The 144,179-nt window shown below is 40.3% G+C and overlaps 3 protein-coding genes across 5 annotated transcripts; 1 reads left to right on the plus strand and 2 right to left on the minus strand.

The window, feature by feature from the left end:
* Window positions 1-6,234: 6,234 nt before the first annotated feature.
* CDK13 (cyclin dependent kinase 13) lies at window positions 6,235-57,788 on the minus strand. Its single transcript, XM_089532569.1, has 14 exons — window positions 56,008-57,788; window positions 36,528-37,139; window positions 35,279-35,449; window positions 29,829-29,968; window positions 28,305-28,475; window positions 25,392-25,581; window positions 23,470-23,526; window positions 21,536-21,637; window positions 21,364-21,441; window positions 16,107-16,223; window positions 15,033-15,164; window positions 12,704-12,903; window positions 8,623-9,225; window positions 6,235-7,589 (listed from the first exon to the last, which is right to left on the minus strand). The coding sequence occupies exons 1-14, from the start codon at window positions 57,249-57,251 to the stop codon at window positions 6,742-6,744; spliced, it is 4,665 nt and encodes a 1,554-aa protein (XP_089388695.1). The 5' UTR covers window positions 57,252-57,788; the 3' UTR covers window positions 6,235-6,741.
* Window positions 57,789-72,807: 15,019 nt separating this feature from the next.
* On the minus strand, window positions 72,808-98,735 carry RALA (RAS like proto-oncogene A). 2 transcript variants are annotated; one of them, XM_089532572.1, is made up of 6 exons: window positions 98,510-98,735; window positions 97,714-97,896; window positions 85,101-85,248; window positions 82,064-82,272; window positions 77,492-77,666; window positions 72,808-74,666 (listed from the first exon to the last, which is right to left on the minus strand). In XM_089532572.1, the coding sequence occupies exons 3-6, from the start codon at window positions 85,212-85,214 to the stop codon at window positions 74,544-74,546; spliced, it is 621 nt and encodes a 206-aa protein (XP_089388698.1). In that variant the 5' UTR covers window positions 85,215-85,248; window positions 97,714-97,896; window positions 98,510-98,735; the 3' UTR covers window positions 72,808-74,543. The 2 variants fall into 2 exon arrangements, with proteins under 2 accessions (XP_089388698.1, XP_089388697.1); XM_089532571.1 differs by lacking the exon at window positions 97,714-97,896.
* Window positions 98,736-109,689: 10,954 nt separating this feature from the next.
* Window positions 109,690-115,707, plus strand: YAE1 (YAE1 maturation factor of ABCE1). Of its 2 annotated transcripts, none has more exons than XM_089532573.1 (3): window positions 109,690-109,898; window positions 111,865-111,986; window positions 113,311-115,707. In XM_089532573.1, the coding sequence occupies exons 1-3, from the start codon at window positions 109,776-109,778 to the stop codon at window positions 113,729-113,731; spliced, it is 666 nt and encodes a 221-aa protein (XP_089388699.1). In that variant the 5' UTR covers window positions 109,690-109,775; the 3' UTR covers window positions 113,732-115,707. The 2 variants fall into 2 exon arrangements, with proteins under 2 accessions (XP_089388699.1, XP_089388700.1); XM_089532574.1 differs by lacking the exon at window positions 109,690-109,898 and adding an exon at window positions 109,908-110,009.
* The last annotated feature ends 28,472 nt before the right edge of the window (window positions 115,708-144,179 follow it).

Raw genomic sequence — 144,179 nt, forward strand, 5'->3', positions numbered from 1 at the left:
ATTGCTTCAGAAGACATGGAGTCTGACTGCTGCAGTTGCTTTCTGCCTTCTCTCTTCTTCCCATGCATCAGAACCTTCTTTAAATCCTTGGTAACTAACATTGGATCCAATGTTGGCACCCAGTTATGGAACAAGGATAACACTTTGCTTTAGTGTCCAAAGTCCAGTTCTTCAGCCACACCTGGCCTCTCACTGCCCTGTGCCCTGGTGCTGAACTGGATGACATTGAAACTAGCATCAGCCATGAAGACCTTTAGCAACTTGATCACTTGCCTCATCTTTGCCTGTTCTAAATTAGTTCCTTTGCACACAGAAGTACTGCATTTGACAAAACAGAAATGGAGGCAGAGGCCCTGAAAGGGAGTTGGCTTTGTGTGCTCTCAAGAGTTCTTTCTTTGAAGCTTTAAGGGAGTCTTCTCTATCCCTCAAGTATTCAGAAGTTGTAAACAAAGCAGTGATGGGGTCATCCACCAAAGCTTGCTGATGACATTGCTGAGAAACATGTAGCGACTCCTGGCTGCAGGCTTGTTCCATTCCTCCCTCACCAGTGCCATGAACTCAGCTGGAAATGGAGCACCTGATATAGTGGTGCTAAATGCAGGGCATCACTCTCAACTGCATTGGGGTAGATCAGGGTCCTGCATTCAGGAGTCTGCACAAGCATGCTGATGCCTAGGGTCTTAACTTTCTTTAACAGAATGCTGAAGTCTCCTGGTTGGAATAGATGAACAGACAAAGGTGTGGCAGAGCTATCCTGTTCCTCATCTGAGGATAGTTCCCTGTCCTCCAAATCAGAATTGGGATTGATCCTCCTCCCTATAATCTTTCTCCTGGTTGTCAACTCCTGGGGGTTGCCTTTTGGGAGGCTTCACTGCTCCTCATCTGCAGGCTCTAGATCTAGATCAGACAGGCTGTCTGTATACATTTGTGTTCCTCACAGAATGAGAGGGGCCCAAGTTCCCCCAATCTGTTGCTCTGTGCTTGGTAGACACTGGCTTGGCCTGGCCAACTGGATGGGAAATAACCATCTGGCTTCCTGGGGGGTTGGAAAAGATGGTGGGTCTTTCCCTAAGGGCCTCAGACACCCTCAGGTCTCCACTGTCCTGTGGCTGAAGCAAGACCACAGCATGGAGAGAAAGGCGCTATTGCCTCCATTCGTATTCCACCAGAAGTGCTCTTCTCTAAAAACAAACTTTCCATTAATGGAAGACAGTGGATACCAGAAGATGGGTTGGATTTAAACTTATTAATATGCAGAGTTGACCCATCGACTGTAACATTTGCAGTGTAAGTGAAACAAGTTTTACTTCTGTGTGGTGACATTATCTTTAATGGTGTTCCTAACCTTTGGTTTCAAAATGAGCTTTAAAAAATGATTACAGGCTTTTTAAATATTCTTTTTCTGTTATGCTGTTGCAGTTATTTTACTGTTTTAGTTAATAATATTTTAACAACAATTTATTTTCTGTACAGCCTGGAACAAACTTTGACTAGGAAGATGGTATTGTAAGTAAATCCAACTTTTAAGAAATAAACAAAAGAGGAGTTTTGGGGTATTTTTTTAATACTGCAAACCCTTCATATCCACACTGTCCACAGCTCCCTCCCTCCCTAAAAACAAACTTAGATTCTGTCATTTTATATAAGGGGCACCATGGTATATAATGGGATGTGAGCATCCATGCATTTTGGTATACGGAGTCCTCAAACCAAGCCTCAGCAGATACCAAGGTCCCATTGCATGTTATTTTTAGCCTTCATTAGGCTTGTCTATACTATTAAGTCCTCTTACCCCAAATTGGTGGTGATCTGGACACACAACATTCTGAGCTATTCACAGCATGTGCCAAGTTTTTAGGTGCCTGAGGGCTTATTTCACAGACAGCTCAAGGGGAAGAGAATCATGGCTTGATGTGCGGTAAGTGTAGGTGGGATGCCAGGAAATGACAGGTTCCTTAGACACATTCAGGTTTGAGCAGCATCACCATTTTTTTAAAAATGCTGCTGCATTGGTGCACATAGCCATATACAGTATCTGCTAACCTGACATTTTACCTGCACGCCTCTGCATTTGCACCTCTACAGAGATACTTATGTACGCATCCTTGAGTCAAGTGAAAAACAGAATGCCAAGTGGTCACTGTCATATGGCTGCAAATAATGCAGGGAACCTCACCATTTTACACTGACATGAGTGTTGGATGGGGAAAGGGAAGGCTGCTTAATCCAAATTTGCTGTGAATATCCTCAGTGTCACTTTTAATAATAGAGTATGCAAATCTGGAAAATCTGGGCATGCTGGATTTTACTGTATGTCTGGATAAGCCCATTGCTTGAAAAGATCATAGTTCAAAAATGGCATATTATTGCATTGTGAGCCAATTACTGGAATTATCCTTAAAGCAAAATTTCTGTCTCTTAGCTTGCCCCTGAAATGAACAGGTGAAATTATATATATGTTAATATGTTACATTATTGCATTGCCTAATGAGAAGCCACTACAAAGCCATTCGGAGATACATTGGAATAGGTAATTTAAATACCATCATGTATTTTCCTCTGTAAATATAGTGTGCATTTCAAGGTTTTTGAATAAGTATGTTTTTTTCTAAAAGCTCCTTCTCCAACCAGACATTCATCAGCTCTTAAAAACAGAGCATCTCTCCAGATATGTTGAGCACTTACCTCATCAACAGATTTCTTTGCACTGAAGCTTTGCTTTGTGCTCCAAAGCAGTGCTTCTCACATTATCCGATATGGGAGAGTAAGTCCTGTTCTGTCCCCCATGTATCAAGGACTGTTACAGGTTGAATCTCCCTTATCTGAAATACCAAAATCCAAAATATTCCAAAAACCAATTTTTTTTCATGGGTGGCTGAAATAGGGACACTTTTGCTTCTGATATTTCAATGTACACAAACTGTTTCATGCACAAAATTATTAAGAATGTTGCATAAAATTACCCTCAGGTTATGTGTATAAAGTGAATTATGAAACAATAATGAATTTTGTGTTTGGACTAGGGTCCCATCTCCGAGATATCTCATTACGTATCTATATTTGAACACAGGTATTCCAAAAGCCCCCAAAATCTGAAATCCTAAACACTCCTGGTCCCAATCATTTCAGATAAGGAAGGCTCAACATTCACCATATTTTTGCTCAGTGGCTCAAATGTCCCTTTCCTGGAAATGTACTATGGACCAGCACTAGTCTACAGACCTCCACTTTGAGTAGCACTGCTCCACAACTTTACTACAGTGGGCCCTCTCCTTACGCAGGGGATCCATTCCGGATCCTCCTATGTAAGGGGAAATCCGCCTATGCTTGAGCCCCATAGGAAATTGTTGCCCTCCCCAAGCAGCTTCCGCGTACACTGGAAGCTGCATAAAACGCGTCCACGCATGGTGCAGGAGCACTGTATTTCACTTACCTTTTAAGATTTTACTGTATATACTCATGTATAAGTCTAGAAATGTAGGTCAAAAAATTGACGCCAAAAAACTGAGTCATCTTATCCACAGGTCAATGTAAGTAGTACTGTACCTTAAATCTTATTAAAAAGAAGGAAACATTCCTTGGTGAAAGGGAAGAGTGTAATGTGTCTTGGAAGAACTGATCCCCTCTACACTCTCATCCATCCAGCCTTAAGGATGAGCACAAAGATCTATGTCTACTGAAATTTTGTAAATTTTTGACATTGTTTTGCTTTGGTTCATCCTTTAGATCCTTTACTTATCCTTGAGTCATATCAAAATCCATAATTTTGGCCCCAAAACTTGCCCTCGACTTATACATGAGGTCGACTTATAGTAGAGTGTATATGGTACATTTTTTGAAAGCCACTGAAACACATAACCAAACAGGTGATTCAGAATGGTCTTGTATGGAAAGTTCTTATCATGTTTGGCCTATACAGGTCATATTCAAAGCCTGGAAAAGTTAATTGTGTTGATTACTACACCACAGTGGCCAGGGAGAACTCTGGGAATGGTAGTCTTCCTTCAAAAACTGAGATCTCTAAAGAAACAGAAGTGACCTTGCTGAGTTTCCACCAGATTTGTAGCAGGACATCTAAAAAGAATGAAGATTTGTTATTGAAAAAGCCCTTTAACACTTTATGTCAGGTATGACGATTCAACACCTCTTGGAACAGAAAGACATAGATGTGGCCTATCAGGTTAACCACAGGCCCGGCCTCCTTTCAAAAAGCAGCTAATCAGATTTTCTCTGAATCTCTCTGCTGGCACAGTGCAAACTAAAGCTTTTAAAAGCCTGCAATGTCTACTTAAAAAGACACCCTTCCTGCACTGCAACCAAGTTTTCCAAAAACCTACTCTGGGGTTAATGGAAATGTTAAAATGACTAATTCAGCATATAGGGGTGGTGGTTTTTTTGTTGTTTTTAAAAAGGGGAAGTCTTTATGAATGAATAAATGGGGACTCAGCAATCAAGTATGGGCCCAAGTGGACATTTCTGCTTTTAGCACCCACAAGTTCAGCAGAGTGAGTTTGGCCACTGGGCAAAAAATGTCTTCATTTTCGTTTTATTTGGAAAAGTTGGCCTTGGTCCATGTTTGCTGGATTTTTAAGATGGCAACACAGTTTTTTTCGTGCGTACAGTTAAGAGATATTAGTACACATTCCATTACCTCTGCAGTACTGCATAGGATGGATACATGTTGTAGAAGCCAAAACAAAAACAACACTCCCACAGCCTTCTGCACACCATGGAGCTTCCGAAATTCCACATTCCTACTACAATCCCTTCCCCTATCAGAAAGTCATCTCAGGAAGCCAACTCTGAAGTATCATCATGAATTGTAAGCAGAAATGGAAATCTAAAAGCCTCATATGTACAGTGAACTCTAAATTGTAGTAATTTTTATATTCTTGTATTGTACCGTATTTGGTTGTAAGCTATTATCTGTGACCTATTGAATTGGAGCCAAAATTAACAAAAAGTGGTTGTTAATGGTTCTCATTTCTAAGTAAGCCTCGATTGTTTCCTCCAGAAGGCTTGCTCCAAACCAACTTTTTCTGCATAAAATATCAACACAAGGTGTTAGAATTACAAAGTACTTTCTTCCAGTTAAGCTGCTTTTATTTTCAGTCAAGATTCTCTAAATGATACTGAAAATGAGCAATGTCTTATTTACAAGGGAGATCCAACAAATCTGACACCCTACAATTGCAATATTAACTGAAATCAAGAGTCAAATATTTGAAGCAGTGATAAGCCTGTTTCTAAAAGATTCAAGTCACAGCTGACAAGACTACATTTGTAACTTAGATAATAGAAACATTACATATTTAGAAAATAGCTACATATGCACTAGCTTGTCAACTGGATAATCAGTTGGGAACAGTTTCTCCAATATGGTCATTTAAAAACATTTCAGTACGCAGAAAACATAGCCAGTGCCCTATCTTTGCAGGGAGAGGCTCAAGTCTCATTCTCATAGAACAAATTTGTACTGTTGGAAAGCTAGGAGCCTTTTTTTTTCTTTTTTGCTTTTAGAGTGAACACATATGGGATTATTCCAAAATAGATTCAAATCAAGCAACAAGTTAGTTGAAGTGTTTAACACAGAACTGATTGGCACAGTCCCGGTTTCCAGAACTTTTAACTACTTTTTAAACTTCTGTTGCTTCAAATGCTGGTTATGTAACTTTGGTTACATTCTGCATCAGTTATGTGGGAAAAGCAAGCATCTGTTTCCAAAATCATTTTGGAAATGCAAAACCACAGTATGTTGATATAAATGCTATGCTATTCTTTCTTTTTTATAATGAGACTACTTTTAATAAAACAGGACACTAAGTTTTATTTGGTAAAGGTATTACAGAAAATTGAAGAAAACAAATCTTTATTACTGCCCATACATTCTCATTTTGCCTTAATTGGTTTTGGGGATATGGTTGTAATTTGGGGTAAAAGAAAGCTAAGTATCTTAATTTACCTACTGGCACATGAATATCCACAAGAATTAACTTACCAGCAAAGTTGTGTAAATATTATTTCTTTGTATCAAACTACAAAATACCTTCAAACCTTTTGAATTCAATGAAATGTTCTTCAGACCTTAAGCTTACAACGTTAAGGCACTTACCATTCAAGTAAAACAGTTTTTTAAAAAAAATACTAACACTGGTTAGATGGACAGGATATTTTACTAGATGGATGACTCTGAAAGTAAATCAAATGATTGCCCAAGTATGTATAAAACTAGTATCAAGAAAGACTGTATTTTATTGTCTGAAATGAGCACAAAGAACACCTTCCACAGATTAACACTGAAAGCAGTGCAAGGACAGTGACGTTTTGACTAAAGGAGTTTTGTAAAAAGAAATACCAAATAAATCAGTGCCCTGTTTGATTGTTGTAAAATTTTTACATAAAAGTTGGTCCAAACTTACAAAAAAGCACAAGTGTGTGCATAGTTCAGATCTGACAGTGTGCCATAAAAAGCTGATGTCCCTAAATTTAGCATTGACTTAAAACTGCCAAAATATAAAATTTATAGCTAGGATTTGCAAAGATGTACAATCAATTTTCTGGTACTCGGAACAGCATGAATTGTAAGCAATTTCCTATTGTATGCAAGACCCTTTTCCACATAAAAATAAAGCTGTTGAATTAACATTATTCAAGTCTGTTGGACTGCTGCTTTGAAATCACAGCTACAAAGTCTTTCCAGGTAAAAATGATGTGCCTGAGGGAAAAAAACAAAACAAATGCTCAATATGGCAATCCTCTGCCTCGTCCTCTGACTGCTGATGTGCTAATATGTCCCCTGTATCCTTGTGAATATCCAGGTCCTTGAGGAGGAGAAGTCCATGTTTGTCCGTGCATATGGCCAACACTACCAGGGGGCTCTTGTAAATTGGTGCCATAGCTATAGTTCTGCATCTTTGAAGACAAAGAATGAGTACTTTCAGATCCAGACCCTGCAGATGTGTCACCACTGTTACTCAGAACAGTGATGGGACCATGGCTATATTCAAATCTATGGTCCTTATCACCACTAAATAGCATGGGACCAGTGTTGAGGTAAATGTCTCCATAACCAGTTACAGAGCTATGAAATGGTTCTGAAAAGGCAGGAGGTGGAGGGGCACTACTAGTGTGAGAAGAAGCAGTATTGTAATTCTCCAAGGGTTGCACATCTGAATTCCCAATAAAGTTTCCCCTTTCTAAAGTCCCAGAAGATCCACTTCCTATTCCGTCACTAGTACTGTAATGAGCAGAAGAGAATGTAGAAGATCCAAAACTATCCTTATAGTCTGGACCTGTCATAAAGGAATCTCTTGTTTGGAAATCCACATTAGATGTTGCTGGTTTCTCAGTTGTTTGAGCCTGAGCAAGTAGCTGTAGAAGAGCTGCTTTGACTCCAGCATTAGGATCCATCCCTGCAGAGCTAAAAAATGATGATAAATGTTGGTTCCCTATCCGATAATCAAGGTCTTCTTCAGTGATAGGTGGTGGTTCTGGTGGCTCAGGGGGGCGCTGGTCTGGAGGCAAGATTCGAGGTCGTTCTTCTGGCGTTTGAGGTCTCATCTCAGGGTGCCTGACCAAATCGTCTTGTCCTAAATGGATTTTTAGATGATTGAGTGTGAAATCTATAACCAGAACTTAATTACTTAAAACAACAGCCATCAATATTTACAATAAGGTTATGTGGGGGAGGGCACTTATTCTTGTAAAAGGCAGCCCTGAGAAATTAATCCAATTTGCTGCTCCTTCTGTCTAAGTTGCAGCCCTTGTGCATTACCCCATAATGTTACAGATCTGTTCCCCTCTGGGGCTTCTGAATGGAGTGCAAAGAGCTTAATGGTGGTTAGGTTACCTTAAAACTTCTGCTCAGTAAGCAACTCCTTGTCTCATCTCCTTTGCACTCAAGGACAGACTTTAATCATAAAATATTACTCCTTATATGTAAAAACAAGTGACATACGATCTTTACAAATTAACTAGCAGGGAAATGTGAATTAAATAAACCCATCTAATGATGGATAAATGGTCACTTTAAGTCCTTCTAAACATTTATTACCATTGTTATTTATATAGTTGTCAATAACATCTTACTGGAACAGAACATACTATACCCAATCCAGGATCCAAAGATGCAAGAAGAAGGAAATATCAAGATATGTGGCTCTTTAACAGTAGCTACCCATGCTGTGTTTAAAACAGTTTTGCAAAGTGAGGTTGTGACAAAAGCTATTTCTGATATCTTAGATCAGTGGTCCCCAAACTACTTTTTAAGGGATTTTGGACTTCAGCTCCCAGAATCCCAGATTATTGGCCAACACAGCTGAGGCATTTGGAAGCTGAAGTCTAAAATCTCTTAAAGGGCAGTTTGGGGACCACTGTCTTAGACTATTCTAAATGAAAATCCTTGGATTGCAGTCTTAGTTTGAAACACTTATATTAACAGGTTCCAATTTTCTGCTGTACTAATAATGATCTGACAATATAAGCTCAGTTTAATTAAGGAATGTGACAGAATTTCAGATAATTATCTTCAGCTAAGTTTGACAGGAGCTTTACAGACACAGTAAAATCATTCACAAGCTCTGTGCATTCCTTATTTATCTAGTGTTTTCCACAGATTCTTACCTGCACATGCATATAATGATTTGATAAGATGGGGATAAATAGACATCGGAGAGTCTGCATCCTCCCAGTTGCCAGATGCAGGCGTACTTGGCTCTGGGGGCTGCCTGGGATGTAACGGCATTTCACTTCCTGAGCCATTCTCCTTCTCTTCTACTATGTCTTCTTTTTGCTTCAGTTGCTGAGCCTTTAATAACTGAGACAGCAAAACAGTGAATGCACTCTGCACTGCTGCCTGAGTAACCTCTGTGTCAATTTTTGTTTGGGTCAATTGAGCAGACTGCACAGGAGGAGGAGCTGCTGCTTGTTTTAAAGGCTCCTGTTCTGGTGAGGGTGAGGGTGGTGGTGGTGCCTTAGGTGGTGGCGGTGGTGGCGGCGGCGGCGGTTGCTGCTGCTGCAGTAGCTGAGGCTCAGGCTGTTTTTCTCCAGCTTCCAAAATGCCAGCTGGGAGGCTTATTTTATTTAGCTGTTGCTCAGTCTCAGGATTCACCTTAATGTTCAGCACTTGAGCAAACTGTGCCATATTAATACTGGTTTTAGACTGAAGCAGGTTAAGAAGAAGGGCCACTTCATTTTGATTTAGTGGCTGACCACTGCCACCTTTCACTAAAGGGAAGAACATAAAAAGATGTTTAGTATAATCATACTTAAGGTGAAAAGCAAAATTATATTTCCTACATCCCAGTTTAGGTGATCACTTAAAATTTTATTTCAATGATTAGGAAAAGCTCCCTGCAGTTCCTCTGGAACCTCAGAGGTAAGGAAAGTGAAATTTTCTACTTGCATTTTAGAATAAGTCACAGTTCCACATAACATTTGAATTCAGTAGAACTAAAACTGTCCTATTTAACAAAACAAAACATGAGCTTCCCAAATTCAGAAAAGGTATGAAAAGATGGATTGCTTTACAATTACAACAGATTTTTTATGCTCCTACTGTCAAATTCTGAATGAGGCAGGAATGGCAACAAACAAGCCTGAGGCTCACCAATGGCTTGTTCAGTCACTCGAAATACCATTTAGGCAACCATATGAATGAGGCCTGCATCAAGATAACAGAAATTTCTAAACATCACTTAGAAAAGAGTATATTTAAATATAGTTTGTTATTCAAACTACCAAATATTATTATGGCATACACATATCTAGGCACAAGCAGCACAGAAATATGCCTAATATCACACTGTTTCTCACTGCTTTCTAATTTCCTACTATGAAAAAGACACCTAGTAGTTGGCTGCAAAATCATATATCCCTGTTCTAGATTAACTAACCTGTGAAAAATTGCAAGGAGCCACTATCTAGAAATTATGTACACACAGAATTCCCCTTTGTGGTCTCCATCGCTCATACAAATGAGTTACCTTGCACCTGCCCAGTGTCTCTTTTGGAGTATTCTAAAACAGGGGTTCCCAACCTGTGCTTTGAGGAACCCTTAAGGCTCCGTGTGCAATTCCCAGGTACTTTGTGGCCACTCCAAGAAAATGAAAGAAACAAAAATGGAATGAAATTAAAGAATAAGAATATATTCTTATATACAGTGTGCCTGCACCATATGCAGCCGCATTATAAGCAGCTTCAAGCTTACACTGAAGCTGCATGACAATAAAACATATGGCGCACGTGCTTGTGGCGTGTGCACAGCATTGTTTTCTATGAGATGTGAACATACGTGGAATTTCCCTTATGCGGGGGGCGGGGGGGAGATCTGGAATGGATCCCCCGCATAAAGGAAGGGCACTGTATTCTCCTAAATACCATTAACTTGTAAGACATAGAGTAGGCCTCTTAGGGGCTGTGCCACAGAAATTAGGGCTCCGCAAACAAAGAAAGGTTGGGAACCCTTGTTCTTAAGTGTTCTGAAGAGTTTGGGCAGTAGCTCACCCACCTGTACCAGCCCTATATAAGGGACTCCCACCAAAAACTCAGTTCCTTTTCATCCACCACTGCAGCTGCCTCATAAGGAACAGCGTTCATACACTCGAGTTGGAAGACGCCTTCTGAGGATCTATTGTAGGTGTGAGCTTCTAACCATGCTAGCCCTTGGGCATTCTCAGTACCACTGGCTTCTTTTAAGAAGTCTGTCAAATGTGGCACTAAGATTCCAGACCAAGATAGGCTTTTCAGATGCCTTCAATGTTCGGGCAAGTCCCATATTGTGGCCTCATGTATGCACTGTGTAGTGTTCACAGGCCTAATGCAACAGAGAGTGTTGCCTTACAGCTTTTCTGTGTGAGCAGGCCTTAAAACTGCAAGAGCCTGAAGGTCATCCGTGCCTTCTGAGAGATGAAGTGGGCCCTTGGCATCGATTGTTGTCTTTGAACAAGTTCAAGTCAAGTATAGAGAAGGCAGCCTTGGTCCTGACGGATGTTGTTACCTCTAAACAGAACGGCCCAAGTACTTTGGTGGCTTCTCACAATCTGTTATTCTAGCCATGGGGTATGCAAAAGCTAAGGAGAACATTCGCTAGCACATACAGGACATCGAGCTACAAAATCATAAGTGCAGCCTCTTTACACTCAACTTTTAAAGACAGTTGGAGAGGCTTTGTCCTTGCTGCATATTTGAACGATCTAACAAATCCAAAGTATAGGAAAGCCTTTACTCTGGCCAAATTTAATGTACTTCCATCGGCCTTACTTGCAGGAAGATATAATAACAAATCATTTTGTGAACGTTTATGTCCTTGTGGGTCTGGGGAGGTAGAAACAGTGGGGCATGTTTTATTGTATTGCACCTTTTACCGGGATCTTCAGCATTGTTTTATAGCACCAATTTTACAAAAAATACAAGGTATATTTTACATTGATTACCTTCTGGCCAACCAGCAGCCAGGGATTACAACCAAGGTGGCAGATTTTTGCATTGCTGCAATAGCTTGTACAGTAGATGAAAAATGGTGTCTGCAGTTTTGGTTACTACTATAACTGCTAGGAGAGTTTTGTGCCTTGCAGGTGGATGACCTGTATCTTCGATTCCATCAACAGAGGGTGTCTCAGCCAACTCATGTGGTGGATGACCCATATCTTCGGTTCCATCCACACAGGGTTGTGCTGAAACTCAACATAACCTTCTTGCCAAAAGTGGTGTCATCCTTTCATCTCAGCCAGGACATTTTGTTGTCTTCCCTGTTTCAGAACCCTCTTCTGGACTGTGAGAGATATTGGCACCATCTTGATGTATGCAAGTCATTGATCTTCTATGTGGTCTTACCTGACTGTTTGTTACTTGACACTGAGGAAGGGACTGCCTAGCTCCTTGCAATGCTTCTTGAAGTGCGTAGCATCAACTATTCATCTGTCTTACAAACTGGATCAGTTGGACTCTCTGACTTGGGTTTGCGACCATTCCACCAGAGTGGCTGCTGCTTTCTGTGCTTTCCTTTCTGGTGTTCTGATCAAGAACAATTTCACTACATTTTCCCTCCACCTGCCAAGTTAAGCCAAGATGGGCAGGCAACTTCTCTCTCTGATAGCAGTGTATTACGATGAACGTGCCAAAGCTTACATTCTTTAGCTGTCTACTACAAAACTTAAATCCCGTTACAGAGCTTGAAACTTTACAGCTGACCCTCCATATCCATAGATTTTTTTTTAATCCATGGATTCAACCATCCACGGCCAGAAAATATTTTAAAAAATATAAATTCCAAAAAGCAAACTTTGATTTTGCCATTTTATATAAGGGACACTATATTACTATGCCATCATATTTAATGGGACCTGAGCATCCACAGATTTTGGTATTCACTGGAGGTCCTGGAAGCAAACCACAGCAGATATCAAGGGCCCACTGTACTTTTTAAAATGTAATGCATTACTTGACACATGTGCACTATTTTCAAATGTTGCTTCTACAAAAACATACTTAAAAATAGGAAAATGTCCCCAAATCCAGCCAAATAACCCCAATAAAACAATGTTTTAGAAGTAACTAATAAACATGCTTGTCATGCTAAAAGACCACAATGCACATTACTTTTTTTTTACTGGCAACACCTTACTTCTAAGCTCTCCTCTTATCCTAGAGCTCTATATAACACTAGAGTAAACACTTTTTAAAAAGAGAGAGAAAAATAACTGACCAAGCGCTAAGTTAGAATTGCCTTGAATTTTCAGTTGAGAAGACGTTTGCAGGCCCTGAGGGGTGTTGGCTCTGCTATCATCCATTCCTAAGGACAAATCTTTTCGAGGAATTTTAGTTCCATCATCAGACATGCCCATCTGCTTTTGTCTTCTACGCTTCTTACTCCATAGCTCATGGCAATCTTGCCATAATGGAAGACTAAGAAAAAGAAAACATAGCTATTAAGCAAATGAAAATACTTGGCAGCAATAAAAGTACATATTCTGTCTCTCAGAGTGAACTGTATACAATACTTTGGCAGCAAGTTCAGCTGACCCTGAATCATTAGTTAGAATTCAAAACTGCTGATCTTCATTCCATTATTCTATGAATTTTGTTATCTCCAGACAGGGATACTGTAGAGATTACTATAATTATTTTAAATTAAAGATGGGAGTGCATGTGTGCAAATCATTTCTACTTGGTTCTTTTCCCCACTATGTGTAGAGAAGAAATATATTTTAGAATTCAATGTATGTATCGTGTCAGGTTTTGAAGATGTCACTGCTGGGAAATAAATAAGGAGAAAGTTCTGTCACCAATTGTACAACAGTGCCATTTCATTGTATTGTGAAATGGGTTCAAAATATTGGACTTCCAATTTTAATGGAAAAAATGTAGACAACGAGTTAGAAATGTTCATTGAGTTATCATTTTAGATAGAATTTCTATAAAGTGACATTCAGATGGGACTAATCAGCTGACAGAGTATCAAAACTGTTTAAAGATAGTTAAAATGCTTTTTGGAAATGCAAGAATAAAGTTGGAACGTTTTTCATATATGATGGACTTGTGGTAAAGAACAGAAATATTGGACATGGATGATGTTCTGTAGAATTATGGAAGGACTGCGCAGTATAAAAGTAGATCAGCGAGAATTGTCTATGCCCAGAGGTGGAAGGAAGCTGCTACTCTAATTCAAGAAAAATGGTTGATAAAGTTAGTTGGATTTGCTGAAATGGAGAAATTGAAAACTCTAATTAAGGATCAAATTTTTAAAAGACTGGAAAATGTTTTGTTCTTGCACATATTCTCATTAGGGTCACTTATCAGTTTTAGGTTTTTAAAATAAACCAAGTTTGCTTGTATCATAGAAGCTTAGTATTATGAATTAAAGAGAGTGTAACAACAGGGAATACAGCCATTGGTTGGCAGGGGGGAAGAAATCGGCAGTGTTTATTAGTTTCTGTTAGGTTTTTGTTTTGGGGGGGTTGGGTTTTTTTTAGGATTATTGTTGCTTTTTGTTTGTAGTTTTTGTAAGGTAGTTTTTAATCACACACACAAATGGTATTTGTTTGTTATTGAGTTATTCGTGTTTAATGATAATGAATATAAAAAATGCCCTTTGTATATCATCTGCACATGAACATCACAATGTGTACTGAAACCACAATGCTCATTTTTAAAGCTTAGGCAACCTTAACAAGGAGAAGGTAAGGACTCTGCAATTCGCCTAGGCACATCTATGATTTGACTGCTACACTGATACAGAAATCCATTTTTATAGATATTTGCTGGTGCAGCAATATTAAAAATCAAGAAATAAAACTGCCAGTGGGTTTGTTATGTAGTAAAATAAAAACCGTGGAAGGTCCAAATTTCACAACTCCTGGGTCAAATCTAGGGACGAAACAGACCGCTCCTTTGTGCCAGGGTCGGGGCGGCGTCAGAGCACAGCATTTAGATGCTGCATGCTCCGACAATACCCCAAAGCCAGCATCATGTCACACACCTAACCACACGGGGGACAGTACTCTGGTAGCATGCATTTACACACCACAGGAGCTCCACAAACCCAGTGCAACACTGGAGAAGCCAGCTTTTTGCCAGCTTGAAAAGGAGCAGCAACAGGCTATGTTCTCTGATTTCTTCAAATATCGATTTTTTTTTTGCTCGCAAATGATATACAATGTGTATTTGTTTATGCTGATGGATTTATGGTCTAATCTAATTGCCAATCAATACAAATAAACACACTGAATAAATGGGAATTTAGTGTTGAGTCTCCTTTCAGGGGTTGAGTCAATGGTTTACTCTAGTTGGGACTAGCAACCTAAGGGTATGTTCATATAACATTATTTGCACAATGTACAATATTTGATTTTACTCATCCTACAATGCAAACACTGAACACAAATGCATTATGGGGCTTCTAATTTATAATCCAAGGTATAAAATCTAATTTTAAAGCAGATTAGTTTACACTTACTGTAAACTGCTTAGTACAATCAGTAAGCGGTATAGAAATATACTTGCTATTGCTATGAGCTCAGCAGACAAGTACTTACTCTGGTGGCGGCATCTTTGAAGGGTCAACATCTCGCAGAAATTCACACTGAAGTGCCTGTTCTGCTGTGCAGCGTTTACTTGGATCCAGAGCCAGCATATAGTCAAAAAGGTCTAGTGCAGCTGTAGGGATACTGTCAAGAGGATGAAGATGAATAGTAGTCCCAAGAATAAGGAATTTCAACTAAAAAGGTTTTCATTTTTGTGCAGATTGTTGTTCAAACTGTGTTTAATATGCCAATTTGATACATTCAGTTTTATGAGATATTATACAATATGAACTGTACATTTAATGTATCAGAAGTCCATATCATACCCCTAACAATTCAGGGCACAAAGTCTTGTTTAACAAATTGCCTATAATGTACACTGGTAAAGACAATGCAATGAGCATTCATCTCTGGGGTACGCACAAACATTAAATTACAGGTGAGGGTTTCCACAACTAAATTCTATTTCAACAGATAATCTGATCAAGAGAAATGTTTTATTTTATTCTCCTTAACGCATGAGGTTCAATACAGACAGAAGAACCTAACCATACGGGAGCCCATGCCCCTTTTTCTCATCTATGTGCAGCATCAGCATACTAAGGATACATAGCTTTGCAACTAAACTCTGTGTACATGACAGCCAAGGACAAAGTTTAAATGTATAGGCAGCTGAATGGGAAACTCCTTCTCTATATTATATCCATGGTATGGAAAGAAGTCTTAAAAAATATAGAATAAAAGCACATTTTCAAAAATCCTTTCAGATGGTTTAGAGACATGCATATTAATTACAAACCTCCACTTAAGAAAAGTGGCAGAAATAAAGCTCTTTCGCTTCAGTCTTTAATGTGTCCAGAATTGGCAAATCACAGGTACAGAATACTGGGTACTGGGGTTGCCAGTAACAGATTAATGCTAGTGATGTATGGCTTTCAGAAACTCTACAATTTGCAAATGCATAAAGGGAATATTAGGAAAAAAAAATTCAATCTGATAATACAGAAGTCTATTGTATGATCACAAAAATCCACATTCAGTAGTTCACAAAGAAAAAAAGCTTTGTTCAAATAACTCAACCCTTACAAAGCAAATTCTTCTCTCAGTCTTCGACGGTACTGCTTCTTTGGCTTCATACTGTTGAAATATGCCAATTTTATCACATCAGGCCATACTGCTGGACAAGGACTACCACAAATGCGGCTGTATGAAAAACACCAATATCAAGTGAATGAATACATGTAGCTATAAATATTATATAGAAAAAGATTACTGAATCAGACAAGAATCTAAAAAGGATATAGCTCAATACAAGGTCATCCACTGTATGCTCAGCTGTTTGTAGCAGCCATTAACTCATCAGGATATTTTGCTAGACAACTGAAAATCTGACAGTTTTTCTTGGGGGGGGGGGGAGGTTACTGAGTTTCAATTTCAATCAAAATAAATAACAGGCAGTGGAAAGTTAAAACTCAAAGGTCAGTTTCTAGAAACATAAAGGGTAGCTTGCCATAGCTCACCAGAACATTATGGCAGATCCTACAAAAAAAATTTTTAAATTTTTATTTACAAATACAAAATTATAAAACATAATACCCATTTTAGAACAGGAAACATATAACAAACCATTCAAATATTAACACAAACCTCACAATTACTATTCTACAAACATACAGTACTTCCTTCCTGATTTCCGCAGTATCCAATTTGCAATAAAGTATGTACCTTTTACTTCATTCACTCTAATTGGTTTCCTTAGTACCTGTATCTTATTTTTAAACTGGTTCTGTAAAGACTGTTGAATTCAAAGGTCCTACAAAATTTGACAAGAATTTCTTTGGTTGAAATTCAAGCGAGTTATCAGTTTCAAATTTAAAAGAGGGAACTGGCATAACCCATCAGGAAATAGTTTGAAGGGCTAAAAAGCAAAAAAAGAGCTGGAAGCAGAAAGTACTATGGACACATGTTGACATATCAGCTACAGGTTCAGACATGTGTAATACTGGATACAATCCAGCTACAGAACCGCTTGAAAACTCAAGACACTTTTGCTAGGCTTCCTCTAACAAGGAAAAAAGGCAGGAAAAAGGAGAGCGCTAAAGCTCTGCTGCTAAGATATCTGAGGTCAAAAAAGGATAAGAAATGGGAGGTTGTTGTCTGGGATATGGATGGTGATATTCATGAGGTAAATGGGAAAAGCAGAAAAATAGAAGATCCATGGACCCTTTACGGTATTGCTATAGATATTATTTAAGTTAATCTTTAAAAAAGCAACTGTGGAACAATTTAAAAGTAAAAGGAGCTTTAAATGAATATGAGATTGTTTTTGGCTTAATGAGATGCCCATAGCTGGGCTACAGTCACATATTCTTCTAATGCTCAATCAGACCTTTTAAAGGTAGCAGAGGAAAGAAGAGACTTGATAATTCCCACAACAGTGGCTATTACATATGCATAATAATAAAGTCAAATCTTCCCAATTCAAAGTATAAAATTGTTTCCACAACTGATTATTCATTGAGCTTACGTCAGGCTTATCTCTTAAACAAGACAGATGTCAATACTCATGGTTTCTGTAATTTATACAAATAGTTACTGTATATGAACAGAGGCTCCCATGGAACTCTCTAGTGCTCAGTAGCTTTTGGCAGGATTCCCCCCATCCAAGTGCACACTACCAAGTGTGCCAAAGTTACTTCCCCCAGTTTCACTGTCTGCTGCAGGACATGACGAGAGAGAAAAGTTGGAAGAACCACTATTAAAGGCAACAGCCTGTTCATCTTTGTGGTATCTGAGCACACAAATGGGTTGCTCACTCACCAAAGAAGGGAATCATGTCATGTCAAAAATGAAGAAAATACTAATTCACCAACTGAGACATCTCATTACACTCTCATGTTTATGCAATAATGCTTCATGAACACTGAGGGCTGTATCCACATGACAGCTCTAATTAGTTAAACCAATGAAATACAACAAAACATGGCAGTGGAAGCAGCAGTCACCTTTGCTGAATGTGCCTTAGGAAACTGTGGAACAGGCAAATGGGCTAATTAATAAGTCAGCAAAATAACTTGGAGAATCTATGTGGAGAGCCTTTGAACAGAAATAGGCTGGTCCTTCCTTGGACCTTGTTAAGAAAAAAGCATTATAAAGAACAGAACTTTAATGTTCCCTCCTTGTAGAAATCTCTTGAAATCTAAAACATTTAGGCATTTCTCTAATGCGGTGTCAAGATTTGGGGAAAGGGTAGGCAGAACAACATCCTGGCCCAGATGGAATTGAAAAACAACTTTAGGGAGAAAGGTCGTATTATGTCAAAGGATCACCTTAAGGAAAACAAGGTAAGGTTCATCCACTCTTGCAAGTACATACCTCACTGGACCAACAAGCCAGTTTAATAGACACAAGGAAAATAATCTTAAAAGGAGAGTGATGGCCAGTCAGCCAAGACAAGAGATTCAAATGGTCCTGCTGTACATTTTGACAGAACCACCAAAGACAATACAGGGACTGGTAAGAACAAGGAAGCCTATCAAGAATCACTACAGGTATTTAAGCTTTGATGGACTGACTGAAATTCCCACGCAAGAAACCCGTACATATACAAATGTCAAACATTGTATCTTCAGGTGGAGAAACTGCAGCATGGCATCAACAGGCCTATGTAATAGTGAGAAACCTTTGGCAGGCAGTTAAGCAACTGAACAATTCAACTTCAACTGATAGGATGGCTGGATAAACAGTTTCCTTCCATCAATTAGTAGTTCAACATGCAAATTTAACACGGAAAGGAAAAGAACTTTCGTGCCATTGGATGAAAAGCTGCAAGATCCAGGTGAAGATCTTGCCCAAATCTTGCATGAAGGAAGCTGAACAAAGCATCTTATTGACAAGAGTAATGGGCACAGAAAGCAGTGAAGACAAGTCTGTCTTAGCCACCAGTATACACTTTGGATTATTAGCATTTACTTTACCTTTTGTGCTCCCAGATACTGATCAAAATCCTTGTTATTAGAGGAAAGGGAGGAAACATGTACAATAGCCCACAAATGTATGAAGGCACTGTCCCAGCCCTGTTCTGCTTCAAAAAAAACAGCACTTGGAAGTAGCCTCCATTGCAAAAATATCCACTTTGAGGTAGTCCATTTGTGGCAACTTTGAGAAAACACAATGTTGGAGAGCAACTGGTGGGTTTCCAATCTCCCTGAGTACTATCATGGTCAAAAGTAAAAATCAACATTTTCATTCAACATTTTTTTACATTTTTAAATTTCTCAAAACTGATATAATTCACTCCATTGAGATCCAGAATCTGCTGGAGAGCTCAGTCTTTCTTTGGTTCTGCAAACTATCAAGAGAAGAAATCAGTGCACTTCTGACAGGATGGTAAGCTTTCTATTTTGTTAGAAGAGGATCTCAACAATTATTGCCCAGTCAATACCAGGAAAGATTCTAGAGCAGATAAGTAAACAGAGAGCCTGTGAACATTTATAAGGGAATACTATAATTGCAAAAAGTCAACATGGGTTTCTGAGAAACATGTCATGCCAGACTAATCTGATCACTTTTTTTGATAAAATTACCAGCCTGGTAGATGAAGGGAATGCTGTGGATATAGCATATCTTGATTTCAGTAAGGCGTTTGACAAGGTCCCCCATGATATTCTTACAAACAAGCTAGTAAAAGGCGGGCTAGACAATACAACTCTTAGGTAGATTTGTAATTGGTTGACCGCTCAAACCCAATTTCAACAGGGAGAAATGTAAAGTACTTCACTTAGGCAGAAAATATGAAATGCATAGATACAGGATAGGGGACACCCCACTTAACAAGACTACATATGAAAGGGATTTAGGAGTCATAGGAGACCACAAGTTAAGAGTTGTCACAATGGAGACTAGTATAATTGTGGACACTAGAGCCAGCATATTTTTCAGTATTGGTGGTAAAACCATTGCCAATATTCATGCTTGAGCAGGAGCAACCGCATGCGCACGGGTTGCATCAGAAGCTAGAGAAGATAATCCATACACTGAGTAGAGGTAGTAGACATAGGCAACAAATGAAGAGGTCATCTTTGCATAAATATTTGAGGAGTGAGGTTGTACTCAGGCCAGTAGAGGCACCTTAATTGGGAAACTGGTGCCACAGTCTAGACACAGCAGCAGCTGGATACCCAGGCCTATGACTATGCTGAAGTGTTGGTGACTTATCTAGTGTAATGTAGATGGAAACATTCACAGCTACCATGACAAGATTAGTTTGTGTTAGATGATCTAATGGAAAAAGGAGAATTGACTAGGTGACCTTTGGTTTTGCATTAAGAGGTGAACAAGATTCATTTGTGTGAATTTACAGATGACCACTTAAAGAATCAGAGTTACAAGCAAGCAACCTGTTCTCCTTTCTGCATCTATTGTTGAGACCTAGGCAAGTCAGTGAGGCTTACTATAAGAATATGTTCAGGATCCAGATGCAAGAAAAATACTTTAAGCCCATAGCCAATGAGTAATTGAATGATGGACAGCACAGAAGAAAACCCCAACTGTGTAATGACTTGAGATGATCAATGTTCTCATTCTTTCTCAGCTGTTTTTAATCTTTGGTACTAGCAAACCTATTAATATAACTGTGGCCAGCTATCATACTGATGGTGTGGTCTAGGTATCCACTAACATGCTAATGAAATTAATTAAATTCATTTTCAGAAGAGACCTACACTGTTTTAAACTAGGTAAAACATAGAAATCATTATTCCAGTTCTTACTTTTGACACCTGCTCTTTTGCCATCTAGTGGATAACTCTTTCAAAAAGAATGCTGTTTGACTAGTATCAAGAAGCAACAGGGAAAAGACACTCTTCTAAGCCAAGCACAAATTACTTCCATGTTTTGTAATGCGTCATCACATTTAATAGTTTAGATTCAGATTTTCAGTGAACTGGGGACTCTGTGAAAGTTTAATACAATGAGTTCTATGGGCCAGAATGAGTACCACTTTGAAAATGTAAATGCACTATTTATCATGCTAAGAAACAACTAATTAATGTAGATGTTACCACCTATGAAAGTGATATGGAAATCTGAGATAAATAAAAGTGATACTGCCTTCAAAGAATACATGAGTCTGTGAAAGGAAAAAAAGTCATTCCTCTCCTCTCTGAGAAATGATTACATATACAGATTGTTTAAATGACTGGCTGCATCTAAGCACAAATGACTTATCAAAATAATGACAATTCATATATACAGTACCTTTAGATGAAGAACAAGAAATTGGCAAAAATTTGCTTAAGTCTTAAGTTTCTCAGAGATCCATAGACCCAATGTTAGAACTTACCTTATCAGTTCCAGCTGAGCAATTTCCTGATTTGCTTGAAAGATTGGTTTCTTAGTAAAAAGTTCACCCAGTATGCATCTGCAAAACAGAATACACAATAGGTTTCTCAATAACATTTTCCTCTGTGGCAATTTGCTGTTGCAGACTCTACTGCATGTATCAAAAGCCTTACCCACAGCTCCAGACATCAATGGCAGGTGTATATCGTTCCTCTCCCAGCAAAAGTTCTGGTGGACGGTACCACAATGTGATAACTTTATTGGTATATGGCCGACTGAAACAAGAAACACATTTGAATTTTCTCCAAAAATAATAACTTTATTATGGCCATTTGGCCAGCACATTTCTCCAAAAATGAATTACTGTGGGGTAATTTTCCAGTACTACAGAAATGAAACAAACCACACCAGACGATTCCTGACCCTACACCCAGGAGAGATGTAAAGCAGCTAAAGAAAAAAAAATCACTTTCCATTATAATCACTTTCTTCCTGTGAGCTGTCCTGAATTGTCAAAACAACTGCAATATTTTTTATTATAATCTCAATTCTTCCAATTATGCAATCCCCCATAAATTCAAAGATAGAACAAAGAAAATCCTATCCATAACTGATTTGCATCAACAACACCTTGAAGTTAATTTCTGCTGGTTCTGACTATATGTTTTATACAACCACCAATTGGTACAGCCTACATTTTATATTCCTAAATGAGACATGTTGATTCAATAAACACCTTTCTTAACAGGATACTTTACATTTTGTTCTAGTTGTTTGAAATAACATCCTAAAATTCATTACAAGTGGCACAAATACACCTATTAAACTGAAATAATACATATTTTAACAAGTATCCATTAAACAACAGAAATAAATGATTTGTTAAATACAGCCTTGATGGTAACTGCACTACAAAAAAATATAATAATGGAAATGAGATTCAAAGAGAGAGAAAATAATCTCTTTTAGACATGAATTCTGATAAAATACTGGTTTATTTTGATGGAGAGAATTCAAGTGGTTTGTTTTGAAAATATAGTGATGTTTGCAAACACAGAAAAATAAATATGACAGCTATAGGTATAAAGGCTTGGATCTCATTTTACTGGATACTGCCTTAAATCTTAGGCTGGAAGAAAGGTAATTCCTGAAATAAGCACAGCTGACAAGATGAAACTAAGAAGTTAGCTATTTTAATCACAAAGTAGCAGCAAGGCCATTTGCACCACACAGTGCACTGACAAAAGAGTTACTTTTGTGATTTAAAAGATCCAACAAAAGTTCTATAGGGAATACTGGACTGGGTAAGTAACAGAATTTTTAGTGTACCAGTGCAAGTAATTAAAGGCTTCTGTGTGCCCAGAGGTAGCTGCTTACTGCATGACTTGAAGTACTAGCCTTGATCCCATTTCAATGGAGATAATTTTGACACATCTCTTCATCAGACATGCTTGCACACTGATGGAAAGAGGCAAAAGGTTACTTGTCCCTTGATGTCACCTTTTTGTATTTGCCTCCTTCTGAAGCAAGAAACATGACCATAGCAGCTGTTCTCCCAAGAACACAGGGGTATCTGAAAACAAGAGATTTCTACTACTGCAGAGGGTAGCAAGCCAGTTTAGAGGGCATTGAGCAGATCATACGACACACATAACTCAGTCCCCCAAAAGCTCACTACTGTTCCTTATCCCTATTATTGAATAGCTATTTTTCTACAGAAGAGTTTTCAATTATGTGAATCCTCATGTCGCATACTGAGTCACACTGGAGAGAAAGATTTTCTACCTCAGTGAAAACTAGACAAATGAGTATCAAGAATGTTTGTCATTTATATTACATTGGAATCAAAGATCTTTAGCAACACTGAATGTGTTTTCAAAAGTATGGTTTGTACTTTCATTCTTCTCCTGAATTTTATTTTATATATTTTATAAAGTATATTATTTATACAATTATATATTTTCTACAATTCTATTTAAAAATTATTTTAGACTGACAGATGCTATTAACCCAGATAACAGAAATCCAGCTAGCTTTTAAATTTTGCTTAAGAGATATTTCACAGAGTACTCCAGAAAAGAAGGCTTAGGATTAATATTACACTTACCTCTCCTCAGAGCTATACAGCCGAGCAAGGCCAAAATCTGCAAGTTTGATCTGCCCTCTAGTGGAAAGAGTAAAAAAAATTGTACGATTATTAATAACAAAAAAGAAAACAAAGTGTAACTTCATGATTGAAATTTACATAACAAAAATGCTTTGAAAGTTTCATGGATTGTTAATTATATGTGAAGAAATAAAATTAGAAAATACATAAAATTCTTCACAGGAAAAACTTCTTAATAGTAGCAAATCATCCTACCATATATACTTGTATATATTGTACAGGTATAAGTCAAGAGAAGGTTTTAAGGCCAAAATCATGGATTTTGATATGACCCGTGGATAAGTCGAGGGTAAAACATAGGGGCATCTAACAAAAGCTCTAAAGAGGAAAACGCCACTTCCCTTCCTCTTTCTGCATCTCTGGACCTCTCCTGACCAGCTAACATCACTTCCCTGGTGCTGAAGGAGGTTTTAACATCGGATTAAGAAGGGAAGGAACAGGAGGGGAATAGGGTGTTAGTTTGATGGGGAGAGAAGGTTAACACCGGATTGAAAAGGGAAGGAACTGGAGAGAAATGGGGTGTTTGTTTGATGGGGAGAGAAATCCAGAGGAGGAGGAGGATAGGGAGAGAAGGTTTTAACATCAGATTTAGATGGGAATCACTTCTTTCACACACACTTATGTGCGTCAGCTCTTTCAAAAACCACTGCCAAGGCACATGGGGTTGTCCTTCTTTCAGGACCTTCCTAAGCAGTATTGATCTGTACATAAGTTGACCCAGGATTTTAGTTTCAATTTTTGGGTATAAATTTCTCGACTTATAGTCGAAGACACATAGTATTACTTTATTACTATTAATTTTATTTGGATGTTTAGAACAAATTATTAGAATTAATAATTCTAAAGCACTTTATTTGCTATTTCTTTGTATTTGTATACTTGCCATTTCTTATTATTTATTGATTTAATTTCTATCTTGTGAATTAACTAATTCATTAAATGTGCCATCTGACTTAAAGAATAATTAGATTGCCTTCAGTTTCATTATTCGTGAAATGTATGCTCCTATTTTCATTAATATATTTTCAGCCAACGTCTTAAGGCTCACTACTGCAGCTAACCACCTGTGTATTGGCTGTGTGTGTGTGTGTGAAATGAATGTAGGATGGCCTAGTGTCGTTGCTGGACCATCCGGTGAAGCAGAGCCCCATTTCCAAGTAGCCTTGTAGATGTGTCCAGCTGTGAAATCAGTAAATAGAGCAGAAAGGTAACAGCCCTCTCTCAATACTTGTTCTCAGTTTTTGAAGTCCAAAGGTGCACTGTCTGGAAGTTCCATGTGGCTATTATGGCTAATAAACATAATCAAAAAGCATCCTTCATTAATAATGAAGAAAGCAGCTGCTTAATTTTGCTCAACTGATATGTATAAAACAGAGATGTACAACTTCTGGAGGATGAGAAGAATAGTCTCCTGGCAATTCTGCTAGGAAAAAGGCACATGGGAAGCCCATACTACTTTGCAGCTCTTGAAAGTCTGAACACTGGTTTCCAATCCTACAGAAAAACAGGACACACAAGAGCAGGGATCACCATGTGTCATATTTTCTCAACAGAATCAGCAGTTCAGATGGGAAATAGAGAGCGCAGAAAGAATACACCCTGCGTTCCATCAGATCTGCTGTTTTCTCAATGACAACTGTAGTGGAAGGGAACCAAAATGGACAACCACCAGAAAATACTATATTTGGTTCATATATTGTTGGCCCCTAATATTAAACATCTGTGGGGAGAGGGGGGATGGCTGGGTGCAAATGTAATAAAAATTTTAAATCAAACTTGACAGATCCTGACTATCACATAAAAATGAATCTGCTTATTTCTGAATTTCTAAACTTCACATATTTACAAATGTGGATGCATACCTATTGTTTAATAAGATGTTGGAGCATTTAATATCTCTGTGCAAGAAATTTTTCTTATGGCAGTAATCCAAGCCTTCCATCAACTGTCTCATGAAGGATTTAATATGATTTTCATCAAAATGAACTAAACCAGATTCCAGAAGTCCCATCAGATCATGATCCATGTATTCAAACACTAGGTAAAAAGCACCTAGGGGAATATTAATTTCACATCTAATTAGTTTACTTTTAGAAAATGTCATTGGTGTCAGGCACCAACAGTGAACACAACTAAAACAGTATAGATACACTTTGTTTTACACATAAATTGTTAAAATGTTCAGCAGTACATAAATAACATATATCCCTTGAATACTTCTTGATGGAGTGTAAAAAAATAAATGGTAAACATTTCCAAGTTCAACACAATTCTACGTGTCATATTCAAATACCATGTTGATCTCCACATGTATGTTAAAAGAACTGATAAAATGCAAGATGTATTACATTTTAAGACCTGCTTTAAAAATTGAGATGGAAGACTAAGAGTCAGAATAACCATATATTTTAGGTTTGCATTTGTTTTCAAGGAATATGGTAATTTGATATCGTGGTTTCACAAATATGTTTAGACAAGCCACAGTATGCTAAGATCAAACAAAAGCAGGAATCTGTTACTTCTAAAGTGTATTTTTGACTTGTTCCTCATATGGGCAAAATAAGAATGAGGGATGCACATGCTCCCCCACACAAGATTGTTTCTGTAAGACTATGGTAAACCTCCCCCCCCCGCCAGACACAAAATTTAGGGGACATTTTCTTGAGAAAACATACACACATGTGTGCCCATATATGTGCCAATGGTGTCCTTCTGGAGCGCCTGGTAGAGGTGGGAGTCGGGGGCACTGCGCTCCAGTGGTTCCGGTCCTACCTCTCTGGGAGGTTCCAGATGGTGCAGCTGGGAGACGTGTGCTCCGACAAGAGACCCCTAACATCTGGGGTCCCTCAAGGAGCCATTCTGTCTCCCATGCTTTTCAACATTTACATGAAACCGCTGGGAGAGATCATCCGGAGACATGGGGCGCAGGGTTATCAGTACGCTGATGACACCCAAATAATTTTCTCTATGTCTCCGACTGATGCAGTGACCGGGGATGGCATCTCTCCTCTCGTGGCCTGTCTGGAGTCGGTAATGGGCTGGATGAGGGAAAACAGACTCAGCTTGAATCCAGAGAAAACGGAAGTACTTGTGATAGGTTCTCCTGGCCCAGGGATGGCGGTGGTTCCACCTGTCCTGAATGGGATCACGCTTCCCGTGAGGGACTCTGTATGCAGTCTGGGGGTGCTCCTCGACTCGTTGCTCCACCTTACATCTCAGGTGGACGCGACGGTCAGGAGCACCTGTTATTAGCTTCGGCGGATACGCCAGCTGCATCCCTACCTGAGCCAGGGGGACCTAGAAACAGTGGTACACGCTCTGGTAACCTCTCGGTTGGATTTCTGCAATGCGCTCTACATGGGGCAACCCTTGTACCATACCCGGAAGCTGCAATTAGTGCAGAATATGGCAGCAAGACTGGTCACTAATACATCTAGGACCAGTCATATAACACCGGTCTTAAAAGACCTACATTTGCTGCCTATTCGCTTCCGGGCGCAATACAAGGTGTTGGTTATAACCTATAAAGCCCTAAATGGCTTGGGCCCAGGGTACTTAAAGGACCGCCTCTCTCCGTACAATCCGCCCCGCACACTCAGATCCACCGGGCAGCATTTGTTAAGAGTTCCGGAGGCTAGATTGGTTAACACCACTAGAAGGGCCTTTTCCATCTCGGCCCCCACCCTCTGGAACTTGCTGCCCATCGAGCTCCGTTCAGCAACCTCCCTGGCCCAATTTAAGAAGGGGCTAAAAACATTATTTTTCAAGCAGGCTTACCCCTGATTCTTTGCCCTGAGAGTCCTCTTCCCCCCTCTGTCAGTTGTTTGTGATCTGGCACAAGTTCTTTTATTACTGTTTTAATGGTATTGTTTTTATAAATTGTATTGAATATTGCTGTTAACCGCCCTGATGTTTCGAAGGGCGGTATATAAATAAAGTTATTTATTTATTTATTTATTTATTTATTTATTTATTCTGTAAATCCTTCAAATATCTCCCATGTTGACTAGGGCCTTCCTTTTTAAGAAAAAGGCCTTTTCTGGAAAATAAAAGTCCCAAGGGATAGAAATTGCATTTGAGAGCAAGTCACAAGGAGTGCAACTCCCAAAGATCTGAAAGATGGCAAAAATGATCTCAGAGAAACTGCCCATCTCTGGACTAATCAAGTCCAACATTTTTTCATAATGATGCATATCTTCTCAGGCTGGTTTGAGATTTTGTTTTGCTGCCATTTTATTTTTATAAGTTTTTATGTAGAATTGCACTGCTCATTAGTATTTAACCTGTGATTTTCTTTCTCTTCAATCTTCATATATTGAAAGCTGAGACAAAGTTATTTTAATAAAACCACATGCTGTTTGACAAGAACAACCACGCTGGAGGAACAAACCAACTACACAGTATGTAGGATGTTAATATCCTGCTCATAATTGTAGATTACCAGAACCTAAGCAGAATAAATGTATGCAAATGTTTGCAGTATCTTTTACTGCATTTATGTTTAATGAATGGTTTCAATACAGCACTGTAGGTGTCTTCCTTAAACTTCCTTAAACTTGTAGCACTGGGCTACAAGTCTGGAGACTAGGGTTCAAACCCCTGCTTGACCATGGAAACCCATTGGGTGATCTTGGGTGAGTCGCACACTCAGAAAACCCAATTATAGGTTTACATTAGGGTCACCAACTCATGTAAGTCAAAAACAACTTGAAAGCACACAATAGCAACAACCAGACAAAGCAAAAAGTTGCATTTGATAAAACTTATGTACCTACCTTTATCCTTTTTGAAATCTAAAGCATCTTCCTTATCTGTTACTATTTCTTTCATGTTGATTATGCTTTGGTGATTAAGTTGTCGGAGAATCTTTATTTCTCGAATAGCAGTGATAGGAAACCCTTCCTTTTCATTATCTAGCCGTACCTTTTTCAGTGCCACCATTTCCCCTAGAAGAAATATTTTTTTTAATTTAGTAGTGATCTCATTTAATAATTCAGAATGTTATGCACCTTTTTAATAACACCATAACAGTAACTAACATTTTAAAAACCCTATGCTGTCATTCCAATTACTGCAAGAAAATAGAACTGAATACATTCTTCAGCTTCAGCATTACAAATATACAAATAAAGTTGAGTTAAAGCATTCCTAATACCACTACTACCCCCTTTTCTTTCAGCATGCATAACAACACTCTGCTCCATACCATCCAGGGTATAATCCAGAAAAAATCTTTCACAGAGAACTTTCTGCATAACTGTATCCCCCCAAAATTATTGTTCAAAAAGTACTTGCTTCTGCCCAACAAATGTTAAACTGTTCTAACTTAGTGGGACTTTAATCTTATTTGTTTAAAGATCATCTCTCTCTCTCTCTCTCTCTCTCTCTCTCTCTATCTATCTATCTATCTATCTATCAATCTACCTACCTATCTATTTTTAGCAGAACTTTGTTTTAACCTATCCTGTGAGCTACCTTCCATCCTACATTATGAGAAAAACAGGCTATAAATTAAATCATGCTAAATTAAGATGAAGAGAGCAGTGTTATGAAAATTGAGAGACCCAGCTACATCAACTGGAGTTAAAACCCCATGTAAATTATATTTCACATATGTCAGAACATCAAATATCGGACAGCTTTCTATTCTTTCACCATGCTTCAGTTGCATTTTGTTTTTCAGCAATAAATCATTTCTATCCTGGGAAGCCAATACATTCCAGGTATAAATGGATCAGTCTCCACATTGCAATAACCCTGAAGTTGTAACTGTTCGTGCCTCCCTGAGGTCACAGCTATTTGTGGTTACATCAGCTTGCCAAACAGAAATCCCAAAGACTATTGCAACTAAGGTGAATGAATCAATGAATACAGGTATACCACCTTAAGAAACAGGCTACACAGACTGTCAAGAAATGCCAGCATCAGGGTATAGAGTTCCACCCCGATGCCAGCATCACGCCAGCCATCCACCCAGATAGCCGGTTGGACTACGATGTTTTTGCAGTGCAGCATTTAGATACACCGCACCGAAGAAATGGGGAAAAGCTGCTGCCACCCCAGCAAGCTCAGCTTTTTGCCAGCTCCAAAAGGAGCGGCTTCTGCTGCTTCTTTTGAAGCTGGCAAATCACCAGATCGGGGGCACAACATGTGGTTACTGCAGCCCCGATCCAGCGCTCAAAAGGCAGTTGCAAGCCACTTCTTTGGGGCTGTCGATTTAGCCCCAAAGATACAGAATGAACTGTGGTGATCACAGTCAACTTCAACTTTTTCTGCAAAGAACATTTCTGAAAGCTTACCTGTATCTTTATCTCTTGCTTTATAAACTTGTCCATAAGTGCCTTCACCAATTATGCCAATTATATCAAATTTATCAACGCAGCGTTTCCCCCAATCAATTTCTTTCTGCTTTGTTTCACCATGGCGTGGTCCACATATCCTAAGAAAAGAAAATTCTATTGTATCAGATTTTGACTATATGTTCCTCTTTATAAAGTGTGTCCTTCTCTGTAAGTATGTTGCCATCTCTTAAAAGATTTCAATTATTACTTTCAATTTAATGGAAATGCTATAATTAAAATTTAGTATCACTTGAAATTTCTTTCCACCTAATATAATTTTGCAGTTCTAATGTAAAAGGTATGCAGTGGCTTAGCGATTATGACTGTGCTCTGACAATTGCAAGGTCGGCAGTTCAAGTACTTCATGACGGAGGTCCAAGTGCTTCATGACGGAGTGAGCTCTTGTCATTAGTCCCAGCTTCAGCCAACCTAGCTGTTCAAAAGAATGTAAAAATGCAAGTAGATCACAGGTGGGAAGGTAACACTGTTCTGTGCAGTCATGCTGGCCACATGACCACGGAGACATCTTTGACAACACTGGCTCCCATGGCTTAGTAACAGAGAAGAGCACTGCCCCCTACAGTCGGAAACAACTACACAATCTTGTCAAAGGGAAACTTTACCTTTACCGTACCAGTAACAAATGTTGTCCACTGAATTTGGCATTATCAATACCATGGAATACTATATACAACAGAGACCACTAAATGTGGACAGTGCTATCTAGAATCATGAGTGTGTATTTATTCCAGGGGTGGGCAAACTCCAAGGACTGGAGGACTATTTTCAGCTCAGGATACTGCTGTAAAATTACAATTGTTATTTTCCTGGAACTGAAGGTCCAGATCCAGGCTATTTTGTTGTTAATTGCCAGCAAGTCAGCCTCAACTTATGGTGATCCTATAATGCATGACCTCCAAGACATGTTGTTATTAACAGCTCTGTTAAGATCTTACAAACTAAGGGCTATTGTTTTTGTGATTGAGTCCATTCTTCAGATTTATTTTAAAACAATGGCATAAATCATATGAAGAACTGTGCTGGATCATTATAAAGCCCTTCTTAGTCCAACCTTCCATTTGCACTGTAGTCAACCAGTTGCCTATGGGAAGCCTCCCAGAAGGACATGAATTATTTCCTCTGTGTCCTGGGATACTGGGAACAGGAATATGGCTTGGGCCCAGAGTACTTGGAGGACCGCGTCTCCCCATACAATCCGCCCCGCACACTCAGGTCAGGAGGGAAAATCTTCTGAGCGTTCCCAAGACAAAATTTGTACTAACGGCGCAAAGGGCATTCTCTGTGGCAGCCCCGCAATCTTGGAACGCTCTCCCTGAGGAGCTCTGCTTAGCCCCCTCCCTGGAGTCGTTCAAGAAGAACCTGAAGACTCATTTATTCTGTCAAGCCTTCCCTCACATGTCCTGACTGTTTTTCCCCTATGTACTGTGTGTTGTGTTGTATTGGATTGGATTTTTTAGATTGACTAGTAATTTTTAATTGATTCTGTGTGGATTTTAATGATGTATAGTTATGCTGGTTTTAATTGGGGTGTTTCTTATTGTGAAGTTTGTTTTCTTTAATCTGTATTGTATCGCATTTGTATTGCCTGTAAACCGCCGTGATCGTGGGAACGGCAGTATAGAAATAAAATCTCAATCAATCAATCAATCAATAAAGGGCCTGACTGTTTCTAGTGAACTTAAAAGCTTTGGTTCAGAAGAGACTTGATTCATAAATGTCATGATGGACCTCCACAGTTTTGCTGGACCATAATTCAGAAACATGTCTGTGCTTGAGGATGAAATATGGGAAATCAAACAGGAAAGAAATCACAGAAGGATGGACTTATTTTAAGACTAACAGAGATGGACTCACACTTGCAAATGGATGAACCCCTAACGATAAAGGTCCATCATTATGCAGCCTTAGCAATCAGCCAGTCTGCACAATGAAAATCCTCCACATTCTATACAAAGAGAGTGTGATTCCATCACACACAATAGGTGGTGTTTGGGCTTTTTGTGCACCTCCCCCAAAACTCCTCAAATTCCACAAAAAACGAATTTGTGACTTTTACCAAAGGATCTGCAAAAGTATGCATTATCAGATGTGTGACCATCTGATTCACATGCCTTCACATGGAAGGACGTTTCAGCAGAGGCAGATGGATGTTACTGTAAAGGATTTCTTTGGTTTTAGGTGCATCTAGGGCTTGCCTACTATTATTTGCATTTTACAACATTTTAATTGATTTTTTAAAGACTGAAACTAGCTGTTTGAAACTGCCATTCAGTTTTTCCTTTTTTTTTACTCCACTACTGTATGTGATAGACATTTTAAAAGCCAAAGGTCCCTAGCTATGTGGTATATATGAACTTCTCCCTGTGGAGAATCCAGCACGACTGGGAAGGTCATCTCAAGAGAGGATGTTAAAGGAGCTGCCCATGTTTCTCTATCTAGGAAAGGAAGGGAGCCTTTGCACCATGAGCCAGCAAAGGCACCGAAGTGCTGAAGGAAGGTGAACACTTGATTTAAGGTGGTCCAAGCTGATCCTCAGATCAGCAGGAGGTGGGGAGAGGTTGCCTCCACTGATTTATTTAATTTGAGCCATAGTCAAAATACAGATGGAGGAAATATACAAATGGTCTTCAAACAGTCTTTTGGTTCCCTCACATTTGCAGGGAGGACAGAGGGGGCTGGAGTTCTCCCAGCGGCATCTCCCCTCTCATCCGGTTATTAACTCTTTCTGCCCTCATTAAATCTCCTAGTTTACACTGATTTGCTATGCCTGAGCTGTAACCTTGAAGAAGAAATAAACATTTGTTTTTTTCCAACACACACACACCAAGTTATGATTGGGTGGACAGGGAGCAACGACTTTGATTGACCGGCAAAAATGACAGTAGCCAGAATAGGTGACAACAGAAGCAGAAGTGTGTATGTCCCCCTCACTTTGAATGACAGCCAAAAAATAATAATCATTTGCAGGAGCCAGTTACACAGATGCACAAATAATTAGCAGACACTTCTTTCCTGCCCACCATTTTAATTTGAAATGGCAATGCATGTGTCTGACAAAATATGCATAGATGAGAACAGGTAGGAATGTGCTCAGGAGATCTGAAGACATCATTCGAAGGTGCAAAAGTCTGCACCAGTTCACACAACACACCGACATGTGGATTGGACCACTGTTACAGTTTGTTACACTTTGTTTCACCATATGTTTAAAGTTGAACAATTTATGAACTTTGCTTTTATTAAAGGTTGGGTGAAGATTAATGGTAATATGGATGGACACTCAGAAGAATGTTTGAACACAAGAATTTAAATATTAAGTTTTGATAATGAAAGTTAGAGATACACTTCAGAATTAAACAAGGCTGTGTAAGCTCTGATATAGTAGTAAATCAATATAGAGGCAGTTTTAATAAAAGTGACAGTAACATCACTTGATTCAGGGAGGTGTTGGAGTGTTGAGAGGAACACAGTCTTGTTTATCTGTGCTTGAAACAAACGATGGGGCAATTGGGGTTTGGTGATTGTTTTGATTTTCAGGTGTGTTACTTGCAGGTTTGAGACTATGGCCTGTTCTACATGGGCCTTTGCCCTAGGGGTTGGCCAAGGACGCAGCATCCAATCAGGCCTCACCCCTAGGACGTACTGGGTACGTCAAAATGGCGGCACCCTATACACATGGGCGCCGCCATTTTGACGTCATGGACGCTTAGCTTTGTGCAGGTTCTTTTTGCTGCGCCAGGGAATCGTGTGGTTTTTCGTGCAGTTTTGGGGCATTCTGTAAAGCGCCTATATTTACTAAATATTTTAGGGAAACAGACCATTTGCCTGTTCTTATTTTCTTTTTTGTTTACTACAACTTTGTTTCATAAAGCCTGGAATAACCTTACATTTTGGGGGGATTTTTATTTTATTTTATTTTATTAACTTTTAATTTTTGTTGATTTTTGGACACTTTTGGAACTTTTGCCTGGATAAATTTTAAAATGCTTTTTGGATCTTTGAAGAACTTTTTGATGAAACCAGCTAAAAATCTTGGATTATTAATAAGAGTGGCATTTTATGTATGGTGAGAATTCAAAATGTTTAAATTTGTTCTATAGCGGATGTTAAACCAAGCTCGGGTTCAACTCCTATTATGTACTATTTATTATTTCACCATAGCATTTTATGCTTGGCACATTATAACTGCTGTAATGATTATGCTTTATAGTAGACAACATGATCTTTGCTTAGTTATGCCTTAACTGTTGGTATCATTATTAATATTATTATTGCTACTGTTATACAATATATTCTGCATGATTCACTGCTGTTATAATCATTGATTCGCTTTTCCTTGTTTATCATTTCAACGAATTTTAAATTTGCTTCATTTGTTGCTTCAATAATCTTTTTCTGCTGTTCAGTGGGGGTGGGGAGAAGATGGTGTTACTGTGCTACACTGGACCTTCTTGGAGTAATTGTTGGATAAAAATTAGTTTTGCTGTATTTTAAAAATAATTATTTTTGGGACAGAAAGGTCAAGGGGGTTTCAGGGGATTGAAGGACAATATGAGATGCTGTCCCCAAGAGCTGCATGCGCCCATGTTTTTCTAATTTCCACCCCAATCTATGTTGACACTGAGTCAGGAGATTAAAATTATTCCTCCTTCCAAACCTACACCAGAAATGTTGTTCCAAATTTTTAGTTATTTAACTGTATTTATTTATTTAACTTGCTTTGTTTATATGCCACCTTTCTCCTAAAGTGGGACCCAAGGTGGCTCCCACAGAGAATTAAAAAACATTCACAATACAATTTTAAACACAATTTAAAATCTCCACATTAAACACTATAACATCATTTAAAAGATATACACATGTTTAAAACAAATGAAATACACAAATAAATAAAAACCTTCCCTGCTTAAGTGTTAAAAGAGTCTTAAGAGTCTTGGGGGGGGGGGGGGTCAAATTTTTTTGTAGTATTGTAGGTATACTCATCCATTACATGAGCACAGCTAAAAATGAAATAGTGGTGATACTTCCTTTGAGTATGTATCATCTTTTCTTATTAGAAAAAAATGTGTATATGAAATCAACCAAAGACCAGAAAATAAAGCTAACATGCTTCTTTGAATCCCAGCACCACTCTTAAATTGCTCCATTATATATCACCAGATGATGTCTCATCCTTGTTACTTGTTATTTCCTCTGTTGTTCAGAAAATAGCTTTTAAGGAAACACACAAAAATATTTTTGTCCATACAATTAAATACTAAGAGTAGCTTTAATAAAATTATATTTTGATTATAACAGAAATTTTTGAATTAACTGAAGCAGGTAATTTAAAATAATATGCATATTACACATCAGCAGTATGGTACAGAAAAAGAACAGATACATACTTCGGTCTCTTTTTATGATGTGGCTGTACTGTTAATTTCTTCTCTTCAGGGCTTCTGGATTCATCATCTCCTCCAGGCAATTCAGGTGGCAGTGGTAGATCTGCAAGCAAGTGGCGCAATTTCTTCTCTACTTCTTTTTTAACTGCTTTTGCAGACATGCTCCCTTGGAAACTAGATAAAAAAACAATACAGTTGGCCCTTCTTATACACAGATTTTTATACACAGATTCAAGTATCCCCGATTTGAAAGTGTTCCAAAAAAGTATAAATTTCAAATATCAAACCTTGATTTTCCATTTTTTTTTATAAGGGACACCATTTTGCTATGTCATTATATTTAATGGGACTTGAACATCCACAGATTTTGTTATACACGGGGATCTTGGAACCAAACCCCAGCGTATAACAAGAGTCCACTGTAATAGGAAAGTGTCTCTAAGGGTTGACAGTAATAACCTTAATGCCATTCTCTACCATCCTATAACTTGTTTTAAAAAATGAAAATTTTAAGTAATTATTTCATTAACAATGATCCAAAGAATCAAGCTATTTCAATTATCAGTGGTAGTGGCCATGAATTAATATTATGTTGTAATCCTCCTTGATTCCCTAGGGAAAAGGCAGAATATAAATAAATTATTATCATTATCATCATCATCATCATCATCATCATCATCATCATCATCCAACTTGCAAACCACTGACAATAATGAATTATTTTTCAAACTTAACACTCCAAGCTCTGAGATAAAAAGATAACTCAGCAAGGATAGTTTGGGGAGGCAAAAAGAATCAGAAGGGTGAAAGGTTAATCCACAGCCCACTCATTAGGAAAATGCAATGAGTAGAGAGGAAAGAGTCAAAAGTATTAGACTTTACCAATTAAAATAATGCCACAGGCTTCAAATGTTTCGTTTTAAAATAGGCTAATACAAAGTGAATATAAAAGTTAAAATCTTCAAGACTATGAGTCATTTTTGTTTAGTATGTTTAAGACTCAAAGGACACAGCAAACATTCTCTAACATTTACAGACAGTAAGCAAATGGTAGCAAAATGCTTTAACAAATATTTTATCTACAAAAACATGATGAACACTTGCAAAATGCTTGAAATTACAGATATTAGGTTGCTTGCCTACTAGATATAGGGCACCAAGCATTATTCTCACATCAGTTAAGATTCACTGGTTTTTAAAAACAGTTTCTGGTTGGAAACTGGGACCTATATACAGAGTTCTCACAACCCACCTGATAGTGTCTTTATCTTCTGGCAACAAAGGAGGAAGAGGCAAGGGTGGCAGCGTAGACGTTATTAGTGTAACACTATGATCCTTTTCCTTAGGTGCTGCACATGAGGGTTGGGACTTGCTTTTTTCTTTCACTGCAACAGGTTGTGTCGGTGTCTTCACTGGAGTTGATTTACTGTCTTTCACCACTGGATTTTTTTGCTTAGCAGCTTTCTCTACAACCAAATTGTTTTCCCCCTTTGTTTCCTGAACAGGATTTTTTGTTTTTGTCTTATCATTTTTCAAAGCTGACACAACTGAAGGGGAAGGTGCAAGTTCAGTCTTTACTTTCTTTATTTCCTTTACATTGTTAGCTTGAGGGATAGTCATTCCTGTGTCAGTGCTTCCCTTAGTAGGTGTAGAAGTGTTTGAAGCCTTTGCATTGGCTTTGGCTGCTTCTGCTGCTCTAGCTTTTTTGTTCTTGTTCAGCTCTGCAGCTAGACTACTTTTTAGAGTCAGAGTGCTAGGGGAAATACTCGACTGTCGACTTCTAGATCTTGACACCCTGTGCCTACTACGGGATCTTGAGTGCCGTGATGAATAAGGGCTTCTGCTTCTGGATTTTGCTGATCTCCTGCTTAGAAGAGTTAAGAAGAGTAAAGATTTAGACAAACTAAGAAATTTTACTGGTTAGCTAAAGGTCGTCTATTCAATTATAATAACACAATAAAATAACCAAAATTCAATACAAAATACTGATCCAGCAAAAGCTCATTTTATAAACCAGTAATAGAAACAGGAACACAAAATTTGTCATCTCTCTCCCTTCTTTTCCTCCCTGCTTTCACTGGGATGAATCATGTTGGTGGTCTATCATATGGAGTTCAGCCCATTTGTTTTTAACTGATTAAACTGCCAATAGAAAACTGGTTAAATCAAACATGGCTCTGTTAGCCAGGCTTATCAATAAGAACACTAGTTTATGCTCTCTCCAGCCACTTTTACCCCTCAACTACTATGCTACATATTTCTATCTTGGCCTGTATTATTGTTTTCATAGCCTGCTTTTTCCTACTGTGAGTTATATGTTTAACTACAAGAGTTAAACATATAACTGAATTATCAATAAAATTAAAAGCAATTAAAGACAAACCATTAAAAAGAACAGCAAATATAACAAGATAGCATATGAAAGGCCCTTTCACCCTGAAATCTGAGCCATCAAAGGTCTTTGCCTGCCTACAAAAGGATAGTAAGGAGAATACTAATCTAATCTCACTAGGAAGATAATTCCAGAACCTAGGAGCAGCCACAAAGGCCCCTTTCCCATGTTACCACAACATGTATCCGTGAGGGTGGCAGCAGCCAACATGTATCCGTGTGGGTGGCAGCAGCCCCATGTATAGCATATTCTGATAATCCAAATGGGATATAATGAAGGCATCTGTTAAGATCTGACATCTCGAGGAATGGATGCAGCTAGCACATAAGCCTTAAATGTTGAAATGCACTCTTGGCTGTTGCCAAAATACCTGGGCTTCCAGGCTCAAAAGTGAAACCAAGAATGCACCTAAACTGTGAATCTGTTTCCAGGGAAAATATAACCCCATCCAGCCCAATCTTCAGCCGTATCCCTGATCTGCCTTTCAACTGATCAGGAGTCTATGAGAACATTATGTGCTCAGTGTTTCTGGAGCTGGAAATCTACACTGACACTGTTGTTCCCTTAAGGGGATGCCTGTGAATCTAATTAATATAACTGCAGTGGGGAAAGTATTCATTCTTGTCCAAATAATTAATCACTTGCACTCTGGATGCATACGTTTGGTTGTACGCAGAAGAACATTCTTAATGTCTGATTTTGTGTAAATGGGAAATGTTCTTTGTGTACCGATTTCAGCCATCAATTCATGAAATTTTACATGTTATTTAACAAGCTCAATTGCTTTTTTTACCCTGCAGTAATAAAAATTAAGGTGAAAATCCAATTTTTAAAATCAAATTATGAACTGATTTGATGCATCCATTATCTGTAATACCCAACAGTGCCAACTGGAAGGTGGTTGGTCCACTGTAAAGGACAATGTAGTCCAGTACCCAGGCACCTTACTGTTTATTAAAAAGCTCACAACAAGGAGAATGGTATGCTATTTAGTAACTGAAATATTGTCCTGAAATAGTGGGCTTGGATAGATTCAATCCTTTGAGATCCATGTAGTTCTAGGATTGTGCCCCATAAAGCAGCTGCCCCACTGCCTTTCCCTGATAAGTGTAGGCTGTACTAGTTTGCCTCCTTTGTCATAATAAAATTTAACCACACCCTTAATTGTACACCCTGCATTTTCTCTAGATGGCTGTGTGCTTTAAAGGATGTGTGTATTAAAGGTTCCTGAACTGGTAAAGATAAATCCTAGATATTCAAATTGTTTAATGCGAGTGATTTGATGACCAGTCATAGTCCACCTGTAATGTTTCTGATCTTTCCTAATAGCCATGACATTTAGCTGATAGTTAATAATTCAGATTACTATTATGACAAAAATCCTTATTATTATATTTAAATCCACTCTGAAGATGATAATGAAATTGTATTGTTAGCATACAAACTTGTCTTTCTCCCAGAAACACTGGACTTTAAGGAGCAGTGAAAAAAGCTAAAACAATGCTGTTTATATATACAGTCAGCCCTTCTTATACACTGATTTTTTATACACAGATTCAAGCATACACAGTTTGAAAATGTTCCAAAAAAGTATAAATTTCAAATATCAAATCTTGATTTTCCATTTTTTTATAAGAGACACCATTTTGCTATGTCATTGTATTTAATAGGACTTGAGCATCCACGGATTTTGTTATACATGGGGATCTTGGAACCAAACCCCAGCGTATAACAAGGGTCCACTTTATGTTATACAATAATAGGGCCACGGTAGCCAATCTTGCCATACCCCTCTTTGATCATTCTCAGACCATAATACCCACATTTTTAACAAGGCTTGTATATGGACCTTTATGATTAAATGGAACAATTTTCCATTTATACTTGATTGGGAGAATTTACAGCATAAACACTCCTTACTAATCAGATCAAATGCAAAATAGCAGGAACCCTTAATGCATTTAAGGGACAGTGACACCAGACAGGGCAGTAACTCACCTATGCCATAAACTCATCTTCACAACATAATGACTATTATACCAATACAAAGAAAAATGCTTTCCAGCACTACAGAAAGAATTCTATGGCCCATAATAGATGGGCCAAAAGGTCCACCGTCAGGCTGAATTGGGGGTGTGGCATTTAGACACTGCAGCCCCAAACACAGCTAGAATCTGTCCCAATGCCACCCCAACTCAGAAGAGCTGGCCTGAAAAGGAGCTGAAAAAAACCTGCTCCTTTTCAGGAGCCAGTTGGAAACAGTGACAATGCGCCGGATGGGGCTGCACACGTGTGGTTACCACGGTGCCGGGGTGGCCCCAATCCACTCTTTTGGGGCAGTCTACTGTATTTCACCCTTATATGGACCCATACTGAATGTCAGAACATGGAATTGGATTTCTCCAATTCCAATGCTGTCATTTAAAAGACTGATAGAGGAGGAGCCATGGTTATCATGAACAAATCAGGCTACATACAGAAGGATGAAAGACAAACGTTCAGCACCACATTTTACAGAATCCTTTCTACATATCTTACAGACAGATAACAAAATGAACTATACAAATTACTCAGGGAATTATCCATGGATGTACAGAACACTTATATGTCTCCAGCCAGAACATGCTACCAAAAACTTATTTGCATCCAAACCTTCCAATACAACCACATCTGCTCAGCCCACAATAAAGGGATACAAAATCCATGAATCTACAACAGGAATTTCTTCAACTACAATACTCACCCAATGAGATGGAAAAAATAAAATAAAATAAAATAGACAAGACTGGTACCCAGAAAAACCTACTACAAAACAGAAAATAAGACTATCACTAGTTACCACCAACAGCTCCCAGATTCAAATGCATCATCAACAAAATAATTACAATTCTGGAAGGTAACACTTCCATCTCACAGGTTCTGGATGGCAGGTGTTTACTTGCTCACAGAGAACCTCTAAACCTGAAACAATTGATCACTTACAACAGACACATGTCATGTACTGAAAGACAGGGACAAGATCCTGATATAAGGCCATATGCCAACTTTGTCCCCCTATCTATCCTGGCAGCAACATTGCTCACCCTCCAATGTGATATACACCATCCTTTCTAAGTAATACTTCTCTGCAAATCCCAAATCTGATATCAGAAATGGCAAGCTTTGGCTAAGTGGGAAAACTAATACAGAGCACTTCTACCTTCCCGAACATGTAGTCTTCTATTTACAAATATCTGTTCTCAAACAAAACTAATTCAAAGGAAGATTGGAAAAAGGAACATTTGCACTGAGATATATCCACACATACCCATCCATTAGCAAAGGTCTGAATATATTAATTCATAAGCCTTCACAACTGAACACAAAAGAAATCTCAAAGATTTTGCTGAAGAGCCAGACTAAATGTGTCAAACACTTACTAGGCAGCAACAGAAGTAGGAGATGACACTGCCAGAGGATCTATCAGTTACAATGGCAGCTGACTACAGCCAACATTTGTTAGTACTATGCATCAGGAGGCACCAATCAATCCCTTTTGAATGTCTTTTACCTTGAAAATCATATTATGATAAATCCAAAATGAAACATCGAGTTACTGAGGAAGAGCAGAGGGCAAGTACAAGTAGCTCTGAGGCTAAGAATGCAACTGGACTCAAGCCAAAAGGACATTTAACTGTTGATATGCTCAGAGGTGAAAGGAAAGTCTGAAGCTGCACAACACATATTACAGGAAACATGGCATATGAGAAGCATGAATCGGGGCAAATCAGATACTGTATAAAAAATTGAACTTATAAACATGGCAATACTTGGGGTGAGTAAAAGTGAACAGGCATTGGACATTTTGTGTTAGAGAGAGAGGATGGCAAGAAACTTGCCAAGAAAACCCTATGATAAGGTCACCATAAGTCACAAATGACTTGAAGGCACACAACAACAACAACTACTCAATGTTCTACTTAGGAAATTAAAATCTAAGAAGAAATGAGGCACCATTAGTAGTGATGAGCAATGTAACAAAAATAACCAAAGAATATAATGCAAAGTCTAACCAAATAAGATCAAGAAAGGAAAGTCTATCAATAACAACCATCATCCAAGTTTATATTTCAACCATAGAAGCAGAAGAAGAAATTGACTCACATGCAAAAACAGGACATGTTATAATCATAGGCAAGTGGAACACATAAGGAGGAAACAGGGCAAACTAAAGGTTGTGCATGTAGCAAGATCTTGTAGCACCTTTGAGGCTAACTGAAAGAAAGAAGTTGGCAGCATGAGCTTTCATAGATAGTTTTTGTGGGTTTTTGGGCTTTCATAGACTTCACTCTACTTCCTCAGATGCATTTGGACAATGAAATTTGGCTAGGATCAAGAAATGAAATAGAAGAGTGACTGATTAATTTTGCAATGCCAACAGCTCATCTATCACAAACACATTCTTCAGTCAACTAAAGATGCAACTGTATACATGGACATCACCTGATGGCCAATATAGAAATCAAATAGACTACATATGTCATAATCAAGCAAAATATGGAGATATTCCATTTTCTCTGCAAAAACAAGACCAGTAGCAGATTTTGACACAGATCATTCATTGCTAATATCAAAAATCAGAGTAAAGCTAAAGAAGAACACTGAATCTATCACTGTTCCAAAATACACTCTGAAGAACAGATTTGCATTATTAAGCCTAACTGGTTGTGAGCCTGAAAAATTATAAGATTGAATAATAATAATAATAATAATAATAATATGATTTATTAATATTCCGCCTTTTCCTTATGGAATCATGGTAGATTATAAAACAAAGACATCAAAAATACAAAATACACCCCCCTCAAAAACATCACAGCAATATTATAGCAATAAAGTAATTATACAAAAAACAAAAAAAGAAAGAGTACAAAATCCAAAATACATAGCACAATACATAGCATAATAATTTAGAAGCAAGGGATATTATCAGGAGGAAATGCAAAAAGACACCATCTGTAGCCAAAAAGAAAGAAAAGCCTCAGTGGATAACAGACAAGAAAGAAAAGTAAAAGGGGACAGAAATAGGTCAGAACCCTGACTGCAACTGTTCAGCAACTAGTGCATATGAACAAAGAGAATTACTGCAGTAATAAATGCAGAGAAATAGAAGAAGACCGCTAGCTATAAAGGAAGAACAAGAGACCTCTTCCACAAGATCAGAGAAATCAAAGGGAAATTTAAACCAAGAGTGAGGACACGTTACATGAACAAGAAATAAAAAGAAGATGGAGAAGTACACTGATGAACTTTATAAAAGAGATGAAAGGATGACAGATTAATTCAAGAAAGAACCATCTGAAGATCAACCTACAATTTCAGGAAATGAAGCAGAGGCTGAACTCAAGAGCATTTGGGAGAAATAACTCACCAGGAACAGATGGCATACCAGTACAGCTTCTTCAAGCAAGCAGACCGAATCTACGCAAGTTCTAATAACAATCTGATAATATGGAAAACAAAAGCACAGCCACAGATTAAAAACACTTTATATTCCAATTTCCAAGTAAGGGGACACCAGGGATTGCAATAACCAATAGAGCATTGCATTAATTTTCCACGCAAGAGAAGTAATGCTCAAAATTTTTCAATAAAGGCTTTTACTACATACGGAGCCATAAATGCCAGATGTCCAAGTTGGATTCAGGAAAGGAAGAGGTGCTAGACATCATATTGCAAACATATATTAAAAATTCAGAAGAAAATCACCCTGTGCTCTATAAATTACAGCAAAGCTTTTCACTGTCTAATCATGAAAAGCTATGGATTCCTCTTAAAGAAATGGGTGTGCTTATCATAATGTGTAATCTCTACTCAGAACAAAAGGACATTATACATCAGGAAAGAATACAGAAAAACGGGGTTCAGGAAAGGCTACATCTTATCACACTACATTTAATTTGTCTGCTGAACATACTGTATATACTCATCTATAAATCTAAAAATTTCTGCCCAAAAATTGACCCCAAAATCCCAGGTCGACTTATTTATGGGTATAATAATGTGATGGCAGCTCTTTCAGATTTCCCCATGCAGTGGAAGAGAGTTTCTTTTTCTCTTGCATCAAGCAGAAAGAATCCTGAGTGATTAATTGGTTTTAAATAAACAGAGACCCTTTCCCACCTGCGCTAGCTGGCTGAAACCAAGGTTGAAACAAACAGCCTCAATCAGAGTCTCTCTTGTCGTACACATGCATACACACACACACACAGACACACACACACACTGAAGGAGCCTCCAAGTTTTACCTTAGACTCATCCATGCGTCATGACAAAATCTATAATCTGTCCCCAAAACCTGCCCTTGACTTATACATGAGGTTGACATATAGTTGAGTATATATGTTATATGAGAAGCAGGATTGGATTTAGAGGAAGGAGGTCGACTATTGGTGGAACATCAATTTAAGATATGCCGGTGACACCATACAACCAACAGAAAATGCCAAAGATTTGGAATGATTACTGAAGCAAGTCAGTAAAGGACTGCAAAGGAAGGCTCACGGGTGAACATTAAAAACAAAAATAATGACTACAGATATTTACATAACTTTAGAGTTCAAGATGCAGACACTGAAGTAGCTCAAGATCTTCTATACGTTAGATGAGGGGTTGTATATATAGCCCTTAAAGGGGGGAGGGAGGGACACCACTCTTTTCCTAACTGGATGAGGGCCGTGGCAACTTCATGCCATGGTCCCGATCCAGCCTTTCGAGGGCGGCTCCTTTTTGTGCTCTCGAAAGGGCATCATAGCTGTGTTGCCGCGGCTATACACCGCTCCTTCAGTGCTGCATCGTATGGACACAGCACTGGAGTAGCGCCATGACACCCCACGCTGTGTGGAGTGCATGCATCAGGGCACCCTGGGGGCAGAGTTGGGTGTGCGTCATGAGAACGCTATGCCCTGACTCCGCCCGCATGCCAGCCTTAATGGCCAGTGTGTATAGGGCCTGAGTCATTAATCAGAATGAGACTGCAGTCAAGAAATCAGAAGATGACTACGACCGAAAAGGACAGTCTTGAAAAAACTAGGCAAGATCCTAATGTGCAAAGATATAGCATTGAATATTAAAGTTAGTATTGTCCATGCCATCATATTTCCTATTTCTGCATATGGTTGTGAAAGCTGAAGAGTGAAGAAAAGCTGATAGGAAGGAAATCAGCTCATCTGAAATCTATTGCTGCACAAGAATTCTACATATACCATGGATTGCTAAAAAGAGCAATAAAAGGGTGCTAGAGCAAATCAAGCTTGAACTGTTCCTAGAAGCTGATCTGAGACTACTGTAATTTGGCCATACAGTGGGCCCTTCCACTACAGTTTGTTCCAGGACCCCCTGTGGATACCAAGTTCCATTAAATACAGTGGCATAGTAAAATGGTATTCCTTATGTAAAATGGCAAAATCAAGGTTTGCCATTTGAAATTTATATTTTTTTGGAATGTTTTCAAGCCGTGGATGTTTGAATCCATGGATAAAGAATCTATAGATACAGAGGGCTGTCTGTATCATGAGAAAACATAACTCATTAGAAATGACAATAATGTTTGATAAAGTAGAAGGCAGTAGGAAAAGAGGAAGAATGCATTCCATACAGATAAACTCAACCAAGGAAGCCATAGCCCTGAGTTTGGAAGACCTGAGCAGGGCTGTTGATGACTTTCATAGGGTCACCATAAGTTGAAGTCAACTTGAGAAGAGTTAACAACAAACTTAACAGGCCCACTACCTCAACGATTTATGCACAAGGTCACAAGTTGCATCCTATTAAATTCTGATCCTAGAACTATGTATCCACCTTGAATCCGTCAGGACACAGGCAAAATATAAATAAATAAAATAACAACAACAGTGCTTACATACCTGTGGCTATTGTAGTATTGTACTCCTTTAGTGCACCTAAATATTTAAACTTATGGCAGGCCTATGAATGTGGGACCTCCAGGCCATCCTATCATCAACAGCCTTGCTCAAGTCTTACAGATTCAGGATCGTAAAGCTTGCTGACCTTTAGTAACACGGAAACTGGGCCCGAAACAAACAGCCAGATGGGGGCGGCTTCTGGTCACTCCAGTGTGTGTGTGTTGTTTACACAATGCACACCCCTGGAGCACCTGAAAGCCACCCCGGGTCTGCCCTGGGGCTGCCTAAGGCAGCCTAAATCCAGCCCCAAGAGGCTCTTTGGGGCCATGGGGGGGCCCTCAGTGCCGCAGCACATGTTCACCACAGTCCCGGGGCATTGGGCTGGGAGCAGCTTTTAGCTGCTCCTTCCTGCCTGTCTGCTTCGCCTCCTGGTCTATTTTTGATAGGATTAGTGGTGTCTCCTTTCTTAAATACTGGGACTATAATTCCTACATTTATTACTAGGAAGAAGAGGGCTCAAGCTACATTAAAAAAGAAGAGAACAACCGATGTGAATTATTTTATTATTAGATATTGATAAGATGTGTATTGTTGGAGATATATTGAGGATCATTAATATATACAGATGTATATATGGATATTTTCTGTATGTTTTTATTTGTTAATTTTGTATTGTTTTTGTTTTAATTAATACAATTTATAAAAAAACAACATAAAAACAAAAAACAAAGGGGGTTTGCCAGTGCCTCCCTATGAGGCTGAGATTGTGTGACTCACTCAAGATCACCTGGTAGGTTTCCATGGCTAAGTGGGGATTCTGACCCTAGTCCAACATTCAAACCACTACACCATGCTGGCTCTTGATTTACCAATTTATTTGGGGTTTTTTTGGCAGTCCGTAATATCTACAGAATTCTCTTTCAGCACCACTTTTCAAATGCATTAATTTGAAAACTATTATGTTTTCTTTTTTAAAAAAACACATGGATCCATGTAATACTGGGTACAAAAAAGCAAAGCAAATCTATTATTATATTTAAAAAAATAAGCTTATGACCCCTGAACTGTTCTAACAACAAACAAGCTAATGCAGTTTGGCTATTAAAAGAAAGGAGCCCTTGGAAAACTGTACCTGAAGTAAACCAACCATGTTTTATATTATGAAAGATATGGGTTAGCAAGTCATTACTGGCAAAGGGATCCAGACTAGTTCTAGAAGATGCCTTTATGTTCCATATTCAAACATATAATCGTGTATTTATAGAAGTAGTGATGTGAGTCAGTTGATCCTCCAACTTAGCCTAAAAACTCTATTTAGCCATCAACCAGCTGATTTTAATGGCCCATCAATTAATTACCATAGACATTTCGTTCAGGAAGTATTTGGCATACAAACATAAAGTATGGCTCAGATTAATATTATCACAGTTTTAAGTTGTGCTAAACCAATCCAATGTTATTTAAATCATTCATTTTCAGACTATATTTATATTATGTGTGTGTATTTGCTTTCAAATTGTCGTTCAACTGATGATGACCTGATTAATATCATAGGGTTTTCTTTGCCAAGGAATATTCAGAGATGGTCTTTCCAATTCCTTCCTCTGAAATATAGACCTCAGCACCAGATCCTTGTGGTGATCTCTGTGATTCTATGAATGGGGTGGGTTGCTGCCAAGGTGGTTGAGCAGATTGGGAGAATATCCCCAAAGTGCTTAAGGGCAAATCCCATTTCCACCAGTACCACTACATGCACCATTCCCTGGACCAAACCTAAAGGAAACATGAAAATACCAATACATTTAACTACAAATGTGCACAAAAGCTTCTCTTCTCGGTGCAAACCTTATTTGATGGTGGCAATTATGATGATACACAAGCAGGAGGGAAGCAGTTTGTAACAATTCTCTTATAAGTCACCACTTCTAATCTTGGGGACAAAATAACAACTTGGTTTCAAGTTACACAGATGCAAGATGCTGCTGAGAAAATGTGGCAATTGTTGAAACTTTATAAAAACTTCAGACCTTCAATAGGTATTTCATGTAAGTGTTATAAAGGCATGATTCTCAACACATTAAGGACATTCACAGGACACCCCCCATAAATAAATAAATAAATAAAATGCATTGCACAGAGATAAAGAGCCAAGGGCTGAGTGATTCCAGTGACTGGAAAATTATCTGAATTGTAAATCTAGTCTTTAAGAAATGTCTTGTTGCATTATTTATTTATTTGTTTTAAAAATTTCAACATTTCTTAATTTAAGTCTAGCCTCACTCTGGCATTATCTCCTCCTTCTCCATCAAAGAGATAGGAAACTTTTGCTTCTACTTTCGATTAACAACACGTTGTCCAAAATATGGTAAAATTTGGTTAATCTAGCTATGGTTCAGTTAGTTTTAAAGAAACACATTTTAATCCATGAGCAATGAGATTGGCTTCATTAAAACTAGCTATAGGCCTAAACCCTATTATCAGTTCCAACTAGAGTAAACTCATGAAATCCATGGTAACCTGAAAAGTCAACACTTATCTAACTTCCACCAATGTACTGGGTCTACTCTAGTAAGAACAGCAGGATCCAAGCCAATGTACTCTGTTCCTCCTTTGTCAGTTGATTATTTCACTGGGAGTTGAGTCCATATACTCCTATGTGGAAGTCCTACCTGCCAACCAAGTAAGCAGCTAAACAGAAAAATGAACTTGTTTTGAGTTCATACAGCATTTGTGATTAAGAAACCAAAGCCTTGCGCTCCTCCCAGCTGTGTGGAAAGGGGAAGGTTGATAGAGACCCAGCCAAAGTTTCCTTCACAGTTTGATAAATCTTGGCATCTAAACATAACATCTAGACAGTTGCTAAACTCAGGATTTTTCTACAGCAAGTGCTTTAGACACAATGACCAATATCTGATGCTCCTGCAACATCACCACACAACAAATTCCAGACTGTCAGTGCCAAGAAACAATGCAGTATGTTATAGTTATCCTGTACAAAAGGAAAATAGAAAAAGAAAGTATCACTGAATACATGCCTCAACTACTCCATGCTAAGAACAGACTTAATTTCAAAAAGGTGGAGACTGCTGTGTCTGTGATAAAATTCTTAAGACAAAATGTGTATTTTCTATTATTTCATGCACAGTCCTCCAATACATGTGCATGGCACACAGGCACTGAGAGATCCCCATAAGCATTCTTCCTAGTTCAGGCTGTTACAAGGAACAGGAAATTCTGCAAGCCTGTGTCCGTCATATCCCTACCATACCTCCAGCCTTCTCCTTGTTCAAAGAACACGTGACAGTGCATCACTTAAAAACACACACACACACAAAGGCATAATTATTGACAGACTAAAACAATACCTGCTTAAGCAACACAATTTACTTTTCCTCTGAGGTTCTCTGCCTTAGAGGAGAAAAGCATAATTTAAGATCCAAAAGTGAATACAACAGCAGTAAGCAAACTTTTAAAGGCATATTTTATTTATAGGGATTTTAGTTGGGCACTAGAGAACTACTCTCACTCTCATTCTCTCTCTCTTCAGCATCAGTTTTCACCAGCTGCTCAAATGTATTAATATTTTCATCATAAGAATCTTAAGCTCTCAAGGCAGAGATAATATAGCTATTTTCTGTAAAAATGAAAGAGAACTACTCAGCCTCAAGTACTGCATTTATGAGTCCTATATGTTTCCAAAATAGTACTGAATCAGGTATACAAGACAAGACCAGGAAAAATAGCTCAAATATGTCTTAAGCACACATTTATTTTAAGAATATATGAACTGACTTTCAATGCAAATATTTTCAGGGCATATTAGAAATGACATAACAAGATACCAAGTAAAAACAGAGTATAAAACAATTTAGTGAAATTAAAAAAGTAAGATGGGCAGAATTAGGCTGCTTTTTTTCTGATTTATTTCTTCAGTCTGAAATCTGTGAGATTTTGGGTGCATCTACACAACAGAAATAATGCAGTTTAACACCACTTTAACTGCCAAAGCTCCAACCTACAGATTCCTGGAAATTGTAGTTTTGTGAGACACCAGCACTCTTTGGCAGAGAAGGTTAAAGACATCATAAACTACAAACCCCAGGATTCCATATGATGGAACTACAGCACTTAAAGTGGCGTCAAACTGCATTATTTCTTCAGTGCAGATGCACCCTCTGACATTTTGGTAGAATTGCGATGAGTATTAAATAATTTAACTTCAGATTAGTAAAATCTTATTTGTATATTCCAATGAAGTTAGTTTTAAAATATAAAAAATATAACATATAAAGAATCCAAAAGAGTCAGGTGAAAAACAAAACTTTTCTAAAGGTCCACTTCATTCCCCCCACCCCCAAAGCTGCTCACGACACTTAGGGATCTTCTAGATCTGAAGTTTGAAGGGCTGAGGTTGGAAAGGAAGTATCAACATCATCTTTCACCATGAGAAATGCTTACAGGATGACCTCTTCTAATAAAAAACCTACCTACAATTTACTAACATCAGGAGAAGCTCTCCTACATATTCTGCCACCTAGACAGATCAGGCTGATGGATATTCAGGACAGGTGCTTTTGAGAAGCAGCGGACCAGTTACAGAATGTCATTCTGAGCAGGTGAGATTAACATTTTCCTCATTTGTCTTTAGATGGGCAATAAAGACTACATTTACTCCATAAACGTTTTTGGGAGTAAGTGAATAGTGTCTTGTCATGCTTCAGTTTTAATGCTGCTCACAATTTGTTCTGTATGGATACTGTACACATTTGCTTATGGGTTCCTTGTTTTTAAGGACATTTTACCAACATTTTTGTTGGCACATTGTTCCTAGTTCATCAAACAAGGAAGGTGCAATTTGTCAAATTTAGTAACTATGTCAACAACAAAATTAAATTAAAATTTATATAAACACGTACTCAGAAATGTTGCAGGCTAGACATTTACATTAATAAGCAAAGTTTAAGTGAAGGGACCCAGGTGAAGTCATCCACCAGAAAGCCAATTATTTTGTAAAATGTCTGTGGACTACCTTTGATTTTACATGGTATTCTATGTAAATGTACATGTTATCATCGAAATTACTGCATTCAAGAGGAATGGGACATCTATGTCCAGATAAAACGAATAGACTATAATTTTCCTCCAGCACCTGAATCTTTCTTGTTGTTGTTGTGTTCCTTAAAGTCATTTCAGACCTATGGCAACCCTAAGGCAAAACTATCACAGGATTTTCTTGGCAAGATTTATTCAGAGGGGATTTGCCTTTGCCCTCTTTTGAAGCTGAGAGAGTGTGACTTACTCAGGCTCACCAAGTTGGTTTCCATGTCTGAGTAGAGATTCAAACCAATGCTCAAATGACAACAACACTCTGGCTCTCTACCAAAATGTTAAAGTATTCATATTTTAAGAAACAGTGACCTGGCGCACAAGAAAGAAGGGTCAACAGGTGAAATGGAGTATGAGCTCCTTTCACACACTCCTCCAGAAGGAAGAAAATTCTAAGGGCTTAAAATATGTTCATAGAGTAACTCTAAATTCTGGATATATTTTTAACTGGCAGCATCTTAGGAAATGCATCTGACAAATTCAGATTCACCATTTTCACTTGGCTTGGAAAGATATCATCTTAATCTTACTCTCCTTAGCATAAGACAGTTGTGAAGCACTCTTAATAGTGGTAGTACAAGTTGAGTTTCCCTTATCTGGAATTCCTAAATCTGAAATACTCCAAAATCCAAAATTGTCCACATGAGTGGCTGAGCGGGTGACACCTTTGCTTTCTGATGGTTCAGTGTACACAAACTTCGTTTCAATCACATCATTGTTAAAAATATTATGTATGAAATTACCTTCAGGCTATGTTTACAAGGTGAATAAGAAACATATACGAGTTTTGCTTTTAGACTTGGATCCCATCCTCAAGATCTCATTATGCATATACAAATACTCCAAAAAATGGAGGGACAAGTGTATATACCAAACATGTCAAGTCTTTGGTTGTATTGACAGCTGTGTTACTCACAGATGGAGTTCCAAACCATAAAGTAAGTTCTGCAATAATATCACAAGCAATTAAATATCCTTTTAGCAAACCTCATGCAAAACACCAAAAACATTCCAAACTCCAATTCCAAAGAATACTCAAAATATTATCTTCCATCAAGTACAATCAAATCTGACACCAATTAGCTTCAAATATTATCAAATCAATTACTAAAAACAAGACCATTGTCAAGTTTCTTTTTCATCTCACAAAGATATTAACATGACCAAGGATGATAAGTATTACTTATTATTCAAAAGTGATACTTTTATACAATAGTTATCCACAAAATTCCAAGAATTAGGGGAAAAAACAACTTACATCTCATATTAAACATGAATAATGGATTAACAGCCTGTTACGAATGCACAGTGAAAACTACTGAAATGTAAGAAAAAGGAAAACATCAGGCAGATGAAGAATATAGGAAGCAATCAGCAAAACTATGATTATAAAAAGAAATTATCCTTTTGAAATCACAGAACTGTTTTAAAAACTGATATGAAAGTAATCAGTTGGTTTAAAGAACATATTGTGAACGTGATTGAAAAACTTGATGGCAAATCTAAATAAATCAGTATTAGAAGATTATTTTAAGAACTACAGTATCACACAAGGCTAACTACCGTATATACTTGTGTACAAGTCAATCTTGTGTATTAAGTTGAGGGAAGGTTTTAGGGCAAGATGGTGGATTTTGACATGATTCATGGATAAGTTGAGGGTAAAACATAGGGGCATGTAACACCACTTCCCTCCCTCCTTCTTCGGACCTCTCCCGACCACCTAACATCACTTTCCTGGTGCTGGAGGAGGAGGTTTTAACTCTGGATTGAAAGGGGAAGGGAGGGAAATGGGGTATTTGGGGGTAAAAGGTTTTAACATCGGATTGAAAAAGGAAAGAAGTGGAGTTAAATGGAGTGTTTGGCGGGGGGAAGAGATCCGCAAGAGGAGGAGGATGGGAAGAGAAGATTTTAACAGTGGCTTGAGAAGGAAATCACCTCTTTCACATATACTCCTATCTGGGCAGCTCTTTCAGAAATCACTGCCAAGGCTCAGAGAGTGAGGCATTATAGAGAATGGGGCATCAGGCAGTACTTCTTTCAGGACCTCTCTAAGCAGTATTACTGTATATAAGTCAACCCAGGATTTTAGGGTCAATTTCTGGGCATAAATTTCTTGACTTATAGATGACTTTGCACTACCACATTAAAAGAGGAATTCACTTTCATACCTACAACAAAAGCTAAAATGACTGAGGAGTGCTTGGTGAAGAGACACTAATATCAAGAAGTATTTCCACCCATCTCCTTGCACCCAACTACCTTGAAGCCTCTTAAAACCCCCTGCCTGAGGAACAGGACTTTGGTGCAGAAAGACCAACATGTCATCTGAGCATCTGTGGGGCTTGAAGTAGAACTGGAGACCTTTAACTCTGCAGTGGAAACTGGATGAAAACTAGGGAAGAAACTGAGATAGGAGACCAAGATAAGAGATGGCAAGAAAGCTGCTGGAACAGAAAGAAATAGCCAGCAATCAACAATTGTAAATTTACTGCAGAAAACCTTACTGAAATGCAGACTGTTATTTTTTAATCTTTGTAAATAGTGTATTTATTCCTCTGTTCTGTTTTATTCTCTCATTTATTAATGAAGTGTTTAATTAGCAGTGCATCTGCACTGCAGAAATAATGCAGTTTGAAACCACTTTAAGTACTGGAACTCCATCCTACAAAATCCTGGGGTGTGTAGCTTTACAAAGTCTTAGCCTTTTCTGCCGGTGCTGGTGCTCAACAAAACAACAAATTCCAGGTTTCTGTATGGTGGAGCTGTGGCAATTAAAGTGGTGTCAAACTGCATTATTTCTACAGTGTAGATGTACCCTAGGTGTTTTTGTACTGCAACATTAAATAATGTATGTATTGATCTGTTATGTATTACTTGTATATACTTGTGTGCTATTTAATCCACTTCCCATTTTTGACAACTCTAAGGTGATCCTATCATGGGATTTTTCTTGGCAAGAATTGTTCAAGAGGGTTTGCCCTTGCCTTTCTAATTGTTTCTGCTTATTTTTTAACTGTTCTATGTAGTTCATTTGATGTGAGCAGTTATGGTCACTGACGTGTCATATAAATAAACAGCCGGTGATATGGGGTGTAAGCATTTTTACCTGGCAAGAAGCCCCGCTGAACCTGGGCTTCTGAATAATTACATACAGGATTGCACTTTTTAGGTCTGCAAACACAAAGCAGACACATGCCATGACCAAAGCAACAAGAAAGAAAACAAAAGTGGGTAAAAAAGCATAATGCATGTGCCTTTATTCAACCCTTTAAGTGAAGCAGAGAGTTTAAGAGATACTTTTCTAAGAGATAAAAACAGAGGAGTCACCATGGCCTAACTTTAAGTTATGAATGAAGGCGTTTCAAACACAAAGTAGATATCAAGGCCAGAGTTTCTAGGGCAGGAAATCAACAGTATGAGTAAGGAACTTCAACAACGCTTTACGGAATGGGAAGCAAGGAAGTGATGAGTGCTGAATCTATTATATTTACTTGGGAGCGTGTTCTGTTCAAAACAAGTGAGATTCAATTCTAAGGACTGGACCATCTACATTCTAAAAACTTTCTATCATGTTATCAAGGACTTACCTAAATATCCAAGGAGGAACCAAGGAGGAAATATTTCTAGCGTGTGGCAATTCTAAACACAGAAATTCCAAATCAACAAGTAACGTGATAAAATCTGAACAATAACCAAACATGTACCGGACAGTCAGGCACAAATCCTAAAGTAATATTCCAACCTGAGTTTCTATGAAGTGATAATCCAATAATTAACTGTCAATATTTCATGATCAAACTTGTTTATTCACGTTTTACTGATCTCGACGAGGATTATTTCTGTATATGTAATTTATGCCTGCAGTCAATGACAACCTGAATATACATGTTTGAATCAATAAAAGCTACATAAGGATTTAAAGGTGATTGCAAAAAAAAAACTGACTTACACCAACAAGTATGAAAAGGCACCTTGTTGTACAAGAGTCTATTAAGAAAAGCACTTGGATTCCATCCCAGGAGAAAAACAGGGTATAAATTCAATAAATAAATATAAAAAGAAAGGTTGCTTCTACATTCCTACCATCTTAAACATTGCCCAGAATCATGTAGCCTTTCTGGTAATTCAAGTCCATCACTGCTATCATCGCAATAAGTTTATTCTTGATACCTTAAACAGGAAATGAATACTTTCTATATCTAAATACCTTAAGTATTTTGTACTCTTCCGAGTTTTGTCAGCTGATGCTTCACTATTCTCAGAAGGAAGGCACAATCAATGAGTGTCTCTGACTATCCAACTATTTTGCACACAAAAAAGACAATTCAAAAGAGCTATTCACAAAGTGAAAAGTTGGTCTGAGCGCCTTTCTGGCTGAAGAGTGGGGTATAAATACAGCAAGTAAATAAATAAACTCCATTACAAGTGCTATGTTGAAAATACAGTTGGTCCTCCACATCTGCAGCTTTGACAATATGTTCTCTCTTGGAATCTACAAGTCCTCCAGAGCAATTCTGCTGGAAGTTGACCATAGAGCTGTGCTGGAGAACCTAGATGTTCTTAGAGATAACACTTATCTAGGCCTTTGTAGATCCTCCAGAATGATTTTACGATCAACTTCTGGAAGATGTTGACCACAGAGTTATGCTGGAGGACCTGGAAATTCCTAGCGGTGTTCTCTCAGGTTAAAAGAATAGTGTTTTTCTATGCCGTTTGTCCACATTCATGAGGGTCTTCCAGCCCTGATCCCAGTGAATAAGGAGGGACTACTGTACTCTTAATTACAAATCTGGTGAAGGGTCAAAGTTGAAGAGCATCAACACAGCCAGCTTTCAGCTGCGGTTCCAGGGAATGGAGGGAGAGAAGAGCGTGAAGCACCAGAATCCAGCCATGAATCAGAGGTCCCAGCACAAGTGAATTGCTGGCCTAGAGGTTTATCGCACAGGAGAAACCTGGAAGTATAAACAGTGATTAAGCCGTGATTAGCCCGCAACTGTGCAAATGGTTTTCACATGATGTTGTGTGCAAAGTGCTATTATCCCATGAATAGCCAGTGATTAACCTGAAATTGGTTTCTACATGAAGTTGAGCCAAAACGTGATTGAAGCGTCATTATACTGTGAATAACCAGGCAAGAAACAACAGTAACGGAGTTTTCCCCTGACTGACTTTTCTTTGCTGTTTCTTGCCTTGTTATTCCCTGGTTCTTCACGGGACGATGGCACTTGAGTTAATGTCGTTTTAACGTCAATGTCGTGATTTTAATCATTTAAAATCATTTAAGGGGTCCATCTGAGGCCGAGCCCCTTGCCCTGGAGCTGCCTTACCTGACGGCCGGGCTGTAGGGGCTCCGGGAGCGTCGCCAGGAGCTGTAGGGCCCGGGGGAGGCATCCCCGCCGCGCTCGAAAGAGCTGTGCCGGCTGTAGCTGGGCGAGCGTCGCCGGTAAGGGCTGAGGGGCGAGCGGGGGCTGAGGGGCGACTTGCGGCTCCGCTGGCCCTGCGAGGAGGTCCTGTGCCCGGGGGGGCTGTCATCCCGGCCGGGGCTGGGCGAGGAGCGTTGCCGGCGGTAAGCCCGGGGCTCGGCCTTCTCCTCCCGGTAAGCCTTGGGCGGCTCCTTGTAAGCCGAGGGGGGCTCCTTGCGGCTCCGGTGGCTTTTGCTCTCCCGCTCCTTCCGGCTGCTGGTGCCGCTGCTGCTGGGCGAGCCCTTCCTGCGGCCTTCGCTGCCGCCACTGCCGCCGCCTTCCGCTCCTCCGCTGTGGTTGTGGCGGCTGCCGCGGGACTTGGAGGACGAGGAGGAGGAGGAGGCGGTGGCCCCGGCGGGAGCCTCCTGCTGCTGCTGCTGCGGTTGCTTCTGGTCCGCCGCCCCCAACGCCCCCTTGGCCTTCTCCTTGTCTTTCTCCTTCTCCTTCTCCTTCTCCTTCTCCTCCCCCCGCCGGCGGTGCTCCCGGTGCCGTTCCCGGGAGGAGCGCCGCCTGCTGCTGCTGCGGTGCTCCCTGCGCGCCCTCCTTGGGCTTCCCCCGCCACTCCCAGCCACCCCTCCGCCCAAAGGCCCCTCCGACTGCGAACTCACGTCGTCGTACTCCCCTCCCAGCGGCCCCAAGGCGCCCCCGCGCCGCTCCGAGGCGGCCAGGCCCAGCCCCCCCAGCCCTCCCGCTGCCCCTCCGCCTAGCCTGCCCCTCCTGCGCTTGTGCCGAGGCCCCGAGCGCCTCTTGCCCCTGGCCCGCTTGCGCTCCCCGCCCCCCTTGTCGCCCCCGCAGCAGGAAGCCGAGGCCCCTCCGGTGGCCGCCAGGAAGAGCAGCGACTGCGGCGGCAGCGGGGGCTGCAGGAGGGAGGGCTGAGGCTGCAGCAGCGGGAAGAGCAGCGAAGGGGTCGGAGGGGCCGCCACCGGAGCAGGGAGAGGGAGCGGGAGAGGAGGCAGCGCCGGAGCCTGAGGGGCCGAGGAGTAGCGCTTCCGACGCCGGTGGTGCAGACGCTTCTTCTCCGCCGACGGAGACTCGGAGCCCCTGCTACTCCCTCCGCCGCCGCCGCCGCCGCTCCGGGCCCGGCTCGCCGCCTCCGAAGTGCTCGGCATCGGGATCCTTCCGAGGATAATCCGTCAAGGCGCCCGCGGCTGAGAGGCCATCGATTGGAGAGACCCTAATGACGACGACGGCGACGAGGCCAAGGACGAGGCCTCCTCTTCCTCCTCCGCTTCGCTTCTGCCTTAAGCCCAGCCTCGCCGCCGGCCTCCTCTCCGCCCCATTTCCCGGCTGGGCCCGAGCGAGGCCTAGGCCTTTCCCCTCAGGAGCGACGTGGAAAGCTTCAGGACGAGAAAGAGAAGCGGCCTCCAAACGGCTCTCTCTCTCTCTCTCCCTCACACAGAGAGACAGAAGGGAGACGGCCGGCGCAGGTCTCTCCCTACTGCGCCTGCGCGCCCTCGCTGGAGGAAGACTGAGGCAGCCTATCTTCAAGCCAGAGGCCTCTACGCTCAGGCCTACTGCTGTGAGAGTAGGCCGCAAAACCTCGCGAGATCTCCCTACGTTCTCTTCGTCCTACCTCCTCCCTCCCCTCAGACCGGAAGTCTTCCGGACGGACGCAAGGGTCTCAACCATCCTGTAAAGATGGTTCCGGCCTGGCACTTCCGGTTCCCAAGTGTTGTGAGGGGGCGAGAGCGGTGGAGGCGCCTAGGAACGCAAACAAAACACACTCCTCCCTCCCTATTCGCTAGGGTTAGGGGCACAAGACCTTCGAGAGTATGGAAGAGCCGGAAGTAACGAAAACACCATGTTTTTTTACCTGAGAGCACGCCTCTCTAGGAAACTGTAGGTCCTCCAGCGGAACTCTATGGTCAACTTGAACCAAAAGTGGCACCGAAGAACCTAGAGATTCCTAGAGAGAACACTCTGCTAGGCATTGTAGCTCCTCCAGCACAACTCTATGGTCAATGTCTGGCAGGTGTTGACCACGGAGTTGCACTGGAGGACCTAGAGATTCCTAGAGAGAACACTCCGCTAGGCACAACTCTATTGCCAATGCCAGATGTTGACCAGGCAGATGTTGACCAGGCAGATGTTGACCACAGAGTTGCACTGGTGGACCTAGAGATTCCTAGAGAGAATCCTCCACTAGGACTTTCTAGCCCCTCCTGCACAACTCTATGGTCAATGTCTGGCAGGTGTTGAGCATAGAGTTGCACTGGAGGACCTAGAGATTCCTAGAGAGAATCCTCCACTAGGACTTTCTAGGCCCTCCAGCACAACTCTATGGTCAATGCCCGGCAGGTGTTGACCACAGGGTTGCACTGGTGGACCTAGAGATTCCTAGAGAAAATCCTCCACTAGGACTTTCTAGGCCCTCCAGCACAACTCTATGGTCAATGCCCGGCAGGTGTTGACCACAGAGTTGCACTGGAGGACATAGAGATTCCTAGAGAGAATCCTCCACTAAGACTTTCTAGCCCCTCCAGCACAACTCTATGGTCAGTGCCTGGCTGGTGTTGACCACAGAGTTGCACTGGAGGACCTAGAGATTCCTAGAGAGATGTTCTCTCACATAAAAATGTCGTGTTTTTTGTTATTTGTGGTTGTTCCACATTCATGTGGGTCCTGTGCCCCTAACCCCAGTGAATGTGGAAGGATGAGTATATACCGGTTTAGGCGTCAGAGATTATAATGCCTGGTATTCAAAGTAAGCCGAATACGGAGAGCATGTCGCTTACCCTTTTATCTTAAGGACTTTTGTGTTTTAAATGCTTTCAATCAAATCAATCAAAGGTTCCATAGGGCTGCATCCGCAGTGGGACCAAAACAAACTGCAATTCCCAGAATTCCATAGTATGGAGCCACGGTCAATTTAAATGATATCAAACTGGATTATTTCTGAGGTGATGGGAGAAGCTCCACTTTTGAACTTGGCCTGTTATTTGTGGTTTAAAAGGCACCCATAAAAGACTTCTTTTCCTCAAGTGGGTTAAAATGCCCACCCAAGAAGCTGAGAACCACATAGAGATAACAAAATAAAGCCATGCTCTTATAGATGCAGCAGTGAAGGAGGCTCTAACTGTTGAATTTCTTCCTGTTAGGTCATCTTTTAAACTTTAAACATGGAAAGGGAGACTAGGTTTCCTAGCTGAAGCTCAATGCTGTGTCAAAATATACTCCAAAGGACCTCTCAGTGGGCCTTTCTCTCTTCATTCAGTTTTCACAAAACGCTTTTTAAACATTCCTGCGTTGTACAGAGCTCTTGAGAGGTCCTCCTCTCTCATTTTCTGAAGATACATGCAATGTTTAGCTTTTTCTTCTTCATATGGATTTCCCTTTTCCACCTCTTTGTAACCTTCTCTGTGACACAATTCCTCTCAGTGATGAACTGTCAAATGTTAAATTTCAAACATTTAAATACAACTTTGAATCAAGTAAAACAAGTACAGCTTGAGTATCCCTTATCCAAAATGCTTTTATGTTTTGTACACACCTTATATACATAGCCTGAAAGTATTTTTATACACAATTTTTTAAAAATAATTTTGTACATGAAACAAAGTTTGTGTATGCTGAACCGTCAGAAAGCAAATGGTGCCACTATCGCAGCCACCCATTTGAAGTATTTTGGATTTCTGGAAAAGGGATACTCAACCTGTAACAGGTAATATGCTAAAGCTGGCACATATATTTTATGCATATGTTCACAGGGCAGAAACCCCGCATGTCAAGTTTTGAATATCAGCTCAGTTCACATTCTGGTATTCCCACTTTGAGACTGGACAGAAGAATACAATGCTCTGTTTCTCTTTTCTCGTTGAAGCACTTAGAATCACAGAATGATAGAGTTGGAAGAGACAACAAGGGCCATTCAGTCCAACCCCATTCTGCCATGCAGGAACTCTCAATCAAAGCATCCCCAACAGATGGCCATCCAGCTTCTGTTTGAAGACCTCCAAGGAAGGAGATCCCACTACACTCCAAGAAAGTGTGTTCCACTGTCGAACAGCCCTTACTGTCAGAAAATTCCTCCTAATGTTGAAGTGGAACCTCTTTTCCTGTAGCTTGCATCCATTGCTCTGGGTCCCAGTCTCTGGAGCAGCAGAAAACAAACTTGCTCCCTCTTCAATATGACATCCCTTCAAATATTTAAATAAGGGTATCATATCGCCTCTTAACCATCTCTTCTCAAGGCTGAACATACCCAGCTCCCTAGATCTCTCCTCATAAGGCATGGTTTCTAGACACTTCACCATTTTAGTTGCACTCCTTTGGACAAGCTCCAGTTTCTCAACATCCTTTTTGAATTGTGGTGCCCAGAACTGGACACAATATTCCAGGTTGAGGCCTGTCCAAAGCAGAATAGAGTGGCACTACTATTTCCCTTGATCTAGACACTATACTTGTATTGATGCAGCCTAGAATCACATTGGCCTTATTAACTGCCGCATCACACTGTTGACTCATGTTCAACTTGTGGTCTATTAAGACTCCTAGATCCTTTTCACACATAGTCTTGTTCAGCCAGGTGTCCCCCATCCTATATCTATGTATTTCATTTTTGCTAAACCTGGGCAAGACGGCTATGCTTGTTTCTATTTCTATTTTTAGAAACCATCCTTCATCAATAGATCCTAGCATGTTTAAAGCCACATTGAAATAAAAAGTACTCTACAAAGTACACTACCCCACCATCCAAAGGCTCATGCAATAACCCATTCAAGTTGAATCCTGCTTATGGATTTAAATAAATTTATTATAACTAACCAGATGGAGAACTGATGGGTAGGTAACTAAACAAAGCACCATTCGGAAGAAATACATTCAGGATATCTACTTCTAGGATTCTTCTGCACTTTATGTATTTCTCCTGGATGAACTCATTAGCTATAATGTTCAGCTCTATCTCCAAACTGATGTCTTTATGTCCATATAGAACAACCATGTGATTGAGCTTAGCTTGCCCCATGCTTGGCTGCAGAAAGGTCTTTATTCTACAAAGGCATGAGATGAGAATGACCTTTCTGGTGAACATGATGAAAATGGCACTGTAAGGGTGATTTTGATCAGCTTTGTCAGTTCTGGTAGCAGGTGCTGTAAATATTTGCCTTGTGTCCACTCAGAAGATCAACCACATCCTGAAGAGTTATAATTTCATTGCAATAATCAACATCATATCATGATGAAGTTGTAATCTAGAAGAATCCATGTCAGTTTTCAGTTTTGCTTGTATGGTTCATACACATCTGAAGAATAGTAATTGTGTAAGCTGCTGCTGACATTATCAAACACACCATAAAATATTTTCTTATAGAATCCCTCAAGAGACTCAAACTGGTGAAGCTCACACTCAGGAGCAATATGGCATGGAGGCTTTCTGTGCTAGGTAGAGCTTCCTAAACCTAAGTATTTTGCTGTCATTGTGGTCATTGTTGTCATTTGTCCAGAACGCTTAAAAGTTGTTCTTCAGCTGCTGTAAACTCCTCTGCAGACCCAGAAGAAGTTCTGGTTGACAGAACTGTACGTTACTTGTATGAAGTGTACTCAGTGTGTTCTAATGTCTAAACACAAGCATAAAGTGCTGCAGCATGAAGAAAGAAGCAAACCTTTGCAAGCTTTATGTATATCCATCTACTTTTGTCTCAGCACCTCCCCTTTCCTCAGGTGCCACATCCTCAAAGAAATCAATTAGCTGTCTATAAGAGCAACTGACTGTAAGGAAGATGTATATTCTCCCCTCTCCCTTGATATGTTATGAACCAGGCAAGATGTTTGCGTGAACTTCTGACAAAAGTAGAGTGGGGCCTCACTATCCAGGGACTTGCCATCGGCCGATTTCAGCATCTGCAGATGGCAAGCCTGTATTGTTCCCCAATGGCAATCCATGCATTAGGGACCACCATTAGGGGCAACAGGATGGGGGTTTACTGAAGTCCTGTTGTCCCTAATGGTGGCATGGCCATGTATATGCACTGCCATTGGGAACAACGGGGCCTGAGGTCCAGATTTTGGTATCTGCTGGGGAGTTCAGGACAGATTCCCCCAGAGATACCAAGGTCTCATGGTAATAAATTTACAGCGCTTCATAAATAAAGGTTAATAATAATAATAATAAATAATAATAATAAGGTCAGCTACACTTGGCCCTCGCCCTCCGCAGATTTGGCATCCGTGGATTTCAGCATCCACTGACTAAAACTTTTTTAACCTGCAATTGATGGCAGCTAGGCTGAAAAGCAGTCTCAGGGCAGAAAGGGAAGCTGGTCAAGGGGGTGGGAGGGAGAGACCCAGGCACCAGGGATGTATTCTTCCTGCTTCTGCTGTGATTTAGCTCTGAAGGGGCAGCCAGCATGCTCCCAGGAAGAAGGAAGCAGGAAGAATTGAGGCATGGTCCTTGGGGCTTCCCTCCCCCTGCCCCTTGGCTTACTGAAACCCTCCACCCCCTGACTGCTTGAAATCAATCGCAGGAAGGAGTTAAAAAGAGATAGCAGGAGGCATTAAGTGTTTGGCTCTGGAGTTTGGCTTTGCTGATGGTGCTGCCTTCCAACCCTTTCTTCCCCCACCCTCACCACCTCCCATGTCTCATTGAAATCAATCCCACAAACAATTTAAAAGGAGAGACCAAGGAGCAGTAAGAAGCTTAGTTTTACCAGTGCTGCCTTCCAACTCCCCACCCACACCCATCCACACTCCAATAAAACAGCAATGGTGAGTGGGAGAAATTATGAACAGCACACCTCCTCTCTCTATATTTGGGCAAACCGAGTGAGAAAGGACTACCTGTACAAAATTTTCCTATCTTGCCACCTGTAACATCTGGTTCACATTTCCCTTTCTCCTCATGAATGAGGTCATACATTATGGCGAACCTAAACACCCCAACATCAGGTCCCTTATATAAAAAGGTGTTTGTAACTGCAAACATACACACAAATGCTGTTAATAGTTGAAAATATTTTAATTGCTATATGTACAGTACAGTACATTTTGTATTATTTAGAAATCAGAAGGCTCATGTATACATTGACACTTTGGAGGAGGATCAATAATACCATGTCAGGATCTGTGGAGATTGAAGGTTGAGGATCTTCAAGGTTTGAATGTTGTGGCTTCACAATTCCTGATGCTTTATTCAGAAACACTGTTATAGGAAGCAGTTTCTTCTTTTTCTTTGCATCATCAAATAAATCTTGCAGTGGTTGTAAGCATGTTGTTATCCCTCAGACACGAAGGCGTCGTCCCATAGAAAGATTGTACTCAAGGATCATATATTTTAACACTAGCACTTGTTGAAAAACTGCAGCAAATTTTTAAAGTGTCCAAAATGATGTCTGAGTCGCCTCTACATCTGCATTATCACCATGCTCATACTCATATGTACAATACTTCAGCAGATCTTCCAATTCCTCATTGGTAAGCCTTTCTGTATGCTCTTTTATATGTTTCTCCACATCTTCCTCAGTCACGACAGAGAAGCCTTTCACAGCAAGTTCACTTGCAACATTCAAGATGTTACTGACTTCTGCATCAATAGTAGGGAAGCCCCTGAAATCATTGACTACTGCATCCCATAATGCTTTCAACACTTATTGACCTTCTCAGGCTTTATGGCATCTACACTGCAATAAGCACAATAGCCTCTGCAATTGTGAAGCTCTTCCATACATCCACGATGGTGCAGTGTGTGGATTAACATCAAGTGCTGCACAAATCTTCCCAAAGGTGAAGAGGGTGTAAATTGTCTTAATGCACTTGATGACACCTTGATGGTTACAGGAGTAATGTTGTGTTTGGAGCCAGAAACATCACTTTCACATCCTTATTGGTAAAGCAGAAAGATTGGGGGTGGCTGGGAGCATTGCTGAATATGAGGAAGACCTTGAATGGCATCTCCTTCTCTTCCAGGTATCTCTTCACTTCGGGGATGAAGCACTGCTGGAACCACTTCAAGCACAAGACTGCGGTCACCTGACACATCTGTGTTGCCAGAACACAGGCAGGCAATTTTTATGTTTGTTCTTAAAGGCCTGGGGATTGTTTGCTCCATAGATGTGGCCAGGCCTCATCATGTCAACTGCTGCATTGCCAGAGTAAGGTGATCTTTCCAGGCCTTGAATCCTGGAGCCTGCTTGACACTGTTATGGCTGCAAATACAACTGGGCATCTTCTTCCAGAACAAACTTGTTTCATCACAATTAAAAACTTGCTCTGGAAGACAATCTGTGGCAGGATACAGACCGCCAAAATGTAGCGTGGCGGCGGCGATTCTAGGGTTAGGGAGCGCGCACCATTCAGAGCCTCTGTTCGTCACAATGGTGGCACCCTGTCTACATGAGTGCCGCCATTTTGACATGACGGCGGCACTGGTACAGGGTGCTTGTGGCACCCTTTCAGTGGCACCGAAAGGAGCTCCGAAATGGAGCTCCTTTCGCTGGACGTGTCACTGGCACAGCTTTTACACGTCCGTGCCAGCGATATAGAAGAGAAAGGGGCTGAGTGGCCCCTTTGTCTCTCTCCCCGCTGTTGTCAGGGTGTCCTTGGGGCATGAAGCCCCAAGGACACTCCTTTCCAGGCCACAGGTGGTTCGGGGCCTCCAGGGCTGTCACTGTGGCCGCTGAGGCCCCAATCTATCGGGGAAAGGAGTGGTCTGTATCCTGCATTTGTCATCTATGACTTGCTGGAACTCTTCTGGGAATGCTGGTGCTGTCTCTGTATTGGCTGATGCAGATTCTCCTGTAATCTTTAACTTCTTGAGACTGTAGCATTTTACAAAGCTAGCCAGCCATCCCTTACTAGCCTTAAACACTTTCCTCTCACTCTCTTCAACCCTTTCAGAGTAATGTTCATAGAGGTTAAGTGCTTTTTCATGCAAATTTTGGCCATCAACAGGGACATGCTTCTGGGACATATCCTCTAGCTACACATGTAAAGCTTTCTCACTCCTAGCAAGCAGTTTATCATGAACCGTACAGACAATTTTTGGATATTGAAAGTTCGGCACAAACACAAATTTCTGTTTCTTTCTAATTGTGCAGATGCTAAATTCATTCTTACCGACCTTACTACCAACTTCTGCTATGACATGTCACTTTCCACAAGGTCTAAGTTTTATTTTCTTATCCAAAGTCAGCACTTTACACACACACACACACCTTTTGTCTCTGAAGGAGCAATCTTTGGACGATTGCTTTGACCACATATTTGCTTTTGGGGGGTCATTTTTGGTCAAAAAAGAGTTCACACAGCAACGCACAACACAAGTCTCAAACAATATCTGGATCTGCAAAAAGGTGAGGGCTGGATTCCTATCATGCGCACTTGGATTCCTGTCTCTGTTCAGCCTCCTGTTCCCAGAATGCTAATCTCTTAACCTTGTGCTCCATTCAAAAATATCCTACCAACAACAGGTTAAAGTTTGAGGACCTCCATTGGCTAATTTGATTGGAAGGGGAGAATTGACAAAGCCAAGCTCCAGGCATTTACTGTTTCTGGGTCTTTTAAAAACTCCTTCATGGGACTGATTTCAATGAGACATGTGTGTGTGTGGTGGAGAGAAAGAGTGGTTGGAAGGCAGCACCACTGGCAAAGCCATGCTCCCAGACCCAGATACTTACTTCCTGCGCTCTCTTTTTAACTCATTTGTGCGATTGATTTCAATGAGACTCCCTTCCCTGCCCTGATTCTGCTCCTCAGCCTGGCTGCCATCAATTGCAGGTAAATTTAAATTTTAAATACCGACTTGAGCATCTACTTTTTTTTTTTTAATATGTGAGGGTTTCTGCAACTAAATCCTCACAAATGAGGGTCCATTATACTTCACTGAAAAGATTTTTACACATGGCAACATCTCCCGATATATCCTGCACCACTAAATTCATAGTATGGGCTACACAGTGACCATATACAGCCCTCCCTCAATTCTCGCAGTTTTTGGATCCACGTCCCTCGCTTATGCATGAGGAACCAATGGGGCTTGAATATAGGTGAAACTCCGTTTCCGCAAGAAGGCCCAGAACAGATCCCCTGTGAAAAAGGAGGGGCAACTGTAGTGTCTTGGTTCTTTCACAAGAGCCTGCAGCCCAGTTGTCCACTCATGCATCCAGCTACATTTGATACATCATCATAGCACTAGCCATGATCCCTGTCAAGAGGAAGATTAAAGTGGCAGATTACATCTTTCAAAGTAGCAAAAATACATTTAGAAATTATGGAATCATAATTCATAATTAAAACCAAAAAAGAATTCCTCCACAGCCATTTCCTTTGTGGCAATGTGAAAGGAAAATGAAACCTGCTCCTTTGTTGTGATATCTGTGGTCTCATCCACAATTGTTCTGTAGTAAACAGCTGCTTCAGTCTCTCTCACTAGAATATTGTGAGCCATGATTTTAAGAAACTCATTCACAACAGCTGATGAAATCCATTTGTAATTTGTACGATCCAGCTATGATTTCAGCTGGAGGAACATCAGCAGCACAAAGCAGCAAGAGCAGCAAGATTCGATCCTTCCTCAGTGTTGCCATGAACTGCAAGTCCTTGACAGACAAGATCTTATGGAGGATAAAATTTTTGAGCAGTGCCTTTTTAGCGTCTTGCATTTGCTTCTGTGTTCCTTCTGAAGAAATGACATGAACGTTTATGTCACCTTCAACAGCAGCCATAACTTGAACAGCTGCATGGTGAAAATCTGAGTGTTGATGGCTGTGGAATCTTTCTAGAGCTTTCTGCTGGTTTGGGCCTTTCTTAACAAAAGCTTCATGTGCATTCCTGTCTCTTGAGGTTTTGGGAAAGGAGCACTCATTTCACTTGCTGTGTGACAGATGTTGCAATATGCTTTGCCCATTTCATAAGAGAGACAATCAGAAGTTCTCTTCCAAGTGTCCTTGTACTGGCATCATGCTGGCTTTCTTTTCACACACGGAAACTAATATCTGAGGGTATGACTTTAGAAGGTAATGCTTCATCAGCCTCGTCCTGTAACTTATATTCTGTATTAAGTCCAGAGGACTTGCCAGTGTAACCTTCACCGGTGCCAGCCACAGCACATATTTTCATCTTTTTGACAAGAAATCTCTCCATGTGGTGATTCAACAAAGGAAATAGGATTCTGCAGAAGAATAGAAAACATGTTATATACTCCATCTGATTCAAAGAGTTGCAGCCAAGGCTGGTTACAGGGATCATACAACACTCCTATTAAAACAGCTCCACTGGCTTCCAGTCTATTTCTGGGCACAATTCAAAGTGCTGGTTATGACCTATAAAGCCCTGTATGACTCAGATCAAGGCTATTTGGCAGACCAGATCTTCTAGGGGAAGCTCTTCTTTTAGTCCCACTGTCTTCACAGGCATTCCTGGTGGAAAATGGTAGAGGGCCTTCTTGGTGGCTGCTCCAGTGCCCTGGAACTCTCTTCCCAGCAAAGCTAAATTGGCTGTCTCCTTAAGGTGCTGTTGGAAACAGGCAGAAACCAGCAGGCCTTTGATGAATAATCTGAGTCTACTTCTATGTTTTTATGGACTTGTAAAATTGTCATGTATTTTAAATGTTAGATATTTTAATACTGAAATATATTTATTTTATTTTAAATTTTTAATTAATGTAGATCTTTCCTTTTCTTAGGTTTTAAAATGCATATGTTTTCAATTTTGAAATGCCAACTTGAATAAATAGGTAATGGGCAGGAGGCTGAATGACAGTGTTGCCAACATCACCTTCTGGAAACTTTTAGCCAAAGAGGATCAGAAGCACACCAGAATAGTGCCAACAAATCCAGTATCAAATGGTCCAAATGACAGTGACAGAACCAGCAGGAACACATTCTCTCTGCCTAGTACTCAATGTAGATCAACCACCATGCCAATCAAGGCCTGAATGCAAATTGGAATGATTTAGCTATTTATACTATCATGAATTAGGAAAGAAAGAAGGACAAAGGATTGGTTACAATATTATCTGCCATGGAATGGTTATACAGTACTGAAAGTGGAATTGGGACAGAATTGCTGCTTTACTGTTACACTTTGGCCCTTGAGATTTAGCTGCACTGGTAGGTTTGAATATTCCTTTAATTGATGTGACCAGACTTGAATTGCCAAAGCTGGAGGCATGCAATAAAAATGGCAGTGCTGTGTGAATTCTTCAAATAATTACTTATAGATGAAAATATTCTATCTTAATCAGATCTCTTTTCTGTGAAACAGTTGTGCTAATGGCATTGCTATGAATAGTTACACTCTTAGGTAATAGGAAGAGAAATGCAAAATGTTAAAGCAACAATCTTATGTCCAGCAATGCAGAAAATAATGGGGTTGAATTTGTACATGATAAATAAATTTGCTGAATTCTGTGTGTGTGTGTGTGTGTGTGTGTGTGTGTGTCCAACCACATTTCAAAAACAAACTACATTTTTAGTGCCCTACAAACCACAGATTAAGTCACAGTTATTTAGCTATTTGTGAAATCTGGCTCATTTATATCATTGCTTGTTATGTCTGAATCTAGAATTGTGACTTGTTTATGGCTTGATTTTTCAGTCCAAAACAGGAACTGACAAAAGGGGTGGAAAAGAAATAGACCAGAAGCAGGAAAAACAAATTATGGCTGCAATCTCACACCCCTGCATGTAGATATATACTATGCCAATGCTATGCAACTCCCATCAAAACAGTTAACATTGTACTACATATGATAATGACTGGGTACTGTTGTGGAATACACGACAAGCAATGCACAGTACAATGAATGATGTGCAAGGGGCAACTAAAATGCACAATCACAATGCAGAATGAAGAAGTGCAATGCACAATACTGAACCAAACTGCACAGTGCAGTTGCAATGCACAATGCCAACCACAATGTTCAATAGCAACTGCAGTGAGCAGTGTACAACCATAATGAACAACATTGCTGTATTCCCGTGTTTCAGCGACTGTTATCAGAACATATCTATTGCACTATAGGGAATAATGTGCCCTGCATGCCCAACTTATGCATGAGTGTATCACTAACAGGATGTATCTTATGTTTGATCATCTGTGGTATAATTTACAGCTAATGCAAAAAATTGCATTAACATAGGCAATGTCTTAGCATAAAATGACTCTATAACTCATGAACATGGCCTACTCACCTAAGTTGTGTACATTTAAATCAATTTGCAAAGCAGCATAGCAGTACGTGGGCACAAATGAAAAAAAAAATTAAATCCCATTGATTAGATACAAGCTTTTAGGTTTGTCCCAAGATGTCCAATTATGGCCATTTAGGTGCATACCAACAGCCCGTATTTTGTCAGTGGCATATTGTTTTTTCTTCTTCTTCGAGCCCACACATGTCTATGCTGCATTGCAAATTGATTTTAATACTGTGGGGAAGGTGTATGTGGGCTGCAATGAGGTATTGCGAGCTATATTTGTCCAGTAAGATGTCAGCAATACTCCAGATAGATTTTGTAATAGTGAAAGCATCAGACCAAAATAGGATGCAGTAAATGAGGCAAGGGGGATTTCCATTTCCTTTGACCCAAATAGGAAAATTCACTGTCATTAATGAACAAAACCTTTCATTGAGATACTGAGTCTTTCTATGCTTTTACCAGTTGTGAAAACGAGATATTCAATCGCCTAAAAAGGAAGGCAAACCCGCTCCACCAGAGTGATGGTTGGCAACTTCTATGTCAGGAGGGCAGCGACTCCACTCATGGTATTAGCCCAAATTTTAAAGGCGCTGTCAAAGGCCCTGAGCTCTGTCCCCCAAACAGGGTAAGTACTTTGATAGCACTGTTAAAGTTTAGAGTAAACCCCAAAGGAGTAGCTTCACCACCCCACTGACATAGGAGCTGTGAGTTGTAACATATATATACCTCATTGCTATATTTTGATTTCTAGTTGATTGCTTGTGGTACTTCTACATGAGACAGGTGGCCAAGCAAATCATTCTTTACAAATAACAGCAAAGATCTATATTTATTATTTATTTCAACAACTTCTAGCCCTCCCTTCATCCTGATGGATTACAGGGTGGCATACAATAGTAAATGTACAATATAACAGCAACATAACACATTCAGTCTTCATGTAACAGTTAAGTCTAAAAAGGCAAGACTATAAAACAACCAAGCCAGACAGAAGCAATAAAATCCATTACAATGCTTTGACTTAGTGTCAAGATTGTACTGCTGACAAAAGTCAAAGTGAGGGAATTTCAAAGTAGGGAGTGTCACTGCCAAAACAACATTTGTGCACATATAATCTACAACTTATCATATTCAGATGTCTTCACCTGATGTTTATAATACACTGGGAAGAGGTGCTCTTTGAGGTATTTGGATCCAAAGCCATTTAGAGTGTTATCGGTAAGTGTGAGCACCTTAAATTGAGTGAATAGGCTGTCAGTGAAATTCTTTGGCTCCATATAGCTAAGCCAGTCACAATGCTTGCTAGATTCTGGGTTGACCGAGATATATTAACTATCCTCAGGGGCAATCCCATATGCAACCTAACAAGGTTACTACAGCAGGGATCACCTAACCAAGTTATTCCTCTCCAGGAACAACCACAGTTTGCAAGCTATCTAAAGCTAGTAAAGAATACTCAAGTGCCAATGAGGACACTTAGGCCTCCAATGACATTGATGATGAAGTAGCACTCCTGGAAAATACACTCATTCTTTTAGTTCTAACACCAAATTCCTAGACTAAATAACCATCCAGCCAGTGCCTCCATCTTGCCAAGATTGATTCAGCTTCAGTTTATTAGCCCTTATCTAGACTATTATCACAATCAGTCAGTTTCAGCACCTATGTAAATGTACTAGTTAGCATCTGTAATCCTGACTTGCATCAAAATCATGCCATAGTGACCAGCAGATGGCAGTGCATTCACTGTATAGCCATGTTATTACATTTTGAGAACTTCCTACACCTTTCTTCAAAATGTTTAGATTTCTAGTCCCTAGTTTCTCAGACTACAAATCCACATGCACATCAATGAGCTGACACATGCCAAATTTTGGAGGCCTTTGTCTGGACTGGACTTTCCTTTTTCACAGCATTGATGTGTGCCATAACCTAGTCCTAGTGCAATCTTTCTCAACTTTGGTTCTCCAATATTATAGAAGTCCTAATCAGAAAAAACAATGGTCAAGGATTCTGGGAGATAGGTCCAAAAGTAGACAACTAAAAGTTGAGAATAGCGGTTAAAACACATCATCCTTCATACAGCTATAAGATATCCCATTAAGTGTAGCATTTTTTAACTATCACAAAGTGATAGTTTCCTAACGCTACACAAATTTGAAGGGCTCAGAAGAAGCTATATATTATGTTATACAAGCACCAAAGTAGGGAACTATAATGTCATAATTTTTCACTTTACAAAAGCAATTTTCTTGCCTGCTGAAGATGTTTACTGACTTGACTGTAGTGAAGAGTTACTGAGAACTATGAAGTATGGAGAAACCAAGAATTTTAAGATTTAAACCATAATTACATAATAAAAAGCGAGAATAGATATAGCTATATTATAGTTATGAAATGCCTTTGCCTAGGAAACTTTTGTAACTGATCAGTTGAATTATTTATATGTTTTGGTTTGAGCAACAGAATCCAACAACATGTTAAACACCCCTCTGTTTCATAAGCTTACCATGCAATGAGGGTGGGATGATGTTTGAGAAATAACTCTTAAGTATCTCTCAGCACAAGAAACCTACTATACAGTTCTTCGGATGCTGCTCAAGTGTGTATAAGCCATGTATAGTAAAATGTTACCGTGAGCACTTGCAGTTGCTGGAATAATTTGAGATGACATTTGAAAGTGGAATTTGGCTCCTATAGCAATGTGATTTGTCATAATTAAGGCATAATGAATATAAAATAAGTAACATTATTTTCAGTGAAGGGACAGTTTCTAGAAAGATGGCAGTGTGAGGCTATGTGAAAAAATGGAGTTCTGCACAAACAATAGTGGACACAATAGGAATACAATAAGAACACGAAACACAGTTAATGAAGTCTTTTAGTTAGTATACTCTGCCCCTTGCTTTCTTCTTAGCCAAAACATGATAATCCAAACTGGCTAGAATGACTGCAGTTATGCAATATGGGTAAAATGTCTTAAGCCAGACCACAGGAAACTGTCCTACAGATTCAACTCTTGCTGCCAGTAACTTAATTCAAGACTCAGCTGAATGTACTCAAAATCACCTGTGGTACTGCAGCTAAGTAACTAGTATCTTGTGTTGCACCAAATCTAAAATATTATTTAATGAAAAAAGTGAAGAAATAACATTCTGTTTACATCTATATTAATCTGGTTTTCCCAGTTGTTCAGTTGACATATATGTTATGTCCTATTTTGACAAGGACTGTGAGGGAAAAACAGCAACAGTCATTGGTATATGAGTCTTGAAACAGAAATGGGCTGGACACAGAGTCCTGAGAGGCATCTTTCTGCATCAGATTGTCCTGGTGTATAAGTCACTTTCATACAACTGATACTTATCAGCAGACTTGCAATAGACTGAGGATTATCTGTGAATGGTCTGTGAAGCTTTAAAACTGCATGAATTACAAGTAAGAAATATAACTGGACAAGCTTGAGCTTAACAGAGCAATAGTAAAGTTGCTCTGCTGGAATGTAAAGTTGTATAATTAGCATTCCACAAAGTATCTTAAAAAATGAAAGTTTATTCATAGTTAATGGCTCAAATAGCAAATAAAAAGAATCTGGTAAGGCATCAGCCTACGACAATTGTTTTATGTGTCCATTGGCTTCATAACACCTTGGTTCCCATTACACAAACATCACAATGTTAGTGGTTAAACTCCCTGGGTAGACAGACTGAAAACATATACACAATTAAATGAGGACCAATCTGTTTGGTCAGGCACATCAAGAACTAATTCTGCACATGGTATCATCTACTGGAGGATGTGTACAAAATTTCTGGATAAACAAGTGTTCTCTAAACAGATACATTACTAATATCCTACTTGTTAGCATGTTAAATACAAGTTTCGTCTATGCTGCTCTGACACACCTTGAACAGACAATTTATAAGTTTACACATGTACACAAAAATTATTTTTTGGAACTGACCTAACCTTTACACTCACACTCAAGAGGCTTAAAAGTCTCAAGAGGCAATGGTTTTAGTTCAGTTCCACATACTAACATTGTGCTAGTATTCTTTCAATTGCAGATGAGTTGAAGACAATACAATTGTAGTGTAATGATGAGGGATTTTGGAAGCACACAGTCAGTCTTTTTACATAGCAGAGTAGGGTGGTTTACTTGACTGATATTAAACTAGAAAAAAGGAGTTTGAATGCTTCCCTATTACATAATGCACAGTTAATGTTACTAAAGGCTTAGAATGGAGAAACACAGTAAAAACAGGCAATTGATCAGTATTTTCCAGACAGCCCTAAGAGCAAGACTACATTTGTGCTACTGAAATCCACACTGTTCCCCAACCCCAGGAAAATACCCACCCTAAATATGTAGACATTAAGTATATGCAGAGGTCAATGTCAGTATCTGTGCATTAAGGAGAAATGACCACTTCAGAATGAAATGTACTGTACCCTCTTCACTTTAATCTCAGATGTACATGTATATGTCGGCCCTTTCACTTAAAGCAATCAAGGTAACTGTATGCTCTGGACTATTTAAGACCTAGAGTATGGCACACTTTCTGATCAGACATACTTCTAGCACAAAGCTAGTTAGCAAAATTGTTCACAAGAACTGCGCTTCACACTACAAGATATAATTTCATAATGATGCACACACATCAGTGCATCACAATGAAGATATACCCTTAACTACATTAACATTTTTAGGTTTTTAAATTAAGGCATATTCAAATATTCTCATGAGTTTATACCATTTGTCTATGCTAATTCCATGTATAAATGACTCCCAATAGATGTAGAGAACAGAGCCAGTTTCTCTTCTCTAATTTGCATAATCTTATAACAGCAAAAAAGCTTATATACTACCTTTGCTTAGTTTTGACCACCGCTGTAGTTTTCAAGGCAGTAGAAGACAAAGTGAAGATTTGGTGATATAAAAATGTATGCTTTCAGAGAAACATAAGTAATGCTTTTTTGTTTGTTTACAGTTCTAGGGAGACTGCGCATGAAAAAACCTCTACATTCAGAAGAACCATGGTGAGAGGAGGCAAGTTATGAAATGGGCTGAATTCTGCTTCTCTTGAAGCCAAATTAAACTTTTTTCATGAACGACTTCAGTGCGGTCCCAATTCATGCGTTAAGTGATACATTACAAATCCCAAACTGCTAAGAGTAATTTCAGTCATAAGAGCCTCCAAATGGCATGCTATAAAGTTATGTATTTTATTAGTATGGTCAAGGTATGAAGATAGTTTGGAACTTTGATTATAAAATACAACATCTTTCTCTGATTCTCTTAGCTAGACTTTTCCTTTTCTTTTTCCCATTTTTTTCTTTGCTGTCTTCCATCTTTCTTGCTCTGATTTCTCGCATTAAGTCAAAAAATACCTAGAAAGAACAAGACTATTGTTAGTACATGAGCACTTAATGTAACAGAAGCCCATCTGCTTCTAAGCTTTTATTTTATTATTAAGTAGGCCAAATAGGTTTCCTCCATTCCATTCATATAGAGACTGACATTTATAGGTGCCTGAACTCATTATCATGATCTTCAACAAAACAATTTTACCAGTAAAAAAAATAGACAGATATATTTTATCTGGTATTACAGCACCAGAGGCTGCTAAGAAGTTCTATTGTGTGAAGTTCCTGAAGACTTATCCAGGAGACATATTCTCACTATGAACCCAGCACAACTGATTCCATAATATAAATGCAAAACACAAGCCTTTATCCACATTGAGACACCAAGATACTACCTCTTTATAATCCTTAACCTATTTTTGCAAAGGTGTAGTTCCATATTCACAGATTCTGCATCCATGGATTGAACCATTTACGTCATGAAAATATTTTAAAACAATGCCACATGCCAGAAAATGGCAACTCAGTCTTGCAGATGAATTAACTGGAAAAACAAAGATCACCTTGCTACAATGCCAACATGCCTGTCACCATAAAATCGCCATTCATGAAAGTACTACTCAGAAGAACAAAGCCAGTTTCTCAAGTTAGGATTCAAGAAGATCTTTAAGAAACAGTTGGTCAAGTCAGTTCCAGTTCAGTACAGCATTGTTCAGAGTAAACAAACCAAGTTACATGTGGTGACCCAATTTCTAACATCTGATCTTTCTAAAGGACCTTCCTGTTATGCAGTTCAGTTTGTATGTAGGTCAGAAAGGAGAGGCTTGCATATTAACTCACTAAGCCCCTTAACCTTCTGCCAAATAGATTTTCTCCAAGGCTAGACCATACACTTACAACCACAGGAGAGTTTCTTAAAAAAAAATCTGCTATTTCTTTTAAAAAAAATCTTAAAAGGTGTTGTCCCTGTATCAGATCACACAAGTATTATCACATGCCCTTCACCATCTTCTTATATTTCAAATCTGTCTTTTTAGACAACTGGGCTAGCTAGTATTCTTCAGCTGGAACATATATGCACATGCATATACAGTAAGCTTGGTTCAAAGTGCATCCATTTTGCTCTGAACAGTAGTTTCCTGGAGATGGAGTAAACAAGAACCTTGAACCCTATTCTTGTGCACTACCTGAGTTTCAAAAATGCAGATGACATTGAACTCTACTAGTCCTTTCCACTACAAGTCAAGGAGGTTATATTGGTCCTACACCAGTATCTGTTATCAAGTAAGGGATTAGATGAGTGCAGGCAAACTGCAACTTCTTCCAGACAAAACAGAGATCATTCTGAAAAGCTGATAAAGGAACAGGGATTCAGCTTGTGTTAGATGGAGTTACATTCTCCCTCAAGACACAGGTTCATAGTTTATAGGGGAGCTCCTGGACCCAGCTTTGAACCTGGAAGCCTAGGTTTCTGTCAAGAGCTGGAGTGCTTTTCAATATTTAAAGCTTGTGTGCCAAATGTGCCCATTCCTTGATAAACTGTATTTGGGTACAGTAGTGTATGCCTTAGTTACATCCCATTTGGACTACTGCAACATACTTTACATGGGGATGTCTTTGAAGAATGTTCAGAAACTTGAGCTAGTACAGAGAGCTGCAACCAAATTTTAAAGGACCATCCTACTCTCCTGTTACAACAGCTTCACTGGCTACCAGTTTGTTTCCAGGCATAATTCAATGTGCTGGTTATAACCTATAAAGCTTTATGAGGCTCAGGTCTGGGTTATCTGGCAGACCGTATCACCGTATAGGAGCCTGCCTGGGCCCTGAGATAATCAGGAGAGACCTACCCTCATCAACATCACAAGCATGGTGGATGGAGATGCAAGAGAGGGCCTTCTCAGAGACTGTCCCTACCTAGACTCTGGAACTCCCTTCTGGGAAGGCCACAATGGCTCCTCCCTGCTATCCTTCTGCCACCACTGGCTTTTAAATTGGAAAATGTTTTAAAAATGGGCTGAGGGACCTATATTGTTTTAGACAATTGTCTTATTTGGTTTTTATCTTTTAATGGTATTTTATCCTTGGAAGTGTAATTTTAAAAAACATTTTTTCATATTTTTAGCTGTTTTTAAACTGTAAGCCACTTTGAGTCCTAATTTTAGGGGAAAGGCAGATATAAATAAATATAATCATAATCATAAGGACAGCAATTTATTAAACCAAACAGATTCTCCCAAGCTAGGATTTCAAGAGGGAATGGAGCGTGCAAGCTCAGCATTAAGAAAGAATGTTCAAGTGACGTCTTGAAACTTTCTCTGTTTAGCTACTTCTTGGGGGAGGAGAGAGGAAGCTCCAGTCTGCAGACCTAAAATGGCCCTTAGACCTTCCCCATGTGGCTGCTGAATTTCTTCTGCTCATTTCTGATCAGTAATTGAAGATAACAGGCATTAAAAGCCAAGACTGGGGATGGGGACTGTGCAGTGTAATGGAGCAGAATTTTGGCATGCAGATCTAAAAGATTTTGCATGTCTGAAAGCTGTTGTACTGGGGCAAATTGGTGTCACTTGTGTTAAATCTACCCTACTTGCTTTGGCAACACCCTGTCTCTTTATCTCTGTCCAGTACTGGAATGACCTCCCAAACACCACCACCTCCTCCACCATTTGAATTCAGTTCTTTGGCCCAAAAAAGATTCTTCGTCACTAGGGCTATTCACTCTGAAGGATAATGAACTAGCCACAAAAAAAGCAGTGTAAAACTCATTGATAATTAGTCTTGGCAAATAATGCATGAAATACAGAAACACACTTATAAAGATCTATTTGGGGGGAAAAATTATCTTTTACCTTATCAACATTAGCTCGTGTTTTAGCAGATGTTTCAACATAGTTAACATTCCACTGATCAGCTCTGTTTTTTGCTTCCTCTACAGAAACCTGTCTTTTATCTTCCAAATCTGATTTGTTACCAACTAGCAAAAAGGGAACATTTTCATCTTCTTTCACTCTTAATATCTGCTCTCTGGGGAGAAAGAAACAGACTTCAGACCCATGCAATGTTTAGGTCCCAAACATGAAATTCATTTATGTTTCATATATACTTTATGCACATAACCTGAAGGTAATTTTATACAAAAATTTTAATAATGTTGTGCAATGAAACAAACTTGTGTACCCTGAACCATCAGAAAGCAAAGATATCACTGTCTTAGTCACTCATGAAAGAAGTGTCAGTTTTTGGAATATTCCGGATTTTGGAATTCTGGATAGGGAGACTCAACATGTATGACTATTGCTGAAGCAACCATATGTTTTTGCTACTTTTTACCACTTGTTAGTACCAACTGGATACTTGATCTACAGAAGGTATAAGCTGCATGATAGCACGAGAGAGAGAAATAAAATGTGGCAAGAACAAAGACCTGGGAGAATTTGCAAGGGTTGACTAGCCTATGAAAACTACAAGGAAGTGACTCCAGAAACGAGATGGCCATGCAAATACAAAAATTAGCATTTTTGGTATTGATGTTAATGGTGGTAGATCAGAGCTAAAAGTCATCTTCAGAACAATTAAGAGGAAAGCATATATAACTTGCTAGTGTAAAGTAGTACTTAGGTGGAACTTCCATTATAACATTCAAATTAGCTTTCAAGTTTAAATTAATTTAAACAGTAATCAGATACTCCAATATAGTATGTCATATCCCTCTCACCTGATAATTAGGATCAATCATCTACTAGCTCAGCTGGCTCTCACATGCTTACATCTCATTACAAGTCTTTTTAACAAATCTAGTACAAATTATCTATGATATTGAATTAATCATAGAATCCCTTGTACGACCTATATATTATATGTTACATTGTATTAAGAATCTGTGACTATGTATAAGTGTAGGATGTTAAACAGGATACAGGACCAAGCTTGTCCATCACACAGTTTAGTGAGTTCTTTCCTCAGTTGAAGAAACTTTTATAACCTATGACTCATGTGATATAGTGAGGAAAACAGGCATAATGCTTAGCAATTACTATAAATGAGGGAACAGTAACAGCTAGAATACCTTTTGCAGTAAGTTCCACTTCCTCAAACTATTCAGTGAATTAGAATAGTATTTCCAATACACTTCAGAAAAACATACATCCAGGGATTTCATTTATTTTTTGGTTACTGTTCAAAACTTGCCATGCCAATTGCTCCCTGTGTGATTAGCTTTTAGTCTGTGCCTTGATCAACTTCCTATTATATGCTACTGGCAGCCTTGTAGCATACTGGGGCTTTCTTAAACCACTGTTAGGAGTACATTGCTTCAGAGCTTACTCATCATAATGGTATTTGTCTCATGACATTATCAATTTTATATTGTGCTCTGTTAGGTGTGTTCAATTTTAAGAAGCAGAAGGAGAGATCAGAACATTTCCATGGAAATATGGTGGGAAGATCTTCTACCAAGAACCATACTGATAGTACAATAGTATGAAGCTTTCAGTGCCCTATCCTTTTGGTCATAACGTTACTAAATCAAGATAATATTTGGAGTCCTTGTAACTGTGCATAAAAATTATTTCATGCACTACTAATCTTACTACAAGTTTCTCACATCTTGTCCAATAATCATCTAAGTGAGAATAGTACTAGAATAGTAAACCTTAAGGTTAACTTCATTTTTAAGGAAGAGGTGAGCAGCCATGGGCCTATTCAGCAAATGGCTAATTACCTAATTAGAAAGAGAAATGTGTAAGCCGCTCTTAGAGCCTTCGTGGCTGAAGAGCAGAGTATAAATAAAATAAAATAAATATATTAAACATAGAACCAATCTCCACACCCACAGGCAACAAACTAGAAAGAAAGATGGTAAGAGAGGAGAGATACACTGAATTTTTAGGTTTCTTTAGCTAAAGTATATGCATGTACTACTAATGCTAATCTCCTACAATTTTTCTCCATAAGAGGGGACAAACTAGGGAAAAGTGAATTCCTGGTTCCTTGAGGGTTTCTGTGGCCTTCTACCCTTCTAGATTCTGTGCTAGAGAGGGGATCTTCTGTTGCAAGGCCAAGTTGATTCAGTGAGTTCAATGTCTCCTTGTCATAGGAGATTATCGCATGAAGATTCCCTCTCAATGCTGCTGCGGCTTTTTAAACATCTGAAACAGCAACAGTTCTTTTCACATTATCAAGCAATTGTGAATTGATAACAGGCTGCCCATGTATCTTATTGCACTACCGTTTTGTTTACTGGTCAACTATCCAAGATTAAGTAAGTAGCCTTGTCTCAATTGAGAATGGGGTCTGTGAAATGAAATTGGTTTAAATCCCTTCTTTTGCCTACTCGTAAGATGTTTTGCCTTCATTGGGAATTGGGGCTGGTGGTGCAGTGATACCTGTTTAAATCCCCTTCTCTTTGAATTACCCCAGAATGACTTACTTCAATAATGGGTTAACTGTGGGATTGACAGCTATTCACGGGATTTTCCCATTCATTAAAAGCAGTAGCAGAAGTACTGATTGACTACAGGATACTTACTGCCTAGCCATGATGTAGTATGATAAGATCCATTTATTATAGCTTCAATTCCAATTCTATCCTATTATTTAAGAACAGTGTGATAATCTCCATAGATGCTGTCCATTTTATTATTTCTGCTAATCACCAGCATATTACCAAACATCTAAGGATAATAGACACTAGCTTTCCTTAGAACATTAGTGGAATTGTGGCTGTGACATTCTCACTATATCTGATGTTAACTTATGAAACATCAGGGTTTTCTTATCACATCCCAGACATGACATCTGCCCCTCCGTTTTCATGGATTTGAAATGTGTGCCCCTCATGGATCTGTGTGGTGCAAACAGAGAGGGATGAAATGGAGCATGTGCCTGCAGTGCACACCCATGTAAACTCGCAGGTAAGAGCCACCATTCAAGCCAATGGGGCTTGAATATAGGCAAGTTTCCATTTCTGCATGCGCAGGGGTGGTGGTGGTCTGGAACAGATTCCCTGTGAAAACAGAGGGCCGACTGTATATTTATATAGAGGAATCTCCTTTTTTTGGTAACTATATTCAAACTAAGACTAAGATTCCTAGTCTGGCAGTAATTGGCTGACTGCTAGTTTTTGCAGTGCCTCTTTTGATTTGTTCACTCACTTCAAAACCCAGATCTCGAAAAACCGAAATTAAATAGGCAGCCTATGATACTATGGTCCAAACCACTGGAAAGTCTCTGCATTTTGGAGCAACTACATCTGAAGTAATTCAAGTTTTTCCAAGCTCTTAATGGGTTGTGTTCTTTTAGAATACAACTGATCTCTGCCATATAGGCCACTTGTATTCTGACAAGTAGTAGGAATCATGTAGCCCTTCAGATACTATTGGAGAACAGCAGATCTAGCTAGCACAGTCTATGTTGAGGAATGCTGGGAGTTTTGTACTGCTTGTTCTCCTGGGCTAAGTTGAAGAACACTGGTCAAATGTCCCATCTTTTGGCAACAACTTTCCATTGCTCCGTTCAGGTTTCTGATGAGACTTCTCCCACCCTAAGCCAAGTAAGTGATAATGTAAGTTGACAAATTCATGCATAGACATGATGAGCAGTATTATACATGTTCCACATATCTGTAAGCCCACTCTATCCTCCTGAACCACTTGGAAAATGTGCAGTGATAAATGTGAGAATGCAAAAGGTAATAGCTCATATTTAGAGAACAATATTTCATCCTGAAGACCCCCCCCCATGTTCTTTCCCCCATGAGCAGAATTATCGACAGTTCAACTACACTTATGGAAAAAGAAAAGATGTGTTAGCCACTTTCAATGTCAAGCAGGAGCAGCTTAGGACTTCTGATGAGCATTAACAATTACAATGATGGAGACAACCAAGTGCCTGATTTAGATCAAAATTCCCAAATCAGGCAGCCCATTGTGTGACCATGTATCAGCTGCTCTCAGTTTAAGCTAATGTTACAGGTAATAAGGGACTGGGAAACCAAACTGGATAGTGACAAAAATGTAATCAATACACACTAAATTAATGGGCACCTCTGCAGATATACAAATTATTAGGATGGCATGATTCCTGACTCACAGCATGGTCGGCCCTTTTACACAAAAGCAGTATCAAGCCCCTCTTGTATAAAGCAGTATTATCTTTGTTCTTCAAGGCAGTTAAGGACATCATGCCAAAATGCACTGTACTTAGTAGACTAAGTGAAAGATGGGACAGTCTGTGTTTTAGATATATGGCACTTGTGACAGTCTGTGTATTAGGTATATGGATTGCTCCAAGTCATCCAAGGTACAAGCATTCAGAATGAAATGTCCAGAAATGTAAGAAACAGAAAACACAATCATTCACCTCAGCAAAAATAATTTGTTAAAGACACTAAACAAATCAATTTCCCACACACATCCAATTACCTAAAGTCAGCTGTAGCTGCAAAAGATTCAAGTTCTGTAATGGAAAACACACAGAGAAAACCTTCTCCACTTCGAAAATAGTTATCTCTGATTGCAGCATAATCCTCCTGTCCTGCTGTATCCAAAATATCTATCTGGACTTCTTCTCCATCCAGGACCACTTTTTTTCTGTAGCTATCAGCTTTGGTAGGTTCATAGTCCTCCACAAACTGTAAAGAAATTAAACAGTCAGTGCCACTTTGAACAGCAATCCACTATCCATAATTCTATTCCTTGGCAAAATATTAGTAACATCATTTGAAAGCACTTTCAGATATTCAGAGTGCTTCACATGTACTACCAATTTCTAGTCATTACAATCCTGTAAGGGAAGTCATTATAATCATACCATATATAAATATGCCTCAGTTACCAAGGTAGCTAGACTCCTGAGCATTACTTTTTTAACAGAAATTTGGTACCAGAGACAGAAATAACATGGAAAGAATACAGATAGATTTTTACACAAAGGAGAATAGTTACAAACGTTTTAGTCCAAATGAACAGTATACATATATAAAATGAAACAACCAGGTCAGGTAAGGCGGGTTACACACTGCCATAAGGGACGTCCTCAGGACGTCCTAAATTTAAAAAGGGGCGTCACTTCTTGATGCCCCCAAGCCTAATACGTCCGGAGGACATACAAGATGGCGGCTCCCCATCTACATGGGGGCCACCATGATTACGTCACAACCACGCCGCCTCCAAACGAGGCGGCGTGATTGTGACGTATTGGGGCCACACCAGGGCGCCTAGGGCGCCCTTTCCGCGACCCCGGAAGGAGCTCCGTTTTGGAGCTCCTTCCTGGCTTTGCGTTGCTGGGCGCAGCTTTCAGACAGCTGCGCCCAGCAACGCAGAGGAGAAAGGGGCCAAGCGGCCCCTTTCTCCTCCTCCTCCCCGCCGCCACTGGGTGTCCTAGGGGCTTGGAGCCCCTAGGACACCCCTTTCCAGGTGGCAGGAAAGCGGCATTTTGCCGCTTCCCCGCAGCCTGGAAAGCGGCGGATCGGGGCCTCAGCGGCTGCCGCTCTGGCCACTGAGGCCCCGATCCGGCGGGGAAAGGGGCGGGTACAGGCCGCCGCTTTTCGGCGGTCTGTAACCCGCCCAAGTCTTGCATGAGTAAATATAACTTTTGGAACCTTCTAGGGCCCTCTAGAAAGCTTCTTTCAAACTGCATCCAGGGATGATTTTCTCTTTCACAAGCTTTTTTGTTATGATTTTCATTTTGCCAATCAGACTTACAGTGTCAATGTTTTTTTTTTTTTTTTGGTTTTTTTAACATGCAGGGGAGCCAGACAGGCTAATCTTCTTTCCCCTTTTCTCTCTGCTTTGCTGTCAGTGCATGCTCAGTAAGGGAATCCAGAAGCAGCTCCTATTTACCTTGCCTGCTGCATTCAAGCACACATGGCTATAGTGCTGTGCAAAGGGATTTATAGCACCTTTGAGACTGAGAGAAAGAAGTTGGAAGCATAAGCTTTTGTACTTAAGTGTACTTCATAGAAATAGCCACCTTGAATCACATTTTGGTAGAAAAGTGGGGTATAAATCCCATAAATAAACAAGCAAGCTATGAATGTGTTGGTTGATATGTGAATAGCAATAGAAATGTAAACCTTGTGGATATGGTGATGAGGAGACAAATTCAGTTTTAACTATCTCTGATGCCACTGAGGAAGTAGACTTTTGTCTATGAAAGCTCATGCTGCCAACTTTCTTTCAGCAAGTCTCAAAAGTACTACAAGATCTCCCTACATACTGATTCTACAAATTAATATGGCTATATCTTTTGAGTTTTAACTATGGCCACTGAGGAACAAAGGCAGGAGTAAAGATGTTGCCTAAAGCCAAAGTGAATAGATAACCATATGAATGGTGGAAGGGGTTAATGAAATGAAGTGTGATGCTGAAACCAGAAAGCAGATATGACAAACAGACCAAGAGAGCCCTCATCAGGCTGGGGTGTTAATAGTGTTATAATATGTGTAGTGTAGTTTCTATATTCAGATGTTCAAGTTATTAAAATGGTTCTCTGTATCACTCATCTCAGCAACTCCTTAATAAATATTTGCTAATTAGGCAGCCTGGAACATTTCCCAGACAACATGGAATGGTGTAATAGCTTGAAAGTTACCTCATAAACTTTACTGAAATAAATTAGGCCACGTTACTATAAATTCAAAGGACTACATGGTATAAAAATTAACACAAAAGTAGTATTAGCAAGTTATCTAAAATCATATTATTTTGTGTTCTACTTTCTAATCTTTTATGTGTTAGTTTTGTCTGCTATGCTCAGCTTTAACAAAAATACAATATGCCTCAGTTGGATTAATTATTGTTAGATCGCTTTTAGATTCATTTACCGAACTAAAGGTATACAGATATTACTTCAATCCAAAATTACTAAGAAAACATAATAAAAGCTTACTTACTGAAAAACTATTACTGATCTCATGGGTCCTTAAACATGTTTATAGTCAGTTAGGGACAATACTGTGTCTTCCCTCTCCCCTTCACTGTATCTTTGGCTCTCAATTTTGTAAGTAAGAAAAACCATTCTTTAGTGTCGGACTGTTGCCATAAAAAATAAAAATCCTACCATAAACAATAGGGCAACAGAAAGATCAACATTCATGGCCTATTCAGTGCACCTGCATCATACGTGGGCATTCTATATGTAGTTTTCAGCTTATGCTGAAAAATGTGCGACAGAACAGGCAATGTTATGTGCACTAGTGGCGCATACACTGCACTGCATGCACAAGCCTAATTGTTTTCAATGGAGATCGAGCATACATAATATTTGCCTTATGTGGGGGGGGGGGGGGGGCGGGCGAACAGATCCCCCTGTAAGGCAAGGACACCCTTTACTTGAATTTCAGTTACCATTATATGTAGACACAACATAACAGGATAAAAATCAGTAAGTTCAAGTGCTAGATCAAAAACAGTTTGTGAATATATCTTATATTATAAATGGTAAAAGCTAATCGCTTACCTCATCGTACATGAATTGCAGAGTTAATGCAGATTTTCCTACACCCCCACTGCCTACCATGATTACTTTGTGCAGAGCCAAAGAATTTTGACTTTTGGGTTTATTTGCTGCCATTCTTGCGTTGCAGATAGTTTACACAAAGGAAAACCTGGAAGAAATTTTTTACATTAGTAAGGAAATTAAGAGATTCAATGGACATAAAGTATAAACATGCCTATTGTTTATGCTGTGTTCAAGTCAATGAATATACACACACTCTGGCATAAATGGACTACAGATGTAAATTTTTTAAAAAATTTGAAGTAAAGGAAAAAAACACTGTCTTATTCACCCCCAATCCCAGAATTCTTTAGGAAAATAAAAATAAAAATGCAGTACTACCTTCCTTTACAGGTTGTAATTCAATTTGTTATTTTACCAACATAAAATGCACCATAAATGCATTTGGCATACAATTACCATGTCCAATATACTAAAAGTAAACTTTATTCAGAATGTAAAGGCAAATACACACACACACACACACACACACACACACAGAGAGAGAGAGAGAGGGAGGGAGGGAGGGAGGGAGAGAGCATTACAAATCAAGCTATATGGACTGAACTGCACAGAATATCTTGTTTTTCATACAACTAACAGGTCCAGTGTATTAAAAGTGCACTTTGTTCAGAATATAATGACAAACAGAACATGCCACACACACACAGCTTTATGGTCTTGAAATGTAAAGAACTTTTTTCCCCCAGCTTGAGGAGCTGGCAGCCCCCCCCCCCCCATAAAAACAGAAGAAACTATCATTAGTAAAAAGGAGAAAATTGTTTTGTCTATACTAATTCCCCATACTGTCAGCAGATGTAGTATGCTCATTCCTATAAAAGAGCTGAGATCAAGAAACCAAGACCAGGAATTGTAATGACCTAATACTGTACACAGCCTTACATAAAAGTCTTTCTCTTACACAATGTTTAGAAGGGGCAGTACAGTGTTAAACACTTACACATTTGTCAGTCTAAAATAAAATATAATAAGCCCTCCATATCCATGGATTTTTTGTATCCATGGACTCAAGCATCCAGGGCTTGACACATTTAAAAACATATACATTTCAAAAAGCACAACTTGATTTTGCCATTTTATATAAGGGACACCATTTTACTTTATATTTACGTTTATATTTAATGGGACTTGAGCATTAACAGATTTTGGTATTCATTGCAGGTCCTGAAACCAAACCCTGGCTGATACCAAGGGCCCACTGTATTCAACAAATCAATTTTAACCCATTTTTCTGGGTGTGGGGAAAAGTCTTGCATGTTCACTGAATTTTTCTGAATCTCAATAGCTCTAGAGTAGACTTTTGTTTGAAGGGAATAATGAGTTTGGCCCTGGTACTGATCATAAATTTCTTGGCTTTAGTTCAAAAGCTACTAAAGCTTCATGGTTTAAGACACTTCTGCTTTCCAGATTTCTGTAGTTCTGTAGATATATCCCCTCATCCAACCCTCAAACTCCTCTGGTTCCCTTTCACTTTTTTATATTCCATTAGCTCTGTATGCTGTGTGACTTACTCTAATATGAGTATTCTTTTATATTCCTTGTAATAAACTTTCATATAGTTCCCCATGCCTGGAGTCACGATCAGTAACTACTGAATAGCTGGTGCTCCATTCTTCTGTTTTTAGCAAACCCAAACTAAAAATTCTCCAAATTAATTAAAGCTATATTGCAGCTGTCAGTGGAGGATCTACAAGCCACAGACATTTAGGGTAATACCTTCACCTGCAGATGTACTAGCAGATTTAAAGCACCACCAATTATCATTCCTGGCTTCCTTTGTTCTGTTGATCTCAACCTGTTTGTCCTTGAGGAGATGACTTCTGTATCTTGTTCAGCTTCAAATCAAGAAGCTGGCAGTCTACAGAAAGAACTCTGTTCAGTTCAAAATGAAGTTCTGTTTCCTCTTCTTAATCCTAACTCGAACATGCCCTAAGAAATTTCCTCCACTGCCCATATCTTGTAACTCTAGTTTTGCTTGCAATATCTTGTTATCTGCATCCCCTGTGAAGCACTCACTGCTGGATTCATGCAAGATCTATTACAATGCATATACAGCAGCAGTACTGAGGCAGCAACTGTCATTCAGAGATCCAAGGAATGTGCACTTGTACTGAGGGAGGGGGGGTAGATAGGCATACAGTTACAGATTGCTGGCTTTAGGACATTCCCCAGAACAGGTAGGCTTTCAATGACTACCCTTATGGGTCCCAATTTGGCAGAACTCTCTGCATTCCTGTTCTCTCTATGCTCCATCACTTTTACTAGATCTAATCTGTTGGTCCAATGTTGTATGCCTTCAAGTCATTTCTGACTTATGGCAACTCTAAGACTAACTTGTCCCGGGGCTTTCTGGGGCTCACTCAAAGTCATCCAATGGGTTTCCATGGCTGAGCAGGAAATCAAACCCTGGTCTCCAGGGTCATGGGCCAACACCCAAATCACTTCACCACACTGGCTCTCTGGTTTTAGGGGTGATATAATTATCAGTTATTCCTTTTCATAAACACTGGCGCTAAAATAAAACTTAAGTTATATTCCCTCTAAAATAACAAATGTTGTAAATAGAGTCCACTAATTAAAGACACCTCTTCCCATAACAGGAAAGCTGATTCTTTTTTGCACCATCATAATCAGAAACTCTAAACATTTGCTCACAAACAGTGGTACACAGAATGGCACCTGTAGTCCAGACTACTGAACTGAGAACAGTTTACAGAAGTCTGTAAAGTCCAAAGTCTTTGTAACCTTAAAAGCTTGAGTAGGTTCTCCCCTGCAAATGATAGTGCAGGGAGACCAATATGCATCAGGATCCCTTATGCAGGGTGGCAGCAGGGGGCTTTCAACATTCTCCCCTAGTTGTGATCCTGATCCAGGCTAGAAGCTGATCCCTTCAACTGATCCTGCAAAATCCACTGAAAGGAATGACACCATTTTTTCTTCCCTATTCAAAATGTAGGGTAGGGACAATTGGGGCAGAGGCTTAAAGTCTATCAGCCCCCTGCTGACACACATTAAGGTTTAAATTGAGGAGGGAATCATGGAGGCCTCCAAATGTCACTGGACCCCAAGTTCCAGTTGTCCAGAAGTGGAAACAGCAAGGAGTCCTGAGAGAAGTAGTTCAACATCTGGAGAATTGCAACATTTTCATCCCTGGGGTTTGGGACATCATACCTTAGCACCCTAAAAATGCCAGATCCCATCTGAACTTGGAAACTAAGAAGGGTCAGCTTTGGTTAGTACTTGGATGGGATACCACCAACAATATCAGATGCCGTAGGCTATATTTCAGAGAAAGGAACTGGCAAAACCACCTTTGAGTATTGCTTGCCTAAGGAAACCCTACGAAATTCATGAGGTTATCATAAATTAAGAGGCAACAAGAAGACACATAGCTACCTATTTATTGAAGAAGACTGCACTCAAACTCAGATCTACACTATGTATTTTGGCTATAAAAATTGTTTATAAAGTATATAGCTCAATTAGAAACCTGTTGTTTTAATTAAAACTTTCAGGCATCAAAGCGGTCAAGACATAAAGATAAGTAATTAAAATTTATTAGGCAGGTTGTTTATTAATATACCTCAATAAAATGAAGAACATATGAAAGTATGGAAGATGTTTTTAAGAGGTCATTGTTTCAAGTGGGTTGATGACGCTGGTTGCACTCTATCTCAGGATGCCTTTGGAAACTGTTTGGAAATTGCTGCAGCTCAAAATGCTGACTGGGGCTGGTTACAGGGTTATAGATACCTCTCCTGTTGAAACAATTTCATTAGCTACCAGTTAGCTTCCAGGTGCAATCTGAAGTGTTTGTTATGATGTATGAAACCCCACACTGCTTGGATCCAGATTATCTGAAAGACTATGGTCCAAAACACACTGCAGAAATAATCCAGTTTGAGACCACTTTAACTGCCTGGCTCAATGCTAGGGAATTCTGGGAACTGTAGTTTTGTGAGACATTTGACCTTCACTGTCAAAGAGCTCTGGTGCCATAATAAACTACAATTCCTGGGATTCCACAGTACAGAGTCAAAGTAGTCTCAAACTGGATTATTTCTGCAGTGTGTTTTGGACCTATCTTTCAATATGAGTCTGCCTGAGTTAGTATCCTTGGGAAGGGCTTTCACTTACTACCACCAACATTTGCTCATTTGGTAGGGACGTGTGACAGAGCTTTTCGGGTGGCTGCTCTCAGACAGTGGAATTCCCTTGCACAGAAAGCTAGGGTGGCCTCTGCTCTGCTCTCTTTCTGCCTTGAGGCAAAGCTTTTCTGTCTACACAGGGCTTTATATCTTAGCTGTATGCTGTGGACAGTCTTTTAATTGGGATGTGATGTTATTTGTATTTTTATCTCTATTATAATATTTTAATTGCCTTTTAAACACTGTTTCAAATTAATGTTTTTAATATGATTGTTTTTAACAAGTGCAATATCAAATGTGTTATCTGGATTTTGTTTTATTTCAAATTGAGAGCCATCATGAGCCCTTAATTGGGAGATAGGTATTAATTAAAGGGACACAAGGGCCATGCAGGACATAAAATTACTAATGTTTTTACACACTTGCCTGGTTACATGTTTCCTGCTCATTTGGAATGCTCACCTCACAAAAGACCTTTGAATAAGTACATAATGGTTACTGAATTATTGATAACAAATCAACAATTTGAAGCATTTGTATGAACTGATGTGCACAGTCATTTGTAAGTGATATTTTCAAACCACCAGCATCTAAGTATTCCAAATGTTTAAAACTTAAAGCTCCCCAATCTCAGAAGATATAATTAGGGAATGCAACTCAATAACAAACATAGAAATTAGAACTAAGCATAACAATAAATGACACAATAAAAAAACTGACTTGAAAAATGCTGTCAGCTGTGTACTTTTGGTAGAACTGAAGTAATGCTGACCAGAGGATTTAACTGTCTGAGAATCTGATACTCTGTTTTGGGACACCAAGTTTATAGTCCCTATAAATAATATTGTTCAGAAATGAATGGGCAAGGCTGACAGTATCTCACAAATCAAAGAGGCAGCCGAGTAAGTGTTCAAATTGAAGGTGTTTTTGCCTTAAATATTTCCTTAGCCCTTCGCAAATGGAACAAAAAACTAAATAAGACAAAACATGCATGCAATTTTGCCTGAATATAACTTTACTTGATAGAGAACTATGATTAAAAGAACAAGCAAAGTATGCAAAGCCAGGTCTATTATCAGGCATGACACAGAATCATAAGAGTTGGAAGAGACCATAATGGCCATCCAGTCCAACCCCTTGCCATTCAGGAACTCTCAAAGCATACCCAACAGATGGCCATCCATCCTCTAGTCTGTTTGAAGACCTCCAAGGAGGAAGACTCCATCACTCTCAGAGGAAGTGTGTTCTACTGTTGAACAGCCCTTATTGTCAGGAAGTTCCTCCTAATGTTGTGCTGGAATCTCTTTTCCTGTAGCTTGCATCCATTGTTCTGGGTCCTATTCTCTGGAGCAGCAGAAAACAAGCTTGCTTCCTCCTCAATATGACATTCCTTCAAGTATTTAAACAGGGCTATCATATCACCTTTTAACCTTCTCTTCTCTGGGCTAAATATCCCCAGCTCCCTAAGGTGTTCCTCATAGGGCATGGTTTCCAGAACCTTCACCTCCTTTGGACATGCTCCAGTTTCTCAATGTCCTTTTTGAATTGTGGTGCCTAGAACTGGACACAGTATTCCAGGTGGGGCCTGGCCAAAGCAGAACAGAGTGGCACTATGATAGGCATTTGGGTGCTTTTTCAGAATACAATGCTGTCATCTGAGGGTTTTTCCTTACAAACTGTCCCAGACCAAAAAGAAATCAAGTATATAATCCTGATACATGAATGATCACCATCCTTTCAATGTGGACAAACCCTGGCTATGGAAAGAGCAGGCAGTGTGCAGTTAAAAGTAATTCATTAAGACACAGCTTACACTGGTAAATGCTAAACATTTAAAAAGTTTGCTGAACATATTACCAACTTACTTCTGTGCTATGGTTACAAAAGATAAAATACTGTTTAGAAGATTAGCTGAGTCATACTTACCTTACACAAGTGAATACGTCTGGATTAGTGAACTGCCACCATCTAGGTGTGTTATTCGTAAGGTTAAAAACCCACATTTATGACCCAGAAAGTGTGAACAGCCTCAAAACATATAGCTGCTGCTCCATGAAGATTAACAGGAATATATCTGAAGGAGTCATTACCAATGCAAGTAATGGAAAGAACTGTCATCATCAATATAGTACCGTAATTAGTGCCAATGCTGTATTCTTAGCTAGCTGCTTCTTCTGCAGTATAAGGCATTTGGGGACATGAGGCCATATTGTGCAAGAGAATGTTGGGCTAACTCCAGTCTTCTGGTATCTGTTTTGTTTTGTGAACACTTCCAAGTCTACCAACTGTTGCCAGATGCAAAACAATGCCCAAAGACATATACCTACAAGCATTAGACAACAGAATGCTACTTCTGAACACATGCTTCAAACCAGGAATCCCTTTTCAATATCAAAACCAAGCTTGCATTCTTTTACCCCAAACAAAACAACCACTCTTGGTTCTTTCCCTGCTTCATTTCTTCTTTTCAATAGACTAATTTAGAAGAGGAAAATCCACTTATGGTTATTTTTAACCAGCAGTTACAAATCCTTGCAGATGTACTAGAAATCCTCCCAACATCTAGATCCCAAATCTGCCTTCTGCCTACTCTTGGTGGAAGAACTAGCCAAAATGAAGCAAACTCTCTCCAAGAGATCACTTACTAATCATGTAAAATGATCCAACCTGAGTCATGTAATGCAAGAACAGTTCATAAATGAGGACACACTACTATCGATAGAACTAATTGTTAGAGGGCTAGCGTATATTTTTACATGCTCTGCCATCTACTGATTTTATGGCTTCTTAGCTGTAACCTCCATAGAAATGTGATTCTAAATGTTAAATTAAAAGATCATTAACAGAACTGATAATGCAGGATGGTCTGAAATAAAATACAAGATGTTGCTAAAGACTTCCTTTTAAAAGTACTTATTTTCTTCCAGGAGATGGAAGATAATGTTTCAGTTTCAATAATCCATATTTTATTTATCAGCCAAGTATATTAAAATAAAACAGAACCCTGAAATTAAGATTTTTCTGGCTGCTACAAAAGCACTGCATAAAAAAGATAACTGCTAAAGAAAATGTAGTATTTTCAGTAATACAGAATCACTGGCTTATTATATACATTTCATCAGCTTTAATACTAGACATGCCTAGGGGCTGGACACAGACCATGGATGCTACCAATCTGTAGTATTAAAGCTGATGAAATGTATATAAGCCTTGTAAGATTCTACCTTTGATCAGTTATTGCACATAATGGGGTACTCAAAGGCACTGAGACAAAAAATGCAATGCACAGAATTAGGTTCAGCTTTGCATGTCTGCAAGCCATAAAGAATTGAACTGTGCTTTGTATGCCTGTTGGAAAAGTGTCCAAATTGGTATGAATCACCATTGTTATCACTGCCACCATCATCTTGCATCTCTCCCCAAAAATGAGAGTCAAGGAGACTTAAAAATATAGGCAAAATGTAAAACATACTACTAAAAATAATAAAATGCAATATAATAAGCAGTACAACACACTATTAAACGTTCACCCCCTTTACAAAAAAAGCCTGTTGAAATAAAGAAAGCATAGCCAGAGGAGCCTATGGCCTGTTACAGACTGCCAAAATAAAGCTGCTTCGAGTCTCTTTGGAGGTATGTATTTAAATGATGCATGGGTCCTAAAAGTCTGGAGGTCGCGCCAAAGCCACACTCCACTCCTAAGCATTGGAGTGCAGCTTTGGTGCAGCTTCTGGATTCTTAGGATGCATGCATCATTTAAACAGCATACCTCCAAAGAGACCCAAAGCAGCTTTATTTTCCAGAGGTCGCGCCAAAGCCACACTCCATTCCTAAACACTGGAGTGCAGCTTTGGTGCAGCTTCCGGATTTTTAGGGTGCATGTATCATTTAAACAGCATACCTTCAAAGAGACCCGAAGCAGCTTTATTTTGGCAGTCTGTTAATAGGCCTATAGTAGCTTTCCTGTTATGTTCTCACTTGTTGGGCCAAAGAGGCCTGGCCCCTTCATATCCTACAGCTGCAGAATGCCTGGCATTCTGGAATAGATATTTCCACCAGAGACAGGAATATACCTCATCCAGGCAGGTTCTTTATTAATGCTTCCAAGTTCACAACCTATGAACCACTTCATTTGTTTAAAAATGATCATCTATATCCCACTCTTCAATAAATTATCCTGCAGTCAAGATGTGATGAATCAAAGTCCATCCAAACATGCTCAAGAACTTCCACCAAGAAAAAACTTCTTGGCACATGTGCTCTGGACATCTTTCTTTATACTTTGTTTGCTGTAGTGAACCCTGATGCAGTGATAAGAGCCTTTTTTTTTCTTTCCAAAATGGGGAATTTCTTGGGAAAGTGTCTAACTTTCCCACACATATACACAAATATAAAACCCATAAAAAAACCATTTCATAAAATTCATTGGTAAACATGAATGGATGCTAATGCATCATTAAGGAAGCTTGCCAGTTTTGTCAACAAGACTTGAAACAGAACTCAGATTAAGAATGCTCTAGCTGTTAAAATACTTGTTTTTCAGGTGCTTTATCGCTAGAAAATGTGTGTGAGAACATGTTTTATTGAAGGTTTTATCCTTACTAACAACCTTGTCAGTCTTTAATGTTGATACTACACTGACTCGTCAGTTAATATTCTATGTGATCTACCAATGCGTTTTAGATTTACAAGAGAAGAACATAGATTCCCTGTAAGGATGGCAAGGCTTGGGATGGGATGAAGAAATGTCCAAAGCCATGTCCAAGTGCTGGAATTATAATAACTAACATACTGGAAACACAAACGTTTGTGGGTTATTGGAACAACAAAAAGTTTTAAACATGCTAAATCAGATCGTGCTCCATTTAGGGCACTATAAATTTTTATGTTTCCATAAAACCCACAATTCTTTGGTGCACCCAGAGTGCAGCATTGTTTGCTACAAGGTCTATATTCTTTACCATATTAACCTGATCACACATCGTTGCCGTGATCAAAATACAGACAATAGTCTTGAAGCTTAATGAAACCTGGCAGACTACAATAATAGAAAATTAAGAAGCTGCAAGTAGGATTACAGATAGATAGGTAATCTCAGGATTGTCCGTAACAGTCTAAAAGTCACATAAGTACTGAGAAAGACAGATACTAATATGTATAAATTAAAAAAAAATATTCACCAGGCAAATCACAGTATTATACACATTCTTTGCCTCTGCACTGCCACAAGAAATCTAAATTCAGATTACACATATAAGTAATAAGATCAAAACAACTTTGCCATGCTGATGGCAGCAGATACAGTGAAAAGTTTAGTTATTAATTTTATTAAAATACTTTATTTCACAAACATCCAAGGCCCAGTATAAATTAGCATATGGTGAGAGTAAATAGGAAACATGTATCAAATCATCAGATAGGTTTAAGAAATACTGGTTAACGTATATTTAACATCACTAGCAAATGACTGTAGAAGTCATTCTTCCATCCTTACCTCGTAACTCTCATAGGAAGTTACATTGCTACCAACTGTCTAAAACAGACAGGCAAAAGGAAGACTGATTTACTGGTAAATCTCTGGGTAGTTTGCAGTAGATCAGAAAGGATTTCTGACTGCCAGCTATTTAACACCAGGAATATCTGGTATTTCTATTATGACTCTGTAGAAGTGGTAGAGAAATGAGGTTCATGATTCTTGTTGACAGGGCCGTGGCTATTTCAAATGACAGCTTAAAGATGAAGTCAGAATATGGCTTTGGGCCAAGTCTTTTCCAGCTACAGCTCTTTCTACATGTTCTCTTTCTAGAAAAAGTAGTGACTAAGTACCGATAAGTAGCACATTTAACAAGTCATAATTTCAGGCAGTGGTTTGGCTGAATCTGTATACCCACATAGCTAAAGACAGCTCACCAACACTTTGCAAAGTTAAAATCACAGGCATCCAATAACAACATGGAACACTGTCCTATGGAAAAGCACATGTATGTACTTGCTTCCCCAACCCAAAAGAGTTCCAGTACTTCATCCAATGCGTTGATGGTTTATGAGCAAAGAAAGACTGGGAATCTTTCATAGTTGTCCGTTGTTGTTGTGTGCCTTCAAGTTGTTTTCAACCTGTGGCATCCTTAAGGTGAACCTATCAAAGTGTTGGGTCTCCAGAGTTGTAGTCCAACACTCAAAGTACTACATAGCTGTCCATACCTGTCCACAATTGTGAAGAAAGATTGTTTCATATCAGGAGAACTCAAAGATGCCTACCCATAAGAGGGCTGCAGGAGGTATCTCCAAACATATTCAGCAGGAAGGGCGAAGAAGCCTGATATTTGCTGACATATACTGATATCTACATACAGAGTGCTCCTTTTGGTCCTTGTATGGAACAATCTGGCTTATATACATTGTTGTTGAAGCAGGACCTTTTCTCATTATTGTCAAATTACGTAGGGCCAAACTAGTCAATGCAGTTCTGTCACATATGCTTTTAATGTATGAGAGAGTTCATCTGAGTCTCCTTATTAAGAATGCCAGGGCTGTGAGAAAAAGTGAGGAAAGAATCAGAACACTGGAATTATATAATAACCAACATACTGGAAACAGTGCTGTTTGCAGAAATCTCCTGTGCTCCCACCATGAAAGGGAGGCAGCTTTGGAGGAGAGGGAGAATCATGGGCAAAGCCAAGACCTTTCTCCAATCCTGGGAGCCCTTGCCATATTAAGTCCTTCTTCATGCTTCCAAGGCAGCAATAGAAACGAAGAGAAGAAAAGGACTGGAGTGGCGGTAGTGAAGAAGCTACAGAGCAACAGCAAACACATCCCAATGGGTCTCCCTCTGAAGCCAGCTCCCTCTGTTGAGCTGGCAGACCCTGAGCTAGGGAAGCCTGAGCTAAGGATGACCCTTAGCCAGTGCTCTTGGGGTCCTCTGCCATAGCCACCACCGAAGAAGGGGGGAAAGGCAGGAGAGAGGAGAAGAAGGGAAGGCCAAGAAAACTCTCAAACCGCTTTTGGAGAAAGGAAAAACCTTGCTGGCTTGAAAAGACACATCCTGCTAGGAGCGTAGGCAGGAACAAGACTGGGGCCCAGGGGGGCTAGCTCCTCCCTATATAGGGGCCGGTCTTTTGTTTATAGTCCCTGCCTACAGGAGCAAATAGGAGGAGCTAAACCCAGAATACAGGAGGTTAGGACCCTTGTCTGCTGGGAAATTGATAATTCTACGATGACCTGAACAACACATATTAATAACATCCATGTTGTTCGCTGTAGGGTTGTTAAAATCCTCAAACCAGTCTCATTCTTAAGATTCCTCTGGACTATTCAGAACATAAAGTCAGATCTAAGCACAGTATCCGACATGCAGAAGAAGTGACATAAAATGGTCATTTTTGCATATCATACTCACTACCATATAACCCCAGAACTGGGCTAGGGAACCAATAGCCTAGATGTAATTGGGATTCCAACTCCCTTCATCTCCATTCAAGATGCATCAGGAATACACCTTCGTTCAACTGCAGGCCAACATGTGAAGAGCCTTTATTTCCCCATGCCTTTGAAAACAGGCAGCAAGGAAGTACAAAGCATAAAAGTTATGTAATACTGTAGTTATATGCGGTAAATGACAGTATGTAAATAATAAAGATTCCAAAGCGACCGATACGTATTTGCCATCGACCCAACTATGAAATAATCATTTAGCAGATACTGAGAAACCGTTACGCTCAAACTCAATTAACTCTCATGGTTAAACACAAGAAATGATTATATAAATGTAGTTGTATGTTTATGGTCACAAACTGATTAAAGAAAACGCCTTTACAGGATAAACGTTTCTGATGTTCAAACAGCAGTCGCACTTCGATTGTATCAGAAATGATAGTGTCCCACCATCTCAGACTGGTCCCCCTAAAACCTTTTTTTCCCAGAATGCCTTGCATCTAAATGTCTTAGGAAGGAAGCGTCTCTTCTGTATCTGTATCCTAGCTCTGAGTATATGTTTATTTTTTTGGGGGGGGGGGGGTCTTGAAAACCACTGTAAGGGCCTGAACAGACAGGCCAAAATAAAGCTGCTTGGGGTGACTTTGGAGGTATGCTGTTTAAATGATGCATGAGTCCTAAGAGGCTGGAAGACACACCAAAGCCATGCTCCAGGACTAAGGACTGGAGGACAGCTTTGGCGCAGCTTCTGGCCTCTTGAGATGCGTGTATCATTTAAACAGCATGCCTCCAAAGTGACCCCAAGCAGCTTTATTTTGGTCTGTCTGTTTGGGCCCTAAGACATCTTAGAAATGTTCTTGACTCCTTTCTCATAAGAGAACCATATTTACATTTCGAAATGGCATTCCTAATGTCTGTCAGGGAAGAAGTTTGGTAAGAGATCTTTTCAATGCGTATAACTTGAGAAGACTTGCCTTTAGCTCCCAGACCTTCTGCTTTCAGGACGGCTCTGGCTTGAGCGAAACAGCCGAACAAAGCAGGATTTGAAAGAATGAAAGGAAGGCGGCAGAGGAACCCTGTCTCCCTTTAGATGCCAAATTAGATCTCTTCTTCAGAGGTGGCCTTTTAAGCTACTACTAGCATCCTCTCCTCAGAACCTATGAGGCAGAATTGGATACAGAGTACAGTAGTTAGAGAGAGCTCTGCTGCCGCAATAAACTGCATATTGGCCCCATAGAGATGGCCAAAATAAAGCTGCTTGGGGTGACTTTGGAGGAATGCTGTTTAAATGATGCATGGGTCCTAAGAGGCTGGAAGCCATGATCCAGTCTTAAGGACTCTTAGGACCCATGCATCATTTAAACAGCATTCCTCCAAAGTCACCCCAAGCGGCTTTATCTTGGCCGTCTGTATGGGGCCATTCCCTGAGACAGGGCAGTTAAAGCGGCTTCAAACCGGATTATTATGATTGCAAGATCAGCCATTTCCCCAAAGACAAAAGGACACCGACTGGGCCCTGAGTCCCCCTTTGTTCTCCTCTGACTAACCTCCCTCCCTGCCTCTCCTTTGGGTTCCTTCCTGGGGAAGGGAAGCCCTGGAGCGCCGCCAGGAGGAGGAGGAAAGAGGGGGACGGAGGAAAAGGAGGGCCTTCCAGTGGAAGAGGGAGAGAAACGCCGCTCGCTCTCTCTCTCGCTCCAGAGACACACTTTCCCCCGAAGGCAGTCAAAGCGGGGCCAAGGTTCCTGCATCCCTCCTTCCCTTCAGGCTCACCAAAGGCACGCCCTTTGCCGGCTCTGGAAGCGGGAGGAAGCCGCCGACGGAGCGCGTCCCCAGGAAGGAAGGCTGTGTGTGAGAGAGAGGCCCTGGAGGCCCGGCCTTCCCGCCTCGCTTTCCTCCTTCTGGCTCCAGCAGGAGAGGATGGCAGACGCCTCTCTCTCTCTCGCCCGCCGCCGCTCAGTCAGTCACCTCGCCAGCCCCGCCTCCTTCCACACCAGAAACCGGGGCGGGGCCTAAGAGGCGCCTCACACTTCCGCCCCAGGCCGGAACTAGGAAGGCGGGGCTTCAGGGATGGAATGAGGCAGGCGCGGCTTATGGAGAATTCGGCGCTCTAGGCCCAGGTTTTAATGCGCATGCGCCGCCGGATGCGAACCTCTCCTTCCCCTCCTCCTTTGGGAAACTCTATGGTGAAAGTTGAAAAGCTCTCGGGAGAAATAGAGGGAGCTGCTGCCCTGAGGGCGACTTCAAGTGACAGTGACGTCACTCGAGGGGGGAATATGGACAGTACCAAGTGACACCCTAAAAAGAGGGGGAGGCGGGTTATACCACTTCTCCTCAAACAACTACCTTTGGGCAGAAACGCTGTGGGAATTCATCTGCTTCCCTTTGTTTTAAATCACCGCTGTGCCCTTTAAGAGATTTTGGACTTCAGCTCCCATAAGCCTCAGCCACGTTGGCCAATAGTGTGGCATTCTGGGAGTTGAAGTCCAAAGTTCCCTGCCTTAAAAGACGCCTTAAATGGGGGTGAAGCTCAGTGGGAGAAGAAAGGAGAGGCCTCAGGAGTTTTAAAAATTTTTTTACTGATTACAACAGTAAAATAATGTCCATATTGCTCTCCACTGAGGACATGGACAAGCTCTCTGGACCCTTGCCCTCTGGACCCTTGCCCCTCCTGGCTGGCTGTCCAGGGGGTGATACAGCCAAGCTGATGCTGGAAAATATACTCAATGCATCCTTCAGGAGGGTACCCTGCCTTCTTGTCTTAAGGAGGCAGTGGTCAGACCAGTCTTAAAAAAGCCCTCCCTGGACCCCTGGATAGAAATAACTATAGGCCACTCGTTGTTGCCATTCTTGGCCAAGGTGACCGAGAGGGTGGTCGCCAATCAACTACAGGCAGTCTTGGATGAAGCCGATTATCTGGACCCATTTCAAACCGGAGTCAGGGCAGGATACGGAGTTGAGGCTGCCATAGTCGCCTTAGTTGATGATCTCCATCTGGGCATCAACAGGGGAAATGTGCCCCTGCTGGTGCTCTTAGACCTCTCAGCGGCCTTTGATACCATCGACCATGGTGTCCTTCTGGAACGCCTGAGAGAGTTAGGTATCGGAGGCACTGTTCTACAATGGTTCTGGTCCTACCTCTCAGGCAGATTCCAGATGGTTCCATGCTGTGCATCTTGTTGCTCTTCTAAAAGAGAGCTAAAATCTGGCGTCCCCCAGAGCGCCCTCCTATCTTCCATAACATATACATGAAGCCACTGAGCGAGATCATCTGGAGACAAGGGGCGGGGTGTTATCAGTATGCTGATGACACCCAAATATATTTCTCTATGTCTCAGACTAACACGGTGACTAAAGATGGCATCTCTCCTCTGAATGTCTGTCTTAGGGCAGTAATGGACTGGGTGAGGAAAACCAACTCAAGCTGAATCTAGGCAAGACGGAAGTACTCATAGGAAACCCGAGTTATGTCAGCCAGTTCTGGATGGGGTCACACTTCCCCTGAAAGACTCTATCCGCAGCTTGGGGGTCTCCTCGACTGGTTGCTTCATCTGACAGCTCAGGTGGATGCAACAGTCAGGAGCACTTGTTATCAGCTTCCGCTGATATGCCAGCTGTGTCCCTTCCTGGAGCAGGGAGACCTTGAAACGGTTGTACATGCGCTGGTCACCTCTCGATTGGACTTCTGTAATGCGCTCTACATGGGGCTACCCTCATGCCAAGTTCAGAAACTTCAACTTGTACAAAATATGGCAGCCAGGTTAATTACAGGCACTCGTCGTAAAGATCACATAACACCGGTTTTGAAATCCCTTCACTGGCTGCCTATTAGTTTCTGGGCAAGGTACAAGGTGTTGGTGATTACCTTCAAAGCCCTACATGGCTTGGGTCCAGAATACTTAAGGGATCGCCTTTTTCCAATCTGTCCGTCCCGCACTCTAAGGTCCTCTGGGAAGAATCTACTTCAGCCAATAAAATCTAGGCTAACTTCAGTCACCCAGAGGGCCTTTTCCATCGCAGCTCCGAAGCTATGGAATGACCTGACAGGAGATCCACCACATTTCTACTCTTACAGCCTTTAAGAAGGCTCTTAAGACAGATCTCTTCCGGCAGGCCTTCCCTACCTAGTTCCACTCCCCATTTACTGTGACTCCACCAATTCTTCTCTTAAATTTAATGCGAAGAATTAAATTAAAATTAATTAAAATAAAATCCTTACCTCAAGAAGAAGAACCCTCCCTCCGTACCAACTGTTATCATCAGACCTGGGAGGGAGTGAAAAGGCAGACCAAACTCCATCAAGTCTAGCTGTGAATTCTCTGACTTACGTCACTCTCTTTTATCTTATTTTATTTTATTTTGTTCTCTGTATTTTTATTGCTGTAACCCGCCCAAATTTCTTGTGATTGGGAGGGCTATAAATTATTATTATTATTATTATTATTATTATTATTATTATTATTAATCTATTTAATGCTCCTGATGATCTCCCTTTATAACAATTTCCTAGCAATATTCAATGTATATTCTACTGGATATAATTCACTTCCTCTTATAACTTTTTCCTCAACTTGTTATACATTCATCTGCTTAAAAGGTTCCCAAGTTTTTTTAATTATTATATTTATTTATATTTACAAGAGGTTCCCAAGTTTTATAAAAGTTGTTCATCATTTTTTCTTGATATTTAAATTTTTTAATTGCTTTTTATATTTTCTTTAAAAAATATCACATCTTACCCAAATCTTCACTACGCATATGTAAATACATTTAAGTTGTGCGTATGGCATTATAATTTGAAAGTATAATTTTAGTTTTGCTAGTCATTATATGTCACCACTATTAGCATTATGCTCAGTGCTATATGGGAGTTATGATTTATGAGGAGCATTAGTGCAAGAAAGCATTGCTAAGGATTCTGTATGGTGTGAAATGGGAAGAGGAGGAGGTCAGTGGTGTGTGTGTGTGTGTGGGTGGGTGTGTGACACCATCCATGTCTGAGAAAACAGGGAGGCCAGAGGTCACAACTGTGAAGGAGGACTCCGAAATGGAGGGCATTACAAAAAAAAACCAAAAAAAAAAAAACCAGAGGTCTTTACCACGTAAAGGCTACCCACACTCATTTCAATCTTTCTTTATGATCAATAGACCCATCGAGGCATACAGTAACTTAGGTCACACAAACGGAAAGGTTGCGTAATGCATAAACCAATATAAAACAGAGAGATTATGTTAAAATACAGACAGTTAAGAAGAAAATGTAGTGGTAACCACAGCAGAGATTGTTTTGATTATGAAATTATAGATCTACACACGCACCTATAAATACAGATTCATTTTGTATGGTTGGTTTTGTTATTGTTGTGTGTCTTCAAGTTGCTGCCGGCTTACGGCGAACCTAAAGCAAACCTATCCAGGGGGTTTCTTGGCAACCTTCTTCAGAGGGAGGTTTGCCATTGCCATCCTCTGAGGCTGAGAGAGTGTGACTTGCCCAAGGCCACCCAGTAGGTTCCCATGGCTGAGGCAGGTTTCAAACCTTTTGCCTCCAGTAGCCCTAGTCCACCATCCAAACCAGTACACCACGCTGCCTCTTAAATCAAATGGTTGATTTACTATGTTTTGTATACTGTATTTCATTATGTACTCAACAGTATTTTTCTGCTGAACCTATCATTAAAATGCCTTGTTGGCTTGCTTATACTTACAGAACTCTGAGCAAGACAAAGGCTTAAAATGGTACTTTACTTGCAACAAACCCTTGACTGAATCTACGTTTAAATTATTCCTTTCCTTTGTCCATCGTGCTGAAATTGAGGAAAAAACCCTTTCAACATTTGCATTGTGTCCACAAGCAGCCCATGGCCTAACACATTTGCTGTCCTTTTCCCCTCTGAGAAACAAACACACCCTGAGTTCTTGGGGCAAGTCTTGCCTGCTCTTCCTCCTAGGAAGAAAGAACTTCAGAAGGATCTGTCCCTGTCCTCTATTTGCAGCAAGAACAGGCTGCCAAATAGAGGCTTTTCTCAAAGGGGGCAGCAAAGGAGGTGGGCTTCTTAGCCATGCTCAAAATGGAGGACATTTTGGGATTCCTCCTGGACAGAAGGTTGAAATGTAGAAATGCCCTGGAAAAGGAGGACATCTGCCCAACACATTTCAGCCTGATTAAGAAAAGGCATTCTTCAAGGGCTAGAAACCAACACAAATAGACATCTATGACGAGTATTAAAAAGACAAGACAGCACTCAGTTAACTATTTTAAAAATACCGAATAAACAGTTGGCCATCTCAGAGTATGTGGAGCTTGTCTCCTTACTGTTTTCTACTTTTCAACATGCTTTTCAGTAACTCATCACCCTATGAGAAACTCATATATCTTACATGGGAAATTTGATTATTTCTAAAAGCATTTAAATGACATATTTTAATGCTAAGCAGGGCACCAAGGTGGTTTACTACATCCACACACACCAATCTTCTGCTTCCAGTTACATAGTCTGATTTCCAAATTGGCCATCAAGAGATGTCCATGTATATAGTTGGCTCTTTGGTTGCCTGAAGAGTGTTTGCAATTAACAAACTGGCTTGGCTCTTTCCTACTTTTCTATTTCCAGAATGCTCTGGTGTGTGATCAATTTCCTTCTGGACTCCAGTGTAGAATATTTCTTGCTCTTCTGCCTCAGTAGTTGAAGCATAAACTTGGATAACAGCTATATTGATGTGTTTTCTCTCAAGTCTTAATGATGTTATACCCTCAGACTTTGCATTATGTCCCTTGACTGTTTTGCTACTTATCTCCTCACTATTAATACTACCCCATTTCTTCTTAGATTTTCATTTCTTAAGTAAAACACTGTGTAAAATATCTGACTGAAATTGTCCCATTCCTGTCCACTTTAGCTCACTCACCCAAGTATTACAATGTTTATACAGTACATTTCATTTGTTTTATAATGTCTAGCTTTTCCTGAGTCATGCTTCTCACATTTCATGTTCCAATAATGTGTTGTGCAGCTTCAGACTTTCCTTTCACCTCTGAGCACATCAACAGCTGAATGCCCTTTCAGCTTGAGTCCAGGTGCATCATTAGCCACAGTGCCATTCGTACTTGTCCTTTGCTCTTCCCCAGTAGTTCACTGAGTGCCTTCTGACCTGGTGATCTCATCTTCATTTCATTTTTTACTCTCCTTATAGGGTTTTCAATGTAAAAGGCTTCAGGTGTGGTTTACCATTTCCTTTTTCTGTGCAGTACTAACAATTGTTAGCTATGGTGCCACTGTTGTTGTCTCTGAGAGATCTTCTAGCAGTGCCACTCTCCTCTACTATTGCTGCTCTTCATTTCAGTACTTTTTGCTTTGCCAGGCAGTGGCTCTCCACTTCACACAGGAGTAATTCCCAGCCCTATCTGGAGAAGACAGTGATCAAATCAAGGATCTTTTGCATGCAAAACACATGGTTCCATGCTGTGCATCTTGTCACTGCAAACTACTGTACATGTTAAATGATATAGCAAAAGATACTGATAACTCGGTTTTCTTCAAGGCAGATGGCAGAAGCAAAATGTGAGCTCAGGTTGCATCAGATCATTGTACCATTTCCCTACTGCAGCACAGGATTCAGTGCACATCTTCCCAAGGGAGATTGCCAATTCAATGCACAACTATAGCTGGGGGTCTGTTTCTCCCAGTGGCAGAAATTTCTGGGGCAGCTGTAACCAGACTGACATCCTTTTGACAAGTTTATTTAGGACTCTTGAAAACTAGGGCAGCTAAAAGACAGAACATGGATGCCAAATGAATATGTTTGAGGATGGTTTGAGGAAGCCGCATCAGTACACCTCTGGACCATGACCTAAACAGGCTTCAGCAACACAATGTATGCTAAACATGAGCCAGCATTCCCTGAACACAACCATGAGCACTACTCCACTAGTGAAGTCAACAGAGGTACGAGACTCTTTGTACTCCAACTGGTCATGTTCCAGATCTTCCACAGCCAGTTCCTGGGGTTAATGAGCGGGGATTTGTGATGTGTTTTAGATCCTGTGCAGACCGGCCTGGGGGTGGAGTCGGGGCGTAGCTTCTACATGATACATGCCCTGGCTCCACTCCCAGAGCACTGTGACGTTATGCGCCGCACCACATGGCGAGTGGCGTCACGGTACTCCTCCGATACTGCGTTCACACGACACAGCGCTGAAGGACCACCATATAGCTGTGGCGGTGCAGCTATCATGCCTATTTTAGGATGCAAAAAGGAGACGCTTTTTGCGGCTCATTTTCATGCCTTGGAAAGGCTAGATTAGGGCTGCAGTGTGCAGTTGCCGCAGTACTGATCTGGCTGAAAAAGGGGTGGTTGGAGGCCACTTGTTCGGGGCTGTTTGTTCTGTTGAAACAGAACAAAAGACATATCCCATGCCTGTGAGGAATTGTGATCCCAAGCATTTTCTGAATCTGGACTTCGCTAGTGCTCCAGGAAGCAGGGTGAGGCAGCCGACGAAACTATATATAGACTCTTACATGCAGCATGAGTCATTGCAAATGTGATGCTTCCATCCACCTGGCTTGTGTTGATTCGCTGATTGCCCTGTTGCACAGGTCTCCATCAGCAGCTGGAAAATGAGAGCACTGTGTTAGTGGGAATGAGACACTGTTCTACAACTGGACTCCATGACAGAATGTGTTGTCCCTGGTGTGAATATAATCTCTTGTGTGGGTAACTGGAGCAGAGTTTCAGGTGATCATTTCCATACAGTCAAGTTCATACGAGAGCATATCCTTCAGCCCATTTTGCCTTCATTTCAGATACCTCCAGTACTCCTGAGGTGGTTGATTTTTGGCCTCCAAATCACCCTAAGCCATAAAAAGATGCCCCCAGGCATGGTGGTTTTGCCTCTGTTACCCTCGAACCCCAAAAGATACAGGGAAAAGGGATTACATGTCATCTGTTTTGTAAGGAATAAAAAGAGGGGGGGGGGTGGGAGAATGAAAGTTGGCCCAAACACACCTGAAAGTGACATCCCATCACTTTTGGTTGAACATACTAGTGTGGCTTGCCAGGGTGAAAAATGGCCCCACTATGACCCATTGCTTCTTCCCCCGATGGTCAGCATAGGGTCATATAAGTTCAAAGACATTCAGGTTATATAGCTGTAGACATTTTAGCTGTTGATTATCACAGATCTCTCCCCTTTAAATATCCCAGCTCAAGATTTTTTTGGGGGGGAAATGAAAACGATGTAATTCAAAACACACAAAAATCGATACCAATATAGATGCTCCTAACTTGTTGCTAGGATACACTAATCCTTTCAGTAGACTCTTGCTACGCAGCAAGGAAATTGCTCTGAAATCCCCGCTGGTATGGGAAACAGTTTTAATAAACTGGAGCAACTACAACATATTGAAGAAAGCACCATTTTTCCACTCTGTTGCACTTAGCTAAATGGAAGACAGTTTCTTTCACCTAAAACAGTAAATTGGACATTTGCACCAAGCGGAAGACAAGCTAAAGAATAGCCAAAACCATACTATTAGGAACGAAAGTAAAACCATGCAGCCTAATAAATGATTACATGGAATTTCTCTAAGCTAATCAATTTCCATGCTGATTTTATTCCTCAAAGATTCCTTTTTAAAAGGAATATTTTCATTGTATTGTGACATTTTTAACAAGAAAAAATATATAAACACATATTATATATACATAAGTAAATGTAAAAAAAAAGTCCAAGTAGGAAAATAGAATAAAATTCAATCCTTTCAATAATTAAAAATGTTCACATTTCAGACAAAAATACTAAGTGCTAAATGTGGTAAGTGAAACATAACTTTGTAGGAATTAGTATACTGTATATAAAATCTATGCATTTAATTCACCCAGTGTTTAGACCCTGTGAGTTTAAAAGGATTTACTTACTGGGTAAGTAGATACAGCAGGGGAACATGTAGCCCTCTAGATGTTGTTGGACTGCAGGTCCTAGCATTCACCATTGGCTTTGTGGCTTGAGCTGATGTGAACTGCAGTCCAACACAATTGGAAAGGCCAGCTTTGCTTTCCTCCAGTTTACAGCTTGGTATAGCATTTTACTAATTTCTACACTACTTCATTGTTCTCAATGCTATTAAACTGCTTGCTTCTGTTATGATGCTTTTACTATGTATTTACTTAGTCTTGGATTTTTCTAAAATGTCTTTGCTCTCCTTTCTGTAACCATAAACAGTTGGCGATGGCAAGGAGTGCCCGAGTGCCCTGTAATTCATATACCGTTGTTATTTTCCTTAGGTCCAATGTGCATAGCTGATGCCAAGCAAACAAAATACAAGTGGAACAACTAGGGGTTCGAATTCTAATCTCTAAAGTCCTTGTCCAACCCTCAAGCACTATACCATGCTGATTCTTATTGTAATGTAAATTCTTTTTTGAATTAAGGATTTGCCTTAAGACTTGTGAGGCAAAAAGACCACCACCATTTTATTATACAAGGATTAGCAGCCCAATCCTAGAATGTGTAGTTAAAATAAATTGTAATTGGGTCTGGAGGACTTACTTGCAGGTGTATACAATTACACACTAGATCACTACTACGCCAGACAAGCTCTCCTGCTAATCTAAATGATACATGTGGTAAACTGGATTTGAATCCACTAAAGCACAACCAACATCTAAGTCTTATTAGAACATCTGCTAATAATGATGATGTCCTAATAAGAGGAATGAGCTAACTGCATTTCAGGTTTAGTTTGTGCTTTCGTAGATTGGAATCCAGTTTACCACATGCATCACTGTGTCAACAAAGAGATGGCAGGGCTGGATGTTCATGGTGTTCTGGTCCCACTACTTAGACACACACACCCTTTGTCTGATGTATCTCCCGGACGGAGATATACACTGCTCCAGTCCAGGAAAGCTTATGTCTCAATAAATGTTGAGATGCTAAATTGTTTTTGGATATTTTGCATTCACCACTCTGAAATAAATCCATGCCCTGATTCCAAATTATGTTCTGGCATAATGTGCTGCAGAGTCAGATTTAATAGATTGGGCCCTTGGTATCTGCTGAGGTTTGGTTCCAGGATCCCCTGTGGATGCTGAAATTTGTGGATGCTCAAGTCCAATACAACGGTGTCATAAAATGCTGTCCTTAATATAAAATAGCAAAACCAAGGTTTGTTTTTTGGAATTTATATATTTTAAAAAATATTTTCAAGCCATGGATGGTTGAATCCGGAGGAAAACTGGGCACCTCCAGTCTGCCCTTTTGGGACAGTCTGTGGAGCCCCTAAAATCTCTCATTGGCCTCAGTAAAGATTAAAGGGTTATTTGCTTCTGCTTCATTGTAATGTTGTTAGTGTTTGTCATCAAGTCATTTCTGTCATTCAGGTCATTGCCCTTGCCTTCCTCTGAGGCTGAGAGTATGTGATTTGCCCAAGGATACTTAGTGGGTTTCCATGGCCAAGCAAGGATTTGAACTCAGATCTCCACAGTCCTCGTGCAACACTCAAACCACTGTGCCATGCTGGATCTTATTGTGAAATACATGCTTTCCTGCTTTAACCTCACCTGCATATTAAGCCTTAACCGGTTGGGTCCTATCAAGTTCAACGTCTAGTGTGGTAGGATTCAAAGATATAGCTGTGTTAGTCTGTAAAATCAGTATGTGAAGAGATCTTATAGCACCTTTGAAACTAAGGCCCAAAACACACTGGCCCAAAAAGTGGCTTCTGACCACTTTGGGGACATAGAATCTTTGGCCTGTTACAGACTGCCAAAATAAAGCTGCTTCGGGTATGCTATTTAAATGATGCATGGGCCCTAAGAGTCTGGAGGTTGCGCCAAAGCCACACTCCATTCCTAAGCACTGGAGTGCAGCTTTGGTGCAGCTTCCGGATTCTTAGGATGCATGCATCATTTAAACAGCATACCTCCAAAGAGACCCGAAGCAGCTTTATTTTGGCAGTCTGTAACAGGCCATAGAATCCTAGAGTTGGAAGAGACCACAAGGGCCATCCAGTCCAACCCCCTGCCATGCAGGAAATCTACATATAGAATCATAGAGCTGGAAGAGACCACAAGGGCCCAGATTGGCTGGAAGCAGCTTCGTGGGCGTCTAAGGCAGCCCAAAGCTGGCCAGAAAAGGAGCGTCAAAAAGTTGCTCCTTGCAGCAGCGGCTGGCCTTGGGACTGCAGTGTCCAATCGCCACAGTCCCAGGATGACCGGAGGGCACTTGGGACTGGAGTGGCCAGAAGCCACTCTCCAAGCCACCGGTCTGCTTCATCCATAACTGAAAGAAACTGGCAGCATGAGTTTTGGTAGAGTTAAGTCTGCTTCCCCAGATCTAGGAAAGCTCCTGCTGCCAATTTCTTTCAGTTAATCTCAAAGGTGCTACAAGATCTCTCTAAATATTGTTGTTGTTGTTGTTGCATTTAAATGCATCTGAGGAAGTAGGCTGAAGCCTAGGAAAGCTCCTGCTACCAACTTTTTCCTTTCAGTGAGTCTCAAAAGAGCTACAAGCTATCTCTCTCTCTATTGTTGTTATTGCATCTAATGCATCTGAGGAAGTAGACTTTCGTCTAGGAAAGCTCCTGCTGCCAACTTCTTCCTTTCAGTCAGCCTCAAAGGTACCACAGGATCTCTCTCTGCTTAATGACAAGAAGTCATTAGCAGCCCTAATAAATGGCATCACCCCCAACAGGGACACACTGTTTCTGCTTATGGGCCACACAGCTAGCTTTTAATAATAATAACAATAACAATAATTAATAATTTGGAACATCCCTAAGCTTGTAATTAATCTGAAGCCTTTGCAACCATGAAGGTAACAAAACAGAGCTGCTTCAGGCCACGCCTCCTTCTCTCCCTCTCCCCCCTCCCTTTGCACAGAACCCGGAAATGCCTCAAGTCCACACTCTCCCTCCCTCCCCGGAAGTGACGTCATTACCGGAAGTAAACCGGAAGTGGTCCCGTTTTTGGAAGGCAACCTGTTTTGTCTCGTCGCTGCCTGCCATAAGACATCGCTGGCTGCCTGCCAAGCGGAGGGGGCATGTCCTGGGTGCCAGCCTTGGCTCAGCTCCGCGGCAACGACGCCGACGCCTTTGACGAAGATGTGGATGAGATGGAGCTCGCCCAGAAGGAGTGGAAGAGCGCCATGGAAAGGAGGGTCCAAGTGGGTGCAGACTGGGGTAGCTTGGGCTGCCTCCATATTGTGGCAGTAGTCATGTTTGGCCTGGATCTCTGGCTGGCATCTTCAGAGAAGGCTGGCATGAAAGAGAGGGGGGTATATACTGTGTATATATACTCTGTGTGTGTGTATAGTGTGTGTGTATATATATATGTATGTATGTACTGTGCATACATATATATATACATACACACACTATATAAATACTGTATATATAGTGTGTGTATGTGTATATATATATATATATATATATAGTATGTATGTGTGTGTGTATATATATATGTACTGTATATATATATATATACACACTATATATATATAGTGTGTGTGTATCTATATATATATATATATAGTATGTATGTGTGTATATATATATGTACTGTGTATATATATATATACACACTATATATATATATATATAGTGTGTGTGTGTATATATATATATAGTATGTATGTGCGTGTGTATATATATGTACTATATATATATATATACACTATATATATATAGTGTGTGTATATATATATAGTATGTATGTGTGTGTATATATATATGTACTATATATACATACACTATATATATATATAGTGTGTGTGTGTGTATATATATATATATATATAGTGTGTGTGTGTGTGTGTGTGTATATATATATATATATACACACTGTGTGACCCCGGTTATTGCTTATCCTCCCACCCTGAGGCCTTGCCATTCAACAACAGAACAATACACAGATTAACATGGAAATCACAGCTGCAGGGGAAACGCCAGGAATAAACTCTCCTAGAACATGGCCACATAGCCCAACCCCCCCCCCCAAGTACAAATAACCAATCGTGCCCCCTTTTAAGGGATGTATTAAAACACTGAGTCAACAGTGTGGTGCAGCAGCTAACAAGGCCAGTGCAATTTTAGGCTGCATCAATAGAAGTATAGTGTCTAGATCAAGGGAAGTCATAGTGCCACTCTATTCTGCTCTGGTCAGGCTCCACCTGGAATACTGTGTCCAGTTTAAAAAGGATGTTGAGAAACTGGAGCCATGTGTCCAAAGGAAGGCGACTAAAATGGTGAAAGGTCTGGAAAATATGCCCTGTGAGGAAAGACTCAGGGAGCTGGGGATGTTTAGCCTGGAGAAGAGAAGGTTAAGGGGTGATATGATAGCCCTGTTTAAATACTTGAAGGGATGTCATATTGAGGAGGGAGCTAACTTGTTTTCAGCTGCTCCAGAGACTAGGACCCGGAGCAGTGGATGCAAGCTCCAGGAAAAGAGATTGCACCTCAACATTAGGAAGAGCTTCCTGACAGTAAGGGCTGTTCGACAGTGGAACACACTCCCTCGGAGTGCAGTCTCCTTCCTTAGAGGTCTTTAAACAGAGGCTTGATGGCCATCTGTCAGGGATGCTTTGATTGTGATTTGTGAGGGGGGGGGGGGGGGAAATGCAGGTCCCTATGGGAAAATCATACATGTCCATAGAGAAACCATACTTGCTCATGTTTCCCTATGGGCAGGTATGGTTTGTCAGCAGGCAAGCATGGTCATTTGTTTTAGTACATCCCCCTTGTTAAACCTATATCACTGGAAGGACTTTTATTTAAAAATGATTAAAACATAAAACAAACAGTATCAGATAACATGTAACTTAAGGATTAAAATAACTGACTTGGTGCACCTATTACTGAATGCTATCTCATCTGGTCTAAAAATGACTCAGGAGCCCTTGGCGATAAGATATTTTAAATAAATAAGAAATAATACTTTCCAATTAACATGCTGTCTTCATAAAGTTGGGTAGTTGGCGTTTGTTGTTGTTGCTGTGCACCTTCCAGCCATTTCTGACTTATGGCTACCCAATCATTTTAGTTTATGGTGTATTTGAATAAGTTACATACCGATGAGTACTGCACTTTTTGCATTCTAGTTTTAAATCACTCTTTTTGTTACTTTGCTTAAAGGAAGGCTATAGGGAAGGAATTGAAGCTGGGAAAAAGGTGACACTTCAAGAAGGCTTTAATCAGGGATATAAAGAAGCAGCAAGGATGATGTTTTCCTGCGGCCAACTGAAAGGAACATTAAGGTATGTTGTGGAAATCTAATGCACATGTTCTTTTATGGAGTCCAAAAGCTCAATTGACTAATCTCTGCAGGCTAATAGCTAAATATGATGCTCACTTGAATTCCCTGTCATTTTGTTAAATATAGATGCTAGGTAGCATGTATAGATGTATACATGCTACCAAACTAAAACTAGTGAAGAAGTGTGGATGATGTTAATAAGAGCTACTTTAGTTAGCAGAAGATGACAACTTGCATCTCCTTTGAGCTTTCTCCATTCATAAAGCCACTATCATCTTCTCTATCCCATTACCTTGAAAGCCCACCTCTATTGTTTGTATAGTAGGAGGAGAAAAATAAATCCTACAGATACCTTTTAGTTCAGAGTTGTTATATACACTTGCTGAAAACCTGTATGATCATTACATACTACATAGCACTGTAGTTACAATGCTACATAGTGGATTCCAGCTAGACCTACCCCCACACTTACTGGTAAGCAGTTACTGGATTCAGCAAGGGTCTATTCCCCTGTCATTGGAGAAGCATCTTCCTGTCTGCCCATCCCTTTTCATGAGTGATCTCCGGAATGACAACCAGATAAAGGACCCCATCATGAGCAGGGGTGGGAACATCAGACATCTGCTTCTCAGTTGACAGACATATGGACCCCCATCAATCCCAGCAACTATTTGCTAGTAAGTAGAGTTTGGGGGACTTTCATGATCCCTACTTAGCACCTAAACTAGGTGCCCCAGTTTGCAGAAGATAACAACTTCCATCTCCTTTGAGCTTTTCCATTCACAAAGCCACAATCTAAATTAGGGCCTGTGTAGGGCCTGTGAATATGTAGCAGTTATGAATATAACTGTAAGTTATGTATTCAGAACTGCCCAACAGAACTTTGGCCAATGTCCTTTGCCTTTGTGTTGTTTTATCAAAAGTAGACTTTAGGGAACTTGACATTTTAATGAAAATATAATCTGTGTCAGGCATTTGCAAGAAAGAAACAGTTTCTATTTGAAAATATATTTTGTGCTTGGTGTTATGGTTTTTAGGTGTCTTGTGGAGATGCCAGCCACAGAGGCTGGCGAAACGTCAGGAAGAAACTCTTCCAGAAAATGGTGACGTAGCCCGAAAAACCCACAAAAAACTATGTTTTGTGGAGAACTTGAAATCAGAATACTAAACAGTTCCATGTTAACATTCTAGTATGTTGCTTTAAATCTGAGTGAAAATAAAAAACACAAACAAATTACAGTTGGTAGTGTTTTATAAAATCATATTTTTGAATGCAGTCTTAAATATCCATATTTTAATACGTAGGTTTCTTTTTTGAATTTTAGTGCTCTCTCATCTTGGTGTCAACACAATGGATGCAATTCTACAACGGTAAATGAGGTTACTGAACTACTGAAAGAATTAAGAAAATATGAAGAGTATGTGCTTAAGGATTTTAACCATACCCAACCGCAGACACATGTTGGAGACTTGCAGGATACCATTGAGGCCATGGATCTTGGTCACACATGCAGTGGTACTACAACTGCAAGTATCTGTGAAAATGGCACTGCATTCAGTGGACATCACTGTAGGAACAACAGTGGGACTGATTCTGTCCAAGGTGAATGTTGTCGAAAGAGAAAAGAAGGCAGAGACTTCAGAAGGCCATCCCTGACTTCGCTAAAAGAAAAAATAGTCCGTTTAGTGGAGAAGTTAGGTTTGAACTCAGACACAATTGGACACATCCACCTGTTGCAAACTTAGTTCATGGCATGAAATACAATTTATGGATAAATCCTTTTTGTGAAGGAATGAAGCCACTTCAGCAAAAACAAAGTGTTCTTTATTTATATAGTGGGCCAAATCTGTGGTACTACATTGATATGGTTTATGTTTATAGTCAGCCCTCCACATTTGTAAGGGATAGGAGCTTAGCATCTCCACAAAAGTAGAAAAAATGTGAATACAGCTGCCACTGCCAATCCACTTCTAAAGTTGCTGTGTGTGCAGAACTACTTTGGTTTTCAGTTTTTGAGAGAATTGCAGTTTATAGCCTCAGTTTTAGATGTTGAATAAAGAGTTCACTGAAATTCTCTTGGAGCTCAAAACTTTGATCATCCACTGAACAGAAGTGAAAAAAAGCATACTATAACAATTTTCTAGCAGCAAGACAGTTTTAAGAATTATAAAAAGCTATCCCTTAAATATGAATAATTTCCAGTTTCTGGATTTGTCCTTCCCACTCCACAGAAAGCCATTTTCCCTCACCTGCATAGTGGGAACAGTTCACATGTTCATGCTGTTATGGAATGCAACCCCCAACAGTCCTAGCTAGTGATAGCTCTAGCCAGTGATAAGGAATGCTGGGACATGCAGTCAAACAACATTATTCCTATCCCTTTGCAGATAAAATCACTACAGGTGAAGTTCCTTATCATCTGAAGTCAGTTCAGGCAATACTTTCAAAAAGACACATTCACACAACTCCCCAGATATCAAGCATGAACTTGACTCTGAGTTTGTTTTTGTTTTTTTAAAATGTAGTTTTTAAAGTGTTTTTATCTTCTGAGCCACCCTGGGAGAAAAGCAGCATAAAAATGAAATAAATAAATACGTAATCCGTTCAGTGTTAATTGAGACCAAAGGTATGCAAGATAAGGAGCACAGAACTCATGTGTATGGTCAGGCAGCACTGTGAGATGGAGTGGGCCTGCCTGTGCTTCCCAGCTTCTTGTGGGAATCCCTCTGAACTGTTTGTATCACAACATAATGTATGAAGCTGTACATTTGAGACAAGGTGGCCAAATGCTCACAGAATATTTTAATATGAGAAAAGTGTAATAAAATTGAATGTTCATCCCACAGGAGAGGGGGGGAATATGTGGCCTTGCAGGTGGTGTTGGACTGTGGTTCCCAGAAGATATAGACAGTGTTCTCAATAGTGGGAGCTGAGGTCCAATATCATCTGAAGAGCTACAGCTTGCCCACACACCTTAGATGTTAATTCCATACCATTCTGAAAGCTCAGGAAAGGCATTACCATTTAATACACTCTTCGTGATACTACACATAGCTATGTGCTGTATTTCCAACTATAGATGCCTGGCACTAGATGTACATTTATACCAAATTAGCTATGCTGTATCTATATGCTGATCCACTTAACCTACTATTTTGACTCCCCAATAATAACAAAAAGAAGAGAAACATATTAGAAACTCACAAAACAAAAAGGGAACATAAGAGTGAGCATGGTGTAGTGTTTTGAGTGTTGGGCTATAACTGAATCCTCACTCGGCTATGGAAATCCATTTGTTGATCTTCAGCAAGTCACACTCGGCTTCAGAGGAAAACAAATACCCCCCCCCCCCGAACAAATTTGCCAAGTAAACCCTGTGTTAGATTTGTCTTAGGTCTCTATAAATTGAAAATGACATGAAGGCACACAACAACAGGAGAGGTCAGTGGAAGAAACCAATTATTTAGTCCTAAATTCATTTATTTATCCTAACTAGAGGAATCTCATTGAATCAATAGAACTTATATAAAAATTGGCTCAGTGGGTCTATTTTAGTTGGGACTGATACATTGATTTAGCTCCAAGTGGTAAATGTTAGAAAGTTTGGTAGTTGTTTCTTAATGTGTACTAAACTGTAAAAGCCCTTTCATGTATACTTTAATTTTTTTTACAAATATTTATAAAATTGATCACAGAACTTCAAGAGAAGTGCACAACAATAAATTACCATTGAATATAGTATTGGTGTTGTTCATAAAATTACCTGGGGAACGCTTATAAAGATAGATGATTTCAGTTTCAGCCTAAAAATGAAATTTTTTGAAACGTGGAATATCAGCAAATGGAAGAGTAGTGGATGGCACAATGCTAAATTACACTGGGCTTTCTTTGTTACTGAGAATGCTTTGAAATCTTTTTCAGACCATGCTGATGAACTTACAAGGTAGTACATGTTCTTGACCCAACCTCCTTGTCCCTATATATTTGAGTGGCACTCAAGCAATATGAGGTATATGTGGATAAATGGATACCGGAGATCTGATATAGCAAGATATAAGACGTTAGCCTTAGCAGGGAGGCACACTTTGGACTCGCTATCAGGTAGCAAAATGTCTCAGGACAACACTGGTTCATATGATGTCTGAATGAGGTTACAAGATGCAGTTATATAGGGCCTTGTGAGAAAAGGGGGTTTGCTTTGTGACTGACTGGTTCTTATGTTAGGATGTGCTGTCAAAATGAAGACCATTCTTACAACACAGTAAAATCTTGAGTAAAATCCAGGTGAACAGATTGTTCATGCAGTACAAAAGGTAACCAGTGCACTGTCATAGTAAGTTTACTTAGGACAATTTTGTAGTTCTGCACTAAATGCCCTGAAAGCCCCAAATCCCATCTGATCTTGGAAGCTAAGCAAAGTCAGGCCTGGTTGGCACTTGGAGGTAGCCTATATTCAGAGAAAACCAACAACAACAACACCTGTAAGTATTCCTTACCTAAGAACATCCTATAAAATTAATAGGGTCACAATTTGATGACTTTAAAGGACTTAGACACACACGCACACACACATTCAGTCACAGTCTTCTACTGAAAACCCCACATGCTTCTGTGACATACCACAGGCTAAGTTTTCCTTCAAAACATGCTCAAATGTTACTTCAAAGCTAGCGAAGGTAACCAAAGAAACTTCAAAGTAAAGCATGTCGGATGAAGCTGGAAGGAAGAATCCATTATTTCCAGAATACTAATTCATTGAAATGTTGATTAAATGAGCTGGAGCTGTTGCTAAAAGCCAGAAAGCTTTTGTATTGAATTGCAGATATTCTGCATTCCTAAGAATTTTTTTATTAGAGTAGTGTTAGTCTAGCCAACCATAAAGATCTTAGTTGTAATATTTGAAGTGCATGATAAATAAAATCAGATGAAATATGTCCTGAAATGCACCTTTAGTTCCTCCCCTTGCTCCCTAAAGGATGCCATATAATGTATCAGTAGGTTGGCATCTACATGGTTCCATGTGTGTACCTAAGGACGTTCCATGCACATATGCAGCTTCATCCATTTTCTGCCTGCTATGATAGAATCGTAGAATTGTAGAGTTGGAAGAGATCACAAGGGCCATCCAGTCCAACCCCCTGCCATGCAGGAAATCTCAATCAAAGTATCCCCGACAGATGGCAATCCAGTCTCTGCTTAAAGACCTCCAAAGAAGGAGACTCCACTACACTCTGAAGGAGTGTGCTCCACTGTCGAACAGCCCTTACTGTCAGGAAGTTCTTCCTAATGTTGAGGTGGAATCTCTTTTCCTGTAGCTTGCATCCATTGGTCCGGGTCTTAGTCTCTGGAACAGCAGAAAACAAGCTTGCTCTCTCCTCAATATGACATCCCTTCAAATATTTAAACAGGGCTATCATATCACCTCTTAACCTTCTCTTCTCCAGGCTAAACATGCTCAGCAACCTAAGTTGTTCCTCATATGACATGGTTTCCAGACCCTTCACCATTTTAGCCGCCCTCCTTTGGACACGCTCCAGTTTCTCAATGTCTTTTCTGAATTGTGGTGTCCAGAACTGGACACAATATTTCAGATGGGGCCTGACCAAAGCAGAATATAGTGGCACTATTACTTCTCTTGATCTAGACACTATACTTTTATTGATGCAGCCTAAAATTGCATTGGCCTTGTTAGCTGCTGGATCACACTGTTGACTCATGTGCAACTTGTGGTCTACTTGGACTCCTAGATCCCTTTCACATGTAGTTTCATTCAGCCAGGTGTCCCCCATCCTATATCTGCATTTTATTTTTCCACCCTAAGTGCAGTACCTTACATTTCTCCCTGTTGAAATTCATTTTGAAATTTCATTTTGGCCCAGCATTCTAGTCTATTCAGGTCATTTTGAATTTTGATCCTGTCCTCTGGAGTATTAGCTATTCCTCCTAATTTGGTGCCATCTGCAGATTTGATGAGTATGCCCCCAATTTTGTCATCCAAGTCAGTGATAAAGATGTTGAATAACACTGGCCCCAGGACAGAGCCCTGTGGGACCCCACTAGTCACTTTTCTCCAGGATGAAAAGGAGCCATTGTTGAGCGCCCTTTGGGTTCAGCCAGTCAACCAATTACAAATCCTTTTGCTTTGCTTGGTGGTTCAATATAAGGTCTGATAAGTGACTTTGGGAGGATGTGAAGAACGATGTGGGAAGGGCAGAGTCCCTTTCCATGCTGTGTTATAGTTCTTTGGATGCCACCTATTTTTTTTATTCATGTGCAAAAATGGCTGCAGTGTACTACAAAATTTAAATTACAGAAAATGTATATTTACTAGTCTGTCTCTCCCTTCTCCATTACAGCAGTCATTTATTAACCCAACTAACAGAAAGATACACAGCCTCAGTCATGATCTTTGTGCACATACAATTTGTATTTGTGTTGGCATCATCATAACACCTTTGTTGTGGGGAGTGTGCATAGGTAAAAGTCTTATTACAGTTGAGGTCCTCATCCCAGAGTACCTGCTTTTATTGAACTTCAAGTTTATTGACCTGTGAGTTGTCACTTGTAGCTTGGTGAAATTTATTGCCTTTTTGTGGTATGCAACGCTTAGGAACTCTAGATAGAGGCAAATCATTCCTAGCCACCAAATTGTTACCCTCCTCAGGGACTTCACCATTAAATTTGTTGATCCAAAGGTGTGGTGAGAAACATGGTCTTAGTCCTAAGCAGTCCCACCTTAGAATGGATCAGCAGGACAAAATACCATGTGGGCATCCCTTGTCAGTATCCTTTTGTTCTGCTTGCCGGCTTGAATTCATCCATTTTATCAGAAATATAAAAGAAATTTCCTTTAATTCTCTGAAGCCAAGCTACCAATCCCTTTGATCTAAATGTCTTGAGTCCACTCAGAGTTATTACTGCTTCATGTTCATGACGTGAAATTCTTTTTGTTGATCTAACATGGATTTATTGTCATGTTCAATCTTTGCAACAATGCAACTACTTAATGAGGGTATTATATGCTGCTTGATGCTGGTAGATTTTGATGATATCAGGCACATATTTGGGATGTGTAAATGGAATTTCACTGACCATTGCTCCCGTGAAACCAGACATTTCTGTGTCTTTATCAACAAAATAGGTATGTACTTGGGTTATCTGTAAGAAAATGTGTAGACAGTGTTTGTTTAGATAATGGAAAAATTCCAAAGCAACAATAGCTTTCTGCATTTAGATCTGTGCAGATGAGTTTATAGGGACTGTGCACACCGGCCATTAAAGCTGGCCTGGGGGGTGGAGTTGGGGTGTCCACATGAAGCATGCCCCAACTCCACCCACAGGGCAGTGTGATGCTATGCGCTGCTCCACATGGTGCATGGCATCATAGCACTCCTCTGGCACTGTGTCCACATAACGCAGTGCCAAAGGAGCACCTTAAAGCCATGCTGCCATTTGTGGCTCCTTTTCGTGCCCTGGAAAAGCCAGATCGGGGCTGCAGCGTGCGGTTGCCACAGCCCCGATCTGGAGTTTTGTGTAATTATGGACCCCATAAAAGCTGGATTGTGATCCCTAAGGCTGTGTTACCCCAGCTGGTTAAGACTCTCTTTGAACTAATTCCCAATTCCCCTAAATAAAATAGATTGGGTTTTGGAGTGTCCTCCCCAGACTCCTGCATTCAGGGTAACACAAATGGGCAGGATAAAACTATCACTAACTCACCTTCCCTATCTGAAACCACCCTGCTCCTGTACTAAAACAGAATTATGTTTCGCCCAATCCTTTAATTTCTGCAGGAGAAGCTTAGCATAAATTTTGCCTGAGATGTCAATTAAGGCAATAATTTTGATATTTTTTTTAAAGCAAGATTATTATTCCAAGTTTCCATCCATTTGCTATATACCATAGGCAGTCTAATTTATATGTATGAACAAACCTGCCAGTGGAGCAATCCACCGGTCTATTTTTTCTTTAAAAGCTTAAAGAGGCAGAAAATCCTGTCCTGAGGCTTTATTCTTTAACAATTGAATAAGTAGCTTGACAGTGATTGGGAGACTTTTAGGCAGGACATCAATATCTCTATAGCTATCAGCTCAGGTGTAACAGCCCCTCCCCTTGCTCCAGCTTCTGGATGGCTTCAGAGTGCAGTGTTTTGATGCCGCACACTGAAGCTGCCTGGAAACTGGCATCGTGCAACCCGCCCACCCACACGTGGGCCAGCTTCACGGCACTCTGGAGGTATGGCGTTTACACACCGCACGCTGCCAGGACACTGTAAAGACCCAGCAGCCAGCAAAAAGCCATGGTGTGCAGCCATGGTGTGCAGTTGCCATGGCCCAATCCAGATTTCATGGGGGCTACTTGAAGCCACCCCTTCCCTATGGTCTGTTCCACCCCACAGATAACTATTTTAGCCACTTCCATTTTGGCTTTAAATCAATCAGAGTAATAAACTTCCCATTCTTTGGCTGGAATTGAAATTACCGTATATACTCAACTATAAGTTGACCTCATGTATAAGTCGAGGGCAATTCCTTTTCCATTTCCTCTTGGCACTCTTTTAAGTGGAAGCACCAAAGAGGTGCCACCACTCTCATTTTCCTACCCAAGCATTCAAAACAGCCAGAAAGTAGCATCATGGTGGTAAGAGTAGAAGGAGTTGGTGCTTTTTTGTGGTACTCCCAGGGTAAACTGAGCTCTTATCTTTTACCATTCTGCTCAGAGAAGGAGAAGAGTTAAAATGCACTACTTACATTGACCCGTTGATAAGTTGAGCCAGCTTTTGGGTGTCAATTTTTTGAGAAAAACTTCTAGACTTATACAAGAGTATATACAGTACAGGATGAAGGCTAAAACTTCTAGGTTTAACTGAACCTGATTTCCAGAATTCAGCAGGATTTTTGTTTCTGGTCTCCTGTTCTAAATCTGCCCAACCCTATGAAAAATAACATGCTTTCTTTTCAGCAATTAATTTTATAATTCTGTCTAGTTTCAAGCACCATTCAAGCACTTTTCAGTCTGAGGATCATGAACTACAGTGAGCCCTCGGTATCCACAGGGGTTTGATTGCCCTCGGTATCAACAGGGGTATCCCCCCCCACCGGCAGATACCATAAAGCGTGGATGTTCAAGTCATTCTTTAAAATTTAACTTTACCTGACATTGAGGCATCCAGGCTGAGATGCAGTCTCAAGGCAGGAAGAGAATCTGGAGCAGGAAGGCTCAGGCACCAGGAACACATTCTTTCTGCATACAGTATACAGTATATATAAGCATGGTGTACTGACTTGCCTCCTGTTCCATTTGAACCTAGCCTGGGAAGGAGTTAACAAGACAGTCAGAAGCAGCATGTCTCTGCCTCTGAGGCTTTGGTTTGCAATACTGAGGCCTGTTACAGACTGCCAAAATAAAGCTGCTTCGGGTCTCTTTGGAGGTATGCTATTTAAATGATGCATGCATCCTAAGTATCCGGAAGCTGCAACAAAAGCTGCACTCCGGTGCTTAGGAATGGAGTGTGGCTTTGCTGCGACCTCCGGACTCTTAGGACCCATGCATCATTTAAATAGCATACCTCCAAAGAGACCCGAAGCAGCTTTATTTTGGCAGTCTGTAACAGGCCTGAGTGTCTGATTTAAACCTATCCTGGCAAATGGGGCTTTGGTTTGCAGTGCTGCATGTTTCTTCTGACTGCCTTGTAAACTCCTTCCTGGGATAGGTTCAAATCACACACTAAGCATTGCAAACCCCCCTTTTCACAGGATAGGTTCAAATCAGACATCCAGCATTGCAAACCAAAGCCCCAGAATCTTCAATTGAGCTGTACATGACTCAACAGAACTCAGGAGGGCAGACTCCTCTGACAGAAGCAAGTAACCTCTATGCAAAACCATCTGATGGGATTCAGAGACCAGAGTATCTAAAGTCAGAGAATCATGTGACTGTCTTAAATTTGAAAAATTATCAGTATTTTGTGACTTTGCTTGCTGATTAATATTAAGTGACTTTGTTGGAATTTTGCATTTATAAAGGGGGGTATATATTTTTTTTGAAAAATCTTGTTAAAACTAATCTAATCTTAAAAAAACAACAAAAACAAACCCAAAACACCTTTGCCCTAAAAGTAAAACTAATTATACTCTGGTCCCTGAAAAAACAACTGCATGCACACTCAAGCTGTCATTATGTAAATAATCCACTTGCACAATATCAGTAGGATGCAAAGCACCTGGCAGAACCCTGTCTGAAAGACAAAGGAAATATACAGTGCACTCTGATTGAGCAAAGAAAACTCTTGGTTTATGATAGTTATGATAGATTAGCACCAGATTCTAATTATATCTTAAAGTACAATTTATCTGTAACTACAGCCAAGGGATAACACCCAACTTGAAAGATTCCGCATATGAGTGTCTTTTCTTCCTGTTGGTCTTGTATTAATTCCAATACTGTTTCATCAATCACTTTAATTGAGGTTAAGTCTTCAGCTGGGGCTTTCTGTTGGCTGTTATCTTAATATATATTTTGATTTTTTTAAATTCTTTTTTTCCCTCTGGAATGTCTTCTGGTTTGCCTTACACTTTTATGGTAGAGTTTATCAAACTGAGCAATCACTGTAGGTCTTTCTTTCAGGCACTCAGGGAAGATTTCCCTTGCTTTTCTGATGTTTTGATGTTTTTACTTTTCTTCTATATCTTATACCCACTTGTTTGGGCCACTTTTTAAATTCACTTGACATTATTTTTAAAATGACCCTTTGTGCACTTAAGTGAAGCCTCAACTTGAATTTAACTGTTGTCATCCAAACAATTGTTGTCAGTACTACATGCCTGTATATATTCCTGTTGTCAGCACTGTATGCCTGCATCTCTCTCTCTCTCGGCTTACAAAGAATTCAGTCAATGTTGTTAACATCCCATTGTAGATTACAGTAGATTTTTTAAAAGTAAGAGATAACTCTCTGGCAATCAAGCTGAACCATCTATTTGTCTGAACTTTGCCTTCTAGTGCCTTTCCTCCTTGCTTAGATGTTAAATTATAATTAGCCCATGATGCAGTAGCTGGGGACTTAGAAATTTTGTCTCCAGATAGTTTTTCCTGATCTTCCACATTTAGCTGAGTCAAACCCTACTCCTGCTCTTAGTTCATTACAGAATTTGGAATGTCTGCCACAGCCAATTCATCACTTAAATTAATTGAAGTTCTTGAGTTAAAACGCTATTGTATGGCTCCTCTCAGGTCTACTGACTAGTCCAAGGTATATGACCCAGCAGGGGTCCAGCCTGCAATAACCCACATTGCCCTATCTGTATATTAAGTATCTTTCTTTCTCTCTCCTGCACAAAGAACTAAGTAATTTATGTTGTTTTTTCCAAGCACTTGAAGGATCATTATGGAGTAGAGTGGGAGAGCTAACTCTTTATATGTGTTTCAGGTAAACACCATGCCAGTATTGCTGAAAATATCCAGCAGGATTTAATTACTCCAATCAGCCATCTGCAACCCAGTCTATGAGACAACCTGTAAGTATATCAGAAAATTTGATATTTTCCACTTTCTAAACAATTTCAAGACTGTTTCCTCAGCAGCAACCGTGTCAATAACCTCAGCCACTCTATTATTGGTTCTGGAAAGAGGATGAAAAGCATTAAAAGTTCTGAAAATAGACAAGAAACGGAAGGGAAATCCATCCAGTGGCTGTTCAGGCAATTGCCAGTTGCTCTCACCAGAGAGAGTCTTGAGTTCTTTCATGCAATGCTGTTTGTGAGACTGTCCAGTAAGACTGTCCACAATTATCTCAGATAATAATTATAGACTGCACAGTCCCCCCTCTGAACTCACAGGGATCTGTTCCAGACCCTCTGGGAGTTCGAAATGTCACACATATTCAAGACCCACAGGCTTGAATGGGGCGCGTACATGCGGGGCATGTGTTGCAGGTGAACGCCTCATTAAGCTTAAAAGCGGTCGCACCTCCGCAGATTCCCAAGTCTGCACATTTCAAGTTCACTGACTTGGAGGAGTGACTGTATAGGGTGATATGGGTATAGAACAATAAAGGGCAGAGAAGAAGAAAGAGGAAGAAAACAGATGAGAAAGTAAGCCCCCCTCCCACACCGCATACAATTCCCTCCTCCTGCCTCTCTAACCTCCACCCCCCAGTCAGCCAGGTGGCCACCCCAATATCTCATACCTCCTGTCCCAACACACCTTGGATCCCACTCATGGGCAGGTTGTATGGTGAAGGTACAAGAGGCTGACATGTGACCTGATCCATGGATGATCCACCCATAAATGCTGGCCGCCATGTGCACAGCATATATATGCCTACGTGACCTCACTTGAAGTCTTGCAGGACTTTAAGTCCTGCAAGACTTCCCCTGTGGCCCACATGGCTTTGAAAGTTGCTAAAAAATGGCCCTCCAGTCCTTGGCTGTGGCTAAGATAGATATCAGTAACAACTAATTTGAGCCCTACTTATTTTGGAAGGTGTCCTCAAAACATGACTAACTCTGGATCCAACCCTATAAGGTCTAAAAATGTGTTGGGGAAAATGATGACCCTTCATTTAATTTACTACAAAACATTCCTAATATCACATGCACTCCAAAGGAACATATAATTTTGCACAAAAGATGTGACATATAGATTTGAATGTAGCTTAGGTAAGTATGAGGGGTGTGTGTGTGCACATGTGGGTAAGAACAAGCCTGTGTGAAAAATTGCAGCAGTGGTGAGGTCATGTAAGTTCTTACAAAGTCAACTGTGTTCAGTCATTTATTTCAGAAAATTAATGCGGCTTTCAAGAATTCATTCACAGAGGTTAAGTGAACTGGAAAATTACGGCTCATTTACTAGCTTAGTTCCTGAACTCAGAATAATTAAGAATATAATTACCACAAAGAAACAAGAATAGTTTGACAGATTATCCTTGTGCATTTCCGAAAGAGTGAACTGAACAATCAATCCAAGTAGAACCATTTTCATTCCATCAGTTGGAATTCCTGAAACCATGTTATTTTCTCATAAGTACAAAATTAAAGATGAACTATATTAAAAAATATACTTCTGAAAGGCCAAGTGAGACAATTTCACACTGTTATTGAGTGCTCCTCCAGAATGAACAAAATACGCGAATTGGCAGGAATTATGTCTGTATTTTAAAAAAAATATCCACACAGTGTACTTCCTGTTCTAGGAGCCTATCGCTTCGCTTAAATAACCTGGTTTAACTCATCCCAATTCAAGATTAAATTGGAAGGCAGCTGGGTCCTACCGCAAGGATTTTGCTGCCGAAGCCGCCAGGTGTGTACAACCCGGCTGCAGCCTGGGTCCTAGGCAAGCTCTTGCGGCCATTTTTTCAAGTCAGAAAGCCTCCGGCTTCGAAATAAGGCTGCCAGACCTCCCCTGGGACCCGGGCTGCAGCCGGGCTGTACTCACCTGGCGGCTTTGGCAGCAAAATCCTTGAGGTATGGCCCGGTAGCCTCCTGATTTAGGCTTGAATTTGGATGAGGTAACCCCCAAAATCCAAAACCTATCCAAAACAGCACAACACATATAATAGGAACTTGGAATGTGACAAGCATGAGCCAAGGGAAGCTGGACATAGTAAAAATGGAAATGGAACACATTAACATAGCAGTACTAGGAGTAAGTGAGTTAAAAGGAAGGGGCCACTTTGACTCAGACAACTACACAGAGTTCTACTCAGGGAATGAGAATTCACGAAGGAACAAGGCGGTACTAATACTAAGGAGAGATGTGGCAAAAGCAGTAAAAGGATATAATGTCAAATCAGACTAAATCATCTCAATAAGGCTCCATGGAAAACCTAGGAATATTACCATAATTCAAGTATATGCACCAACCCCAGATGCAAAAGAGGAAGAAATAGTGAGATTTTACAAAGGAGTCAAAGAAGAAATTGAGAACACACCAACACAGGACATTAAGCTAACCATAGGTGACTGGAACGCCAAAGTTGGAAGCAAAGGGGAATGAAAAACGGTAGGCAGCTTCCGATTAGGCAAAAGAAATAAAGTAGGTGAGTGTCTGATAGATTTCTGTGAAGCCAACAATCTATTCATTGCAAACACTTTTTTCATACAGCCAAAGCAAAAGCTATAGACATGGACATCCCACAAAAACCAAATAGATTATATAATCAGAAGCAAAAGATGGAGAAGCACCATTCTGATGGCAAAGACTAGATCGGGCACTGCCTGTGGCACAGACCACAAATTACTTATTTCAAAAATAAGAGTAAAAATTAAAAAGAGAACAAAATCATTTATCATACCAAAATTTGATCTAAACAATATTTCAATAGAATTTATTCTCAATATAAGGAACAGATGTGAACTATTAAGTAAATAGACCAGGAACCAGAAGAACTATGGTCAGAAGCCAGGGACATAATAAAAGAAGAATGCAGATAGACACTTACAGTAGTCAAAAAGAAAAAAAAGAAACCATGGATGTCAGATAAAACACTAAAAGCAGTAAAAGAAAGAAAAGAAGCAAAATAAAAGGGAGACAGGAACAAACTCAGAACTGTGAATGCTTCAGTTCCATGAATGGTGCTAATAGATAAAGACAATTTATCTACAATGATCAATGCAGAGAGATAGAGGATAACAACAAAAAGGGAAGAACAAGAGACCTATTCCAAAAGATCCAGGAAATCAAAGGAAAATTCAAACCAAGGACTGGGACACTCTATATGACAATAAAAACAACATAATTCAAGATCAGGAAGGAATAAATGCTGGATGCAGTACACTGAAGAGCTATATAAAAGGGATAACAAAATGAAGGACATATGGATTGACAAGTCATATGAAGATGCTGTCGTACTTTGGCCACATCATGAGGAGGCACTGGAAAAAACAATAACGCTAGGAAAGGTAGAGGATAGCAGAAAGAGAGGAAGACTACATGGATGGACTCTATTTAGTAAGTCATAGGTATGAATTTGGAGGACTTTTTTATTAACAATGATCCTGCCAGTACATCAGAATAGTCCAGTTTTTTTCCTCATCTCTTCATCTATAGTTTTAATTTTATTTTCCAAAGATCCCACTTCATCATCAGTCTGATTCAGATCATCATTCAATTCTGCCTTCAACAACTCCTTCTATTTTAAAAAGCTCTTCTTCATCTCCTTTTCATCTCTTCACAAAGATCAAGCCTCCTCCAAAAAATTCCATAAATCTGTAGATAATGTTAGTTCTTCTGTAGCGTTGGACATTCTCCTTTCAATAAATCTGCAGGACAAATACTGCAATTACAGGGTTAGAAGCAAAAGCAAACCTATCACTTCTCTCCTCTCTATTTTCCCCTTTGTTTCTCTCTTTGTTTTTAATCACCAAATCTCCACATAGGTGCCTGAGTTTCAAGAAAATCATCTAGCCATTGTTAGTCTTATCTCTTTGCAAGAGAAAACATAATTTATATTCCCATGGAAGACTCTTTAACTCTTTGTCTGCCACACTTCAAAACAGCAGCCCGTGGGGTTAGCATGGGGAAGGAATGGTGAAGAAGCACAGCCTTCATTCAGAAGTCCTCATTATAGGCAATTCTAACTAATCATCATGCAAATCTCTTCAGTGCCTTTGCTTGCTATTGGTTCTAGATGTTGTGAAGACTCAGATAGGCCTACTTTCTTTCTTCTTTCTTTTTTGAAGGAACTGTAGTCTATAAATCAAAAATGCTGTAAGGAACTTTCTGGTGAAGAAACAGTATAAATAGCAAATATTGAACCATATATGTCATTTTGTTTTTGTTTTTTGCTAGAATAAATCCTGGGGGGGGCACTCTCTGGATCAGAATAAAACTTCGCTGCTGGTGCTGGGAATTGCACTGAATACTCCGGGATGAGGGAAATTTTTTTTTACAGCCCCTAGAGGTACAACAAACACAGCTGCCAACAGCAAAATTTACTTTCTCTGGCTATCTCCTATATTATTATTAATAATAATAATAATAATAATAATAATAATAATAATAATTTTATTTATGTTTCCCCGCCTCTTCCATTGGATCAAAGCGGGGTTACAGACTAAAAAACCATTACAAAATTGTTATAAAATATAAAACAGTACAAAAATACAATCTCTATTAATACTCGCTCATAACATATCATATACATATCCAGGGTTAGGCAGAGGATCGATAACAGCCAGCATGAGTAACTTTATTCTTCAGGGGGAAAAGCTTGACGAAAGAGAACGGTTTTGAGTCTCTTTTTGAATGTATCCAGGGGGGTCGTGAGACGGAGCTCCTCGGGAAGATATTACCATCAGTTTCCCTGATAACTCAAACCCACTCACCTTTTTAAGATGTGCATCAGAGAGAGAATAACAGAGATGTCACTCATCTGAAATGTCATCTGGAGCCAGAGCCGCTAGAAGTACCTGAATACTAAAGTAATGATGGGGGGTGGGGGGACAAACCACCCAAAAAGGGTGGATTGGTGCTGCCCCAGAGCCACTCGCTCTGGAGGCAAGACAACCACATGCTGCAGCCCCAATCTGCCCCAGAGTCAGCCCAAGTAGGAGAGGAAAAGATCTGCTCTTATTTGGATAGGTAAAATGCCACCTTAAGCGGCCCAGCCACAACCCCAGGGTGGCTTCTGGGCACTCTGATGGTGTGTAGCATGTAAATGCCACACCTCCAGAGCATCTTAAATCCGCCCCCATGTGACTGGCTGGGCTGCTTCTGGGCATCTTGGGAACATGCGGTGTGTAAATGCCATGCTCCCAAGCCACCCGGAAGGCGGCTTAACTTGCTGGTCTGTTCCAGCCCGTGGTCTCCAAAAAAAGAATATTGTTCAGAGCTGAAGCCATTTCAGATAGCCAAGAAATTCTTTATTAGTATTAGTTAATTTGTATTTCCCTCACAACCATATGTTAAAGTACTGCATTTTATCCTTTCTTACTATATATCAAGCACACCACTACTAAACCAGATCCTATCAGGGGAATGGTGAAAGAGCTGGTTAGTAGAAAGAGCTGCGAGCAATGACTATTCTGATTGGAACATGTCAATTACAGCCAGCAATGCCTCCATAACATAAAGAGCAGAAAAGTCAGAAGAGGTGTATGAGTATGTGTTTCACATACTGGATTTTTCAAGCTTTTATTACCACTTATAGTTGGCTACTAGGTTTTAATGGAGTATCTAGTTTAGTCTGAAGTGGGGAAAAGCTTACCTCCAGAAGTTGGTTTATGATAGTTGATTTTTCCACGAAGTATTTGAGGAGATTATTGCACTACCTTTTCTCTCATGCTAGAGGCGGGATGTAAATTTAAATAGATGGATTTTATCCCATTCTTTAAAAGGTGCAGGAGAAGCCTGGCTCAGGTATGGGTTGCCTACTGCCCAGGTATGGTGTGTGTGTGACAAAATCCTCCTATTTAAATTTACATCCCACGTCTTACCATGCTTAAAATTAATCCTGCTGCCAACTTCTTTATTTCAGATAGTCTGTAAGGTGCTACAAGATCTCCCTGCATACTGGTGGTACAGACTAACACAACTTTATCTTTGACTTCAGTTCTATGTATATTTATAAGAGTAAATCTCAGTTGCCTGGGCTCTGAAAGCACAGGTCATTTGGTGCAACAGGTACAGACAGATTTGACATCATGTCTGCACAGATCTTGGGCACATTCTTTACTATGTAGGTATGCTCTGGGTGTGATCTGGTAATCTTAATTTTAAATCCAAGAAACAAGTTGACTGTGAATAAATTGGTATAAGATTTAAGATAGGTATGGGAAGTCTTGGTCTGACAGGCTATGAAATTTGGGGAACTGTAGTTTTGTGAGTGCTCTGGTGCCACACCAAACTACAAATCCCAAGATTCCACATTATGGAGCCACAGCAGTTAAAGTGGTGTCAAACTGCATCATTTCTGCAGTGCAGATACAGCCTAGGACTCTGTTTGGAGTTCTGATAGTTTGTCCCCCACCCCCAAGTTATTTTCCTTGAGTATTTGGTACACAAGTTCAGGGAACAATTTATGGCTCAAATTTGAATCTGTGTTCCCACATTTATTTTCAAGATTCTAGAACTGCAGTAAAATGGAGCATAAGGCATTGTAATAGTTGAGTGTGAGAGATCAGAATAAACTGTGATATACTGCTCAATTTGAAATTCAACTTCCCTCCCTTTCTGAAAACAATGACCAGCAGGAAAATGGAAAATACAAAACATCAGACAACTGCCTATAAACATACATTTTAAGGTCCCTGTACCCTCAGAGGAAACATATCCAAGGTAAAAATATGTGTTTTCCTGTCAAGAGAAGCTCTTTCAACCCTTTATACAGATTTTACTAGAACATTTATTGCAGCAGAACAAACATTTGAAATTGCCTCCACCTCATTGTCTAACGTACTTGTGGATAGTACATAGCAACAAGAGGTCTTTTTTCAGAGAGGAAAAAGGCAATAAATCCCCTGGCCTTTGTTTCACGAGTAAAGAGACACACTTTCTTAGGAAGGAAGATTTATAAGCCATATTTAAATAAGCAATAATGTGCAAACCTGCTTTCTGGAATTTTGTACATACTTAGCAGACATCTCAGCCTCTTTCCAACGACATTGTAAGTGTTCATTCTAAGAAAAAACACACAAAAGCAACTACTGTAGTACTAAAACTTCAAATGAAGCTGGCTGGCCAACATCTGAAAAACACTGAAATGAATCTGGTTTGGCAGTGTATTGACCTGGAAGGGCAAGACAGAGATCTGGTCTTTGCTTGGCAATTACATTTAATAGACCCATGATGTAAGGTAACGTCTTTAAAAAATTAAACCATTGTTCTGCCATCATAATATGACTTCTGTAAGAAAAACTCATGATGGGGCTGTGCACACTGGCTATAAAGGCCGGCCTGGGGCTAGAGTTGGGGCATGGCCCCAGGCCAGCATGGTACCATTCCACATGGTGCGCAGTGTCATGGCGCGCCTCTGGCACTGCATCCACATGACATAGCACCAAAGGAGCACCTTAAAGCCGCGGCGCCACAGCTATTGCGTCCTGGAAAAGCCAGATTGGGGCCGCAGTGTGTGGTTGCCATGGCCCTGAACCAGTGCAGCTGGAGGCGGCTGCACAGCCTTGATGTTATCTTTTCTACCTCCTCCACAGGGCAACTTCCGAGTAACCAGTGCTCATCTACTGGCCAGGGAGGAGATGCATTCAGGCAGCATATGTCTGTGGTTCCACAGCCTGGGGAAGTGAACAGTCATCAGTGTCCTGGATTTCCAGTGAATATGCTAGGGATCTGGGAGGGTGACATCTTTTTTATTCTTAGGTGCTGCTTTGCTGCGTCTGTCCTCCATCAGGTAGTGAAAGGATATGCAACACGCTCCAGCACAGGAAAGCTGCCTTTTGTTTGTGTGTCATGGGAGGAGATGGCATACAGAAACATTGAATATCTTCTTTCACAACATTCCAAACTTAGAGTCCATCCACACTGGAGGAATAATCCAGTTTGGCACCGCTTTGAGTGCCATGGCTCAGTGCATCCCCAGAATTCCATAGCATTGAGCTATGGCACTCAAAGCGGTGCCAAACTGGATTATTCCTCCAGTGTGGATGCAGCCTTATATACACTGGTGTAATCTCATCTTTCCAGTTAAATTTTGTACTATAAAGTAACAGCATTTAAAATAGAATGTAGAAGTTTGTTTTGCTTTTATCTTGTCTATAGAATGTTACATGAACAACAAGAAAATATTTTTGTATTTCATGCAATAGATAAGAATGTTGCATAGGATAAGGACTTACCTGGATCATACATACCCTAGAAACTGCAACATAATGTCACAGGACTAGAGATCAAGTGGGTGGAAGTTATGATATACAACATATACATGAGATACACAATTTTTAAAAAAATAAATCATTTCTTCTGACCAAGCCAAAAACAAGTTATATAAACCAAAAAGTTGGCTCACACTACAAGGAGCAGCCAAGATTATTGCTGCCCTGGATATATCCAAGAGCCTTAAAGCCTTGAGGCACTGTAAAGGCCAATGAATTAATTTTACTGTGTAGTCTAAAACAGCTGCCCCTCTGAGAAATTTGCAAGAAACACTCATTTTTACCTCATTTGCACCAAAAAATTGGGATATGTTTGAAATATGTTATTTGTCCTTGAGCTGACCTAGACTTATGCAGATGCTGTAGATGGGACTTCTTCAAGACCCTCCATTACCCCCTGCTCTGCTGAGGTCCTGCAGGCTAAGGCCAGTTGACTCTCTAATTGAGTCTATTCAATCTGGCATGTGGTCTCTTTCTCTTTCTGCCACTTTCTATCTTTCCTAGCGTTGTTGTCTTTTCTAGTGATTCATGTTGCCAAAATACAATAACCTCAATTTAGCCATCTTGGCTTCCAGGGGAGTTGAGGCTTGATCTGTACAAGGAACCATTGGCCCTCCATGGTATCATCAGCACTCTTCTCCAGTACCATGTCCCAAAAGGGTTTATTTGCTTTCTGTCAATTTTCTTCACTATCCCACTCTCACATCCATACATGGTGATGGGGAATATGATGGCTCATACTATCCTCAATTTAGAGGATCAATTTACAGCACTGCCTGTGGTTCTTTGTCAGCCACCCACATATTAATCACAGATCCACACAAATGGTCAGCTGCATCATCAATCCATCACACACTCCATGAAGTGAAATGATGACAAACACAGCATGTCTCCAACAATACAATGGATTTAATAATATTAACAAGCCTTACAGTCCAACATAAAGGTATGGGGAAAGGGAGGAAAGGGGATATGTATGATTCCCCCCGCCCCCAATGACTGAGCTGTACCAATGTGTCACTGGGTGCACCAATGCACCATGCATTTAGTCCCTTAGGGGCTATGGAGACTGGCAGTTTGGGCCAGCTTGGGGGCAGAGTTGGGGCATAGCATCTACATGATGCATGCCCTGGCTCCGCCCCCAGGGCAATGTGACACCACACACCACAGAGCGCACAGCATCATGGCGCTCCTCCAGCACTGCGTACATAACTACAAAGCCCCGAAAGAGCTGAGACAAATAAATAGTTTTTTAAAAAAATCCCACAAGAACTTCTTCCCCCTCAAAGTAAATTAAAATAATTTTTTTGCCTTATGTCCTACCTTTTCCTTGTGACACAAAGTGGTAGATTAAAATGGGTATGCATAAATATGAAAAAAGAGTTATAATGCCTGAGGTGTAATGGACTGCCCTGGGCCTGACGTAGAGGCACAGTCAGAGGACTCAGATTTTGAAGAAATGGAGGCAACTGAGACAGAGGCAGATCTGGGGCTGCCAGCAGTCCCAGAGGAGGCTCAGGAAGCTGCAGAGGGAGAGACAGACTCTATGGACTCTAGGCTACAGGTGCTAGAACCTATTGAGAGAAGGCAAGTCAAGGAGTCCTTGAGGAGGTCTTCTAGGCTAGAATCCAAGAAGAGTGCTAATAGGTTTCAGCTGAGAGAAGCAGAGGCCTTTTAAAAGACCTCCAGCTGCAGAGGTTCTTTGCAGCCAACAACCAGCCTTGTTATTTCTTGCTCTTGGATTCAAATTATCTGATCTCTGGACTTGCCTTGTGACTACATTCTTGCCTCTGCCCTTTGTTGTGACTGACTGGTATTGTGGGACCCTTGGACTGGACTCTGGACTACTCCTTTGCATATTCCCCTGCTGTGCTGCCCTCAGTAAAGGTAAGCAGGACATGAACACAATATGCAATATTGCTTTAAACTAACAATTTGGTAGTGACACAAGACACTCAAATTATTGCCTGAGGCAGCCATCTCACTTAGTCTAATGAAAGAACCAGCTTTGCTCCCTGCCCCACCCCTTTTCATTCACTTGTCTCTTCTTTTGGGTCTACTCAGAAAGATACCTCATAGATGGAAACTAAGGACCAGGCAAAACACAGGCTATTGCTATTTCCCCTAGCTGTTCTCTTGAAGTGCAGCAACCTAAGCAACACAAGCAAGAAATAGGAGCAAAGAATCAGAAGACTCATGGGATTAGCCATAGGTCCTCTGCCAGGGTATGTTGCCCCCAACAGATGCTTAACAATGATGATGCCTTGTGCTAGTCTTGAATACTTACTTGCCATCAACATTCATCCACTAGAAACTTTTCACATGGTCACTGTTTTAAGAACAACCTCTCTCTAAACAGCATAAAAATGGAATCTGTGAGTGCTCTAGAGAGCACCAGGGGAAAGTAATTCACTCACGCCTTCACTATTATCCCTCCTGAGAAATCTTGCAGAGAATCTATGCTACACCAAAACTAAAGTTCAATTCAACTTTAACTTTCATGGCCCTGAATCCCATGGAATCCTGGTATTTATAATTCAGAGAATTGCTTAGAATTTTCTGTGAGATATCTCTAGTTCACTAGAAAGGAATTGCAATTTCCAGGATTCTGTAGGATGAACAATGACTTTTTAAGTTGTATCAAATGGCAATAACTCTGTAGTTTAGATGCACTCTTGAAACCAAGCAACAAATACTTCAAATGGCTATCACTTGCTTACACACGTTTTTCATTTAGTCCATTTCAAAGTTATAAAGCCTATTATCTTCCACAGACAAAAGCAGACCACAACTCTCCCCCTTTTCACTTCATCCCTCTGTCTATCCAACAGAAGCAACAACACCTGGTCTCGGTCAGTGGTGTCATTGGAGGGGGTGCAGATGAGTTGCACACCTCACTAGGTGACACCACAGAGGAGGGGTGACACCTGGTTGAGCCTCCCTCCCTCTTCATGACCTTTCCTGGCTGCTGCATTGCAGGGTTTCTCCCTGGAGAGGAAACCCAATGTGCTCCTTCTATCCCTTCATGCTGTTTCACTTGCCCAGCCAGGGTGCTGCAGCAGCTTGGGATAGAGGGGACGCAATGGTGTCTGCCAGCAGCCCTCTACACCAGGTGACACCCTAACTACTGACGCCAGTGTTCCAGATACCCTGGATTTAAATGAGCTTCCCACAAGCCATAGGGCCTGTATGCCCAGGCCAAAAGGCTTGTGCTCCCCCCCACAAGCTCATGTTATCTTGTCCAGACAATGCAGGCAATTAGCACTGAGCCATCCTGTCCATCCTGTCCTGACAATGCAGGCCATTAGGCAGACTGGATATGAATCTGGTGGATACGGCTTTATCCTGACCCGAAGGGGCCTTAACTCAGTCTAAAAAGATAAGCAGTTTGCTGTGAAGTTTCCAGGAAACTCCACAGCAACAGATGAGAGAAAGGATGGTCTCACATGCCTTGTACCTACCTCTGCCATTAAGTCTGCTGAGAAGCCCCTCCCCATTGTTGGCTGTGATGTTGGATGGGGGGATGCTTATCCTTGTGGGTGTAGTCAGGTGCCCAATTTCTGTCCTGATGGACCACAACAGAGGTCTTCTCAGAAATGTGACAGTGGAAGCATGTACCAATGCCACCTTTGAAGCCCTTGCCTCTCCCCCCGAATGCCAGCCTCTTCCCTTCCTTTCCCCTCTAGACCAATGCCACCTCTGAAGCCCTTGCCTCCCCCCCCCCAAATGCCAGCCTCTTCCCTTCCTTTCCCCTCCAGACCAATGCCACCTTTGAAGCCCTTGCCTCCCCCCTGAATGCCAACCTCTTCCCTTCCCCTCCAGACCAATGCCATCTTTGAAGCCCTTGCCTCCCCCGAATGCCAGCCTTTTCCCCTCCCTTCCAGCCCAAAGCATTTGCATAATCTGTCACAATAATAATAATAATAATAATAATAATAATAATAATAATAATAACTGTTGCTTTCAGGAGAGACCACCTCAGAATGCCATCTCTGCATCTTCTTTCTTTGCTTTCCCTCCGATTGCCACCCCAGAATGCCATCTCTCCTTACATACACATAAGAAGCAAAAGCATTCACACATTGTATCAATTTGCTGAAACATATGTAGCACAAGCATTCACATATTCTGTCACACACACAATTTTTTTTTTAAAAAAATGCCGCTTGCAAAGTGACCGGTGAGAGAGGGGAGGCATGTTCTGCCCACTGCCCACCCTCTGACCTAAATCCCTCCCCTGAACTTGACCCGATCATGACCGGGACCAAGTTCACATTTGCCAGCAGCAGGGAAGAAACGGGTTTTCCAAAAAGAAACTGGAAATAATCCACTTTTAGAAAATATGCTCTAAGGGGGATTTGCTCTGGATCTGGTGTGCAAGACCCTGACCCTGATGTGTTTAAACTGGTGCCAGTGGGAACTTCCCACTTTTAATCCAGGTTACAATTCGATACAAAAGGTAGTCTGAATGGCCCCGGTGTTGACCTGGGGACTGATCCAGGTTAGGATAGTGTGGGCTTGGCCTGTGCTATCCCGATTGTTTGCTTAAAGCCATAATGAGAGATTACCTTATACTGTACAGTATTTGGGATTGCTATCTTTTTACTAGCCCTACTGCCGTGCCTTTTATTGCAGCCTAATACACAGAAATTAAGCAAAGTGATGTGGGAGCAAGCATTCCTTCAGACATAAACTTTGTTTCCACCTATTTCCTATTTCTCTGATGAAACTGTGGGTAAAGTGAGACAACTATTCTATACAGCTGGTAATTACACGCTGCATATTTCTACAAATGACCCGGTCTTGGCAGCAGCACAGAGAAGACTGGTAAATCGTAATGCTTGTGTTCAAGATAAAAAGTGTAATAGTTGTAGGATTAACAAATTTCATATAAAAGAATATATGCTCTCCTCATTTGAGCTATTAAAAGTGCAGGATCCTTGACCTCTTTTGCATTTCATCATTAACTGGGCTAGGAGATGAGATATAATTCTTATATTATGCTAGAGGCACCACATATTAATGGCCCCATTTCCATAGTTTTAATACTAGACAGAAATACAAAAGGTCAGCCAGTAATATTTTATTTCTAACATGCAAGTAAAGTGATGGAGAATGAATTACCTATTTAAAGTCTGTGTATTGTGCTCCTGTCACTAGAATAAGACCAGAAAGGAAAAGCAAGGAGGTTTTTGTGGCAAGCAGTACAGAGATAAGAAAAAAAGGCACTTGATTAATTTCTGCTTGCCATGAAACTGTTAAGAGCAAAGGTGTGAGCCCCCAAAAAGGGAGCAATTGGTATGTGTTTGTGTGTATGTGTGCATGGGTATGTGTGTGAGAGACAAGGTCTCTACAAAGTACAATAACATTCAAAATCCACAAAACAGCAATACCTTTATTAGGCAACCAAAATGTACAAAATTCATGATGCAAGCTTTTGAAGCTCAACTAGCTTCTTCATCAGGCAAAGGTGGTAACAAACAGGAGAAAGAAAAAAAAACGATGCTGGAATCATATGCCTACATTTTATCAAGATTTTGTTATAGCTCTTTTCAGTTAAGATGGTAGATATCAGAGTGGTTTTTTAGTGTGCTCTGCTGGAAACCACTTGCCAGATGTGGAGAAGGACTGTTTTCTGATCAAGAAACAGTCTGAAATTGTTTCCTTGTTATAAGGGACTCAGAGGTGTTCTATTTGGTCTGGAGTCTGCCCTGGTCAGCAGAAAGAAGAAATAACTAAGGCCTGTTACAGACTGCCAAAATAAAGCTGCTTCGGGTCTCTTTGGAGGTATGCTATTTAAATGATGCATGGGCCCTAAGAGTCCGGAGGTTGCGCCAAAGCCACACTCCATTCCTAAGCACTGGAGTGCAGCTTTGGTGCAGCTTCCAGATTCTTAGGATGCATGCATCATTTAAACAGCATACCTGCAAAGAGACCCGAAGCAGCTTTATTTTGGCAGTCTGTAACAGGCCCAAGAATATCTGATTGTCTGGTAAGGAGTGGAGGAGACTGAGAACTATACCCTACCACATCTGTGCCACTCACGCTAATTCTAATTGAAACAAGAATAATCAGGAATAATAAAAACTTTTATTTATGTTACATTAACTTTCAACGAGATCACTCTGACTAAATAATAGCTTGACTAGACTCAACACTCAAGAACTCTAAATAAACTCAGATTAAGATAGAGATGGAAGGAGACGGAGACAGGGAAGAGATTGGAGATTGAGAAAGAGATAGAGATGGTTAAGGAGAGAGACTGGAGATAGAAATGGAGACTGAGAAGGAGACTGAGACAGAGGCAGAGAAGGCGATCAAGGCGGAGGCGGAGATGGAGATCGAGGCAGAGATGGAGAAGGCGATCGAGGCAGAGAAGGAGATGAAACAGGGAAGAGATAGGAGATAGAGAAGTGACGGGAAAGAGTTTGGAGTTTGAGGCAGAGACAGAGATGGGAAAGAGATCAAAGCGAGGGACAGAGAAGGGTACAGAGTCAGGGAAGAGACTGGATTGGAGCACCAATTATCCAGAACAGGCCACCAGCAGGAAACATTTTTTCCCTGCTCCTTTTGCAGCTGGGTTTGGCCTGTGTTAGCCAACTTCAACATGTCTTCAAGCTGATCCAGGGGCATGCATCACCTACCGTCTGTTTCAGGCGCTTATTATCTTTTTAGGAGCTTTAAAATAGATATGATCCCATGCATCTATCTCTTTAGACAGAGATATTGAACATTCTTTGCCATTTGTCAGCTAACCTGTATTTGGGCTCCAAATCTTAAGCAATCTTAAGTATGGAATCTCAGGGTTGTTTTCCCTCACAGACACACTTATTTCCTAATATCCAGACTTCAGGAGCTTAAAATTTGCAAATAACCAAATTAGCACTCATCTTATAACAGTTTCTTGTAATATTTCTTTTGACATTTCTCAAGCTGCCCCTGACTTTCCTGATAAACATGAATTCATGGCAGTAGACTATCAGCAACCATCACTGCCTTATTTTCACTGTAGATGGTTGGAGAGAGGTGTAAAAATAATAGCATAACAGAGGATAAATCAATTACTCTTGAGTGTTGTTGTTCCATATGCATGGTAGAGGCTGCTATTCAGAACTGTCTTGCAAACAGGGAGGGCAAGATAATAAAGTGATAATGGGAAAAACAGAATACCTATGTCAATTAAATTGAATTCCTGGCCAAAAAAATAATAAAAAAATAAATAAAAATGAGGATGTTCAATGGACTGATCTTCGCAACCAGTTTTGTATTCAGGGGGAATGTTTCCATTTCATTGCAATCATAAATTTCAAAGGTGCAGAGAGATAAAATATTGGCATTTCAATCAGCATAGCTTCACACACCCACCGAGTTCAGTCAACTCTGCACTGAAAGCTTTAAGAAAGAAAGCCTATAAGATATCCATGAGATTACTTACAAGATTTTAAGGTATAGAATTTTATGAAATCCATATAACTAAGCCTGGGCCCTTTGAAATCTCCTCTGAGCTCCCTTGAGTCTGTATATGAGAAACGAAAGTAGCAAAATAAATACATATGCTTAAAAAATAATGTTGGAGTTGCAAAGGAAATATGTGTTCAGGGTGAAACATGAGCAAAACTTAAGTTCTTTTCAGTGAAGATTAGATCACACAGTTGAATTGCTCTGGATGTAGATGGCAAATTTAACAAATCCAAACTATTTCTTGACTGAATTACACAAAGAGAAGTGTGTCATATTATTATTGTTTATTTAACAACACCCACATGTGACACTGAGCAACAAAAGACAGGACCATTCGCTAAGGAGCTTGTTACCTAAATTTTGATAACTGAAGGCCAGGGTAAGACTAGATGAAGCTGAACAATGTAGATACACTTCAAGTACAACTCTATGCTTGTATAAGCTAAAGGTAAAGGTTTTCCCTTTACAAGTCGGTCAAGTTGTGTTGGACTGTAGGGGGCAGTGTTCATTTCCGTTACTAAACCAAGGGAGTCAGTGTTGTCGAGGATGATTTTGTGATCATGTGGCCAGCACGACTGCATGGAATACTGTTACCTTCCCACCAAAGTGGTACCTATTTATCTACTTGTACTTTTACATGCTTTCAAACTGCTAGATTGGCAGAAGCTGGGACTAGTGATGGAAGCTTACTCCGTCCCGCGGAGCTTGGGCCTTGAACTGCTGACCTGCTGATCTTGCGATCACCAGAGTCATCTTAATTGCTGAGCCACTGCTTCTCTCCTTGCATACTCCTATGTTTGTTCCAGTGAACTCAGTGAGGCTTAATTCTGAGCAGATAGACTTATAGCTTTGTATTGTCGGGATGCAATCGTATACAAATGTAACTGGGAGGAAGACCCAATTGAAATCAATGGGACTGGCTTCTGAAAGTTGTGCTGCTAGCCTTTACTTCATCAAGGATGAAGATTAAGGCCTGGCAGAAACCGGTGGGAAGCGTCGTCCTGGCACTGATTCTAGGTTTGGGAGTGAGCAGCATCTGCATGCTCCTGAACCCTAGCATGTAACGGTGGCGCCATAATGGAGGCCTCCCATCCACATTGGTGCTGCCATCATGACACAAGTGTGGCACAGCGTCTGCATGTTGTGGTGCTGCGCTTGCGTCATTGATGTGTGCCAGTGTGCCAATAGCATAGTCATGGCACCTGGCATATGCAATAAAAAGCTCACTTTTAGCAGGTATTTTTTGGTGCAGAGGGAAGCCGTGCAGTTTGACTGCTGTGGCTTCCCTTAGGAGCAAAAACAGGTGGCTCCAGCCTGTCCTTTTGGGGCGGTCTCTCGAGCCCCTGAGATACGTAAATTTTACACAAAAAATGTTTGTCAAGAAGAGGAGGGATCAGGGCCTTCAAGTCTTTCACCCCCCCCCCCCGAGCAACTTTCATGCCCCTCTAGGGGTCCCGCCCCTCATTTTGAGAACCACTGCCCTAAAGGTACTAGTTCTCATCTGATCTTGAAAGCTAAGCAGAGTTAGCTTTGTTTGGTATTTGGATGAGAGACTGCCAACAGGAATTGACAAAACTACTCCTGAGTATTTCTTGTCTATGAAAACCCTTTGAGATTCATGGAATTGCCATAAGTTGACAGGCAACTTGAAGGCACACACAAAATGTTCATTATATTTAATATGGCTTACTTTCTAGTAAGTGGCCATAGGCTTGCATGCTTAACACAGGTAAACAAGCACCTACACTAGAGCTTATTTCTAAGTAGAAGTAGAGAGGATCTCACTGTTAATTGCTCCTATTCCTACATCCACATATGTGGGAGTAAAATCCAATCAACTAAGTGGAACTTAATTGTGAATAGATCTGAATAGGACTGTTCTATCAATCAGTTAACATTGTTAAGTGAACTTTCACTTGTTGTTGTTGTTGCTGTTGCATGCCTTCAATTGATAACAACCTTCCAACCTAAGGAGAACCTATCATGGGGTATTCTTGGCAAGTTTTGTTCAGAGTTCAGAGGGGGTTTGCCTTTGCCCTTCTCTGAAATTGAAAGAATGTGACTTACTCAAGATCACCCACTGGGTTTCCATGGCTGAGTGGGAATTCGAACCCTGGTCTCCAGATTCCTAGTTTAATACTCAAACCAATACACCACACTGCTTCTTTTAATTAATTAATTAATTATAATTGATTGGTTGATTTTTAATTAAAATTATCCTTAGGTAAAAGCACAATAGATTGTTGGAGGGCATATTTTATTTAAAACATATTTTCTCACAAACTTGGGACTGCTGGTCAAGACAGGCCAAGATAAAGCTGCTTTAGGTCACTTTGGAGGTATGCTGTTTAAATGATGCATGCGTCATAAGAGGCCAGAAGCTGCGCCACAGCCACGCTTCAGTCCTAAGGACTAGAGCGTAGCTTTGGCGCAGCTTCTGGCCTCTTAAAATGTGTATGTCATTTAAACAGCATACCTCCAAAGTGACCCGAAGCAGCTTTGGTTTGGCCTGTCTGTATGGGCCCTTAGTAGGTAATTATCTCCAAAATTCCTTTCCATCCCCAATCCTTCTCTTACATAAAGAGAAAGTCTGGGAACAACCCCTGCAATCCAACATGGGATCTCCAGGAAAGGATGATTCTTTGACAAATATCCTTCCAACAGCTGGTTAAATGTCTCCAGTAAAGGAGGGTACAGTCACTTTGAAGGCAGGCTTCTTCCACAACCAGTCACTTCTGCCTTAGGAAGTGTCTCCTAATGTCTGCCTGTAATTTTCTTCCTTTTACTTTCCAGCCATTGCCTTTAGTCTTGCCTTCTGGAACAAAAGAGAGCAAACCTGTTCTGTCGTTTCTTTACTCATTCCTTAAGTTAAGGGAAATTGACATCAACATCACCTTGATTGAGGGAGGAGGGTTCAAACATTTCCAGCCATTTGAGACAACATTTTGACCATCTCAGAAGCACACTCACATGCAGAAGGTCCTCCCTACAGATGCTATTTGCAAATAATACCTCACCCAAGTGGCCTACTCATATGAGCAATTTACCATCTGAGAAGATGAGGAGACTGCTGTGGCTGCATCTGTGATTATAGAAGACAACATTCCCTTTTCATCAAAGCTTGGAAGAGTTACTTTTTTGGACTCTCAACTCCCATGGCCAGCAAAAAACCAAAAGCAAATCACTCCCCCCGCCATACTCTTTTTGAGTACTCTACCATGGCAATTCACTAACAGCGTTTCTGGTATTCCATTGTTAGTACAGCCTTGTTTGCCATTCCTTATAACAGTATGAACAGGATTGAAACCAAGAGTCTCTGACAGCCAGGATAGGTAGTATTGGACCATTGGATTAGTTCTGTCGCAGAACTGGCCCTACCATTAGGCAGAGGAAGGTAGCTGCATGAGATGGCAGATTCTGGGAGCTGACAGCAAGGTGCTGGAGGAGATTGTGGTTTGTCATGTAATATCCTTTGACCTCTCTCAAGTTAGTTTGTTGCCTTCAGGTGTGATGAATGATGCTCTTCCATTACTAGAAAGAAAGAACTGTTACAGACTGCCAAAATAAAGCTGCTTCGGGTCTCTTTGGAGGTATGCTATTTAAATGATGCATGGGTGCTAAGAGTCCGGAGGTTGTGCCAAAGCCACACTCCATTCCTAAGCACTGGAGGGCAGCTTTGGTGCAGCTTCCGGATTCTTTGGATGTATGCATCATTTAAATAGCATACCTCTAAAGAGACCCGAAGCAGCTTTATTTTGGCAGTCTGGAACAGGCCAAAGAAAGATCGAGGTGACTTCTCTACATGGAAAGGTGAAAGACTACCAGCAAAATGTCTTGACCAGACCCTGCCTTCTCTGAGACATTTCCTCATACAGTGCACATAGCCTTGTCAGAAAAGTGTCCTGCAAGGCAGTCATTTTGCTCTTCTTGTAGAGCTAACATCATATCTCAGTATGTGAGGAAAAATAACACCACCATTCATTGAAAATGTTTCCAGCTGGCCACCTGTTAACTTTTAAACCTTGTCCTTGTATGTATATCTCCAGACAGAAAGACTGATTGACACGCACAAACACACACACCCAGTCATTCATTCACTCTCTTACATACTCTCTGTAGGAGTTGGAAGCTATCTCAATGTCTTTCCAGAAATGATTATTTATTTAAGGTTTTCCCTCAGCCTAACAATGTCCTCATTCTTCTATAGAATATTCCTCACACAAAATTGCAGCCCCTGCTGTTCACAATGCATTATGTTTTAGTAGCATCTGAAAATCTCACATTTCATTAGTTGTCTGGAAAAACAACAACATTCCAATTCAACAAAGTCTCTCCTGCACACAAGAAGTTACAAAACTATATTCTTTTTCCTATATATTAATTTGTGGTACCTTTGCAAGGTTGCCAGTTGTCACTTGGCTGTGGTGGATTCCTTGTGACAAAAGTTGGCGCATAGGAAAAGTTTGGAGCCTAGCTGATTTTTCAGCACTAAGAAGGGATGGAGATTATAGGGTTTTTTAAATTATTTACATGGTCATGGTGTCTGTAGCTTTAAATTATTGATGCCAGCGATAGCAACTGTCAATGAAACAAAGCTTCAGCTGAAAGGAGCGACAGCAGCAAGCCGCATACACCAGGTACTTGTTCAGATCAGCACTTCTCATCTTTTTCTAGGCAAGCAGAAGTACTGTTCCTGTCGGCTATTGCTAACAAAAGAGAGGAGTGGGGGCTTATTACCTGTTACAGGTTTCATTGTGAAGTATCTGTCTAGTTGTTAGATGCCCTTGGAATACTAATAGACTAATTATTGTTAAATATCAACTAGAAATACATGCATACACAAGTGAGTCACATCATTTGTTCATCTAATTCTGCCCTGTCACCTTGGCAAGCAGACATTCTTTAG

This window comes from Sceloporus occidentalis, unplaced genomic scaffold, assembly GCF_023333645.1.
Source record: "Sceloporus occidentalis isolate IW3139 unplaced genomic scaffold, rSceOcc1.0.p SCAF_7, whole genome shotgun sequence".
NCBI lineage: Eukaryota > Metazoa > Chordata > Lepidosauria > Squamata > Phrynosomatidae > Sceloporus > Sceloporus occidentalis.

Excerpts from the sequence above, each read along its gene's own strand:
- CDK13 (XM_089532569.1), bottom strand. The coding sequence starts at position 57,251 with ATGCCGAGCACTTCGGAGGCGGCGAGCCGGGCCCGGAGCGGCGGCGGC. Across the intron at positions 12,904-15,032 it reads TCAAAGATGCCGCCACCAGA|TCTTCCATTATGGCAAGATT; the intron begins GTAAGTACTTGT and ends TCTTTTTCTTAG. Across the intron at positions 9,226-12,703 it reads CAATTCTAACTTAGCGCTTG|TGAAAGGTGGCAGTGGTCAG; the intron begins GTCAGTTATTTT and ends TCTTCCCTTTAG.
- RALA (XM_089532571.1), bottom strand. The coding sequence starts at position 85,214 with ATGGCAGCAAATAAACCCAAAAGTCAAAATTCTTTGGCTCTGCACAAA. Across the intron at positions 82,273-85,100 it reads TGCAATTCATGTACGATGAG|TTTGTGGAGGACTATGAACC; the intron begins GTAAGCGATTAG and ends ATTTCTTTACAG. Across the intron at positions 74,667-77,491 it reads CACGAGCTAATGTTGATAAG|GTATTTTTTGACTTAATGCG; the intron begins GTAAAAGATAAT and ends TGTTCTTTCTAG.
- YAE1 (XM_089532573.1), top strand. The coding sequence starts at position 109,776 with ATGTCCTGGGTGCCAGCCTTGGCTCAGCTCCGCGGCAACGACGCCGAC. Across the intron at positions 109,899-111,864 it reads CCATGGAAAGGAGGGTCCAA|GAAGGCTATAGGGAAGGAAT; the intron begins GTGGGTGCAGAC and ends CTTTGCTTAAAG. Across the intron at positions 111,987-113,310 it reads CAACTGAAAGGAACATTAAG|TGCTCTCTCATCTTGGTGTC; the intron begins GTATGTTGTGGA and ends TTTGAATTTTAG.